The sequence below is a fragment of the Aethalodelphis obliquidens genome, unplaced genomic scaffold (assembly GCF_003676395.1).
Source record: "Aethalodelphis obliquidens isolate GAN/ISIS:26980383/991018 unplaced genomic scaffold, ASM367639v1 scaffold10, whole genome shotgun sequence".
Lineage (NCBI taxonomy): Eukaryota > Metazoa > Chordata > Mammalia > Artiodactyla > Delphinidae > Aethalodelphis > Aethalodelphis obliquidens.
In genome coordinates this window covers 31,443,147-31,587,325 of record NW_020837954.1, presented here as the reverse complement: position 1 = coordinate 31,587,325, position 144,179 = coordinate 31,443,147, and the positions used below count along the sequence as shown (strand labels likewise).

Below are 144,179 nucleotides of genomic sequence, written 5' to 3'. Positions count from 1 at the left end.
CCATTCCTATCGCTTTCACGTCCTCCACTTCTTCCCTAGTGAAATTGCTTTCATGAGTCACTTGTGACATCCCTATTGCCACAGTCAATGGGTATTTTTCTTCCACCTTAAGCCTCCCTGACCGCTTGTTAGTATTTGAACTGGTTAACTGGTATCTACTTTTTGAAACTCTTTGGATTCTCAACGTTATGACTCAGCTTCTGCCTCTGACTCACTCTTCTCCGTTTTGTTTGCTGGCCTCAATGGCTCCACTGCTGGATAACAGGTGTTCCCCAGGACTGTTCCCCAGGGTGCTTGTCCTGGACCCCCTGGGCATCTGCTCTATGTTCATAGCTTTACATTGTTAATTTCTTGTCCTGCCTGCCACTGTCTCTTTTATGCTAATGATTCTAACTTTGATCCTGTCTTTACACAAACTCTTGTCAGAGCTCTCCAGTTGCCTAGTACCTGGATATCCTGCCTCCAAATTGATCTGGATTCTGTCTCCTCTTTAACCTTATCTTATGCTCTTCTTTCCATTGTTTACTGTAGTCCATCTACACTGACCTGAATTTAATTCCTAAAACACACCAAACTCTTTCCCACCTCAGGGTCTTTGCACATGCTGTTCCTGCTTCCTGATTCACTCTTCCCTCTGTTTTTCATGTCTATCTTTTCCTCATCCTAAGGTCTCAGTTTACCTGTAATCTCCTCAGAGAGACTTCCCTTGACAATCAACCTAGACTACTCAGGCGTACCTTGGACATATTGCGGGTTTGGTTCCAGACCACAGCAATAAAGGGAATATCACAATAAAGCGAGTGACATGAATTTTGGGTTTCCCAATGCATGTAAAAGTTATGTTCACACTACTCTGTATTGTCTTAAGTGTGCAATAGCACTATGTCTAAAAAATGTACATACTTTAAAAATATTTTATTGCTAAAAATGCTAACCATCATCTGACAATGCAGGGTTGCTACAAACCTTCAATTTGTTAAAAAACAAAAAAAACAAAAAAAAAAAACACAAAACAGTATCTCCAAAGCTCAATTAAATGAAGCACAATAATAAGCCTGTACTCTGTTATTCTCTAGCACTACTCCTTCTTGCTTTCTCCATAGTACTTAGAATTTGTAATATGTATTGATGTATTTGCTTACTCATGTTGTATTCACAGGTTTATGTGTTTGTTCGCTTACGCTAAGCTTCGCACAGTCTGAGACCATGTCTGTTTTTTCAGTTCATCTCTCCTGGCACTCAGCATACTGCCTGGCACACAGTAGTTTCTAAGTATTTGTTGGATGCTGGAGTGAGCTCATGACTAGACTCACTATCCTTTTCTTCTCTACAAAAAGCTCCTCCATGCCAGGTCTCCTGTGCTTGGCATTGATGTTGGTAACACAAACATATAAAGTCTTCCATAATCCTACAGCATTTTGTTCATATATTAATAAAGAAAAATAAACTTTGAGACAAGGTGAACACTGGGCTGAGAGAAAACGATGGGTTAGGTTCTGTAGGATGGGGCTTTGAGGAAAGGAGCTGGATACAGGGTTTTTAAAGCTGTGACCACAATTGGTCTCAAAGCTCAGATTCACTTCATTATGATGTAGCTTCACCATTGTTGAGTGCAGAGGGTACCGTTGACCCTCCAGACCACAAGCAGTCATCAGGCTGTTTTCCAGCTGGTTTTGACTAGTTTCCGAAGAAGCATTGCCCTATAAGGGTGGCTCCCTCTTCTGAGGTCTTACAGTTTCTTTTACCCTCTGGACCCAGTTTCCTGCAGATCCTCATTTCCATTAAGCCCAAGATTTATCAGTATATTAGCACTTTCCATGTTGGATAATAATTCAGCTGTTTTCCAGCCTCTTCACCCCGATGTACCATGAACCGAGGCAGAGAGATTTGGTCTTCACCCTCTTTGCATCCTCTATAGCCTAGGTCAGTGTGTGGCACACAGGAGACCCTGCAGTAAAGGTTTATAAATGAATGAATGCCAAACCTCCCCTAGTCAAGACAAATAGTAGCCAGGAAAATTAGTCTCTGGGCTCTAGGTGTGTAGGTCAAGGGTTACCCAGAATTTTCTCTCTGATATCAGATAACTTCCATCCTCACATGGCAGTAACTCTGGGCAACCCTGGGGGCTGGGAGCATGTGGCAGTCAGAAAGAGCCAACGAGGGCATGGTGTTGTCCGGGGATGGGGATGGGGCGGGTTGGAGAGGTGAGGATGGTAAGAGGAGATGGATTCAGGAATGTTTAAAAGGGGATGCCAGCAGGACCCTTTATTCTAGTGCCTGTGTAGTAAAGTTAAGTCATCTTCCAGACAGTGTGAACATCAGAAGGAGGGTCTTCCACTCCATTAGATAAATTTAGGATTGTGAGAGGAGAAAGTGACTAGCAAACTGTAAGGGCTGCCTCCACAAGAGAGGTTTAAATATATTATGCTCAACTGTCAGTACCAGTGCATTAAGTGTTCTAACACTTGTGGGGCTGCTGTAATTTGCCTCACATGGGTGAGCACAGTATTCCCAGGGAATAAATTACTTTCACTTGCTTACCAAAGGAACAGAACAAATACTTTAATATGTATTCCTCCTCTTTGGCCAATAAATTACCTTTATATCGAGGATTTTGATTGAACATTTTCAGCAGCCGTGGGAGCAGGTGCTTAACATGCCAAACCAGTTCCCCTGAGTTCTGGGTAGGAGAATTTCAGGGAACTTAAAGTTTCACATCTCCTATTAAATTATAAAGTTATGCATGATTTTTATGAGTTTTTTGCACTGTGAATAAAGGATTATCTTTCTTCAAACAAAACTACCCTGAATTACGTGGTTTTGCTATTTTTTCTTCCTTCCATCCATCCATCCATCCAACCAGCCAGCCAGCCAGCCAGCCAGCCAGCCAGCTAGCAGCCAACCATCCAACTAGCCACCCACCCACCCACCCACCCATCTATGCATCCATCTACCTATCCATCCTGCAGATCCTCATTTCCATTAAGCCCAGGATTTGTCCGTATATATATATTTGTCAGTATACGTTTCCATGTTTTGTTATAATTCACCTGTTTCTCCATCCTCTTTACCCCAGTATACCATGAACCAAGGCAGAGAGACTCGGTCTTCCTCCTCCACCATGCATCAGCATATGTGTCCATCCCCATCTCCCACATGACAGATTTGGGGTGGTTTGTCTACTCATTAAAAGAACATGATTTCTGTATTTTCAAAATCTCTGTGTAGAAAATTTTTCTCTTTGCATTTGTATGCTCTCTGCACTTTCTGCACACACTCTCTCACCTCCCACACCTTTCTCAATAAATGCCAACACTATTGCCCCTATGATTACAGCAATAGTATTTTTTCCAGAGTCAAAAATGACTGTCATGTCACTAAAGCCACACTTTGTGTCGTGGTTGTCTTCTCTCACTCACTCTCTGTCTTTGGCTTCCACATTGTTACATCCTTCTGGTTTCCCCACCACTTTTGGGTCTCATAGCCCTTTTGTTATTTCATAGGTTCATATCCCTTTCATATTGGTTCCTTGCCCCTCAGTCCACTTGTCTGCATTTCTCAATCATCTCTCTAATCTCATTCCCTCCTGTAGGAGTTTACTAGGGCTGCTGTAACGAGTACCACAAACTTGGTGGCTTAACTAGCAGAAATGTATTGTCTCATAGTTCTGGAGGCTAGAAGTCTGAGATCAAGGTGTCAGCAGGGTTGCTTCCTTTCTGAGGCCTGTGAGAGGAAATCTATTCCATGCTTCTTGCCTAGCTCATGGTGATTTGTTGGCAATCTTTGGCTTGTAGAAGCATCACCCCAATATCTGCCTTCATCTTCACATGGTGTTTTCACTGTGTGTGTGTGTGTGTGTGTGTTCAGATTTCCCTTTTTTATAAGGACACCCGTCATATGGAATTGGGCCCACCCTAATGGCCTCATTTTCATTTGATCACCTCTGTAAAGACCCCTTCTCTAAATAAGGTCACATTCTGACATACTGGGGCGTTAGGATGTCAACGTGTGAATTTGGCCGCTTGTGATGGGGGGTGGACACATTTTAATCCATAACCTCTGCTATGGTTTCAATGACTTGTCCACTGATGACTCTCAAATCTGTGAATCCATCCGAAACCTGTCTCCTAAACTCTAGACCTGTGTGTCCAACTGCCCCCTGTCCATCTCCCCTTGCGTGAATTTCCCATGCCTTAAACTCAGCATGCCTAAGACTATATTCATCACCCACCCCCTGAACTAGGTCTTCCCCCTAGCTCAGTGAATAATGGCGTATCACTTCAACTGTCTGGACAGAAACTGATACTTATCCTTGACTCTTCCTTCACCCTCATTTCTACAACCATATCCAATCATTTCCCAAGTTAGATCGATTCTCTCTGCAGGTGCTCTCAAATCTACCCCTTCTACTCACTGCTACCACCTCTTCAAGGTCATTACCCTCTCTCCTCCAGACCACTCCAGTGTTCTCTTTTTTTTTTTTTAATTATATGTTTGGACGCGTTGGGTCTTCGTTGCTGTGCGCGGGTTTTTTCTCTAGTTGCAGCAAGCAGGGGCCACTCTTCATTGCGGTGCATGGGCTTCTCGTTGTGGTGGCTTCTCTTGTTGTGGAGCATGGGCACTAGGAGCGCAGGCTTCAGTAGTTGCAGCGCACACGGGCTCAATAGTTGTGGCATGTGAGCTCTAGAGCACTTGGGCTCAGTAGCTGTGGCGCATAGGCTTAGTTGCTCCACGGCATGTGCGATCTTCCCGGACCAGGGATAGAACCTGTGTCCCCTGCCTTGGCAGGTGGATTCTTAACCACTACACCACCAGGTAAGTCCCTCTGGTGTTCTCTTAATAAGTCATTCTATCCCTGGTTTTACTCCCTCTTAATCCACTGCAGAGCGTTCTTCTAAAAACCCAAATCTGATCATTCCATTTTCCTCCTTAAAGCCATTCTGTGGCAGTGTGGACAGTGTGGACACCATAACAATTGTGGAACTGACCCAATGTGGGTTGTTTAGCTTTCACCGTGTCCCCTGAGGCAGAAACTTGCAGTTGTATTTAGATTGTGGCTTAAATCACAGCAGAGCTGCCTAAGCAGCTGCCTCTGCCAGTTCTTGACCTGTACTCCTCCCAAGTGACAAATGTATATACTAACTGCATTAACTGTACCCTGGCACGCTCATCTGCTCATTTATTTATTTCTGCTCATGAACAAGGCATAAGTATTTTGTGAACTGATGCATAGGCTTATGGTTTGAAAGCCAATTCCCAAATGAGAAGATACTTGCAGACCATTGGCAGTGGCAAGTCAATTGGCTCCCAGATTAAAAGTTGGCTTGCCCATCCATTTGGCATATAGCTTTCATTGTATAAATTACTGTGTACTTTGCTTTTCCTCTCCTACACCATAAGAAAAAGGGCAGGCATTGTGCCTTCTTATCTTCCTTACACTTAGCAAAGGGCTAGGCATATAGTAGGCATCAATAACTTTAATAACAGAATTAGGCCAATAGCCTCAGGTCTTCTGAATTGGCTTTTGACAGTAATGAATTATGAGGCCACCTTATTAATATTTTGTCAAGTCTGTCAATCAAGAAACTCACCGGGACCATTTGGAAGGGAATGTATTCCAAGAGATTCTACCAGGGAAGAATTTGTAAGTAGGCGTTTCTACAGTCAGTAGGGAGTATTTTGCAAGATTTTCAGAGCAATAGTGACATTGTAAGAGGGTAGCACTTATGCTGCAAGGTACCTAGGGATCTTAGTACCTTTTTGTGCACCTCTATATGCATAAATACCCTGGTACAAATTACAAGGAAATTAAGGCTTTGGGGGAAGAAGAGACAAAAGCTAAACTAGAAGAAAGTCAATGTGAAGGCTTAAAGAAAAGCAAACAGTGATTCAAAGCAAGCTCAACATACAAAAATCCAGAATTAGAAAACAAATTAGAATCAGTTATTTTAGCAAGAAGTTATTATTTCAAGCATAAACACTCCCACTGCATCTAAAATATGATTTTAAAATACCATTACATTATTTGTATGTGTTTTAAGAATAGTATATCTGCTATTATAAAAAGCAAAATAGTAGTGTGACCTTTTTTTAAATTGAAGTATAGTTGATTTACAATATTGGGTAAGTTGCAAGTATACAGCATAGTGATTTTTTTTTGAAGATGATATTCTGTTACAAGTTATTGAATATAATTCCCTTTGCTGTACAGTAAATCCTTGTTGCTTATCTATTTTATGTATAGTAGTTTGTTAATCCCATACTCCTAATTTGTTCCTCTACCCCTCTCTCTCCCCTTTATAACCATGTTTGTTTCCTATGTCTGTGAGCCTATTTCTGTTTTATATATAGATTCATTTGTATTATTTGTTAGATTCCACATATAAGTGATATCATACAGTATTTGTATTTCTCTGTCTGACTTATTCCACTAAGCATAATATTCTTTAGGTCCATCTGTGTTGCATCTGTGTGGCAGCAAATGGCAATATTTCATTCTTTTTTATGACTAATAATCCATTGTGTGTGTGTGTGTGTATATATATATATATCTTCTTTTTTAATATATATCTTTATTGGAGTATAATTGCTTTACAATGTTGTGTTTCTGCTGTACAACAAAGTGAATCAGCTATATGTATACCCATATCCCCATATCCCCTCTCCCTTAAGCCTCCCTCCCACCCTCCCTATCCCACCCCTCTAGGTGGTCACAAAGCACTGGGCTGATCTCCCTGTGCTATGCGGCTGCTTCACACTGGTCATCCACTTTACATTCGGTAGTATATATATGTCAGTGCTACTCTCTCAGTTCATTCCAGCTTCCCCTCCTCCACCTGTGTCCTCAAGTCTGTTCTCTACATCTGCGTCTTTATTCCTGCCCTGCCACTAGTTTCATTAGTACTGTTTTTTTAGATTCCATATATGTGCACTAGCATACGGTATTTTTCTCTTTCTGAGTTACTTCACTCTGTATGACAGACTCTAGGTCCATCCACCTCACTACAAATAACCCTATGGGGACCATTCAGCCTCTGATCTGGGCCAATTCCTGCACGTGCTCGCCCCCAAAGTCCACAGCTGCCAGAGCTAGACCATTTTCATTTGTGGGAACACTCATTGTCTACTCAGATAGTCCATAGATGCAGGGTTTACCTAGCTCAGCAGCTTGTACAGCTGATGGAAAGATTTTTGATCTTCTTCCTTAGTTGCCCCATCCCTGGGGTTCAGCTTTGGTTTTTATCCCCATCTGTGTGTGGTCCACCCACAGGAGTCTGGTCCTGAGGCTGCCTTGGAGCTCTTGGGTTTGCCCCAGTGAGGACAGGGCATGGAGGTGGTATGACTGCTTGGATCGCAGGAGCCCCGACAGTGCCAGATGCGCAGGGAAGCTGGTGGCCACCGGCACAAGAGATATCGCCCTAGTGAGGGCCTTTTCTGGCACCCGGCAGCAGGCGCGCAATGGCCATCCCTGAGAGGGCTTCGTTTATCGTCGTCAGCAGGCACTGACGTGTGGGGAGAGAGAGGCTGCAAGAGTGGCTTGCCCCCCTGCGTGTTACTCAGCAGTAGTGCCCTGCTTCCATGGCAGTCCCGTCTTCCTCTGTAGGTATTCCCTGCTGCGGATTTCCTCCCTCCCGTCCCCTCAGTCTGTCTCCCCACAGCCAACAGCAATTCTCGCTCCGGGCCTGTTCTCCAGTCCCCGTGCTCCAGCACCCAGCCCCCTTGCACACCTGTGAACACATGTCCAAGTCCAGGGCATGCAGGGCCGCGGTACGGACCGTCTGTGTATTTCTCATTCTGTCCTGTCTGCCACAGATCAGCCGCTTCACCCTCTTCCGACAGCCTCAAATGCTTTTCTTTCTGTCCCAGTCGATTTCTCTGTTGGAGAGGAGGTTTCCCCGAATTTGGGACTCTCTCCTCTGCTTCTGTCTCCCCCCTGCTCCCCGGGGTGCAGGTCCCATCCAGCTTCCTCTCCTCCTCCTCCTCCCTTCTTTTTGCCATCCTACCCAGTTATGCGGGGATCTTTATAGTCCTGTCCGGTGTCCAAGGTCTTCTGCTAGTCTTCAGCTGGTGTTCTGTGAGAATTGTTGCATCTATAGATGTATTCCTGATGCATCTGTGGAGAGAGATGAACTCCACGTCCTCCTGGAATGAACCCAACTTGATCATGGTGTATGACCCTTTTAATGTATTGATGGATTCAGATTGCTAATATTTTGTTGAGGATTTTTGCATCTATATTCATCTATATTCATCAAATATTTTGTTGAGGATTTTTGCATCTATAATTTTTTTTGGTAGTATCTTTGTCTAGTTTTGGTATCAGGGTGATAATGTCCTCATAGAATGAACTTGGGAGTATTCCCTGCTCTCATAGTTGTGTAGTATTAAGGCCAGCATCTTACCAACTAAGAGAAAGGGTGTGTATTCAAAGGCACAATTTCCAGAACTGCATTTAATAATCTAGGAGTAGCTGAACTATAAATTTATACCAGGCCTGTTAGCACTTTTATTTTCTTCATATAGCATAGCATTTTCTTATCTATTTTGCTTCAATTTACTGAGATGATCTCTTTGGGAAATGTTCTAAAGTGGATTCTAAATTTTTCATTTTCATGGGTTAAAGTAAATATTTCAGAACAGGCCTTTTCACTGTATGGCCAACGAATCTCAACTTGTTGGCATCAGAGTGACTCGAGTAATGGGAGAAGTGAGGTTGGTGCATCTTAAGAGATTCTCCCTCTCCACCTTCACCTGTGAGTCAGCCAACTCTCTTCCAGTGGAAAACTTGTCCCCAGGTATTCAGCAAAGGTAACACCCTGCTATACCCCCTTAAAAATGTCTGTCATTGGGTTCTTATAGGAAAGCTGGTAAGAATTCCCAAAAATCTTCCTAAATGCTCTCAGTGGGCCCCTCCCTGAGAACCAAGATAGTCACCCATAGAGATGGCTGCAATCCAAAGAGAAACAGTGAGTGAAAACTTCAGAGATAAAGGGGGAAGGACAGGTCAGGAGGGAGCTTCGAGGTTGGGTGCATGCAAAGGTCCTGCAGAGTCGGTGTCAGACACAGAATCCTCAGAAGTTGGATATGCCTGGTTAGAAAACAGGAGATTTACTGAGTGGACTTGGGAGGAAAGACTCACAGAACCTTGGAAAATGTGCAGGAACTAAGAGACCTTTACAGCCAAGCAGCTAAAACAATCTGCCATGTTGTTGCTGTTGCCATCACTACCGACACCCTAACCAGACAGCCTGCCACTGCTGCTCATGGAACTTTAGCCTTCCTGGCTTCCCTGAGATTCAGAGTTCTGGATAGGAGCATCTGATTAGCTGAAACCAAACCTTGTCTGCACCCTATTGCCAGGGGCAGGGAGAGAGAGTTATCTCTTTCCTTTAGCTTCTACTCTGGGATATGAGTCACTTTTCCACCAAAGATTATGTAATGGGGAGGGTAGCTTCCCCCTAAATGAGAAGGGAGTTGGGTGCTGGGCAGTTAAAAATAGGACAGAGCGCCAAGGTATCCACATTAAAAACATTCAGGGAGTTATTAACTGGGCTCAGAGATTTAAAAAAATTATTATTTGTTCTTTTGCAATGAAAAACATCTTCTATTATTTGGGAAAATTTTGAAGACCAAGACTATCACCCCCAAAATTTTAAAGGCAATTTTGTGATACTCTGCTGATTCACATCTAGGATCAGCCACATAGATTCAAAATTCTTTCTTAGGTCCCTTTGGAGTACTTTAAAATTCATTTCAGATTCCTATGAATGTTCAGCAGAAATCATCAAGATTAACCCATAATCTAATTCTACAGATGAAAGAAGGTATAAGGAGCGACAAGCTTGAGTAGTCAGAGACTGGGTATGGGCAAGATAAGAGGTAACCCAGGTTAGGAAAACAACTTTAGACTTAATAAAATATGGGTGTGATTAGGGACAGAGCTGAGGGAAGGGAATCATCCTTGGGCAGCACTGAGGAAATAAAATCTTGATACTGTAGGGAGCTGGAGGGTCAGAAATTTTGTAAATGAGCAAGTGTTAAAGATGGTATTTTATTTGGGGGAGGAGAACCAGGAGAAAGGCATCTTGACCTCAAGCTCTTCTTTAGAATACAAATCTAGAACATGCACTTGACAAGTATATGGGTTGCTTAAGAAAGAATGGAGCTCTTCTGGCAAACACAGGCCCTGGGTGAGGGGTGCTGTGGTTGCATTGCACAAGACTGAGATCATGACCAGGAAGACTAAGACCAGTTTATATGTACAGATACTATTATTATTGATGTTCTTTCTATTTTTACCATGTGAATGCCTGGATCTTAGCAGGGGGAAAATGGTCTCACTGCAATACACATTACTAAAGGAGACTTCCCATTTCTCTTTAAAGAACATGCTTTTGCTTGAAAATTTTCCAAATAGGTGCATTTCCTCCAGGTTCTATCTATTCTTTGCATTCTGCCCTCTCCTGCAAGTTTTGCCTTCATGAAACCCTCCTTCCAACCCTTCATCCCTTTTCAAAATACTTCTTTTGTTCTTAACAGTTAAAAGGGCAAAATCCCCACTTGACTTTGCTGGAAGCTGCTCTGGGCTCTCTTCCAATCCAAACTCTGCCCTGCTCTAGGCTCTTTTCCAATCCAAACCCTGCCCTGCTCTAGGATCTGCTGGACTCCACCGTCCTCTATTAAGCATCCTCTAATTTTTCAGTCTGAAATTAATCTCTCCACCCTCTGAACAATAATTGTTCTTACTTTATGTACCACTGAACTATTTTCCTTTCATATTCTTAGGTATTCTTGTGAATATTTATTCTCTTATCTTCCCAACAAGATTGTTAACCTCTTGCATATAGAAACAGCTCAACAATTCTGGTCAGCTGAAATGCGAAGGCAGCAAAGTACATTGGAAAGAATATGGGCTTTGGAACTGGACACATCTGATTTTTAATCCTTACTTGGGCTATGGAGATTTACTTTCCTCATACGTAAAATGGGGATAGTAAAATTCACCCCACAGTATTGTGGTGATGTCTGGAGATCTTATGTAAAGAACTTAGTACATATAAAGCGTTAAGTAAGTGCTAGGCATTTTTAGTTTTGCATCATAAAAATAGGAAGCAGTGATGTACTCTTTAGTTTTAAAGTTAGTTACAGACAGAGAAAAATCATATTCCAGATAGAATTAATACTGTTTTAGAGATATGTATAGCAGAAATGTAACACTTATTAGTCTTTTCCTCCAAAAAATTACAGATTTTAGGTAAACAAAGACTTAGCTTTTAAAAGGTTTTTTAAAAAGTCACTTTAATATGCATTTATAAATACCCAAATATTTCAGTTTTACATCTCAAAACTCTAGTTGTTAGGTAATGGGCATTTGATAATGATTTCAAATAAAATAATTAAGTCTCAGAAAAAATTTAGTATGAAACATAATCCATACAAAAAATATGAATAATAACATAATGAACAGCCAGGTCATTTTATTTTTTTTTTATTTTTTGCTGATTATTTTTAATTTTTATTTTATATTGGAGTATAGTTGATTTACAGTGTGTTAGTTTCAGGTGTACAGCAAAGTGATTCAGTTATACATCTCTCCATTCTTTTTCAGATTCTTTTTCCATATAGGTTATTACAGAATATTGAGTAGAGTTCCCTGTGCTATATAGTAGGTCCATGTTGATTATCTATTTTATATATATTAGTGTCTATATGTTAACCCCAAATTCCTAATTTATCCCTCCCCCACTTTCTCCTTTGGTAACCATAAGTTTGTTTTCGAAGTCTGTGAGTCTGTTTCTGTTTTGTAAATAATTTCGTTTGTATAATTTTTTAGATTCCACATATATGTAATATCATATATTTGTCTTTGGCTTACTTCACTTAGTATGATAATCTCTAGGTCCATCCATTAATAATAATGCAGGGCTTCCCTGGTGGCGCAGTGGTTGGGAGTCCGCCTGCCGATGCAGGAGGCATAGTTTCATGCCCCGGTCCGGGAAGATCCCACATGCCGCGGAGCGGCTGGGCCCGTGAGCCATGGCCGCTGAGCCTGCGCGTCCGGAGCCTGTGCTCCACAACGGGAGAGGCCACATCACGAGAGGCCCGCGTAACGCAATAATAATAATAATAATAATAATGGCATTATTTCATCTTTTTATGGCTGAATAGTATTCCACTGTATATGTGTACCACTTCTTTATCCATTCCTGTTGATGGACATTTAAGTTGTTTCCATGTCTTGGCTACTGTGAATACTGCTGCAATGAACATTGGGGAACATAAATCTTTTCAAAGTATGGTTTTCTCTGGATATATGCCCAGGAATGAGATTGCTGTATCATATGGTAGTTCTATTTTTAGTTTTTTAAGGAACCTCCATACTGTTCTTCATAGTGGTTGTAACAATTTACATTTTCACCAACTGTATACGAGGGTTTCCTTTTTTCCACACCCTCTCCAGCATTTATTGTTTGCAGATTGTTTTGATGATGGCCATTCTGACCCGTGTGATGTGATACCTCACTGTAGTTTTGATTTACATTTCTCTAATAATTAGCAATGTTGAGCATCTTTTCATGTGCTATTTAGCCATCTGTATGTCCTCCTTGGAGAAATGTCGATTTAGATATGGTGCCCATTTTTTGTTTGGGTTATTTGTTTTTTGATATTGAGCTGCATGAGCTGTTTGTATATTTTGGAGATTAATCCCTTGTCAGTTGCTTCATTCGCAAATATTTTCTCCCATTCTGTGGGTTGTCTTTTCGTTTGTTTATTGTTTCCTTTGCTATGCAAAACCTTTCAAGTTTAATTAGGTCCCTTTTGTTTATTCTTGTTTTTGTTTTCGTTACTCTAGGAGGTGGATCCAAAAAGATATTTCTGCAATTTATGTCAAAGAATGTACACCTATGTTTTTCTCTAAGAGTTTTATAGTGTCTGGCCTTACATTTAGGTCTTTGATGCATTTTCAGTTTACTTTTGTGTACACTGTTAGAGAATGTTCTAATTTCATTCTTTTACATGTGGCTGTCCAGTTTTCCCAGCACCACTTATTGAAGAGACTATCTTTTCTCCATTGTATATTCTTGCCTCCTTTGTCGTAGATTAGGTGACCACAGGTGCGTGTGTTTAGCTCTGGGCTTTTTATCCTGTACCATTGACCTATATTTCTGTTTTTGTGCCAGTACCATACTGTCTTGATTACTGTAGATTTGTAGTGTAGTCTGAAGTCAGGGAGCCTGATTCCTCCAGCTCCATTTTTCTTCCTCAGGATTGCTTTAGCTATTTGGGGTCTTTTGTGTTTCCATACAAATTAAAAATTTTTTTGTTCTAGTTCTGTGAAAAAATGCCATTGATAATTTGATAGGGAATGCACTGAATCTGTAGATTTCCTTGGGTAGTATAGTCATTTTGATGATATTGATTCTTCCAATCCAAAAGTATGGTATATCTTTCCATCTGTTTGTGTCATCTTCAATTTCTTTCATCAGTGTCTTATAGTTTTCAGACTACAGGTCTCTTGTCTCCTTAGGTAGGTTTATTCCTAGGTATTTTCTTTTTTTTTTCATTTTTATTGGAGTATAGTTGGTTTACAATGTTGTGTTAGTTTCAGGTGTACAGCAAAGTGAATCAGTTGTACATATACATACATCAACTCTTTTTTAGATTCTTTTTCTAGATTCTTTTCCCATATAGGTACTCAATACTCATTACAGAGTATTGAGTTAATTTCCCTGTGCTATACAGTAGGTCCTTATTAGCTATCTATTTTATATATAGTAGTGTGTATATGTCAATCCCAATCTCCCAATTAATCCCTCCCCCTGAATTTATCCCTGGCAACCATAAGTTTGTTTCTTTACATCTGTGACTCTGTTTCTGTTTTGTAAATAAGTTCATTTGTACCATTTTTTAGGTTCCACATATAAACGATATCATATGATATTTGTCTTTCTCTGACTTACTTCACTCATTATGACAATCTCTGGGTCAATGCATGTTGTTGCAAATGGCATTATTTCATTCTTTTTTATGGCTAAGTAATATTCCATAGTATATATGTACCACATCTTCTTTATCCATTCCTCTGTCGATGGACATTTACGTTGCTTCCATGTCTCCTAGGTATTTTATTCTTTTTGATGCGATGGTAAACTTGATTGTTTCCTTAATTTCTTTTTCTGATTGTTCATTGTTAGTGTATAAAAATGCAACAGATTTCTGTGTATTAATTTCATATCCTGCAACTTTATCAAATATATTGATGAGCTCTAGTAGTTTTCTGATAGCATCGTTAGGATTTTCTACGTATAGTATCATGTCATTTGCAAACAGTGACAGTTTTACTTCTTTTTCAATTTGGATTCCTTTTATTTCTTTTTCTTCTTTGATTTCTGTGGCTAGGACTTCCAAAACTATGTTGAATAATAGTGGTGCGAGTGAACATCCTTGTCTTGTTCCTGATCTTAGAGGAAATGCTTTCAGCTTTTCACCATTTAGTTTGATGTTAGCTGAATGTAGCTTTGTCATACATGGCCTTTATTATATTGAGGTAGGTTCCCTCTATGCCCACTTTCTGGAGTTTTTTTAAAGCATAAATCGGTTTTGAATTTTGTCAAAAGCTCTTTCTGCATCTATTGAGGTGATCATATGGCTTTTGTTCTTCAATTTGTTAATGTGTATCACACTTATTAATTTGTAAATATTGAAAAATCCTTGCATCCCTAGGATAAATCCCACTTGATCGTGGTGTAAGATCCTTTTAATGTGTTGTTGGAGTCAGTTTGGTAGTATTTTGTTGACGATTTTTGTGTCTGTGTTCATCAGTGATATGTCTATGTTCATCAGTGATATTGTCCTGAAATTTTTTTTTGTGATATCTTTGGTTTTGGTATCAGGGTGATGGTGGCCTCATAGAATGAGCTTGGGAGTGTTTCTTCCTCTGCAAGTTTTTGGAATACTTTCAGAATAGGTGTTAACTCTTCTCTAAATGATAGATTTCACCTGTGAAGCCATCTGGTCCTGGGCTTGTGTTTAATCACAGTTTCAATTCCAAGGCTTGTGATTGGTCTGTTTATATTTTCTATTTCTTCCAGGTTCAGTCTTGGAAGGTTGTATCTTTCTAAGAATTTGTCCATTTCTTCTACGTTGTTCATTTCATTGGCATGTAGTTTCTTGTAGTAGTCTCTTATGATCCTTTGTATTTCTGTGGTGTCAGTTGTAACCTCTTTTTCATTTCTAATTTTATTGATTTGAGCTCTCTTCCTTTTTTTCTTGATGAGTCTGGCTAAAGGTTTATCAATTTTGTATATCTTTTCAAAGAACCAGCTTTTAGTTTCATTGATGTTTCTATTGTTTTGTCTCTATTTCTACTCTGATCTTTATGATTTCCTTCCTTGTACTAACTTTGGGTTTTGTTTGTTTTCCATTCTCTAGTTACTTTATGTATAAAGTTAGGTTGTTTGAGATTTTTCTTGTTTCCTGAGGTAAGACTTGCTATAAACTTCCCTCTTACAAATGCCTTTGCTATGTCCCCTAGGTTTTGGATCACTGTGTGTTTGTTTAAAGGTATTTTTTGATTTCCTCTTTGACTTCTTTAGTGATCTGTTGGTTGTTTAGTAACATATTGTTTATCCTCCACGTGTTTGTATTTTTTACAGTTTTTTTCTTGTAGTTGATTTGTAATCTCATAGTGTTGTGGCTGGAAAAGATGCTTGATATGATTGATTTCAATTTTCTTAAATCTACCAAGGCTCATTTTGTGGCATGTGATCAATCCTGGAGAATGTTCCATGTGCACTTGAGAAGAATGTGTATTTTGCTGTTTTAGATGGAATGCTCTCTTTGTATTTAAGGCCTGTTTTTCCTTACTGATTTTTTGTCTGGATGATCTGTCCATTGATGTAAGTGGGGTGTTAAAGTCCCCCATTATTATTGTGTTACTGTTGATTTCTCCCTTTGTGGGTCAGCCAGGTCATTTTAAAAGATATTTCTCTATGAAATAAATCAAGAGTGTTAGAGATACAGAGAGTGAATAGTACTTGATAAGTAAAAAATGGTACTGTGCTGGGGGGGGGGTTCAGCCTTTAAAGAAAAAGGTGGTACAAATTGAAATGGAAAGTTTTTATATTGCTTGTGCATTAACCATCTACCATGCTGCCCCCTTTCAATAATTCTAGGGTGAAATGTTTACCTAAGAAGACTGTAACTGATAAACAAAATTGACAAACTTCTAGGCAGGCTCACCAAGAAGAAAAGAGAGAGGACCCAAATGAACAAAATAAGCAATGAAGATACCACAGAAATATACATAATCATAAGAAATTACTATGAACAGTTATATGCCAACAAATAGACAAACTAGAAGAAATGGACAAGTTTCTAGAAACATACAGCCTGCCAAGACTGAGTCAAGAAGAAACAGATAATTTGAGCAGACTGATCAGTAGAAGTGAAAACATCTATAATGATAAATTTTAAAAACTTCCTGCAAACAAAAGTCCAGGACTGGATGGCTTCACTGGGGAAGTCTACCAAACATACAAGGAAGAACTTATATCTATCCTTCTCAAACTATTCCAAAAGGCATTCTATGAAGCCACCATCACCCTGATACCAAAACCAGACAAAGACACCACAAAAGAAGGAAATTACAGGCCAATATCCTTGAAGACCATAGATGCAAAAATCCTCTAGAAAATATTAGCAAAGCAAATCCAACAACACATAAGAAGGACCACACACCATGATCAAGTGGGATTCACTCGGTCACAAGGATGGTTCCACATATGCAAGTCAATCAATGTGATACACCACATCAACAAAAGATAAAAAAACACATAGAAAACACATTTGATAACATTCAGCATCAATTCATAATAAAAACTTTCACCAAAATGGATATAGAGGGAACACATCTCAACATAATAAAGGCTATTTATGACAATCTACAGCCAATATAATATACTTAATGGTGAAAAGCTGAGTTTTCCTGCTACATTCAGGAAAAAAGACAAGGACGCCCACTCTCATCACTTCTATTCAACATAGTAGTGGAAGTCCGTGTCACAGCAAACCAGAAAAATAAAAGGTATCCAAATTGGAAGGGAAGAGGTAAAATTGTCACTACATGCAGATGACATGATACTATATATAGAAAACCCCAAAGCTACTAGATCTAATAAATGAAATCAGCAAAGTAGCAGGATAAAGATTAACATTCAGAAATTGTTTCCATTTCTTTACACTAACAATGAAATATCAGAAAGGGAATGTAAAAAAACAATTCCTTTTAAAATCACACCAATAAATAAATAAATCAAATACCCAGGAATAAACCTGACCAAGGAGGTGAAAGACTTACATGCTGAGAACTATGAAACATTAGTAAAGGAAATTCACAGAAATGGAAAGATATCCCATGCTCTTGGATTGGAAGAATTAATATTGCTAAGATGGCAATACTACCCAAAACAATCTACAGATTTAATGTGATCCCTATCAAATTATCCATAATATTTTTCACAGAACTAAAACAAATAATCTAAAAATTTATATGGAACCATAGAAGACCCAGAATTGCCAAAGCAATCCTGAGAAGGAAAATAAAAAGCAGGAGCCAGGGATTCCCTGGTGGTGCAGTGGTTGAGAGTCCACCTGCCGATGCAGGGGACATGGGTTCGTGCCGCAGTCCGGGAAGATCCCACGTGCCATGGAGCGGCTGGGCCTGTGTGCCATGGCTGCTGAGCCTGCACATCCAGAGCCTGTGCTCCACAATGGGAGAGGCCACAACAGTGAAAGGCCTGCATATCCCACCCCCCAAAATAAAGCAGGAGACATAACTCCCACAGACTTCAGACAATACTACAAAGGTATAGTAATCAAAACAGTGTGGTACTGGTACAAAAACAGACATATAGATCAATGGAACAGAAGAGAAAGCCCAGAAATAAATCCACACACCTACAGTCGATTAATCTTCAACAAAGGATGCAAGGATGTAAAATGGGAAAAAGACAATCTCTTCAGCAAGTGGTGCTGGGAAAGTTGGACAGCCCCATGTAAATCAATGAAGTTAGAATACACCCTCACACCGTGCACAAAAATAAACTTAAAATGGTTTAAAGACTTAAACATAAGACATAACACCATAAAACTCCATAAAACTCCTAGAAGAGAGTATAGGCAAAACATTCTCTGACATAAGTCATACCAGTATTTTCTTAGGTCTCCCAAGGGAATAGAAATAAAAATAAACAAATGAGACCTAACCAAACTTACAAGCTCTTGCACAGTAAAGGAAATCATTAAAAAGAAAAAGAAAGAAAACATGAAAAGATAATCTATGCAATGGGAGAAAATATTTGCAAATGATGTGACAGATAAGGGATTAATCTCCAAAATATACAAACAGCTCACACAACAATGAAAAAAACAACCCAATCAAAAAATCGGCAGAAGACCTTAGTAGACATATCTCCAAAGACATATATATGGTCATATGAAAAGATGCTCAACATCACTAGTTATTAGAGAAATGCAAATCAAAACTACAATGAGGTATCACCTCACACTGGTCAGAATGGCCATCATCAAAAAAGCTACAAAAAATAAATGCTGGAGAGGGTGTGGAAAAAAGGGAACCCTCTTGCACTGTTGGTGGGAATTGATACAGCTACTATGTAGAACAGTATAGAGGTTCCTTAAAAAACTAAAAATAGAACTACCATACAATCCAGCAATCCCACACCTGGCATATACCCAGAGAAAACCATAATTCAAAAAGATACATGCACCCAAATGTTCATAGCAGCATTGTTCACAATAAGCAAGATATGGAAACAACCTAAATGTTCATCAACAGAGGAATGGATAAAGAAGATGTGGTACATATATACAATGGAATACAACTCAGCCATAAAAAAGAATGAGATAATGCCATTTGCAGCAACATGGATGCAACTAGTTTATCATACTAAGTGAAATAAGTCAGAAAGAGAAAGACAAATACCATAGGATATCACTTATATGTGGAATCTAAAATATGGCACAAATGAACCTAACTACAAAACAGAAACAGACTCACAGACATAGAGAACAGACTTGTGGTTGTCGGGGGCGGGGGTGGAGGGAGAGGGATAGACTGGGAGTTTGGGGTTAGTAGATGCAAACTATTACATTTAGAATGGATAAACAACAAGGTCCTACTGTATAGCACAGGGAACTATATCCAATATCCTAGGATAAACCATAATGGAAAAGAATATTAAAAAAAAGAATGTCTATATATGTATAACTGAGTCACTTTGCCGTACAGCAGAAATTAGCACAACATTGTAAATCAACTATAGTTCAATTAAAAAAACTATTAGAACTAATAAATGAATTCAGCAAGGTAGCAGGGTACACGATCAATATACAGAAATCTACTGTATTTCTTTATACTAACCATGAAATATCAGATAGAGAAAGTAAAAAAAAAATTTTGTTTAAAATTGCATCAAAAAAAAATACCTAGGAATAAACCTAACCAAGGATGTGAAAGACCTATATGCTGAGAACTATAAAACATTGATAAAGGAAACTGAAGATGATTCAAAGAGATGAAAAGATACCCCCTGCTCTTGGATTGGAAGAATTAATATTATTAAAATAGCCATACTACCCAAAGCAATCTACAGATTTAATGTGATCCCTACCAAATTACCCATGGTATTTTTCACAGAACTAGAACAAATAATCCTAATATTTACACAGAACCACAAAAGACCCAGAATTGCCAAAGCAATCCTGAGGAAAAAGAACAAAGCTGGAGGTATAACTCTCCCAGACTTCAGACAATACTACAAAGCTACAGTAATCAAAACCATGTGGTACTGGCACAAAAACAGATATGTAGATCATGGAACAGAATAGAGAGCTCAGAAATAACCCCACACACCTACTAATCTTCATCAAAGGAGACAAGAACATACAATGGAGAAAAGACAGTCTTCAAAAGTGCTGTTGGGAAAATTTGACAGCTTCATGTAAATCAATGAAGTTAGGATGCATCCTCATACTATACACAAAAAAATTCAAAATGGCTTAAAGACCTAAGACATAGCACCATAAAACTCCATAAAACTCCTAGAAAAGAACATAGGCAAAACATTCTTTGACATAAATTGTAGCAATATTTTCTTAGATCAGTCTCCCAAGGGAAAAGAGATAAAAGTAAAAATAAACAAATGGGACCTAATCAAACTTATAAGCTTTTGCACAGCAAAGGAAACCATAAACAAATGAATAGGCAACCTATGTACTGTGAGAAAATATTTGCAAACTATATGACTGACAAAGGCTTAATTTCCAAGATATACAGACAGCTCATACAACTCAATATCAAAAACAAACAACCCAATCAAAAAATGGGGAGAAGACCTAAATAAACTTCTCCAAAGAAGACATCCAGATGGCCAACAGGCACATGAAAAAAAATGTTCAACATTGCTAATTATTAGAAAAATGCAAACCAAAACCACAATGAGGTATCACCTCATATCAATCATAATGGCTATCATCAAAAAGTCTACAAGTAATAAATTCTGGAAAGAGTGTGGAAAAAAGGGAACCCTGTTGGTAGGAATGTAAATTGGTGCAACCACTATGGAAAACAGTCTGGAGGCTCCTTGAAAACTAAGAATAGGGTTACCATATGATCTAGCAATCCCATTCCTGGGTATGTATCTGGAAAAGATAAAACTCTAATTCAAAAAGATACATGCACCCCAATGTTCATTGCAGTGCTATTCACAATAGCCACGACATGGAAGCAATCTAAATGTCCATCAACAGGGACTTCCCTGGTGGTCCAGTGGTAAAGAATCCGCTTTACAATGCAGGGGATGTGGGTTCAATCCCTGGTCAGGGAACTAAGATCCCACCTGCCATGGGGCAACTAAGCCCGCTTGCCACAACTACTGAGCTTGCATGCCTCAATTAGAGCCCGTATGCTAGAAACTACAGAGCCCATGCACTCTGGAACCTGCACACCACAACTACAGAGCCCACGTGCCCTGGAGCCTGTGCGCCACAACTAGAGAAGAGAAAACCCACACGCCACAACTAGAGAGATGCCTGTGCACCACAACGAAAGATCCCACATGCCTCAGTGAAGATCCTGCATGCCGCAGCTAAGACCTGATGCAGCCAAAAATAAAATAAATAATAAATCTTTTTTAAAAAAGGAAATGAATATGGTAGATTTTTTAAAAAATGTCCATTAACAAATGAATGGTTAAAGAAGATGTGGTATATATATGTGTGTGTATACACACACACACACACACACACAATGGAATATTATTCAGAAATGAAAAAAATGAAATATTGCCATTTTCAGCAACATGGATGGACCTAGAGATTATCATATTAAGTGAAGTCAGGCAGAAAGACAAATATGATATCATTTATATGTGGAATCTAAAAAAAATAATAAAAATCAGCTTATTTACAAAACAGAAAGACTCACAGACATAGAAAACAAACTTATGGTTACCAACGTGGAAAAAGGAGGGAAGAGATAAATTAGGAGACTGGAATAACAGATACACACCACTATATATAAAATAGATAAACAACAAAGATTTACTATATAGCACAGGGAACTATATTCAACATCTTGTAATAACCTATAATGGAGAAGAATCTGAAGCTGTACACCTGAAACTAACATAATATTGTAAATCAACTATAATTAAATTTTTTAGAAAAGAAGAAATTTTGGCAAATTCCATATGGTCTTCTATGAAAATCCAACCAATGCTGATGACAGTATTCCTTTACTAGAAGGAATATTTACTGCCATTGGAAGTCAATGGAATATGAGACAACAAGCTGAAATACAGCTTTTCACATAATCTTTTGTTGAAATATTGATGTTTTCTTTCTTTTTATAAGACAAAATGTCACAGTAATAATTAGGGTTTCCAACCAATTCCAAGTCAAAATTCAGGATTACATTTCTGTCTTTGATGTTTTGTCAGTGATTACAACAGCTTCACAGATACAGAACTTCACAGAAACAAACTAATAAAAGTTTAGCTGAAAATCGTCAAAGGTAGTTTTACGTTTAAAATACAATTTGCAAGAGACTGATTGGAAGAATCATCAATTAAAGAAGCTTAATGCTAGAAGATCACGTGGTCCAACCCCTGATTTTGTGATTATAATCCTATTGTAGAAACATGGATATCAGATGCCTTCTTTGCCCCTCCTACACCTGCCTCTGGCAGTAGAACTCTAGGGACTACAAAACAGACTTTCTTGCTCTCTGGCTTCAATTTAATAACCAATGGGGAGTTCCTATAGGATATCAAAGGAAGGGCGTATTATCAGGATCCCCCAGATGAATGCCTACCTTAATGAAAAGTCATAACTCATGTCAGGCAACCCTCTCCTTCCAGATTTTCCTAATTACTCCCTCCCCTTGTCCTTTCAGGCCCAAGTGCAGTAAGAGCTGTTGCTAAACCTGGGTACTGCCCTACCCGCTCTGGTTTCTCACCCGCAGTGGTTCTCAAATTTTAGCTTGCATTGGAATTGCCTGGTGGGCTCCTTAAACCCAGGTTACTAGTTACCCCCATGGCAAAGTTTCTGATTCATATGTCTGAGATAGCTGCTGATAATTTGCATTTTTAACAAGCTCCCAGGTGATGCTAGAAGAACTGCCCTATAGCCCTACATCTTGACCACCTTCTAATAAATTATCCTAATTTGAGTTTGTTATCTCTTCCTTCTGGAACCTTGACTAATATAAATGGCTAAAAAAAAAAATTGGTTGAAAATAGACAAAGTTTGTTGTATGATTAAACATGATTTTCAGGTGCTTGTTTGAAAAATCTTTAAATCAAAGAAGAGAAAGCTGTAGGGATTTAGGAAATCATTTTGTCCAATTATTAAATTTCAGAGCAGAAGAAATGCAGACAAAGAGAGGTCAAGTGATTTATCAGCCACTTGGTGTCCTGCTTTTCAGGGAAGTCTTTTCAGGATACTATTCTGCTTCTTATCATATAGCAACTCTTATCCCTCTCACCCCACCTCCCTCTCCCCTCCCCTGGATTGTGTAATTGCCTTCTGTGTTTCAATTATCTCTTTAGGTTTGGGTGGCTGTGGTACATGTGGTGTTTCAGGTAATCACCATAGTTTGGGGCAACTCAGGATAAGATCTGTGGCTGTTTTCAGCATAGGGCTTAGTAGAACCAAATGTTTCATTGATGTTTTGTGCTGATGGGAAATAAGAGTCAATGGCAGGACCCTTGTTTGAATAATAGAGTCTGGTCTATCCATTATCTTTCAAGCCATCTTGCACTCAGTCACACAGAAACTCACCTGACATTTTGCTTCTCTCTCACCTACTTTCCAAAGACGTTTTCCCAATTAATCTTTATCAGCTTGGCTTTTCAAGTTGTTATCTGAGACCCCCACCCCTTGTCCTCCATCTGTTTAGGCATTTGCTTACTCAGCAGCTGTAGTTCTTCTTTGCCCTTTTTGCTTTGAAGTCTCTAAGTGGAAACCCAAGGCACTGTCTGCCCAGCTCCACCCATACTTTCCTGGGAGCTGCAGCCTGTTGCAGTGTTCTCTGGCGACAGAAATTGGACCAGGAATCAGTAAAATACACAAGTTCTTTCTTCAAGATTTTTTGACTATGGACAGCTAGATTTTTCCCAGGAGGCTAAAGCTATGCGATTGGAAACACTGGGGCTTTGAACAACCAGGTTTTCTGCAGAGGAAGGCAGGTGGCAGCCAAGTGAGGAGAAATGAATCTGGCATCCAGCAGTGAGAAATGGGGGTGCTGTTCAGCTACACCATGCCCTGGGTTCCAGCTGTTCCTGAGGATTAGGAACATCCCTGGCCATCCTACCCTTTGATTGCTAAACTCATAAAAACTCCCCATTTTTGCTAAACCAGTTCAGTTTGGATTTCTATTTCATGAAGTCAAACATTGTGACTGATAAAATAGAACAAATGGTCATTTCTGTTTACCTGGTCATTATTAGTAATAACAGTATACATTTCTTGAGTATGTTCTATGGACCATTTAATCCATACAGCACTCCTCAGATGCAGGTAGAACAGGAGAGAAAACTGGGGCTGAGAGAGATTACATGGCCATCTTCTGTCTCAATGTTGTGCAACTATACATGGCTGAGCCAGATTCCTACCAGGTATCCCCAGATTTAAACAACCTGTGTTCTTAACCATAATGTTCTCTCTGAATCTCAATTATACCAAAGTTCCTTTTCAAGTAACAGGCAAGGATAGAAGGATGGGATTTTCAGTGCTCTTTTGTACTCAGAATTCAGGATCTTAGAGTTGAGCTTCTTACCATTAAGTTTCATAGCATACTTTCCAACTCGAGTATGTGCTCTACAATTTTCTCTGACTCAGCATAAAATTCTGCCTGGCAAAGTCCTGCTCATCCTTCAAAGCCCCATAGAACCTTTCCTACTCCAGGCTGAATAAACCACTCACTCCCTTTCTTCCTGCTCTCCTGTTCACATTATAGTTAACGGGTTACATGTCTGACTCCAATACTATGCCGAGAGTTCCATGAAGTCATGGACCATGTATTCATCATTTGTCTAACTCCTATTCCTTACACAATACCTGCCTTAGAATAGGTGCTTAATACCTACTTGTTGAGTTAAATTGATTTGGGAAGCATGCAGAGCCTAACCAGTGCAGATGAAGAAACCATATTCTTATGCCTGGAAAATTATGAAAAATGGCACAAGGTGGCCCAAACACAATGGCTCAGGTGAGCAGATGTCTTTACAAGGGGCCGGGGACCATCTAGTGTGACTAACGGGAGACTTCCAATCCTTCACTCCTAATGCAGTTTATCCTCAATACCTGTCAAAGTCTGAACACTGTTCACTAACTGAATTTGAAATACCCAGGCACTCACTGTGGCATATAAAATACAATATAAATATGATTTATTTATGATCCTTGACTGTATCCCAGGTGACATTCTGAATATTTTTGTCGGCGCTGGCTTTATTTTAATTGATAGTACAAGACCATATAGCATGGGCCAGTGTCTTCATTTCCAGGACCTGAGATGACTGTTTCATGGACCAAGCTCTGAACATGCCTCTGGGCCTGGCTCTGAGTTTAAATTTGCCTTTTTAGGACAACGGTTTAAATGCCTCCAGTGGCTCAGCTATTCTCGGGTCTCTTCCATGAATCAGCAAGTGGGAGGCAGCTGGCAGCTGGCAATGAGATTTGAGATATATTGCATAAGGACCAGGAGGTAGAGAAGCCAGGACATAACACTGCAGTGAAAATGAGGAAGAAAGAGAAATCACTAGTTTGGCTTACAAATTCAACACTTGCTATCTACATGTGATTTACCAACTTTTTAGTAACTATGGCCAATATTTTATCTCAACCCCATCTCAACTTGGTACTCAACCCATTTTTGGACTTCCTCCTTTCCACCTACAACTGCTGAGTAATCACAAAATGCCACAAGAAGGCACACCTCATGTAAACATAAATTATACAAGATACCTGAAAGATAAATTAAAAATTACTCTTGGAGTATCTGAGTGTCACCCCTCTTGAAGAACATGAATAAATGAGAGTTCCCTGAATTTTAGACAGCCTCTTTTAATTGAATTTAAAATACTCAATTAGAAACATAACTGTGAGGCACAAGATGGCAGAGTAGGAAGACCTTGAGCTCTTCTCCTCTCACAGGCACACCAAAATCACAGTTATTAACAGAACAGCCATCAATGAAAAAAAACAGGACGTACCAGAAAAAATATTCTGCAACTAAAAATATAAAGAAGGAACCACAATGAGACAGCAGGAGGGGTGGAGTAGCAATATAGACAAATCCCATACTGCCAGGTGGGCAATTCACGAACAGGAGAATAATTACAGCTGCAGAGGTTCTCCCAAAGGAGTGAGAGGTCTGAGCCCCACTTCAGGCTCCCCAGCCCAGGGGTGCTGTACTGGGAAGACAAGCCCCAGAGCATTTGGCTTTGAAGGCCACAGGGCTTATTTTGGGAGTCCCAGAGGGCTGGGGGAAATAGAGACATTATTCTTAAGGGACTCACACAAAGTCTCACATGCTCTGGAACCCAGGGTAGAAGCAGTAATTCAGTAGGAGCTTGGGTCAGACCTACCTTCTGAGCTCTAGAGAGTCTCCTGGAGAGGCAGGAGATAACTCCAATTCACCCTGGGGATATAACCTCCTGGCAGTTATTTTGGGGAGCTCCTTCTACCACATGGTAACACCATTCTGGAATCTTCCTTCTAGATTATTACCACAGCACCCAGTCCCACTGCAGCCCAACAGTCTGCAGGCACCAGTACTGAGATGCCTCAGGGCAAACAGTTAACTGGACACTGACACAACTCCACCTACCAGCAGACAAGCTGCCTTAAGACCCCCTGGGTCCACAGCCGCCTCTGGACATGGCCTTCCTCACCAGAGGGCCCAGGATCTGTCCCCACACACCAGTGCACAGGCAATAGACCCAAGACCCCCAGGGCCTCCAGCCAGAGACCATGTGGGGCCCAGGCCCCACCCACCAGGAGCCTGTCCTAGCCTCAGACCCAGCTGAACCCACCAGCAGGCAGACACCAGCCACAAAAAAAACAGCAACATCCAAGTCTATGGACTAGGCCTGCCGTGGAACTGGCTGAGCCTGGTCCCTGCCCACTAGGAGGCCAACACAAGCTTCAAGATACCAGCCCCTGCAGCCAACCATGTCAGGAACCAGCCCACCTACTAGAGATCTGACACCTGCTCTGGGACCCCTAGGCCCTGCAACCAGACCCCAGGACATGGCTCTGACCACCAGTAGGCCAGCACAAGCCCCAGGACCTGGCTTCATCCACCAGTAGGTGGGCAACAGCCCCAGGTTCTCCTGGATCCTGACTCTGCCCACCAGTAACACAGCACTAGCCCTGGAACCTCCGGGGTTCTGCAGTCAGCTGCCTCATGATCAGACCCCACCAACCAGCAGCTGACAGCCTCTGCACAAGGCAGGACCTGGCAACCAACCATACCAGGGCCAAATAAACCTACCAGACCACTGGTTTAGTCAGCTCACCACAACAGAAATACCCACACAGTCCTCATAGAAGGAACCCCTAGAGCATATAGCTCTGGTGACAAGAGGTGAGTGTGCTATTGGGACTCATAGGATGTCTCCTACAGAAGGCCACTTCTCCAAAGTCAGGAAATACGAACAACTTACCAGGGGGTACATAAAAATAAAAATAGCAAGTTAGGCAAAATGAGGTGACAGAGGAACATATTCCAAATGAAGGAAGAAGATAAAACTCCAGAAGAAGAACTAAGTGAAATGGAGACAGGCAATCTACCTGAGAAAGAGTTCAGGATAGTGATCATAAAGATGATCAACAAATTGGGAGAAGAATGGATGCACAGAGTGAGAAGTTAGAAGTTTTTAACAAAGAGTTAGAAAACATTAAAGAATAAATATAAAGAGATGAAGAATACAATAACTGAAATGAGAAAATACACTAGAAGGAATCAACAGTAGGCTAAATGATACAGAGGAACAGAACAACGAGCTGGAAGACAGAGTAGTGGAAATCACTTATGCTGAACAGAAAAAAGAATAAAAAGAAATGAGGACAATTTAGAGACCTCTGGGACAACATCAAGTGCACTAATGTTTGCATTATAGGTGTCCAAAAAGGAGAAGAGAGAGAGAAATGCGTTGAGAGCATAGTTGAAGAGATAATAGCTGAAAACCTCCCTAACTTGGGAAAGGAAACAGACATTCAAATCCAGGAAGTACAGAGAGTACCATACAAGATTAGCCCAAAGAAGAACACACCAAGACATATTGTAAATAAAATGGCAAAAACTGAAGATAGAGAATATTAAAAGCTTCAAGAGAAAAGCAACACTTTATGTACAAGGGAACTCATGCAAGGTTATCAGCTGACTTTTCAGCAGAAACTCTGCAAGCCAGAAGGGTGTGGCACAATATTTTTAAAGTGATGAAAGTGAAAAACCTACAACCAAGAATACTCTACCCAGCAAGATTCTCTGTTCAGATTTGATGGAGAGATCAAAAGCTTCACAGACAAGCAAAAGCTAAAAGAGTTCAGCACCACCAAACCAGCTTTAAAAGAAATGTTAAAGGAATTGCTCTAAGCAAAAAAGGACACAGTGAGAAACATGAAAATCATGTGAGAAGAAAGCTCATCAGTAAAGGCAAATCCACCATAAAGGCAGGAAATCATCCCCTCACAAAGCCAGTAGGAAGGTTAAAAGACAAAAGTGGTAAAATCATCTATATTCACAATAAGCAATAATTGTGAGGGGAGGAGAGTAAAATGCAGGGTTGTTGGAACGCATTTGAAATTAAGAAATCAGCAACTTAAAACAATCATGCATATATATAGATTGCTATATAAAAACCTCATGGTAACCACAAACCAAAAATCTATAATAGATACACACACAAAAAAGAAAAAGATAACACTAAAGATAGTCATCAACTCACAAGAGATGAGAAAAAAGAATAAAGGAATTAAAAAAAAAAGACCTACAAAAACAACCCAGAAACAATTAACAAAATGGCAATAAGAACATATATATAAATAATTACTTTAAATGTAAATGGACTAAATGCTCCAATCAAAAGATATAGAGAAAAGAAATGAGAAAAAAATGATTACCTGGAGACTAAACAACATGCTACTAAAAAACCAATGGGTCAATGAGGAAATCAAAAAGAAAATTAAAAAATATCTTGAGACACATGACAATGAAAACAAAACCATACAAAATCTATGGGATGCAGCAAAAGCAGTTCTTAGAGGGAAGTTAATAGCAATACAGGCCTTCCTCAAAAAAACAAGAAAAATCTCAAATAAACAACCTAACCTACCACCTAAAAGAATCAGAAAAACAAGAACAAACAAAACCTAAATTCAGCAGAAGAAAGTTAATAATAAAGATCAGGGAGGAAATAAACAAAATAGGGATTTTTAAAAAAAAATAGAAAAAAATCAATAAAACCAAGAGCTGGTTCTTTGAAAGGGTAAAGAAATTGACAAACCTGTGGCCAGGCTCACCAAGAAGAAAAGAGAGAGAACCAAAATAAGCAAAATAAGAAATGAAAAAGGAAAAGTTTCAACCGCAGAAATACAAAAAACAATAAGAGAATACTATGATCAATTATATGCCAACAAATTTGACAACCTAGAAGAAATGGACAAACTTCTAGAAACATAGAGCCCACCAAAACTGAATCAAGAAGAAATAGGTAATTTGAACAGACCAATCACTAGCAGTGAAATAGAATCTGTAATAATAAAAAAAACTCCCTGCAAACAAAAGTCCAGGACCAGATGGCTTCACAGGCGAATTCTACCAAACATACAAAGAACTTATTTTTACCAATTCTTCTCAAACTCTTCCGAAAGACTGAAGAGAAGGGAACATTCCCCAAAACATTCTATGAAGCCATGATCATCCTGATATCAAAAGCAGACAAAGATACCACCAAGAAAGAAAATTACAGGACAATATCTTTGATGAATATAGATGCAAAAATTCTGAACAAAATATTAGCAAACTGAATCCAAAAACACATAAAAAAAATCATACACCATGACCAAGTGGGATTCATACCAAGTTCACAAGGATGGTTCAACATACACAAATCAATCAATGTAATACACCACATTAACAAAAGAAAATTAAGAAACCACATGACCATCTCAATAGATGCAGAAAAAGCACTTGAAAAAATTCAACATCGATTCATGATAAAAACTCTTACCAAAGTGGGTATACAGGGGACATATCTCAACATAATAAAAGCTATTTATGACAAACCCACAGCCAATACAATACTCAACAGTGAAAAGCTGAAAGTCTTTGCACTAAAATCTGGAAAAAGACAAGGATGCCCACTCTCACAGCTTCTGTTCAACATAGTATTGGAAGTCCTAGCCACAGCAGTCAAACAAGAAAACAAATAAAAGGTATCCAGATTGGAAGGGAAGAGGTAAAATTGTCACTACATGAAGATGACATGATACTATATAAAGAAAACCCTAAGGACCCACACAAAAACTACTAGATCTGATAAATGAATTAAGCAAAGTAGCAGGATACAAGATTAACATTCAGAAATTGGTTGCATTTCTTTACACTAACAATGAAAATCAGAAAGAGAATGTAAAAAAAAAAAAGAACAATTCCTTTTAAAATCGCACACACAAAAAAACCTAGGAGTAAACCTGACCAAGGAGGTGAAAGACTTACATGCTGAGAACTATGAAACATTAGCAAAGGAAATTAAAGAGGGTTCAAAGAAATGGAAAGATATCCCATACTCTTGGATTGGATGAATTAATATTATTAAAATGGCAATATTACCCCAAACAATCTACAGATTTAATGCAATCCCTATCAAATTATCCATAACATTTTTCACAGAACTAGAATAATCTAAAAATTTATATGGAACCATAAAAGACCCAGAATTGCCAAAGCAATCCTGAGGGGGAAAATAAAAAGCAGGAGGCATAACTCCCTCAGACTTCAGACAATACTACAAAGGTATAGTAATCAAAACAGTGTGGTATTGGTACAAAAACAGACATATAGATCAATGGAACAGAATAGAAATAAATCCACACACCTACAGTCAATTAATCTTCAACAAAGGAGGCAAGAATATAAAATGGGAAAAAGACAATTTCCAGCAAGTGGTTCTGGGAAAGTTGAACAGCCTCATGTAAATCAATGAAGTTAGAACACACCCTCACACCATGCACAAAAATAAACCTAAAATGGTTTAAAGACTTAAACATAAGACATGACACCATAAAACGCCTAGAAGAGAGCATAGGCAAAACATTCTCTGACATAAATTGTACCAATGTTTTGTTAGGTTAGTCTCCCAAGGCAATAGAAATAAAAATAAACAAGTGGAACCTAACCAAACTTACAAGCTCTTGCACAGTAAAGGAAATCATAAAAAAAAAAACTAAAACAAACAAAAAAAAAAACACAAAAAGATAACCTATGGAATGGGAGAAAATATTTGCAAATGATGTGACAGATAAGGGGTTAATCTCCAAAACATATAAACAGCTCACACAACTCAACAATAAAAAAACAATCCAATCGAAAAATTGGCAGAAGACCTTAATAGACATTTCTCCAAAGAAGACATACAGATGGCCAATAGGCACATGAAAATATGCTCAACATCACTAATTATTGGAGAAATACAAATCCAAACTACAATGAGGTACCACCTCACACTGGTCAGAATGGCCATCATTAAAAAGTCTACAAATAACAAATGCTGGAGAGGGTGTGGAGAAAGGGGAACCCTTCTACACTGTTGGTGGGAATGTAAGTTGGTGCAGCCACTATGGAAAATGGTAGGGAGGTTCCTCAGAAAACCAAAAATAGAACTACCATATGATCCAGCAATCCCACTCCTGGGCATATAACTGGACAAAACTATAATTCAACAAGATATATTCACCTCTGTGTTTCTAGCAGCATTATTCACAATAGCCAAAACTTGGAGACAACTTAAATGTCCATCTACAGCTGAATAGATAAAGAAGAAGTGGTACATATATACAATGGGATACTACTCAGCCATAAAAAAAGAACAAAATAATGCCATTTGCAACAACATGGACGTGACTAGAGGTTATCATACTAAGTAAAGTAAGTCAGAAAGAGAAAAAGAAATACCATATGATATCACTTATATGCAGAATCTAAAATGTGACACAAATGAACCTATCTACAAAACAGAAACAGACTCACAGGCAGAGGTCAGACTTGTGGTTGCCAAGTGGAGGGGGAGAGGGATGGACTGGGAGTTTGGAGTTGGTAGATGCAAACTATTACAGGCTATTGCATTTAGAATGGACAAACAACAAGGTCCTACTGTATAGCACAGGGAACTATATCCAGTCTCCTGGGGTAAACCATAATGGAAAAGAATATTTTTAAAAAAAGAATGTATATATGTGTATAACTGAGTCACTTTGCTGTACAGCAGAGATTGGCACAAACTGTAAATCAGCAATATTTCAATTTAAAAAAGTATTATTAAAAAAAAAAAGACATACAGTGGCTGAATGGATCCAAAACCAAGACCTACAAGAAACTCACTTCATATCCAAAGACATAAACAGATTGAAAGTGAGAGATGGAAAAAGGTATTCCATACCAATGGAAATCAAAAGAAAGCCAGGGTAGCAATACTTTTATCAGACAAAACAGAGTTAAAATAGAGTTAAAGTAGAGACTGTTACAAGAGACATAAAAGGACACTACATAATGATCAAGGGATCAATCTAATAAGATATAACAACTGTAAATATACATGCACCCAACATAGGGGCACCTAAATACATAAAAACAAATATTAACAGACATAAATGGACAAATCAACAATAACATAATACTAATAGGGGACTTTAACACCCCACTTACATCAATGGACAGATCATTCAGACAGAAAATCAACAAGGAAACACTGGCCTGAAGTGACACATTAGACCAGATGAAATTAACAGATACATATAGAGAGAGAACATTCGTCCAAAAGCAGCAGAATACACATTCTTGTCAAGTGCACATGGAACATTCTCCAGGATAGATCACATGCTAGGCCACAAAATCAAGCCTTGGTATATTTAAGAAAATTGAAATTATATCACCATCTTTTCTAACAACAACACTATGAGACTCGAATTCAACTACAAGAAAAAAACTGCAAAAAACACTGACATGTAGAGGTAAACAATATGCTACTAAACAACCAATGAATCACGAAAGAGATCAAATAGGAAATAAAAAAATACCTGGAGACAAATGAAACAAAAACACAATGACTCAAAATCTATGGGACTCGGCAAAAGAAGTTCTAAGAAAAAAGTTTATAGCTATACAAGCTTACCTCAGGAAAACATTTTGAATAAACGATCTAATTTTACACCTAAAGGAGCTAGAAAGCAAAGAACAAACAAAACCCGTTAGTAGAAGGAAATAAATCATAAAGATCAGAGCAGAAATAAATGAAATAAAGGCTAAAAAACTTGAAAAGATCAATGAAACTAAGAGCTATTTCTTTGAAAAGATAAACAAAATTGATAAACCTTTAGCCAGACTCATCAAGAAAAAGAGAGGGTCCAAATCAATAAACTCAGAAATGAAAAAGGAGACGTTACAATGGACACGGCAGAAATACAAAGGATCATAGCTGCTATGAGCAACTATATGCAAATAAAATGGAAAACCTAGAAGAAATTCGTAATTATGTACAATCTCCCAAGTCTAAACCAAGAAGAAATAGAAAATATAAACAGACTAATTACCAGTAACGAAATTGAATCAGTAATAAAAAAAAATCTCCCAGTAAACAAAAGTCCAGGACCAGGTGGCTTCACAGGTGAATGCTACCAAACATTTAGAGAATAATTAACACCTATCTTTCTTAAATTATTCAAAAAAATTTGCAGAGGCAGGAACACTTCCAAACTCATTCTGTGATGTCAGCATCACCCTGATACCAAAGCCAGACAAAGATATAACAAGAAAAGAAAACCGCAGGCCAATATCACAGATGCAAAAACGTAGATGCAAAAGTCCTCAACAAAATATTAGCAAACCAAATCCAACGACACATCAAAAGGATAATACACCATGATCAAGTGGGATTTATCCCAGGGATGCAAGGGTTTTTCAATATCTGCAAATCAAGCAATGTGATACACCATATTAACAAATTGAAGGATAAAAACCATATGATCATCTCAATAGATACAGAAGAAGCTTCCAACAAAATTCAGCACCCATTTATGATAAAAACTCTCCAGAAAGTAGGCATAGAGGGAACTTACCTCAACATAATAAAGGGCATATATGACAAACCCACAGCCAACATCATTCTCAACAGTGAAAAAGCTGAAAGCATTCCACTCTCAGTACTTTTATTCAACGTATTGGAAGTCCTAGCCAGAGCAGAGAGACACAACCAAGTTGGATTTTAGTGATCAATCTAATGGAAAAGTGTATAGTGGATTTAATAGGAGACCCTGTTGGCAGTCTTACCAGCTAGGAATTCAACAGTCAGCCTTACGAAGAAAAGGGAGGAAGCAGCGTATCATCACTTTGCTTTCCTTGAGGTAAACTACTTGACTGTGATAACAGTTCTAATTCAGAACAGATATGTCAACCCAAACACCATTTTCTAATGTTCATTTCCAGTTAATGGATTTATCTAAAAAGACCCTTTGTCTTAGGGACACAGACCTTGCCAACATAGCATTCTCTTTTTAGGACCCCCTTTTTTAAAATTAGAAATGAACTCAATGAATGTTCCATATATTTTACTGCCAAGGCATTTAAAAATCTGTTTTCCTTCAGGAAATTCTCAAACTGGTATGAACTCTTTCTTCCCAGGTACCTCCAGATCATCAGTTACTCGATGTAAACCGGGAGCCAACTGCCCCAGTTCACACAGTAGCATCAGCAGACAACTGTCCCCTCTGTCTGTCACCGAAGAATCTTCTGCTCCTATTCTTGAACTTCAGAGTCGAGGATCCTCTGGAGTTTGTGGACACAGAGCCGAGAAGCAGAACAGATCAGGTATGCGGGTAACCTCCTCTTAAATAGCAGTACGTTTGGTAAGCTTCTAGCCAGCAATGAAAGATCTCACCCTTGGCACAGAATGTAGAGATGTTACATGGACTCTCAGGAGTGCATGTGGGGAAAGTTTATCAAGTGGGAGGAGAAGGAAGAAAGGAAATGTGCAGATATAATCCATTAATGATGTACGGTGTACAGTGTAGCAGAGAAATAATACCAAAACCTACAATTGGAGGGTTTCACATATGGTTAAACAGTGACTTCTAATGAAGTTTATAAGGAAACTAGTTTTCTCATCTTCAAGATGTGAAAAGCCAGCATCTTTTACCTCAATCCTGGGATTTAGTATTAGCACACTGTACCCATTCTGAGAAGAATAAAAGTACCAGAAAAATCACAGACTCTGCTCTTGTCTTTCTCAGGACTGCCAGTCCTTGGAGCTCTTCTAGTTTTCCCAATTTTACACCTCCTTCACTTCAGTTGTCTCCCTGATCAGCATTTACTATTAAATCAAGACCTTTGGCATTTCCTCACGACTGCCTGACCACTTACCAACTCCTGGGTTACTTGGTTACTGGAATTGCTAGATAAATTACCTTAATATATCCATGGGTTTCCCAGCAAACTTATCATTTTAAAATGCAGCTGGGTCCATTAGGCTGCTGCCCAATACTGTTACATTTTGGTGGTGGACATCGTACTGCCTTCCCCAGAGATGCTCTCAAGCTCTGAGTCCATACTCACTTGCTCTCATCATATGACCACACTTCTACTTTCCTGAAAAGACTAAAACAATTGTGTGCTAAGAGATGCTTTCCTCTCTGCCTCAAAGTGTCTCTGTTCTCTTGTTTGCTAATTTGCTAATTACCATCATTGTGGGGACCACCTTTGATTTTTGTGTTTGCTACCATTCTGATGTTGACTCCTTCTGCATCCATGATCACCTTCTCTCCATCTCTTCCACCTACATTTTCAATCTCTCCTTCTCCATTTATTCTTCAGCTTGGCCAGCAACATATTAAAATCTCTTGCATCCTTAAAATCAATAGTGACAACGCAAAAACAACAAAATACTCTATTCAAAATAAGTGGGTAGTGAAAAAAAACCTGAAAAAAAAAAACCCTCAAACTTTGAGAACACTAGCTTTAAAAAATAAACAGAAGAGAGGGCTTCCCTGGTAGTGCAGTGGTTGGGAGTCCGCCTGCCAATGCAGGGGATACGGGTTCGTGCTCCGGTCCTGGAAGATCCCACATGCCGCAGAGCAGCTGAACCCGTGAGCCATGGCCGCTGAGCCTGCGCGTCCGGAGCCTGTGCTCCGCAATGGGAGAGGCCGCAAGAGTGAGAGGCCCGTGTACCGCAAAAAAAAAAAAAAAACAGAAGAGAAATGGTAATTCAGGGGACTCAGGTAAACAAAGGTATAGAAGAAGTGTGAAAGCCTCTTGTAGGGTCCTACTTATCTGATAAGAGGTTTTATACGAGAAAAGATTTTTTCAAAAAAAACCAATATTTTAAAATGGAATCTCAGCAACTATGGACCCCAAGGCTAAAACTCTTTTTTTAAAAGTGAAGAAAATCACATCTTAAATCTTCAGAAAGTTTTAATTGGCTTTAATAAGTCACAGTAATATTCTTATCATCCCAGTTATCTTCAGAACAGTATGTTCCAGTTAACTAAATATGGTTAATAAATTTGCCCTACCTATCATATACAGATTACAAATCTTAAAAACTGTACCGTTAAAGACCACGTGGGAAAAAAAAAAAAAAGACCACGTGGGGCATGATTTACTCTTTCTGTAATGATTCAGAAGACATTTGGGGATATTCCTAGACACCAAAAAGAAAAGAAAAAAGGAGAATAATCTGAAGAGCAGCTCACCATTCTTTCATGAACGTTATGGTACTTAACCTCAAAATGAAGCCCACGAGATACATATTATCGCTGTTTGACAGAGAACCTAAGATGGAATTAAACATATACTCAGGGCCATCCAATGGCAGGACTAGGACTTTCACTCATGCTTCCAAATTCCAGTGGCCTCTACCATCAATTTGTATGACTCCAATCAAGGTTCATAGAAGTGGATGGAATTCCTGGTAAATCAATTTTAATGATATATACAAAACAATAAATCTAAGCAGGACTCTAGAAAATCATGCTTAAAATGGTCAGAAAAATAAAAGAACTCTGGAGAGCCAATCTTTCTATGGTATCTGTAGATAGTAAAAGAATTGTCAACAATTCAATTTAGTTAGCAGAAGAAAGAATGAGTCAATACTAGGTGGGGATTTAGGTGACTGTTGGTGTCATCAAAAATATTCTCCATGCTCTGACGGTGGTACAGATGCAATCTTCAAAGAAGGTGACCGTGAAGGCAGATATCAACTCAAAGGGATACTTAAAATCTTTGTAGAATCGTTCCTCCTTTATAAGCTATTCCCTGAGAATAATGTGATCTGAAGTGTAGTAGAGTACACCTTGCTCTTAATATCACTTCTATCAAACCTCATGCAAGACTGCCATTCCTGCCAGGAAACAGAACTTTTTCTCCAAACCGTTTCTGAAACTTCCAGTGCTTAAACGGGGAGCTCAAGCCTGAAACCTAGACAGAATCAATATTCAGAATAAAAAGTTTAGACCTTGGAGTCATACTGTCTTAGGCTCAACCTTGAACAACCTTTAATACGACTCTGTTTTTTCATCTGTAAAATGGGAATAATACCTACTTAATTGGGTAGGCTCGTGTTCCCTTCCCAGCCTTCCAACACCAGAGTCTCTTATTCCACCCTCTTATACATTTTTGTCTTTTCCCTTTACTCTCTGTGTAAGCCACATGGTCATAGAGGGAATTTGCAGAACTGTTATGAAGTATAGTCTGTACACAGCCGAGGGAGCTGGCTAACATACTTACTGACTCATCTCAATGTCACTGCATCATGGGAGCTTCTCCTAATCATTATGCCCGCCTCCTCTTAACAAGTGCTTCTCCTCTGCTTCCATGTGGCCTTGTATCTGCCACACTTGGCCCTTATCATACTGTATTAGATGTGTTCTCTGGCCTTTGTCTAGATTATGAGCTCAAGTCTTTCTTGTTTGAACCCCTGGAACCCGACTGTCTAACTCCTGGTAGTCTCCATAGGACTTTGTTGAATAAATAAATAAAAGAATCCAGTCTTCATCTTCTGGAGGCCTAGGTTCTGAGAACTCTGTTTATGAGACTTGGAAGTCATGTAGTAATTGCTGTATTCATCCTTACTTGGTTTATATTCTGCAGTGAAGAATTCACTTTCAAATCTTGCTACCCACTTTCCCCAAATAATTATATCAGGAAGCCTTAGCTGGATGAAAGCTTTACCCCAGTGGGGCAGTCCCACCTGGGTCATTAAGCAGTGTGCACACATTCAGCAGGAGAGCCAGCAGGTTCTGGAGAGGAAAAGTGAGAAACCATCCACTCTCACTTGCTATCTGTGGGCTGCACCACTTTCTTAACCCCAGGATAAGCCTTACGCTTAAAGGAGGTCCCTGGAGACACAACAGAATCTTGCAGCCAATTCTGCCTCCTTTCCGCCAGGATTCTACTATCTGGGGACTCAGGGTGACCACTGTTCCCATTAAATTTCCTGACAGGTACATAAATTCATTGTGTTGAACTTGTTTTCTCTATCAGGGCAGAAGGCCTTTATGATTGTCACTTTCAGAGAGCTTTGACTATTTTAGTGTGAAAAAATGCTACTAAATTTTCTTAGTAAATGTAAAAATACAAAGCAGAACTCACTGTGCTCCCAGAAACATATTAAGTCGTAATTTGCTCCGAGATGGAAGGTAATTTTGTGCAGTCCAGACTTGCTCTGTTTTGGGGACACATCCTTTTCAACTTAATAGTCATCTTTGCTGCAGTTAAAAAAAAAAAAAAAGCAACTCAGTGGAATATAACAACAAATACTTATTTCTTGTTCACATTTCACGTCAGCAGACACAGGGTTCTGCTCATTCTCCCACATAGACCCAAAGAGCAGCTTCTTTTTGGGATTCTCCATTCTAGTGGCAGAAAGGAAGAGCTAGAGAGGTAGTGGGACCCTGTGATGCCTCTTGAAGCTTCTGCTGAGAGGTGGCATACCACACATCTGTTTACGTTTGATTAGACAAAGCAGGTTACGTGGCCAAGGCCAAAGCCTTTGGAGCTGAACTGTGTAATGCTCTCACAAGGAAGTGGGGAGGGTACACCCAGGAACAGAGAGCATCCACCGAGTCCATGAGCATCGTCATAGCCTGGATAGGGGTCCAGATACACACTGTACCTTACAGAGCAGAGACTCCAGATTCCAGACAGAAAATGAGCTAGAGTTATCTGTCTCTTCAAATGACGGCAGGAGAAAAAAACAGAACACTGGTGATTCTACTGTCTGCCTTTCTGATTGTTGTTTTATAACTTGATTTCCACACATTTGTATTCCTTTCCTGTCTGCAGGGGATGATGGAACACAGACTCATCCTGAGGATAGCAGCCAGGGAAACAGAATCAAGGCTCGCTGCCTATCCTGTACGTCTGTGGTTCTGAAGGCCATCTGGGGACTTTTGATCATCCTGTCAGTGTCATCGTCTTGGGTTGGAACCACACAGATTGTAAAAATTACTTATAAGAACTTCTACTGTCCATTTTTCATGACTTGGTTTTCAACAAACTGGAACATTATGTTTTTCCCAGTCTATTACTCTGGTCATCTGGCCACTGCTCAAGAAAAGCAATCTCCAATGAAAAAATTCAGGTAGGTTTCATGTTAAATGGCCAGTAGGAGATGGTTTGAAATAATTTCATGCAAATATGCGTAATTTCATCTCTGTGGAATATGAGTTGAGTTGAGGAGTGTGGAGAGGCAGGATCTAAGGTCGGTAGTAAACATATTAACACGAGGAAACAGAATCGGTACCACCCCAAAAATTATTAAGTGTCTACAACATGCCAGGCCCTGTGCTGGTGCTTTTGTGTATCTTAGCTTATCAACCATCATTGGTGGTAACAGCCACGTTTTAAGACGGTGTTAGTTATCCCCATTTTAACACAAGAGGTAATAGGTTTGGAGAGATTCAGGGACTCGTCCACGGTCACACACTTATAAATAATGGAACCCAGATTTTAATTCAGATCAGTTTATCTCTAGCCACGTTTTAAAAGAACAACCCAAGATCTCGAGCCCAGAAAAAAAAAACAACAACAAACTGTATTAATAAGATTATTACAGAAACATTTGCTCAGTATTCTGGACACAGTGGTGTTATAGCAGATGAAATGACTTGGTCTCAGGTAAAGGGAAGTTTGGCCTCGGGATGGTTTAAAGGATGCTGTTCTTTGCTGGCTAGGAGCACAGAGAGTCTTGTCTGTTGGTTTGCTAGCCATGAACTTGATAGCGCCGTGGTTCTAGTGGTTGCTCGGAGCTAAACCTGACTTCTGCAGCCCCATCTTGGGGAGATCAGGAAGCTGGCAGACATGTCATCCAGCCCTGCACAGCACTCAAGGAAGGGAAAAGCAGTGTTCGGGTCAAAGTCCTGTGCTAACAGACAGCTTCTTGAAAGGAAAAGCCAGAACTAAGGAATAACTTCCAGGACGGTCACTCTGATCGCCAAGAGAAAACAGCAGTCTCGACCTCAGCAGACGGCAGTGGGAGAGCGACAGTTTTCTTCACCCACTTACTGCTCCTCGGCAAAATGACAATAAATTTGTATTGCAGGAGCCAAAATAACCTTTCTTTCTTGCCCTTTTACCTAATGAAAGGAAGGAGTGACTGTTACCATTGATGCATTATAAGACTGTCCTTGAAAACTTAAGACACTGTGAAGGCTTTAATCTTCAACTTCCAATTTATCACCAGCTTGGAAGTGCCCGGGAGTATTGAAGTCACCCTGTGAGCTGATTTTCCACGTGTGTCCATGAACGTTCAGCTGTCATTAAAGAAACAAAAACCAATTCAAGAATGATAAATGTTTTCTGGTTTGGAGGAAAGAAAAAAGCCTTATACCTGTTTGGGATTGCTAAAAATACTTTCTATTTCTTCCCATCAAAGTAGACATGATGCTGGGGCATAAGATCTTTATTAATAACAATATTTAATACATGATTGCAAGGGACATGATTATCAGAATAAAATTCTCCCTGTTTGAAAATACCTCCATTTACCCATAGCATGTGTTCCTATGGTTTAGACACACGTGCTGATAAAAACAGCAAAAGTTTAGTCTGGGAAGTAATACCTCAGAACACCTCAAAACAAGCCAAGTCAGTTTTATTGAAGAGAATACATTTACAAGAGGCTCCTGCTGACAGAAGTGTTGTTTGGGGAATGAGTCTCATCTTCACCGCATCTCTCATGCTGAACTAACTCTGAATTTAGTGAGACCTGTAAGTTGACAAGACACCTCCTCCTGTTAGTGCCTAGTGTGAAGTTGCGCATTTCTGAAACTGAATCAAAGAGCTTTTATTGTCGAGCAGAAAACATTATGAAAACCCCTCCACGTGAGAGGTAAACATTGCCAGAAAATGCTGAGATCCTTGATCTTTTCTCCCTGTAGACTCGTTAACACCATCTGCCAAGAAGACACCCCCTGAAGCTCTCGTGGCAGAACAAGGGGAAAATATAGTATATAAGACTGAAAACAGGATTTGTCCCACAGCGCCAGACCCTATACCTATTTCCTCCTTTTCTCTTGAATGCTATGAAAGCATTTCCAGTCTTTTTCTTATCACTACCATCAAAAGAATTTTCAGTAAGGTATCAAATCTAGGTGGTAAGGACTGTTCATTTGGAAGTAGTTTTTGATACGTCAATCATTCCATTTACATACTATCAAGAGAATTCAATTGCCTCAGGTGAATTTGAAATTTAAGAAGAGAAAAATTATATACCATAGTTTTGATGGTATATCAGAAGGGTATCAAAGGGTAATTTCTTAAGGGAAAAAATCTCTAGAAAGCATGAAACTAGAGCCAAAGATAAATTTGCCATGTGTCAGGAAGCTATGAAATGTGCTTAAGATGGCATCTGACATACAGAAAGGGTTCCATAACTAATAGCTGCTGGAACAATGATGAGCATAGTTACGTTATTAGTGTCCCCCGACTTCTAAGCTTCTTTCCAAGTTTTGCCTCCTGTCAATGCCTCTTGTCTAGAAATTCTGATCTCATCATCCCAAGGAGAGACCTACTATTGTTATTTCCTTCTCCATAGAAATCCATCTTTTTTTAAAAAAAAAAAATCACATTTCCCAGCACTTACTGCTTAAATGGCAAAAGGTTTTACCCAGGTGAACTGGCGTTTGAATGGAGAGCATTTTTATTAATTCTTGTAACAGCAGTGACAAGTGGGGAGAAGGTTGGCAGTGAGACGAGAAGGGAAGAAGAAAGGGTAACAAGGAGGAAGCCAATACCTGGGGGTCAGGATGAGCCAGGCCAAGAGCCTCTGCCGGGCAGCAGCCCTTTGCCTGGGGGGACTCTCCCCATCCATGTGCCTCCACTGGCTTCCCCATGGGGCAGGGTGTTCCCTCTCCTGAATCCAAAGTCTTTGCTGGAGAGCACTCTACCCAGCATGATGGTGGGCTCTGGGAAGGAAGAACCATCACTGGCTAAGACCAGTGATAAGAAAAGAAATACTTTAATCAGAAATGGATTTGTTGTGGTTCTTAATAAACGTGTATTTTAAAGGACATTTAGCACTTATAGATGTCAGCATAAACCCACGACTCTCCACTCCAGCTCTCCCTGGCAGACTTCCTCACAGAGCAAATCCCTTTGTAAGTACAGAACACAAAATGTGTGCCCAGTTGCTCTATGAAAACTGCTGCTTGCTCTGTGTGTAACTCTGATTTGAGTATCTCAAAGGTAGGGCTTTAGAAAGGCCATCCATTTTATAATACTGTAAATCAACTACACTTCAGTAATACAAAACAGGCCATCCATTTTATAATAATGTAAATCAACTACACGTCAATAAAACAAAACAGAGAGGCCATCCATTTACCTGTGTGTGTGAGCACGTGTAATTTCTGTTTACTTTGCAAAAGGCTTTGCCGCTGGCTTATTTAGTCCCTTCATTGATGTTTTGTCTCCTTCAAGTTAAAATTTAGCTTTGGGAATCCCATTTCCATTTTACAAAAGTCTTTCCATGTTGGTTGTCTGCCACATGAAAGTAAAGTCACCACATGACTGTCTATGTGTTCAAAACGCATTTTTAACCTTCCCAGAATCACTGGCCTATGATTCCCTGTGCTCTCAGCTGCTTGGAAGCAACGTTTACCATGAGACTTGATTTTGAAAGCCGTATCCCTGTGCTTGGAGCCTCACCACTGTGTCACGCCCTCCCCCCATGTGGTCCTCCTATGGGGTACATTGCTTCATACATGGGAGGCAAACACTGGCTGGAGATTACTTTGCTTTGCAATACTTTGAGGCATAATTATTTCTCTTCAGAAAGAGCTAGAAGAGAAACCAGAAACTAGTATTACATAGAGCCATTTAAATAGATTTATAAACATTATAAATGTGCAAATATGAAGAACTTGTTGCTTTAAACAGAATATTTATACTACTCTTGAAAATACAATGCCTGGCACAAGATAGTTGCCCAATGAATGCTTGAATGTTCACGTACAACTGAGTGAAAACAATAAAGCTGAATTTTCAGAGCCTGTTTTCAGTCCATAATCAAAAAGGCACTGCTATTCTATCACTTTTGATGTTGCCTATATGTATCGCTAGCTTCTACATTTTGATTAAAACAATCCTTTGGGCTAAATAATCAATTTAGTCAGAAACCAAGCAAATCAAAGATTTAACTGAAATGACTATTTTTACACAACGAATTCAGACAATTCCTCCAGAATGGCCAGGTGTTTGTACATAAATGCAACCTGAATTTTATTTATTTATTTTACCATTTGGGGGTTATCACAGATGCTTCCTTCATTTTTTTCTGCCTTAAAAATGCTAGAGGAAAAGGAAATTTGTCCATTGGGCAGACATGTCAGAAAAAGGCATAAAGTTTTAGGACTAATAAAATCCCAAGCTGTGCATATGCCTACACATGATACGTGAGTCTGCATGTGGTCTGTAGCCCATTCAAACAGTACGAACTATCTTCACCCTGTTGTATTCGTCCACTGGGAAAGAATCATCTGTCTCTTCGAATAGCTAGTAATTCCAGCAACCATTCATTTCTGGACTTCTCCGGGCTTCTCTGAGAATGTTTGGCAACAGCAGAATGGCTACCCCCAGGAATCTCCAGAGAATGGGTAGGAAAGGCTTAGCTCTGTGCCTGGGGAGATGTGGACTCCTCCATGGAACCCTTTGCACTCACAGCCCGTAGGTGGCAGAACTGGGTTCAGTAGGTTCCACAGATGAATGATGGGTCTTCAGGGTTTGTGCTCTTGGCTAAAAATGGCTATCAAGAGTTAGTCTACACAAGATGTGTTAAAATTAATACCTGACTATTAACCTCTATTTCTTCTCTAGGGAATGCAGTCGAATTTTTGGTGAAGATGGTCTGACACTGAAGCTCTTTCTTAAAAGAACTGCTCCCTTTTCTATTCTATGGACTTTGACTAATTACCTGTATTTACTGGCTTTAAAGAAGCTGACAGCCACAGATGTCTCTGCTCTGTTCTGTTGTAACAAAGCCTTTGTCTTCTTGCTGTCGTGGATCGTGCTGAAAGACAGGTTCATGGGAGTGAGGGTAATGGCACACTTGATTCAATGCGTAAGGCCGCATTTAATCATAGATCCTTGGTATCAGGAGAGCTGCTTTGTTTTGTGGAGTTTCTGCAAAACTTTTCCCATTGGTTCTGAGTACAGATTGAAATTTGAAGTTGCATTAGGACGCCCAGGCAGTTACAACATCATGAGACGATAAAGAGATTGTTTCCATTGGAATCAGACAGCTGATTTCAACAGGAGGCACTCAGGGAAAAGAAGTTCTTTTCTTAGAATTAATGGTGTGATCAACTCCTTCCGTCCTCAGGAAAGAAGGGTCTGAGAAAATTAGCCACAGTAAAGATTATGATTTGCTTTTTTTTCCAATCAACATATGTTGGGACAACTCCCTCATGTCTTTTCCCCCCAGAGATGGATTTAATTAATATTGGTGGAAGTAGATAAGGTTACCAAACAGTAATTAAAGTCACCAGTAATGGCACGATGCTTTTAAAAGTGGCTATATATCTAGTGTGACTAACTAGATATGGAACTAAAAGCAATAACTCGTACTTTGGGGTACAAATCCTTAATTGAACTGCATTAAACTTCCACCAGCCACTTCAGTTCTGAGTTCATCCCTTTCACAGGTAACATGGATTTAAAAATAAAATTTTTTTTGTATGCCTGATCTTTGTTAGATTGATGGAAAACCACGCAGATGTAAGGAGCCAGACCTCATTCATATAATCTGGTATGCCACCATGATGAAAATATTGAGTAAACAGTTCTTTGAAAGGAAGTCCAAACGAATAGCCTTCTTCCAGAAGATAAACATCACACAATTATTGTTCTCCGAAAGAGATGTCCAAGACTGGATTTGAAACACGTTTTGCTATCAAAATATTGCTCTTGTTGCAATGATTCCAGGGTCCTTGCCCTGCTAAATGCTGAAATTCATGTTTATATTAGAGAGAGTTTGTGACAGGTATCATCCTGAAAACTTCATCTTAATAGCTAATTAGCTGATTCTGGTTGTATCTTGGGAAATGCTGCTCAGAAATTCAGAACTGAAACTTGACATGAACAAGTGAAAAGCTACAGCAGAAGACAACACAAGAAACTGAATCAGTCCATGATACCATTAAACTATACCAGATGTGGTCCCATATTCATTCTCCATAGCTAATCTTAGATTTCACACCCAAAGGGCTTAGCATCATGTTTTCACACATGGAGCATTGGTACTGTCTGTCCACCATCACGTGCCCTGACAAGTACTTGAGAACAAGAACCTTCTTTACATTGCTCACTGATCCATTCAGCTTGGGCTACATAATTTGTGGAAAAGTGAAAATGCAGGCCTCCTGTTGAAAAAAATTGTGACTAGGGCTTCCCTGGTGGCGCAGTGGTTGAGAGTCCGCCTGCCAATGCAGGGGACACGGGTTCGTGCCCCGGTCCGGGAGGGTCCCACATGCCGCGGAGCAGCTGGGCCTGTGAGCCATGGCCGCTGAGCCTGCGCCTCTGGAGGCTGTGCTCCGAAACGGGAGAGGCCACAACAGTGAGAGGCCCACGTACCGCAAAAAAAAAAAATTGTGAATAGTTTCAACATGGCAACATCAGGGAGCCCACTGCATCTGCACAGGTCATATGCCCATGAAACTAGTTCTACCTCTATCTCTAACTCCTAGAATGATACAAGGGACAAAGTAGGGACTCTACGTATTTAAGGATATAGTGAATGAACTCATGCTTACAAGATCTTTCTCTTGTCTATCTACTACCACGTTGGATCACCCATGAGTATTTGGAGGGCCTTGTCAGAAGAGAGGGCAAGAAAGGAGATTTAGGGGCTTTTCTGCTCTTTCAGTGTCATGTGAATACCAAAAGGAAATAGATATGTTCACTATTAGGTTTACCAGTGAGGATATCAATTGTATTAGAGTGAATGAATGCATTTAACCATGGAACTTACTTATGCAAGGGGTCATATCAAAAGAAGCTTGATGTTTATTTGAGGACTGTTAGGGGGAAAAGCTCAGCTGTGTAACATTTAAATGGCAGATTTAGGAAATCTGCCTAGAAGCTACAAAGCATTTCTATCTTAAAATTTGCATCTGTGGTGGGTTTAATGGTGGCCCCCAATAAGGTGTCCACACTCTAATCCCCAGAACCTGTGAATGTGACCTTACTTGGAAAAATAGTCTTTGCAGACATAATTAACTTAAGGATTTTGCAAAGAGGAGATCATCCTGGTTGATCTGGATGGCTCCTAAACCCAATAACAAGTATCCTTATAAAAGACACACACAGGAAAGACACACAGGAGAGGAGAAGGCAATGTGACCACAGAGATAGAGATTGGAGTGATGCAGCCACAAGCCCAGGAAAGCCAGGGCAGCCGCCAGAACCTGGAAGAGGCAGGAATGTAATATTATTCTCTCCCAGAGTGGCTGTTGGGAGCGTGGCCCTGCCCAATTTTGAACTTCTGGCCTCCAGAACTATGAGAGAATAGATTTCTGCTGTTTTTAGTAACCAAGTTTGTGGTAATTTGTTACAGCAGCCTCAGGAAACTAATACAGCATCTGTAAGTAATAAGACCCGATAGAAAAATTGTTGAGTAGCCAATAAGTAGTTGTTAACAAGTAAATACGTAAATTAAGACATCATAATGACAAAATAGTAAGTATTAATGTCAGGCATGCTGGGAGAAGTCAGGTATTTTTCTTTTTAAATGACAGGAAGTGCTTTACTTCTCACTGTGAAACATTAGGAAGTGTTTAATGCCATGTTCTAGAAGAATGTCAAGGTGTAATTTTAATAATGCCCATAATCAGGCCATGGAATATAAGAAGCACTGAAACATATTCAGCATTTTGCCTTTTGACCACATCAGCAGTTCTTTTCCTTCTGAGACATATTGAGAACATGTATAATTAGGTCATTTGAGAAATTAGAGGAGGACAAATACAATACTGACAACATAAATGCAGCTCTTATTGCCTACACCCATAAATAGGACACAGCCTGTAGATGCCACCCCACTTGGACTACTCTTTTTTTTTTAATAGTTAAAGGGTTGCTTTCAGTCATCAAATCAAAATGTATATTTCTGACTCATTCTAAGTCTTCAGTAGCTCAGAAAAAGATAGTTTGGGGATTATGATTCTCATTTGCATGACCCCAAGAATTATCACCCTTAAGATAAAACATACGGCCTCCCCTACTTCTTTTTTTTTTTTTTTTTTTGCGGTACGCGGGCCTCTCACCGTTGCGGCCTCTCCCGTCGCCGAGCACAGGCTCCGGACGCGCAGGCCCAGCGGCCATGGCTCACGGGCCCAGCCGCTCCGCGGCATGTGGGATCTTCCCAGACCGGGGCACGAACCCGCGTCCCCTGCATCGGCAGGCGGACTCTCAACCACTGCGCCACCAGGGAAGCCCCCCTACTTCTATTTTTCACGTCAAAATGACACGATGAACCGAATAAAGGATGCTTTAAATTATAATATCAGTAAATACGGGTTTATCTGGAGCACCAGTTGGCCAGCATTAGCAATGCTCACATAAAAACTAATTATATGTTTTGAATAACTTGTTAATATTTAGTTTCCTTGGAATTTTGATTGAATCACAGATGGAACGGTAGTCTGCCATACATTTAGTTTTCTATTATGAAATTCTTTCAGCCAGTTTGCTGGTGAGTTTTGGTGTGTTAAAAAAACTCATAAGTAGTTGCTTACAGCTGATGTATGATAATCATGTGGAAATTAGTAAACTTCTTTAAAAGACCTTTCTTTTTAATTGCAAAAATGTTGCTAAGTGAGAATCCAGCTCTTGCGGCATTGAAGATGGGTGTTTTTCCCATCTCCAAGATCCTGGTTTAACTAGCATTCTTAAATTCATCAGAACAAGAATATCACTGAATATCAATGACATTGATATTGATCACAGAATATCAATAAAAAAAGGTTCTCCTCAAAAAAAAAAAAATGAGCCACTGCTTCAGGTTTTCTTCTCTATCACTGGCATCCATTTCACTCCAATGAAAAGTAAATGTCAGACTAGAAAATTAACACCCTTTCTTTCAGATCTTGTCCCCCCTTATTTTTATATTATTAATTGAAAATGTTCATTCATTTTCAAATTTCCTTGAACATGTGAAGAAAATTGGTGGGCGATGAATGGTTCAGCAGACCCCAACTTTTATAGCAGATTGAGAAAATGAATTTGTGTCCCCCTTCAGCTTGGTAGCCACCTATTTTCTAGGTATAATTGGGTCCTTATGTGTTTAGTTTCCCAAACTTTTGTAGACTTTCCTCCATCCGCCAAGAACTGACTGGGGTATGACAGTTAAATGGAATCTTTCATTGCTTAAACTGCTCTTCTCTGAATTCAAATTGGGCTCCAGGGCACTCTAAATCAATCAGGACCCTGGAGCTGAGCTGCTACTGATTTGTGCCAATATTACATATTTAGATAAGATTCAAGACAATCTTGTTTCCATCTTGCCTCTGATTGGCATTTCTGCAGTTAACTCTTCATTCCTGGGAAGTGCAGACTGCTCTGTCTAGAACCTTCATGCTTCCCTCTGGAGGCAGTAGAGGATGGGTAGTGGGGCTCTTCCCCTTTCATCCTCCTCTTGGCAGGAGAATGATTCACGAATACAGGGAGGGGAAAGCTGAGTTGGGAAGGCTCTCCGATTTTATGCCCTCAAGGAACCCATAACCCCTGTCAACAAGGTGCAGTCAATAGGTCTCCTCTACCTTCCACACGTACTCTGGAGTCTTTCCTTCCGGGATTTCTTTCCTTCTCTTCCATCCTGGTCTTCCTTTGGGATCGTTTTCAGATGGGTTTTTTTTCATATAAAAACAGATGTGTATGTGTGTGGCAGTGGGGTGGAGGATGGGAATCTTAGTTTGAGTCTCAGGCTTGACCTGCCCCGACCCAGGGACCCACCCACCTCCCCCTCACACACACACACACACACATACATAGAGTATCCAGACAGCTGTGGACTGCCCACCTCTTTCATTTCTCACACGTCAACTCTCGTCCAATTTCAGTGGCTCCGAGTAAAACAGATGGCTCTACTTTATGGAAGCTTAAACGTAACATGTGGACAAGTTTAAGGATTCTGTGTAGCCATGGTTCCCTGAAAATGGACTCTATCCAAATACACTCAGAGGGAAGAAGGATGATCACCAGTGCAGGTCTCATTGGCCAAACTATGAATGTGTATCCCACCTTCAGCTGTTAACCTTGAGTCTTGAACTTGAGTGCAGTCTGGCCAGCAGTATAGCTTTGAGGCCCCCCATTTCAGAGCCTGATGTAGGCTTGGGATTCAAGGTCCATTGAAAGCCGGGGAAGCTCCTACCTGCTCCACCCAGCTCCAGAAACAGGGTTAACCACACGGCAAATTAAGGAAAGATGTTTGGGTTACAGTTAGAAAGAGAAGCAGTTAAAGGTTCATCTCAATACCCTGAATCCTAAAAGAGCTGATATTGTCATGCGAATGATAGTTCTGGAAATCATTCGTCAGTGGGAAACACAGTGACTGTAATGAGGCTCATAAACCGTCCTGGAGATCCAGAGCAGGGCCGGACCCTTTTGGGTTTTGAGGCCCTGAGTCAAAAGAGGAAAACAATGAAGATAAAAGAAAACAAAAATCAGCCAAAAGCCAGCTATTTCTCTAGGTTTTATCTATACAAACTAATTCTTTGGGATGGGAAAGAAACCTTGCTTTCAGGCAGGGCCACAGGTAGTATACATTTCAGTGAGATCACCAGATGTTTACTGTTAAAGCCCTCTTTGGGCTCTAAGAACAGGTCCCCCTCATGGTCCCCCTCTGATTGGCCCTGAGAGTTGACGCAGAGACTCTGGGAGGGAAGTGAGCCCACAGAGGAAGGTAGTTGGCTCGGGTGGTGATGTCGCTCAAGGAGCACGCAAAGGTAATGGGCTAAATAAATCCTCTTCCTCAGGGTATTCACCCCAGGTGGGCACACCATGATGCGAGAGAACCCAGAGGTTTAGAAGGTTAGAAATGAGGCATCGGCCGCTTTACGATCACTATGGTTACCAACATTTTCACCCAGGTCAGATTCAAGTAACGCTTGTGGTGGGTTTCCATCTTATTTAGACACCTCTGGTTGGTTATGGGGCTGCAACTGGAGTAGGTTGTGAGGAGAGCCATGTTTTTCTGAAGCCAAGCAGGTGGCACCATGACGTGGCACCATCGGCAGAGGAGTCCCTCATGTGGACGCCAATGTGCTCAGAAGCATTGCTGTGTTTGTCAGCATGTGGATGTCACACGTGAGCCCTTCTGACACGGTACTTAAAGCGCTGGCTTCCTGCAGGTACATTTCCAGCATCCTGAGCACAAGAAGAATCATTTCGTACTTTTTTTGTTGAGAAGACAGACTAGTAATCCTTCCTTAACGATTGATTACTTCTGAAAACGCACATGGCTCAGACCTGTGCTTGGGTTACATATTCTCCAGAAATCTCAAGAATATTTACTCTGCAATGAACCAATAGTTCCAGGCAGAACCACTCTAAGATCATCCAAACAACCACTCCAAATGAGCCTGCCACCCAACGCTTCCCTGCATTTTCTAGATTAGCTGAGCTCCCTTCCCTTAGTTCCAACTGTGTAGATAAGAAACATACTGAAAAAAAAATTTTAAACATGGCCATAGAGAACTTGTTCTATCAGATAGCTGTGAAATTTAAATAGAAATGTGGAAAATAATTTCTCTTTTCCCTCCAGGTAACCTATATAACCTATAAATTATTAACCTAAAAATACCTGTTCATACCATAGAGAGGAATTTTTCTAACATTGGAAGTATTCAGATTTTCATGCTTTTGGAACTTAACTAACAGCACTGTCTGGCCCCCTGAAGTGAAAAATGCTTCTCTCCGTGACCGCAATTCAAAGAGACACTGGTATAATTGATATGACAATTTAAGTGGTCTGAGCTAATATTTTCACAAGCACTTAAATATAAAATGTAATGGAGACCTTTAAGACGCTCATCATGACTATAATTCTGAATTGCTATAAAATTATGTAATCTATGTCCACGTCCAATTCCTATCTTGAGAAATCTTATAATAGAAATAAATACAGTGCATACGTATTTTTACTAATGGCTGACTCAGAAAAGTGTTCCCAACCGGGTCATATCCTGGGGATAATGGTATTAAATGTTCAACACTTTCCAGACAGTGTTTTTGGTTTTTCCCTTTTTTTTTAATTTTTTGTATGGACTGTTTGTTTTCAGAATTCCCTAAGCCAAGAATTATATATTATACACAATTGCTTAAACCCAGATATTGTATATTATAGAATAATTTTAATAATTTTAAATATTAAACAGCACATCACGTTAAAGTTTCATTAGGATTAACACTGTGTTCTATTATCCCTGTCTTGAAGACACTACCTATTTTTTTGACTAAGAAAATACATCTGATGTTTGGTAAAAAGAAAACAAGTATTAATTCAAATTTATTATCCTACAAGTTCAGTATTTTGAGGGAAATCTATCTGTGAACATGAATGCTTTAACCTATGAACATTAATTAACACAAAAACAAGTCAGAAACTGCCAGTGTTTAATGTAACTTTTCATTTCTCTGACATCAGATTGCCCAAAGAAATGTTGCAAATCCCTGGCTGAACTATAAATCCCCAAATCAAAGAAAATGATAAGTCTCACAGAATTCCCAGGTCTAGGTAACCACTTCACCATGTTTATTTATGAGTCTATGACTTCCTGTTTGGAAAATTTCCTTGACACCTCACATTGTGTGCATTTGTATTAAATTCTATTCCCTATAGTTTGAGGCATAGTCTAACTGGAACACATGGCTAGAAGGTTTAGAGACTGTGATACTCAGTCAGCAAGAGCAATGACCCCCCCACACACCAAGCAGCCTCCTGGATAACGCTTTATGAAGACAGTTTTTCACTGCTGACAAGTCGGCTTCTGTTCTCAAGTACTCCTGCTGCTTTTCATAAAAGACGCTTTAGTATGGAGCTGGCTCTGAAACCAGCTGTGCCCTTGCTTTGGGTGGTCATTAACAAAAGAAATGCTTTAACAGCATCTAAATTATATGTGCCATCGTTATCATACTTTGCACTGGCCTTCAGCAAGTCTACAGTTGCATGTTGAAGATCTACATTTTGTTGTAATGAATAATTCACTAATAATATTTCAAAGGGTCAAAAAATATCCCACATGCGAGAAATCTATCTACAGGGGAACTGATTTGCTTGCGAATACTCAGAACTGAAGCTTAACAAAATTGATCACCAGGTATATTTAAATTTCCCACAAAGTTGCATCATGATTTTAAAGTCAGTGAGACTATTTCACAAGGAAATGACATAGTGTTTCCTATTCCAGGGTTGTCATTTTACTGTTTATTGTAGCTCTAAAATGTTTTCCAGTAGAACCAGTTCAAGGTAAATTAAAGAGATGCCAACCAGCATTTCACAAAGGAAGTGGACTCCTGTTTGGAATATACCAAGGATCGTATTAATTGACAGTCAACCATTATGATTTCAATCAAATTCTTAATATTTCACTTTATACAGCTAATGCTCTAGAATAATTGAATGAAATTATCTTTCTGTGGCTTAATTTGCATGTAAACAAAAGGAAGAACTAGCCTCCGTTTGATATTCCAAGTGACAGTGCAAACTCAGCTCGCTCCTTATAAATCACTCTGAAAGATTATTCTCTTTCCTTTTTTCACTTTGGCCTAAAAGTGTCCTCCTAGCTGCATTAATATTATGTCTCCATAATCAAGTTCTGGTTATGTGGAGATGTTCAGAAACATGCATTGATCCAAGGAGCTGATTAAAATGTATGCTGAATTGTCTGAGGAAAAAGAACACAGTACAGATGAAAACGCTAAGAAGTGACTTCCTATTAAATTTATTTCACCACTATGGGTATTAATCTCTAGGAAGTTGATCTAAAAATTAAACTACAATTACTAGCCCTTAATTAGAATGTGAGCAGCTTCTATATTTTCTGCCTGGATGTCTCATGAGCATATGGATTTCTTGCTAATACTGACCTTTCCTACATTTAAACAGTGATGTACAAGAGGTAATTGGGTTTGAGGAAGCATGTAGCAACTCCCACGAAGCCTTCAATTGCTTCTCTGGGGTATGGAGACATCAATTAAAAATTTTTTTCTCTTTGCATTCTACTTGATAGATAGTTGCCGCAATAATGGCAATCACTGGCATCGTCATGATGGCGTATGCAGATAATTTCCACGCTGATTCCATCATAGGAGTAGCATTTGCAGTGGGCTCGGCCTCGACATCTGCACTGTATAAGGTATTTTGTGCACTTCCTTATGTACTCAACTGTCATTCGTAGCTTAGACTTTTAAGTAATAAAAGAAGGAAGGACAAAGAAAATCTTGACTTGCAAAAAAAAAGATGGTTTAAATAATAACATGTACCAATTATTGAGTACTTGCTACAGGCTGGGTGCTTACTAGAAATTTTCACCTGTGTTAATGCACCTTTATGAGGCATAGGTACTTATCCCCACTTTCCAGATGAGGAAACTGAGACTTTGAAAGATTAAGTAACTTGTCCAAGATCATCCAGCCAGGAAGTGATAGAGCCAAGATTTAAACTCGGACTGGTCAACTCCAAAGCCCGTGGTCCGTGCCCCGAACCCTCCCAAATCATCCATCAGTTATAGCAGGAGCCGAGGAAGACTTCTCCCCTATGTTTCTTTAATTAACTACTGAGGTCATTATTTCAACTACCATGAGGTATTAAAAATACCTTGAGAGTTTACTGTTTGTTGCATATTAACCCCGTGCCGTGTTATGAGCTAAATGAAGAGCCTCTTTTCCTCTCTGATGGATACTCTGGGTTTGTACTCACAGTTCTTTCTCCCCTGGGGTGGCCTGTCATCAGTGAAAGCTCTATTCGGAGTCACTGTCCCTGACTTCAGAAGTGAGGATTAAGAGAGCAGATCTAAAAGGTTATTCACAGAAGCTCCACTTTTCAGAGCCAACTTTCTGGATGTAGCTAAAGAACTGTTCCACTTTCACCTCTCTTGGGGTTTCAATGAGAAAATCCTCTCTGAAAGGCAGAAAATGCCCTTTGCATCCCCCCTGGATGCCTGTTCCGATTATTCATCAACTCTGCTGCTCAGAGGACATTGTGTCTATTTCCATATCGACATTTCCTGGCCCACTGACTCTGTGACAAGCTTGACAGGTGTTCACTCAATCACCATTGGTGTCTAACTTGCCCCCAACTGAGTCTCCACGGAGATGTGTGATGGGACCAAATACCACGAGCACGTGCTCAAGTTCTCTTAAGTCTCTCAAGAGAAGAAAATGATACGTTTAGTTGAAATTAAAAGCAATACCCGGACTTGCTATATGCCTGGGATGGCTCTTTTATAGAGAGAATTCTCCTGACCATGTTACAGATGTATTCATTCTGGGAGTGGTAATATTTTGCTGACATGCACAAAATCGTATGTGCACCATAGAAAAGAGATACTCTGTGCTACATTGTTTAAGGATTAATAAAGGAAGCAGAGGGGTTAAAAAGCCAAGAAATATGGACTAGAGAACTGGCTCCTCCCCAGCCTGATGTGTGATTTAGGTTAGCTATACATGTCTCCTTGCCATCTTTTTCTACACACAGATTTATAATCCAGAAAACAAAGACCATCTTTTTTTAAATCTGGAGAATACGGTACTTGTGAAAATAGTTTCGGCTCAGAGAGAAAAGTGCTTATAAATCCATGGCATTGTTACTATTTCTCTCAGTAATATAATGATAGGGTCTCTCTGTCCAATTTCGTTTTCAGTACCTGTCAAAATAAGGGTAAAATGAATCCCATGCTTGAAGAGAAGAACTGACGGCACCTCAATCCTAGATGTTTCTGGGCTTGTCTGCACTCTTATTTATCATCCACGCCATAGCCATAACTGATGGTGGTGTTTTTCCCAGTGTTTCCCTGTGGCACAGAAAGTGGAATTCATTTTATGGCATTTGCTGTTTCATATGAAGGCTAGAGGGCATTTGAATTCCTTATCTCAGCAGCACATTTAGTGCCATGGAGACGGTGGGATAAGAAGACATAGAGCCTAAACCCTGGGCCAGTTAGTTCATGATGTAGAAATTGCCTTTCTGATACAGCAATGTCCCTGACTGTGTGGCTAATGAGTTCCTTTCTCGTTCTAGGTTTTGTTTAAGATGTTTCTCGGAAGTGCCAACTTTGGTGAAGCAGCACACTTTGTCTCCACTTTGGGTTTCTTCAACTTAATCTTCATCTCCTTCACCCCGGTCATCCTGTATCTCACCAAGGTGGAGCACTGGTCCTCGTTTGCAGCTCTGCCGTGGGGCTGTCTCTGCGGGATGGCAGGGCTCTGGCTGGGTAAGTGGCCCTGGGTTTTGCCTTCCATTTCCTATGTCACTTGACCTCTCCTTGGAGAGTTAAATTGTCATAGTAAGATTATTCCTTTGGGTACCACTGTCCTCTATTTCCCAAACTTACCTAACGTTGGTTAATGGTTGCAAAGTTCTTTGCAGATTATTGCTTGATTAGATCAGAGCTATCCAGCTAGTATGCCTCCCATGGGTTAAGTGCTGAGCTGATCACCACGGATCCTCAAGTAGCCTCGTCCATGCTTCATGATGTACTGTATGATGTTATTGTGTTCCATGTGTGGCACAGTGTGTCAGGTGGGGGGGGGAGAGTGGATGGGGGATTCAAGGGACTCAAAGTGGATCAAAATGGCAGGAGCACCAAGTGCAGAAGGAACTGGGGAGGAAGGAAGGAGATGTCATTCGGGAGGGCAGCAGGTCACGGAGGGCCTGGAACGCCACGTTGAGGGGATTGGCTTTCAAATCCACTTAATGATCTTTAAGCAGGGAGGTGACAGGCTTACATCTGCATTCTAAACAGTCTACTCTGGTCGTGTCTGGAGAATGAGTTTGAGATGGGAAACCCTCACCGAGAAAGAGAAGATGACAGAACAGGACGAGGTGGCCCTGCTAAGTAGGCTGTACCTAGCAGATGACGAAGAAATAGCCACCTGGAGTGTTTCTCATGTTCTGTCTCCCAACTCCCCATGACTCTGAGGCTGTCTGCTTCACCTGAGCAGCTGGGGGCTCCCACTTTCCAGCTGCGCTTTCATTTAATGTGAGAGGAACCTCAATATAACAAGCCCACTCTTTCCTCACCAAGCAGTTGAACAACAACAAACACCCAATGACTCAGTGTCTCTGCTCAGAATCAAACCCCTTTCGTTCTGCTCCTCTCCCCCCGTTCCACCCGGTAACAGCACCCTCTGCCTACTCCATGTTCACCTGCCATACTGGACCTGCAGGACATCTGCCGCCCCTCAGTTGACCTTATTTATCAAGGTGACATAGTCTGAAACAGCACTGCAAGTCTTAGGAGGGAAAAAGAATGCCCTTGTTTTCGTTCCCGCAAAGACATTGGGTCATCTTCTTCTACTCTGGCCCAGGCCCCTAAGGGGAGCTCTTCAACTAGACAGGAAACACTCACGAGAAAGATCAAACATTAACTGTTGATCCTTTAAATTCTACTTTTGAAGACCAAAAATGTGTAGTTATGACCGCTCATAACCTGTGCTAAATTGAGTAGTAGAAATCAATAGCAGTCTTTCCATAAGACCAAAACACCCTAATTAAAAGTGCCTAGATCTCTTCCTGGCCAAAAACAATCTAATTGGGAATAACCATAGCCCAAATTTCACTACCTCTTGGCCCCAGCTGTGACCCGTGATCTCCAGCTTGCTGCAAAGTAGCCCTCCACCCACGTTGATCCCTTGGCACCTCTAATACGTGCTCCTAAGCAAGCCTGCTCAGGCTGGGCATCACCCATGCTAGCCGGACCCTGCAGTTCTCCACCAAGCAGCATGATCTCCACACTGCACTGGGTGTAGTGCCACCCAGCTTAGAGCTGCCCCACAGGCTCATCCCCGTGCCTGGAGCCCTCTCTGTGCCAGGGTTGCCCTGGCAAATGAGGAGACAGCCTCTCTCCTGACTGTGTTACACACCCCAGGGTTTTACAATCTTCAGTGCTTCTGCTCTTGAGTTTTTATTGCCACCTTCTCTTCTCCATAGGAATCAGATATGATCTAGTGAGAGCAGGGCTGGAGGCAGATCTGAGAGGCAAAGAGCAGGCTGAACTCTGACCCCACCCCCCATCACCTGTAACTATGGCTTCAATCTGCTTAGGTTCACCTGGCCTCATTCCTGCTCTGGCTTGGCCATAGCCCACGTGCAGATTGACATCATCCATTCACCTGGCATGTCTGAGGCCCACTTAAACTCAGGCAGGGCCCCGTGCTATAGACAACATATTGAATTATGTATTCTTGTCCTGAGACTGTCAAAAGAGCTTGTAAGTGTTCCACCTAAAGCACTAAGGAAAAGCAGACACCCATTGCAGTGAAGCCACTCGGTTCTTGTTGAGTGAGAAAAGCTCAGTTCTCAACCAAATACCAATACTTCCTATCAATCTGCTAAAATATCCAGTTCAGCCACTAAAATGACAGTTGGGAAGTTTAGCAAAGTCTGTGCTGTGTTTAATAAATTCCTGATTTGTTAGAACAGGTCATATTTGACTCCCCAAACTTGAGGAGAGAGTTGAGATGCTGGAATATTCATTGCCATTGCAGCTCTGCCAAAAAGGAGTAGTTATCAACTTAGGAAGGTCCTCTGCCTTGATTGCCACTACTATTGTATGAAAATTATGAACAAGCCCAAGTTTTGTGAAAGTCCAACCCACCGTCTCTAACTAACAAGCAGGAGTGACTCCAGATGACTAAGTTAGTGAGTTTAATTAAAGTAAGAATTATAGATAACAGTAGAAGAATAAACACTGTCCTAACTGGAATGGTTCTAGACCCATCTTTGGTTCTACAGAGAACAGGCAACAGGGTTTTGGGTCATTTCCATAGAGATCCTTTCTGAATTGAGGACTTTTTGTAGTCATGAAGACTCATTTCTCTAACCCCTAAAACACATTAGCTTGAAATCTATTAAAATAATGCTATGTAATTTATCATTTTCTTTTCGAAAACAAGTATTTTTGATCATTTTTGTGTAGATAATTATTTTAACTAACTTTATATTTACCTAAAAATGTCAGAAGATATGTATTAAATGGTATCAAGTTATACCTACAGTTGGTTCTGTGGACCTGCCCTGGGGTTATCTGTGTACAAATCAGGATGTGGAGAAGGTGCCTGGGGTTTGGTGAATTACACTGCACACAACTTTGTTTGCTCATGTAATGCTCACCCCAAAAGAGAGGGAATAATGCAGTATAGGCCATCCTTGGACAGATCTTCTGTTAGGCAGTAACACCAGGGCCTTTTAGTTATTCAGGAATATAGTTATTCAGGATATAGTAAAGTAACAAGGGAGAAAGCCCCAATCAGTCACCAGCTTTCCACCTCTGGCTCAACTTTATAGTGCTAATGAGCAGGGTACTGAACTGATTATCTCACTTCTTTGCATGGCTCCCTACCCGCTTTGCCAACCAAGAGATCAGGCAGCCAGGATAGCAGAGGAGGAAAAAGGAATATGACTATTTCAGGTACAATACGTATGAATCCATCTCCAGAATTAGAGGATTAATTGACGAATGGTACAGATAATTTAGAAGGCATGTATAGCATAGACATGGATTCTTTTATGTTAAGAAGGAAAGAGCCCAGCATAGCAATTCCCCTTTATCCTGTATATCCTCCTTTATTTTACAGCCTTCAACATCCTGGTGAATGTTGGTGTGGTGCTGACATACCCAATCCTCATCTCCATCGGAACAGTGCTCAGCGTTCCTGGAAATGCAGGTACTGTACGATTTGACGTGTGCACAGGAAGTCTCCTGCTTGTGTTTGTTTTATACCCTGAATTGTTTCTTCGAGCAATTGTGAGTTATGTCACTTGCCTGGGAAGATGTTTTTAAATATCATGAAGGTGGCAGACAACAGAATAACTATGCATCACATTTAAAATTTCCAGCTACAAACACTGTTTTAACTTGGTTGTGCTTTTAGAATTAAATACCAAATGTATCATTTGGGTTTCATGTAATCTCCCTGACAACATAATTTTGTGGTATTTTTAGAGGAAGTCCTATGGAAACAAAAGGCATCCCAGCATAGGGCTCCCAAACATCACTAATGAAAGTGTAGGAAACATACAAGGTGTTGGCACCCCATCAGACTATCCATGGGGAGCTGTGAAAGACTCTCCTGGGGGCACAGCAGACGGCCCTCTGGAACAGACATAAGAAAAAAGCAATTTGACTCACTTCAGGGACAAGAGGAGAAGCTACTTTTCCAGGAAAATCTTTCTAGGTAAACTGTCCGTGGGACAAATAATGAAAGTGGGTTATCTGGATGACTGTATAGTCCTTCTAATTTTAAAATTCTATTTTTCCAAGTCTTAGGTAGCCATCTTTCTTTACCCCCAGTACAATCAGCAAATATTTATTGAGCACTTACTATGTGATCATGACTATAGAAGAGACTGGGAAAAAAAGATATTATTGTTCCCATAAGAAACTTACACTGAATATGGAAAACAAGACCGACATATATGAAATAACTTAGAACTCTACAAAGTAATTTATCATCAAATGCCAAATTGTGTAAAAGACTCCAAGGACTATAAGATATTTAGAGGAAAGTCATATCAGGGAGGAGTGGAGTTGTCAAGGAATTCCATTCATTCATCCATGAATTCATTCATTCAATAAATAATTTCTGAGCACTTAGTATATGCTAACAACTGTGCTAACACCTGGTGATAGATCCTGAATAAGACACAGCCTCTACCCTCAGGACCATGTAGTGTAGAAAGGAGATGAAAGGAACTGAGTAATTACAATGTAGAGAGAGAATGGCTTTGATAGAGGTATGTACTGAATGCTCTGAGCACACACAGGAGAGGCATCCAAGGAGCCTTCCTGCAAGAAGAGTAAAGGGAGGGATCTAACAGAGGGTTTAGCTGGATGAAGTGCATATGAAGAGGGAAGAGCATTCCATGCAAAGAGAACAGCATATATATGATTCCACTGCTAGTTACATTCCTGCAAAACTGAAAACAGGGACTCAAAAATATCCTTGTATGTGAATGTTCATACTATTTACAACAGCCAAAGGTGGAAACACCTAAATGGCCATCCAGAGATGAATTGATAAACAAGTTGTGATACAATGGGATATTACTCAGCCATAAAAAGGAATGAAGCAATAACGCATGCTACAGTATGGTTGAACCTCGAAAACATTATGCTAAGCGAAAGAAGCCAGATACAAAAGGTCACATACTGTATGCTTCCATTTATAGGAAATATCTAGAATAGGTAAATCCACAGATACACAGCAGGCTGACGGTTGCCAAGTGAGAGTAGTGGGCTGGGGAGTAACTGCTTAATGGGTACGGGGTTTTATTTTGCAATAATGAAAATGTTTTGGAAACAGATGGAGGCAGTTGTACATTAAGCTGTACAAAACGAATGTACAAAATGCTACTAAACTCACTTTAAGCCGGTTAATTTTATTTTATATGAAATTTACCTCAATTAAAATTTTTCAAAAGACTAGCATGTGCAAAGACCTAGACATTAATAAGCCTAGCTCGTTTAAAAAATCTTCAGTGGTCCAGTGAAACTGGAGAAGCATGAAGGGATGCAGAGGAAAAGTATTAAGAAATAAAACTGCATGTACACACTGCTATATTTAAAATAGATAACCAACAAGGACCTACTGTATAGCACAGGGAACTCTGCTCAATATTCTGTAATAACCTAAATGGGAAAAGAATGTGAAAAAGAATAGATACATGCATATGTATAACTGAATCACTTTGCTGTACACCTGAAACTAACACAACATTATTAATCAACAATACTCCAATATAAAATTAAAAAAAATTTTTTTTAACTGCAGAGGTTATTCAATCAGATGGCATTTGCCTGGAAGGGTAAGTATTATTTAGAGAGAGGGAATGGAAAGCAAATGGAGAGAGCGGTATTGATAATGACATGGAAAAAGAGAAGATGAGCTTGAGAGAACAAGAGAGACTTTTGGAAATCTCTTAGAAGTAGCACTGATGGGGTCATTTGTTTTCAGAGAAGCTTAGAAACAGTGATGGACTGACTGACTTGCTATTCCTTCCCTAGCTGTGGATCTCCTGAAGCAGGAGGTGATATTCAATGTTGTCCGCCTGGCTGCTACCATCATCATCTGCATTGGGTTTCTGCTGATGCTATTGCCGGAGGAGTGGGATGAAATTACCCTGAGATTCATCAACAGCCTGAAGGAAAAGAAGAGTGAGGAGCATGTGGATGATATCACTGATCCCAGTGTCCACCTGAGAAGCAGAAACAGGGCCATTGGGACTGTGTCCATACCACTGGCTTAGAGAGGAACACATTTTGAACGCACGTGTATGTATATTCTGTGAATATAATAAAATTTTCTCACCACCTGTACACTCAAACGACAGTATTAACTCTGAATTTGCATAAGTCATATGTGAAATAATGCTAACAATAAAAGTTTACATTTATATGCTTATCAAGGAACTGGTGTAAATAATCATAATAAATTTTTTTATTAAAACATATTCATACTTGTTCTATTTCTTCTGGGTTTTTTTTTGGGAGGGGGAGATTTTCCCCTAATTCACAAAATTTTCTCAAAATATGAGGTTCTATTAAATTATGGGCTTGTCATTACCTTTTTCTCACCTGGAACTGAGACCTTTTCATTCAATCAGAAAAAATTGCATAAGAGGAGAAAGTACATGAAAAGGATACACACTTTACATATATTTAAGTCCAATAAGAGCCTTCAATTTGAAAGCTGGAAAGTAATTAAGTATCAACAGAGTATCTTCCATATGCAAGACCTACACTAGGAACAATGAAGATGTGAAGATGTAAGACTCCATCTGTACTTTCAACATGCTTACAGGAGTACAGAGCATAAAAGAGGTTAGAAATATCTCTAATATGAGGTAGACATTTGGAAATGGTATAATGGTTATGGAGAGGACATCTATTTCACCAGTTTTAGAGCTGTTTACATTTGCTGTCACTTCAAGTCCCATTCACTCTTCAACCCACCTTCTGGGCACCACCTTCTGCCCACATCATTCCTCTGGTGAAGTGCATTCACCAAAGTCACCGATGACCTTTTTCTTGCAAAACCATATTGACACTATTCAACTCTTACTTTATTGTCCTCTCTGTAGCATTTGCATGATGACCATTCCTTTTTCCTGCAATGTTCTTTTCACCTAGATCCCATTATGGTCTCCTGGTTCTCTTTCTGCCTTACTGGCTGCTCCTCTGGACTCCTCTTCCTAGGCTGGTCTCATTGCTGTCCGTGTTCAGTCCTTGTCCTTCTTAGCATCTCACTCCACACTCTCTTCCTCAGAGATCTCATCTGCTTCCACGGCTTTCAATGTCATCCATGTGGTGATGGCTTCATAATATTTATCTCCAGCCCAGATTTGTCCCCCAAGCTTCAGATCTGACTATCCAAATTCCTTCTGCAGCCTCACTTGGATGCCCCATTGTTCACTTCACGTTCAAGAACATAGTTAAATCTATCATCTCTCCTCCTCAGACCTGCTCCATCCTCTCCCTTGTTGCCTGTCTAGGTTAATGGTACCATCATTCACAGGCTGCCCAAGCCAGAGATCAAACTTAACTTCTGCCTTCCTCACCCTCCACATCTAAACCATAAATCTTATTGATTACTTTCCTTAATATTTCTTGAATCCATGCACTTCTCTACTATGCTACCTATTCTATGACCCTATCATTTCCTGATGAATGAAATACTCACTTTACTGGTCTAACTCCCAGTATTGCCTCTCTCTAATCCCTTTTGTACCCTGCAGAATGACTTTTCTAATATATAAATTTGATCATTCTACTTCCCTATATAGAACACTTCAGTGACATCTCATTGTCCTCAGAGTAAGTTCCAAACACTTTTGCAGGTCATTCAAAGTTCATCACTGATTGGCTCCTGCCTACCTCTAGAGAAGCACCATACAGTAGAACTTTCTGTGATGATGGAAATATTCTATATCTGCACTGTCCAACATAGTAGCCACAACTGGCTATTTAAATATGGCTAATGCAATCGAGGGACTGCATTTCTAATTTTATTTACTTTTAATTACTTTTAAGTTAATATTAGTTAGCCGCATGTGGCTCTTGGCTACCATACTGGACAGCACACCTTCTACCACACCACCCCCTGCAGCCCCCTGGAATCTCTGTGCTTTAGTGACACCATCCTTCTTATAGTTCTTCAATCAGGACATGCTCTCTTTCTTGTACTTCCTTTTCCTCTCTCATCACCTGAATAACTCTTACCTAGACTTCATGACATGATTTATTCCTATTTTCGTGGAAGGTTTTTTCTCATCCCCCAAGCTAAACAATGTGACTTCCTTAGACACCTCTGCTTACTCCATTATAGCACTGGTCGCCCTCTGTGGCCACTGTCAGTCTACTCATCTGAGTTCCCAGTAGACCATGGGTTCCTTGAGAGCAGGGATTGTGTGGCATTCATCATCGTGTTTCTAGCATAGTGCCTGGCGCTTACAGACACTCAGGAAAGGAGTGAATGGGTTGCTTTACACTGGAGATATGCCCCCCTGCCCCCGAGCTGTATTAGATCAGTCTTAGTTAAGGACAGACATTCTCATAGAGGACGTTGGTTAAAGGAAGGGCCAAAAGGGATTAAATGTACCACAGCCTTTGTTACTGAACTGATAAAAGGCACTTCTTTCCTAAGAGGCTGGTTATCTTAGGGCATCTAGCAATTTAAGATAACCTGCCCTTTCTGGCATCTGTTGTACAATTCTTTTTTAATTCAAGTGGCCCCAGAAGTGTAGGTGAGATGGTCATGGGGCAAGAAAAGGGAACTTCAGATATCATATCTGCTGGCTGGGTATCATAGTCAATAAAAACCTTACCATTTTTTCATTTCTCTGTCATTACTTGAAAAGACAATGACAGTCTCCTGGCATTGGTAGATGGCATGATATTAATTAAAACAATAATCGTGACACACTTCAAACTTCATGAAAAATGGTAGAAAATAAATGAGGTATATTATTAGTAAATATGAATTAATTCATTATCTAAGTAGAGTTGGTTTTGACCATTTAAATGTCATAATGGTACAAACATTGCTCTTGCCTTGTTTTTAAATTGCTGTTAAATCGTAGTGATCACTGACTAACCCACTCCAGCATCTTGCCATTACTTAGCATGGCATTTAAAATTACATTTTGACATCTCTAAGAAATGAGCTGTTTTGCTCTTTTTGATAATTCATTTTGAAAAATTGAGTCAGCTACCCTGGAAAGCACTAATTCAACCTCTAACTGATCACCCTAATTAGCTCAGTCTATATTAAGAAAATACTTCCGTTATGGTATTCATTCATTTATTCATTCAAAAATTACCAAGTTCTACTTCTCGCTCTGAAGTAGGGTATTATGTTAGATTGTCACCCACTGGCCTCTCCCTGCCTCTAGAGCAGCACTGATAGAACTTTCTGTGATCATAGACATGTCCTCTCTTTGCACTGTGGTGAAAGGGATACAAAATGGATAGGAAATGGTCCCTGCTTCCAGGCATTTCAACCTTTAAGTTGTTACCATGGCAATGAAAACAACAACAATCACAACTCAGACACTTGTTTAAGTCACTTTCCCTTTAACTCAGGTCAAGTATTCATAAATAAAGGTAATAATACCTTTCCTTACTACCCCCCATGGTCGCTGGGAGAGTCAGTTGAGATAGCGTGTTTCAGTCACTGAACAAACGGGGGTGGGCCTCCTATGTCCCTATGATGTGCCTTCCTTGAGCCAGGTTCAGTTGGGTTTGCAGGGTACTGACAAAGTGCCTGCCCTCGTGGTGGAAGTACCTTGTTGAGGTTCCTATTATCCTGTCTCTTTATCCAAACTTGGTTCCTCCCCAGAGTCCAAGAGGCGATGGATTCTGTGGGTGACTGAACGGGCAGCACAGTGCAGAGATTGAGGGCACCCATGTTGTAGCCCCGACTCTGTACTTCTGAGATGCGGGCTTTAGTGAATTACCAACATCTCTCAGCCCCTTGATCTCACGTTCAGTACAATGAGGATATTAATGCCTATCATTTGGGGTTGTTGAATATAGTAAATAAAAACACACTGCCAGACAGTCCAGAAGTAGCTGTTGTTAGGATTTCCTCTGTCTGTTTACCTCCCTCCAGGACTTCTTCAAACCACTTATCCACAGCACTATGCCAAGCAAAGTCACAGAGCCTGGTGCCGAGCAGGGATTTTTACCCAAAATAAATGAGGGAGAAAAAAGAAGCTTGGCATGAGGAACACTAGGAGGAAGCCAAAAAAGGGGTGTCATTCCCATTGGTCAGTTCCCCTCGGCACTTTGCATCACGGCATTCTTGCCCAGCCAGTGGAACTAATTGCATGACAAAAAGACAGACTGGTGACTTGGGCTTTGAAATTAAAATCACTTCAACCACGTCCTGATCGCTTCACAAACACATTATAGGCAAATCAATTTTGTTCACCCAGGCTTTGCACGCCTGTTAATTTTGTGCAGGTGCTTTGTCAAGATCCACCAGAGGACAAATGATTTGGAGAAGGACAATGCAAGTGATAAAAGAGTGAACAGTGTAACCAGCCAAGCATTTGAATGTTTCTGATATTTAAGTACAAACCCTCTTTCTTACTTTTCAATAAACCCTTGTCACAAAGACAAAGAACACTAGCGCAGGCAATGCTGGTTTATCTGGCAAGCTAGGACAAGAAGTCTCTATTAATTCTAATTATTTTTATTTCTCTCCCGCCACCTCCTGTAGCAACTGGAGGTAAAGTTAAGAACAGGAGGTGATGATGTGGAGGTGGTCATGCCAAGAACCCAGAGACAGAAAGAGCAGACGCCCTGGGTTTTGAAGCACTGATTAGCCAGCGTGCTCCCACACGTGTCACAAAAGCAAAAGCTGCTTTGTCATTATTTGCAGGAGGTAGGAACCCCGGATCCTTTGGGAACTTGAGGGATCTTAAGAGCGAGAAATCTAACCTGGGCTCTCTGACAGAATTTTCAAAATAGTGTGAACTTAGCTGCGTTATTCTGGGGGAATCAATTCAGAGAATTTAGAGGCACTAAGTCCACAACTGTTCAGTACACTAGCCACTAGTCACATGTAGCTGTTGAACTATGGCTAGTCCAAATTGAGATGTGCTGTGTCACGTATCCTGGAGTTTAAAGACTTGGGGTGAAAAAGAGAAGGTAGGCTATTTCATTAATAGCTCTATACTCATTACATATTGAAATGAGAATATTTTGGATGTGTTAGGTTATATAAAAAATATTATAAAATTCATTTCACTCGTTTCTTTTTACTTTTTTAATGTACCTACTAGAAATCTTAAAATTATATCTAAGTCTTGCGTTTGTGACTCACGTTTTACTTCTATGAGGCAGAAATTCTCTAGAAGCTTAAGAATAACTTGGTTAGAGGGATAAAGAGGGAAATTTAGAAGAAGAAAATAGCTTTGGAAAGAAACAATTATTTGGTCAGCTTCTGTCAGTCAGGACAAAATAGACTGAGTGTTTTTCATGTCATGCAAGTTCAAACTGCCAGAAATGAGCAGAGAGAGGGAAGAAACAGAGGCAAGGACAACAATTTGAAATTGCAACTAACTGGAAAAATTTGTAAAGAACTGGAAGAATAACTGGGTTGAAACTAGCAAGGAATCTTCATTTGATATTAGAAGTGATAGAAACTGTAGAAGTGATAGAAACTGCCCTGAATTCTAGAAAGTCAGAAGATACTGATAACAGTTAGAGTGGAAAGGAAGAAGTTATTCTGGAAAAGACCACTTTGACTTTTAGATATTGTAATCAACTTGCAGAAAAGAAGCCAGATTGCATTCTTTAGAAGGCAATAATAGAGCTGCCCGCTCTTATGACATCTGTAAAGAGCAAGTAATCAAAGTGAAAATCAGGAATTCATTAAAGTAAACAGTTTCTGATATAAATCATAAGATCAGGGCAGATTTGACCTACAGGTCATAACTCTGATCAATAATTAAAAGATGCTTTCCAAGATAGGGCGATCTCCAGGGACAGGACAGTTAGATGGCAGCAAGAAACTTCGTAAGATGGCATTTACCTAGAAGTCACCAACATTTCAGGTCTGGTCCTCTGCACTGTGGACTCAGAAACTAAGTCTTCTTCATGTCCTAAAGACAGCCCAGTCATTCTCAAATTGCGATGCTGATACAGGACAGCAGCACACCGGAGACCTTGGTAGAAATGCACATTCTTGTGCCTTATTACAGACCCAGTGAAGCAGAATCTCTGGGGGTGGGGCCCAGGAATCTAGTTTTAATAAGTCCTGCTTGAAATTAACCAAGCACATGCTCAGGTGATGCCGGTGATTCCAATGCATGCTCAAGTTTAAGAACCCCTAGACTAATGACCACAGGACTACAAAGAGAAAATGTATTCATTGATAATCATAAACTGAACCGTCACATGCAACAAAACCCTCACATTAGTAAGGTTAGGACAACCTTTCCCTAAGAGGCAAATCTATCTGGGTAGCTTGTGCGTTCATGAAAAGGTTTCTTGGTGAGCCTGAAATCAAAGCAAGGACAGTCAAATGTATGATTAAACTCTTCCCTTTTGTTTTTCATTTCCATTTCAACTCTCACTCCCTTGGGAGGATGGGTTCATCCCTGCTGGACAAGAGCAGATGGGTAAGGAGAGGAATGTGAGGAACTGACTGGTACAATTGCTCCTACTCCAAGTCAATTACACAGTCCACTAGAAGAACGTGTTCCACCAAATTACGGGATGAAGTTTCCTTCAGTTAATTATATTAACAAGTAGACATCTTATATTGGCAACACTTGATTTACAGATACTGGTTATGACCAAAACAGTCAATACATGTACACATGGTACACACAAGAGTCCAGCAAATAGACATTCTATCTAACAGCTTATTCTTTGCTACACAAATCTTTTCTAAACTCCTTTTCCCTCAAGGGAAAAGCTAACAGGTCTGCAGTTAATCTTTCCCTGATTACTTCCCTTATATATGGATGTTCTTGTTATAATGTAATTAGGCGTTCAATTTACTTAGGTAACTGAAAGGGATGCACTGAAGTTCAGCCTTCGCCAAGACCTCTGCTCTACTTCCATCCGTGTCCTTGGCTTATCCAACTCTTAAAGTCCCCAAAAGGCAGAAACAGGTGCTCTCCATCTTCTGTATCTTATTGGTTATATGATTTATCTGCCACAATCATCCAAATTTTCCATCCTGTTGTACTTTTATTTGCATTAATTAATCTTCACATTAAAATACTTTCAGTTTTCATCTTCTTTCTTAAAGCCTTCTATAGAATCCAGCTTTGACGTGTAATTTTTAAACTTTACCTATATTTTTATTTTTAATAATTCTATTTCTTTCAGCTAACACCAGTCCAATGCCCTCCTTTTACATAAAAGTTTCCCCTTTCCTTCAGAACACCTGCACATGATCCTGAAACACTGATCAGTGCTGAATGGACACTGCAGTGTTTTCTGTTTCATGTTTATCACCTACTTCTGGTTGATAGGTTTCTTCTCTTAGAAATGTTAACATCATCGATTATTTTTGAACTGGACTCTGAAGCTCTTCCTATTCCTGGCCATGAAAGAGAGCTATTCAAGATATAGCTATTGCCTAATTTTAATAATGGTGTTAACTTTTATCACTTAACTTTCAGTTTTCCGAGAGCCCCTCTGGCACATCTGTATCTGCTCGCCATCCTTACCTTCTCTCTTTACATCTATGGTAATATAAAAGCCCACATTCATAATATTAATCCTCAGGTCCTACAGGTTCCAAAGTGTCTTCTGAATCATCAAGAAAAACTGCTGTTAAAAAACAACAGTTTTGGAGTTGGTGTATTTGAATGGACTATGATTCTTAGAGAACTGCCAGTCCATCTCTCCCAAATGAGAACCACATATTACCAGGAATATTTATCTAATGAAAACAATACATTTCTGAACCATAAAAATGACAGTTCCTGGTGTAATTACAGAATATATCATATCATGCCAAGATTCAATCACCTGTTTTGTCAAATAGTCATATCATTTCTGGTATCTGTTGATAATTAAATAATCAAAATGTTATGGAGCCAGGTACTTTAAGAAAGCATTTGTGAGCTTTTGACAACAGAGACTCTGATCTGCTCATCTATGCATACCCAGAAATAGCTCACAATAGGTACTCAGTGGGAGGAAGGAAGGAAGGAATCTCAGTCCTGTCAAGATAAAGATTTATCCAGGGCTTCCCTGGTGGCGCAGTGGTTCAGAGTCCGCCTGCCAATGCAGGGGACATGGGCTCGTGCCCCGGTCTGGGAAGATCCCACATGCCGTGGAGCGGCTGGGCCCGTGAGCCATGGCTGCTGAGCCTGTGCGTCTGGAGCCTGTGCTCTGCAGCAGGAGAGGCCACAACAGTGAGAAGCCCACGTATCACAAAAAAAAAAAAAAAAAGATTTATCCATTTAATGACAAACCCACAGCCAATGGTGCAAAGCTGAAAGCCTTCTGGATAAATTCTGAAACAAGACAAGGATGCCCACTCTCATCACTTCTATTCAGCATAGTATTGGAAGTCTTAGCCACCACAGCAATCAGACAAGAGAAGCAAATAAAAGGTATCCAGATTGGAAGGGAAGAGATAAAACTGTCACTATTTGCAGATGACATGACACTCTATAGAAAACCCTAAAGGTTCTACACAAAAACTATTAGAACTAATAAATGAATTCAGCAAAGTAGCAGGATACAAGATTAATATACAGAAATCTGTTGCATTTTTTCACACTAACAAATATCAGAAAGAGAAAGTAAAAAAAATCCCTTTTATTTTTTGTTGTTTTTAAGGTTTTATTATTAAAAAGATAAGATACCTTTGTTGAACCTTCTCATTGAAAAAAAATCCCTTTTAAAATTGTGTCAAAAAAAAAAAAAAAAAAAACCTAGGAATAAACCTAACCAAGGAGGTGAAAGATCTATACACTGAAAACTATAAAACACTGGTAAAGGAACTGAAGATGGTTCAAAGAAATGGAAAGATAGTCCATGCTCTTGGATTGGAAGAACTAATATTGTTAAAATGGCCATACTACCCAAAGTAATCTACAGATTTAATGCAATCCCTCAAATTACCCATGACATTTTTCACAGAACTAGAACAAATAATCCTAAAATTCATATGGAACCACAAAAGATCCAGCAATTCTGAGGGAAAAAAGAGCTGGAGGCATAACTATCCCAGACTTCAGACAATACTACAAAGCTACAGTAATCAAAACAGCATGGTATTTGCACAGAAACAGACATATAGATAAGTGCAACAGAATAGAAAGCCCAGAAATAAATCCACACAGTTATGCATAATTAATCTTTAACAAAGCAGGCAAGAATATACAGTGGAGGAAGACAGTCTCTTCAACAAGTGATGTATGGGAAAGCTGGACAGCCTCATGTAAATCAATGAAGTTAGAACATTCCCTAACACCATATACAAAAAAAACACAAAATGGTTTAAAGACCTAAATATAACACATGACAGCATAAAACCCCTAGAAGAGAACATAGTCAAAATATTCTCTAACATAAATCATAGGAATATTTTCTTAGATCAGTCTCCCAAGGCCAAAGAAATAAAAGCAAAAATAAACAAAGAGACCTAATCAAACCTAGAAGCTTTTGCATAGCAAAGGAAACCATCAACAAAACAAAAAGACAACCCACAGAATGGGAGAAAATATTTGCAAATGATGTGACCGACAAGGGTTAATTTCCAAAATATACAAACAGTTGGTACAACTCAATATCAAAAAAAGAAACAACCTAATCAAATAATGGGCAGAAGACCTAAATAGACATTTCTCCAAAAAAGACATACAGATGGCCAACAGGCATATGAAAATGTGCTCAACATCACTAATTATTAGAGAAATACAAATCAAAAACACAATGAGGTATCACCTCACACTGGTCATAATGGCTATCATCAAAAAGTCTACAAATAATACATGCTGGAGAGGGTACGGAAAAAAGGGAACCCCCCTACACTGTTGGTGGGAATGTAAATTGGTTCAGCCACTATGGAAAACAGTATGGATGTTCCTTAAAAAAAAACAACAACAACTAAAAATAGAGCTACCACATGATCCAGGAATCCCACTCCAGGGCATAAATCTGGAAAAGACAAAAATTATAATTCAAAAAGATATATGCACCTCAATGTTCATAGCAACACTATTTACATAGCCAAGACATGGAAGCAACCGAAGTGCCCATCAATAGATGAATGGATAAAGAAGATGTGGTATATATATACAATGGAATACTACTCAGCCATAAAAAAGAATGAAATATTTCCATTTGTAGTAACATGGATGGACCTAGAGATTATCATACCAAGTGAAGTAAGTCAGACAGAGAAACGTATCACTTATATGTGGAATCTAAAAACTAATACAAATGAATCTATTTACAAAACAAACAGACTCACAGACATAGAAAGCAAACCAGACATAGAAAGCAAACCATAGGTCACCAAAGGGAAAAGGGAGGTGGGGAGGAATAAATGAGGAGTATGGGATTAACAGATAAACACTACTATACATAAAATAGATAAGCAACAGGGATTTACTGTGTAACACAAGGAATAATATTCAATATCTTGTAATAACCTATAATGGAAAATTATATGTATATGTGTGTGCGTATATATATGTGTGTGTGTGTGTATATATATGTATCTGAATCACTTTGTGGTACACATGAAATTAACACATACTATAAATTGACTAAAAATTTTTTTAAAGATTTATCCATTTATTAAGCAAATGCATTTTTTTAACATCTTTATTGGAGTATAATTGCTTTACAATGGTGTGTTAGTTTCTGGTTTATAACAAAGTGAATCAGCTATATGTATACATATATCCCCATATCCCCTCCCTCCTGCATCTCCCTCCCACCCTCCCTATCCCACCCCTCTAGGTTGTCACAAAGCACCGAGCTGATCTCCCCATGCTATGCGGCTGCTTCCCACCAGCTATCTCTTTTACATTTGGTAGTGTATATATGTCCATGCCACTCTCTCACTTTGTCCCAGTTTATGCTTCCCCCTCCCTGTGTCCTCAAGTCCATTCTCTATGTCTGCATCTTTATTCCTGTCCTGCCCCTAGGTTCTTCAGAACCTTTTTTTTTTCTTTTTAGATTCCATATATTTATGTGTTAGCATACGGTATTTATTTCTCTCTTTCTGACTTACTCCACTCTGTATGACAGACTCTAGGTCCATCCACCTCACTACAAATAACTCAATTTCATTTCTTTTTATGGCTGAGTAATATTCCATTGTATATATGTGCCATATCTTTTTTATCCATTCATCTGTCGATGGACACTTAGATTGCTTCCATGTCCTGGCTATTGTAAACAGAGCTGCAATGAACGTTGTGGTACATGACTCTTTTTGAATTATGGTTTTTGCAGGGTATATGCCCAGTAGTGGGATTGCTGGGTCATATGGTAGCTCTATTTTTAGTTTTTTAAGGAACCTCCATACTGTTCTCCATAGTGGCTGTATCAATTTACATTCCCACCAACAGTGCAAGAGGGTTCCCTTTTCTCCACACCCTCTCCATAAGCAAGTACTTACTGATATATTTTTACAGTACTTGGGATTGCACCTCTTACTGAATTGGCAAGAATTAGTATCACTGTGAGGGAGAGAGATTAAGGATACTGGCTAAAAAAAATTTTTTTTTTTAAATGTCAATGGTCTTATCAATGTTCTGTTTTTCCTAAAGTGTATGGCTGGGGTGTAGCCCAGGCTGGCATGGAGGACAGAGGTGTTCTGGATCTCTTTACAGACACCCAACCTGGTTTTGTACTAGAGCCAGGGAGTTGTGAACAGCTCAGACCACAGACAAAATTCTGTTTCAGATATGACATTTTATTTAGCCTCTTCAGTAAGAGTTCTGGCTAGAGGAATGAAAAGATGAGAAAGGAAAGAATCATTCATTTGGATGATAGAAAAGAGGTCTGGGCTCCTTATCGTAATTCAGATCAATGTCCAGAATCACAAAATCTCAGTTGGAAAACTCTTCATGGAACTTTCATTCCAGCCCTGTCCAATGCCCAAATCTCCTCTATGCTGTCCCAAGCGAGTGGCCATCCAGCCTTCACCTGAGCACACAGGGGAAACAAGACTCTTGTTATTGTGGGAGTTCCTCCCTGTAAGGAGCTGACATGTGCCTTTCTGAAACTACCACCTGATGATTCTAACTCTGTTTCCCACTGCCACACAAGGAAGTCAAACTTCTCTTACACAGAGGCAGGTCATACTCCTCCTGGATTTTTCCTTTAAGCTAAATAATCATATCCCTGAGGACATTCCACTTCAATTTATAAAAATCTTTTTTTTTAGTTAATTAACACATCTATCACCTCACACATTTACTTTTTCGGTGAGAACATTTAAATTCTACGCTCATAGCAAATTTCAATTATACAATACAGTGTTATCAGCTACAGTCACCATGTTATACGTTAGATCCTCAGACCTTATTCATCTTATAACTAAAAGTTTATACACTTTTATCAACCTCTCCCTATTTCCCCCACTCCCAAAGCAACCACTTTTCTACTCTGTTTCTATGAGTTTCCCTTTTTTTTTCTACATTCCACACATAAGTGATATCATGCAGTATTTTCTTTGTCTGCCCTATCTTACACCATACTAAAAAATCAAGCCAAAGTGGATTAAAGACAAGAATATAAGACCTGAAACTGTAAACCTCTTAGAAGGAAATATAGGGGCCAAGCTCCTTGACATTGGTCTTGGCAGTGAGTTTTTGGATGTGACACCAAAGCAAAGGCAGCAAGAGCAGAACAAACATGTGAAACTATATCAAACTAAAAGGCTTCTGCTCAGCAAAAGAAACCATTAACAAAATTAAAAGACAACTTAGGGAACAGAAGAAAATATTTGCAAACCAAATATCTGATAAGAGGTTCCTATTTAAAATATATAAGGAATTTATACAACTCAACAGCAAAAAAAAAAAAAAATAGCCCAATTTAAAAATGGGCAAAGGACCCGAATAGACATTTTTTCGAAAGATGATATACAAATGGCCAACAGGTACATGAAAAGGTGCTCAACATCACTAATCATCAGGGAAATGCAAATCAACACTACAGTGAGATATCATCTTACACCTGTTAGAATGGCTATTCTCAAAAAGACAAGAGATAGCAAATGCTGCAGGGGATGTGGAGAAAAGTAAACCCTTGTACTCTGTTGGTGGGAATGTAAATTGGTACCGTCACTTTGGAAAACAGCATGGAAGCTCTTTAAAAACTTACGAATAGAAATACCATATGATCCAGAAATCCCACTTCTGAGTATTTGCCCAAAGGAAATAAAACGATTATCTTGAAGAGATATCTGAACTCTATGCTCAATGCAGCGTTATTCACAAGAGCCAAGGTATAGAAACAACCTAAGTGCCTGTCAATGGATGAATGAATCAAGAAAATGTTTTATTATATATTTACAATAATGCAACACAAAAACCATAGAAATTCTGTTGTTTGCAACAACATGGGTATGCCTGGATAGTGGAATGCTAAGTGATATAAAAATCCTTTTTAATGTGAGGTGCCCCAACCTGAACCTGATACTCATTTTATAGTTCACCAGCTTACAGTGTAGTGATAGTATCACTTCCCTTTTCATTGCCACTCTATTTCCCCTACTCTTTAATTTCATGTGTACTATTCACCTTCTTGTATTAATTACCCTCTCCAAGTCTCAATTTCCATACCTACACTATGAGAACAATAGTACCGATCCTCAAAGAATTGCCATGAGCATCGTCACATAATGCTTAGCACATAGGAAGTACTCAACAAAAGTAAGCTATTAGTATTGGCATTAAAAGTTTAGGACAAGGGGCTTCCCTGGTGGCGCAGTGGTTGAGAGTCCACCTGCCGATGCAGGGGACACGGGTTCGTGCCCTGGTCCGGGAAGATCCCACATGCCGCGGAGCGGCTGGGCCCGTGAGCCATGGCCTCTGAGCCTGCGCGTCCGGATCCTGTGCTCCACAATGAGAGAGGCCACAACAGTGAGAGGCCCGCGTACCGCAAAAAAAAAAAAGTTGTTAAAAAAAATGTTTAGGACAAAAAAGGGTGATGTTTCCCTTTCTAACAGAACCCCCAGCCTCCAAATATACCCAATTTGAAGAAGGAGAATGAAATCTCAGTAATGGTAATGCGAGAAGCTTCCAAGATAGAAGGCAACACCTTTGATGAGTATATTAGTTAACTAATGATGCATGATAGATTACTGCAAAATTTAACAGCTTAAAACAACACTCATTTATCACATCGGAGTCTTGGAGTGTTAGGAATTCAGGTGTGGCTTGTAGGGGAACTGCCACAAGCTCACTTGCCTAGTTGTTGGCAGGACTCAGTCCCTGCTGGTTGTTGGACAGAGATATCATTTCCTTGTCACAGACCTGATCTGCTCACAACATGGCAGTGGGCTTTTCCCAGAACAAGTGAGCAAGATGGAAGGCACAGCCTTTTTGTAACCTAATCTCAGAAAAGATAGCCCATCACTTCCACTGTTTTCTATTTGTTAGAAATGAATTCATAAGTACAGCCCACACTCAAGGCAAGGGTTGGAGGGACTGCACAAAGGCATGAAAAGAAGGAGGCCAGGATCACCAGGGACCATCGTGGGCTGCCTACCACAGTGAGGTTATGCCATCTTGTAAAGAAGAGGCTGGAAAAGAGAAGCACATGCGCGCACACACATACACACTAGCTGTCTATTCCCAGACTCACAGCTTTGAGTGATGGGAGAGGGAGGGGCGTCATTGATCAGGCACTATAGAATGCAGAGAGAGAAAGGATCTTAGACCTTATCTAAGTCAGCCCCCTCACTTTATGCTCAAGAAGACCAAAACCCAGAGGAGAGAAGTAGCCTGCCCCAGATTGCATATTAACTTGTGGTAGATCTCTGGCTTGAACCCAGGCTGACTCCTGGTCCAATGCTCTTTTCACTAGACTTAACTTTCCATTTCATCCTGGGCAAGAGCATTAGTTTTCACAAAAGCAATAACGTTTGTTCTCTCTTCCCAAATCAGTGTATCCCATATGCCGCTGAATTTCAAGGCCAGCGCCTATAAAAAATGGCAAATTGGTAAGCAAATATCTTTGGATGTTTCCCCTCTAACCACTGTTTTTCTATTGTCTTTGTTCTTATTTGGATGAGCAAGTAGAACAAGATTCTGCTTTTACAGATAAACCAGGAAAGTTTCATGTCCAGAATGTAAATAAAGCACCATTTGCCTAGAACAGCACACCACGTATAAAACTAAAATGCAGAAAATCTGAAAATTAGGCTAGAGCCCAGAACATCATTTTTAAAGTACCCATTTGCACAGTAGTAATTTATAAAAGCCTTGCAGTTTGTGAAATGAATGTTTTTCTTTGAGGTGAACGCCTTGATTCATGAAAACTTCCCATTTAATTTCATCATCAGCTATCTTTTAACCCAGGTGCATGGGTTAAAAACTTCCCATTTAATTTCATCATCAGCTATCTTTTATTTATTTAATTTTATTTATTTAATAATTTAATAAATTTATTAAATTTATAAATTTAATTATTTAATTAATAAAAATTTAATTTATTTAATTTTATTTAATTTAATTAAATAAATAAATTTAATTTATTTATTAAATTTCATCATCAGCTATCTTTTAGCCCAGGTGCATGGTTAACTGAAGGATGAATTATCAAATAATAGTTGACTGGCCAAAAAGTCGCTCTTAAATTTGGCTGATGAAGCATAACCGTTGCATTCTTTCCGCTGTGTGTCAAGTTCAACACAAATTAGCCATGATATTGCTGGATATCATGCAGCGGGTTTAATAAATCATAAGAATGGCTGATATCCACGAATCCAACTTGCTGCAGTTGATGGTGGGGCTAGAAAGAAGCAAGATGACTTGATGTCAGAAGCAGTGATGAAATCGGAATCTTCTACATCTATGGATGTTTTTACTCCGACACACGACTTTTCTACTGTAACCTTGCCATCATGCTGTTTACTGTAAAGGGAGGGGTGGTTTAACTTAGAACAAAATAATCTTCCTGTCAGCCAGCAAAGCATGTACACACAGTTCAGCCAGTTTTTATTTCTGGTCCAGTGAAGAATTCCTAACCATGTCAAGTCCATGAGTGACATCTCTCATCTGTTCAGTACGTCTCCAGGTACTCTTTCCTTGGTACTGGGTCTTGGTCCAATCTCTTGAGCAGAACCTCCCAGCAAACCTCCCACCAGAAGATTCCCTCATGAAAAATTAACATGAAAAATGGTCTGGAGCTGGTGAAAACCCACTTGGCCCCTGGTGAAACTTTACTATAGAGACCATCCAACAAGAGGATACTTCCGTGACCCAGATCACACAGGCCTCCCTAGAGAACAACTATCGCTGAAGTGAAGTTCATACTCAAAAGTTACACACCACAGGAATAAGGAGGTATCAACTCAGCAAATGGGAGAATTTACAACGGAGAACTCAAAGTAAGGAAATCATTTTTGAAAGGCTCCCAAATCAAAATTTTCGAAATGTTCAGAGTGTAAATCAAGGAACAGAACAGAACCAGAAGGCGGGAACAGGACAAATGGAAAAAGTGCACTTTGGGGCTTCCTGGTGGCGCAGTGGTTGAGGGTCCGCCTGCCGATGCAGGGGACACGGGTTCGTGCCCCAGTCCGGGAGGATCCCACATGCCGCGGAGCGGCCGGGCCCGTGAGCCATGGCCGCTGAGCCTGCACGTCCGGAGCCTGTGCTCCGCAACGGGAGAGGCCACAACAGTGAGAGGCCCGCGTACCGGAAAAAGAAAAAAAAAAAAAAGAGTGCACTTTGAAATCAGGAGACACGTGGAACAACAGGGCTCAGCCAAAGAAGTAGAACCAGTAGGAGATAATATATTCAGAGATTTATTACAAGGAATTGGCTTGTATAATTGTAGGGGCTGGCTAACCAAGTTCAACATCCACAGGAAGGGCAGTTAGGGTGGGCGTGAAACGGAGCAAGACCCTAAGGTTCTTCCCCGCTGCCACCCCCATGCCCTGAGCCTGCCTTTTGTCTGTGGAAAAAATTTAGCCAAAGAATAGGTTTAATCAGAGAAGTGAGAAAATGCAGAAACAGAGGAAAACAAAGGAGACCAGATAATAATAGTTTAGTCATTAAGCACAGTCAAGGACCTTTAGTTCCTCCTTAAGGGCTATAGATAATATTCTGAGCCATATCCTGTGAGCTGTCTTATAGATACTGAAACCCACGCTAGGTGGAAGAAGTTAACTACATGATGACCAGGCTGTAGCCATGACATAAGCTGCCACAATTCCAAGAACTGGACTCAAAGAAATGGAAACAAACAGACCCTGGAACTGAAGATTAACAGTACCTAAAACAATCGAGATGACAGTAGTCATACCACCGAGGACCGATTTCAAGATGAGTGTCAGAGCTGACTGTATTGTTTCTGCATGTAGCCCCCTCCCTCTGTCTATAAAAGCTCTTGCCCCCTGATTGTCAGTGGGGAGTCGGGTTTTGGACAGGCATCTGCCCTCCTCCCCCACTCCACCCCACCCCTCTGGTTGCCGGCATCCATAATAAAGCAAACTTTCCTTTCCGCCAACCTGGGCTCTTTATGGGCTTTTGAGCAGCGAGCAGCCAGACCTGGGTTCGGTAACAGCAAGATCAAGAGAAGACTGGAACCCATGGGCATAGGCCAAAGCGGTTGTCCACGGGTAGAATTTTCTCCCTCTCCCTCTTCCTACCTCTCTTTCACCTTCCCCTTCCTCCCCTGCTCCCTTCACGCCCTCTCTCTCTGAAACCTCAGCCCCACTTTTAAGGCTTCCCAACCTTCTACCTCAATCCCACACTCTCAATATCCATTTCTACACATAGTCTCCAGATTTCTGTCCATATAAATTGGAAAAAATCATGCAGTTCTTTATGTGTGAATTGCATCTCTTCATCGGAGTAGGATGGAGATAATAATTAACTTCCACTTGTAAAATATGTACTAAAATGTTGGAACATGCAAGTGAGGGGCCCTGAACTTCAGCTTTGTTCACATCACAGAAAGTCAACCTCTCTATCTCAGGAAAAAATAACAAGATTATAACAGTGGCTGCCTCTTTGGAGGGGAACACAGGACCAGGAATTAAATTTAAGGAGACTTACATTTTCCTTGTGTCTGGTGGAAAGCAGAAGTAAGGGCAACCACTAAAAATATGAAAGTGAGCATAACTTTCAAACCAGGAAGGAGAAAGGGAGAGAAAGAATGAAGAAAATGCAATCGATTCAATCCTGTTTAAGTAGAGAAGAGAATGAATCAGCATAGGTCGCTCATTGATTCATGCATTTGCTCACTCAGCAGAAGTTTATTAAGTATCGGTTAGATGCCAGGCCCTATGTCCCTGTTCACATTGAGAGCAGAATATTCAGGAAATGCCTTTAGCCCTAGTCCAGGAAAGCTTAGAAATAATTATCTCCTAGTTTATTTCTCTCGGTCTATTTTATAATCTGCTAAGTGAACAATATTTTCAATAGTTGACCTATTCTATAAACTCACAGGCTCTTCTGACTCTCTCATTCCCCCAAACTTCCATTTGTTCCAAGATTTGGCTTTGTAACATAAAAATAGGCCACAGGGACCCACACTCAATAGCTACCATGAGGCAATACACTTCTTCAACTCAAGCAAGTATTTAGGGACTGAGCTGAGGGAGAGTCTAGATGATCCCATAGAATCCCAGGAACATGCTGGCCTAACGTGAAGAATAGCAAATACACTTCCTTCCTTTTACTCCAGGCCAACAGCACATGCTGTATTGGAAAGTGTACTCGAAGGAAAACCAGTGGCCCAGGCTGTAGGCGTTTTTCTAACACCCAAAGTATTGATTACCCCATCTATGAACGCTACCATGGGATTGTTGATAAAAATGAAAAAAGATAATAAATTAGAAAGCAGAGGTTGGATGTTTTTTTGTTTTGCTTTGGTTAGGGAAGTCAACACCTCAATTCTTGGGCCTCGTTTCCCTTGCTTGTAAATCAGGGGTGTTGGACTAGATCAAGGATGCCTCAGGGGCCTGGCAGGTAATAGAAACAAGTGAAAAGGGGGCAGCCTTGGTGTAAAACAGGAGACTTTGTTGGGGCACATGGCACAATTGGGGAATGCAAACCTATGCAAAGAACACAATCAAAAACAAAAACAAAAACACTCTGTGACAGTTGGAGTGTGGTCCCCAGATGGCACTCTAATAATCCATAAAAGGAACAGCCTTGAGTCTGTACATGCAATGTATTTAAGGTGCAAATGAAGAGGACTCTCCACTAAATACCTTCCCCCCAACCCTGAAAAGTCAAGTAGCTTAAGTACAAGCATTTGGAGACCAAATAAGAGCAGGGTAGAGGGTAAGAGATGGGGAAAAGGTACAGGGAAGATGAGGAAATAAAGCGAGAATAAGGATGGTGACAGTTTAAAACAGACAACTGGTAACAATTAATCCATTCTACCAATGCACCCCTAGAGGCCCACGGTTTTGTTAGGAATTGACGTGTACTCTAAGGAGATCCCAGATCGATAGAACACACTCAGGGATCCTGAGTCTTCTGGTCTGATGCTATTTTCCTAGATCACCAGTTCTTCCATAGTCGGTTTCCTTCTCCTTTTGCAGATTATTTCCAAGGATGGTATGCTGTGTACTCTTTTGCAAAGGGGCTTTGCCACTACTCCCATCAAGAGGTGGAGAAGTCAGATTCCCTTCCCCTTGAATCTGGAATGGGCCTGACTTGTGTTGACCAAAAGAATATGGCAGAAGTGATGCCATATGACTTCCAAGCTAAGGTCTTGCAACTCATATTTTCACCTTCTTCAAAGCCTTGAACTGCCTTGAAAACAAGTCAGAGCTATCATGCCAGAGAGATAAGTTGAGTTGAGCTCCAGCCAATAGCCAGGACCTAGGCCCCAGTATGCAAATGAGGCCATCTTGGACACTCTATCCCCAACTAAGTGCCCAGCTGAATACGGCCACATGAATGACCCCAGAGCGAGCAGAAGAACTGCGCAATTGAGCCCAACCAACTCACGGGGTTGTGGGAAACACTAAATCCTTGTTATTTTAAGCCATTACTCTTAGGTTACATAGCACTAGATAACTGAAACAAAAACACAACATTATGGTCATCCAGACACCACAAGGACTCTTAGACCAAATCTTTGACTTTGCAAGTCAAGCCCTGATGGGGCAGTCAGAACTGGAGCTTGTTTTTTAGAAGGTCTGTCTTCCGTGGCACCTGCATGGTTTTCCCTAATAGAGTGAGATTTCCTTGAGAATTCAAAAGCTGTAAAATAACACAAATATCAAGTTCGAGCCCCTTATTTAATAGAATCTAAGGCCAGAGAGGTTAAGAAGCTGGCTCAGGGTCACACAGCCCTCTAGTGGCCAAGGTGGGACTTGAATTCAAGGCTCCTGAGTTTTAATCGACTGCTCTTTCCAATAAAATATGCTGCCTCCTGCCATTCCACTGAAAGATTTCCATCACATCAGAATTATTGATATAAACAAACTCCCAGGAAAAACAGTAGTCTCAGAAAAGAACGGTTGACAAATATTTTGCAGTCCCATAGGCAAAATGTAGTATGAAAATACAGGCTTTGGGGTCAGCATATCTGGGTCTAAGTCCTGAATCCTCCATACATTTCCTGCGTGACCTCTTTAAGCCTATTTCTCACCTGTGAAGTGCTCCACCTATAGAGTACTCAGAAGCAAGCTTGAGCCTGACCACCTTGCCCGGAAACCTGAGGACTGACTGCGCTGGGAGAGGGGGACAGTCAATGAGGCCTGAGTCAGCTCCATAGCCCAGCCCACACTGGTGAGCTCATGAGGCAGTGTTGGCCCCTAATCACCCTGAGTAACAGGCGTAGACAAGATCTGAAGCATGACTCTAGGCTGTGGGGAAACAATTTCCAAGGCTTCAGAGCACGCGCTGCCTCTAGACCTTGCAAGCACACACAGAATACCTATCACACCCTTGGGTCCCTGGGTGTAAGGAAGTGTGCTTCCCATGACTTAAGTTCTGAAACCATGACTGAGCTTGCCCTGGTCCCTGGCACTGAGAAACATCAATATCTCCAGGAAAGAGTGTTTGATGTGCACCCTGACAATCGCCCTTTCTTTCCGAGGCGGAATAATATCCCAATCCTGTTGGGGGTGGGAGATAAGACCTGTTAATTTCTCCAAGGGAAATATGTGACGTCGACTTGCAGATCAGCACCCTGCCTGACCTCAGTCTATTTTCTGCAGCCGTTCTTATCTAGATTCCCCAACAGCGCACGTTCTCTCTGCCCCAGCAACCCAAAACGCTTTTTTGTCAAGTGAGATATGGTTTCACTTTGCTGACTCCGCTCGAGATTTGCCCCATGGAAAATGTAAATTTGCAAGTCAGGATCAGAAGCAGTGACTCTGCCCCGATGCTGTGTGCGTGTGAGAGAGGCGGCAGAAGGAGGAGATGTGCCAGGAATACATGAGGCTGAAAACTTAGCTTGAGAGTGTGTCACAGCCCAGAATCAAAGGGGGAGGCCTGGGGAGGCACTGGGAGTGGCTCCCACTGCAACTGCTGTGAGGGCACGGACGCTCAATTTTCAGGAAACACAAGGCTTATCGCCAGAACAGAGAGAAAGGACTCATGTCATAGGAAGGTGGGGCTCGTGTTGGGGAGCAGGGAAAGGCAAGGTATGTCAGGCAAGGCTGGGCAAGACTGTGGGAGACCAAGGCCAGATGCAGAGACACCCAGTGTGGGGGGATTCGGATCCCAGGCTTGTCAGTCTCCCTTTCAATAGCCCCTTCCCTTCATCTTCCAACCTCCTAGAACAACTGAATTGTTTAGTTTGTAGTCTTCCCTTATTAGAATGCAAGCTCCACAAGGCATGCATTTTCTGCCTGTTTTCTTCACATATGCATCTCCAGCTCCTGGAACAGCAGGTGAGTCAGAAACATTTGTTGAATGAACAAGTGGATTCAATAACATGTAGCAGGTTGAAGTGGGAAAAGAAAACAATGTCTTTTTGTCTAATCATAGAGTCTTTAATTTTGCTGTGGAAACAAACTGAAGAGCAACAAAATACCATCTCTTCTAGTGGCTGGATTTGGAATGCAAGACTGTTTGGGGATGATGGATATAACTTTCTGTGAAAACTGGAAAGCTATTGTCTTGGGAGACGCTCCCACCTCCAGACCTTCACTTCTGCATCTCCCTCCACAATTACGTAAGGTCAAATCCCTGTAATAAATCCCTGTCCCGCCATTCTCACAGGGACTCTATTCTCCTCCCTGAACCTTGACTTCAAAAGTTATTGACACCAGAAAGGTTTCCAGGAAAGCAGAAGGGTGAGGATGGGAATCTGCAACTGGTTCTCTGACTGGCTAGATTTAAAGACATTAATGGCCATGTTTCCACTGGCAAAAGTTACACATGGCATACGGTGACCAAAAAGTTCCCTCAGGTACTGTCTGCAGTCACCTAGAGTCAAGACCCTACAGAAGTTAAAGGCTTTGGATGACCAAGTAGTCCCATATTTTAGTGGAAATATGGTACAAACTATGGGGTTGTTTGCTTGCTTCTAAGTGAGCTGGAGAGCTTAAAGGAAAAAACGGATGTGCTTAGGGCTTTGCATTTCCAGCTAAAGGTCTGCAGAAGTTATCAGAAATCTCCTATGACTACCATATGACCCAGCAATCCCACTACTGGGCATATACCCTGAGAAAACCATAATTCAAAAAGAGTCATGTACCAAAATGTTCACTGCAGCTCTATTTACAATAGCCCGGAGATGGAAACAACCTGTGTCCATCATCGGATGAATGGATAAAGAAGATGTGGCACATATATACAATGGAATATTACTCAGCCATAAAAAGAAACGAAATTGAGCTCTTTGTAATGAGGTGGATAGACCTAGAGTCTGTCATACAGAGTGAAGTAAGTCAGAAAGAGAAAGACAAATACTGTATGCTAACACATATATATGGAATTTAAGAAAAAAATGTCATGAAGAACCTAGGGGTAAGACAGGAATAAAGACACAGACCTACTGGAGAACGGACTTGAGGATATGGGGAGGGGGAAGGGTGAGCTGTGACAGGGTGAGAGAGAGGCATGGACATATATACACTACCAAACATAAGGTAGATAGCTAGTGGGAAGCAGCCGCATGGCACAGGGATATCGGCTCGGTGCTTTGTGACCGCCTGGAGGGGTGGGATAGGGAGGGTGGGAGGGAGGGAGATGCAAGAGGGAAGAGATATGGGAACATATGTATATGTATAACTGATTCACTTTGTTATAAAGCAGAAACTAACACACCACTGTAAAGCAATTATACCCCAATAAAGATGTTAAAAAAAAAAAAAAGAAAAGAAATCTCCTATGACCACTCTGAAAGAAACCATATCTCCATGGACTCAGGGTTGAGATTTCTGAAAGCCAAGCCTAGAGTCTAATTCTGCAGGTACGGTGCCTTCCTACAAGACACAGTATATGTAACAAACCCAAGGTAAATATATAGTGCTATCTCATAGCCAGAGTGCTCATGTCTGGAAAGCAAGAGATAGAACTGGGATTGGCTCTTCTCACTATTAGACTTAATAACCCACATAAGGAGTCTTGGCTCTTTATGTTGATGCTGCAACCTTGAGCTTAATGTTCTGTAAGACATCCTGTCCAAGGGAGAAATGGTTCCACCAGTAAACACAGTCAATGTTCCATTAAATTGGAAGCTGGGATTGCCCTCTAGTCAATTTGGGTTCTTTGTGCCAACGAACCAGTAGTCAGCTCTGAGAGGCTGATTTTTATTGACTCTGTCAGCTGCTCTTCCTTACCATCTTCCAGTTGAGTTTGGCCAATGGGAGGCACTGGCAGAGGATTCAAAGGATGGGAGGAGAGAATTTGAAGTATCTACTCACTTGACTCACTCCCTGCTGGGCAATGGGCTGACAGTGGCTGTATTCCTCTACCAAAAACCACAGCTTTGCCCCTTTGGCCAAGGGCTAATATTGGCTTCCTGCTGTTGTTAGATCCTGAGTGCTTAACCCTACTCAGACCTCTATAAATAGTCCCTCCAGTCACCCCTTTTGAATATGTGGGCCATCCTGCCAGCTCCCTGACTGATACAAGAAAGTTGCGATCTGAATCTCATTCTGGTCACCTTACTTACACTTCTCATTAGCTCTCATAATTGTTAAGTTAATTGCCTTGGTCTGAGTACACAGTCATAGTATCTTCATTTGCTGAGCAAAAGAAAAGCTTTTTTAAAAAAAAAAAAAAAGTAACAGAACAGTTAGGCAAAGATTTCTCAGAATACAAAAAGCAAAAACCATAAACAAATTTGAAAGATTAGACTTCATCAGAGGTTAAAAACTGTTGCTTTTCAAAAGATACTCTTAAGAAAATGGAAAGGCAAATCTAGACTAGGAGAAGATATTTGCAAAACATATATCTGATAAAAAGATTTTTCTCCAGAATACATAAAGAACACTTAGAACTCAAGAAAAAGAAAATTTTCTTAGAGAAAATTTTTAAAAATTTAATGGGCAAATAAAGATTTTAAATGGGCAAAAGATAACAGATACTTCAACAATGAGGATAGATGGATGTAAAATAAGCAAATGGACATCCAAATTAAAATTACAAGGAGATACCACTACATACTCACTAGAATAGTCAAAATTTAAATGGCTGAAAATACCAGATGTTGGCAAGAATGTGGAACAGCTGTAGCTGTCATCTATTGTTTTGGGGAATGTGAAATGGTACAACCACTTTGGAAAACAAGTTGGCAGTTTCTTAAAAAGTTAAATATACATTTAACATATGACTCAGCAATTTTACTTTTATGCATTTACCCAAGAGAAATGAAACTTGGGTCCACTCAAAGCTTGTACACAAATGTTCACAGCAACTCTACGCATAATAGCCAACAACTGGAAACAACCCAAAACAATTGATCAACAGGTGAAGGGATAAACAAATTGTGGTATATTCATACAATGGAATGTCACATAACATCAAGAAGGAACATGCACATAAACAACATGGATGGATCGCAAAATTGTTACACTGAGTTACAGAAGGTGGACACAAAAGAACATGTACTGGGGGCTTCCCTGGTAGCGCAGTGGTTGAGAGTCTGCCTGCCGATGCAGGGGACACGGGTTCGTGCCCCGGTCCGGGAAGATCCCACATGCCGTGGAGCGGCTGGGCCCGTGAGCCATGGCCGCTGAGCTCACGTGTCCAGAGCCTGTGCTCCACAACGGGAGAGGCCACAACAGTGAGAGGCCCGTGTACCGCAAAAAAAAAGCAGATCAGCAGTTGCCTGAGGCTAAGGGTGTGGGGAATGGAGAGAAGAATGACTGGGATGGGGCACAAGGGAACTCTTTGGAAAGGCAGAAATATTCTGCACACTTACTGAGGCAGTAGTTACACAGGTGTATAAATCTGTCTAAACTTGTTGAAATGTACACCTAAAGTTTATGGATTTTATTGTTTGTAAACTGTTCTTCAGTAAAGCTGATCAGAAAAAAAAGGAAAAAAAAAAAGCAGCAGCACAAATTGTTGTGATCCCAGCATGCTCAAACACTTCTCTTCACAAATCATTTGTGGATTGCAATCACAGCTGTTCTGCGGTAGCCTCTGGAACTGGATTACAGCCAGCAAACATGCTCCCAGATGCTGGAACATCAGTCACGCTGGAGAGGTCATATTTCAGGTCTTTGGGGGATTTGATATATTCCCTGACCTTAAACAGACCACTACCACCTACAATGGAATACTGCATTCTACAGATAAAGAACTGGAGACTGATCTATTATCTTACTCTCTTATACAGTTTAACATCAATACTTTTTCTCCTGTTATCAGACAAAATACAAGGCTATAGGAAAGCTATGCAAGATAAAGATTACAAATGAGGAAGTGTACCCAGATACAAGGTGGCTGATTACCTCCAAGACAAGTGATGCCAAAGAGACAATCTCCAAATTCCAGTAAAAACAGCTATAACTCAAGCTCTGTGGCTAACCGAGATTCACCAATGCACACAAGAAAAAACTTAGCAGTTCTCGAGACAAATCTGTTCCTTGCTGCACTCAGCAAACAAGCATCATCCAGAGTCAACAATTTGTCTTTGACTAAATAGGTTTTATTCTTTAGTTATTAGCATTTTGTCCTCTCAAGGGTGAAGTGATGAAGCAAAAATCTTTGCCAAATAGACCATAAAGTTTGCCGCTAGTTCAAGGATTAGACACATCAACAACCTAGACACCATTACCTGGGTTTTTGTTTTTTTTTTTTTTTTAACTTACATGAGATCTGGCCTGGGGCCAAGAAAATGTTATTAAATTGGCGCAGCATCAGGCCATGGGAGGATGGCATTTAAGAGAAGAGGGTTGGCAGAGAGGTTGATTAAATGCTTACTTTGATTAGGCTTACTTCCCTAGAATCCAAATACCTGAAAATTCACATAACAGAATTTTTTGCTGTATTATTCAAAGATATCTGATGTTCATACTACAAAGGCAAAGGTATTTCGAGAGAGCAAAGTGATGTCTGAATCAAAGGAAAGCTTAGATTTGGTATAATTTAACATTGAGTATATTTATTGTGCTCTAATTCTTTGAAAAAAATCATGTTTTATGATAGTAACTCTCCACAAACCAGAATATTCAATTGATAAATCTAGGAGCTCCTTACAAGCAGGAACTATATAACTCTTATTTCATCCTTATACCTAGCACAGTGACAAGCACAAAATGTTCATTCAGTGAATTTTAATTGAAATAAAATGAAAACATGCAATATGGTTCAATCTTTTTTAAAAAGAAAAGAACTCCATATATATGTTCATATATTCATATAAACATGGAAAAAATATGGCAAGATACATGCCAAACTTTTAAGAAAAACTACCTCACGGATTTGAGGTAATAGGGAGAGAATTTAACATTTCCTTTAAAATGTAGCACAGTAGTCAAGATCATAGGCTTAGTAGTCAGACTAGGTTGAAATCCCAACCCTACCACTTTTTATGTGTGTCACTGGGCAAGTTCTTAACCTCTGTGTGCCTTGTTCCCTCAACTGTGAGTGGAGATCATAAGGCTTCCAACCTCACAGGGTTGGGATGAAGATTACCTCAATCTTCAGATAATATTAATACACTTCAGAGTGCTTCACACTTAACAACTACTTGATTAAAGTTAGCTATCATTAGTATTTTGTTTGATCTCTTACAGTGATCAAGGAGTACTTCGGAAATAAAGGGAAAATATTTCACAGCAAAAGTAATTTTAAAGGAACCAAAGTATAATACAAGAAGAAGAAGGAAGAAGAGGAGGAAGGAAGCAAAGGAGGCAAATGGGGAGGAGGAGAAATACAGCCATTGGTTTCATCCTGAAGAAATTTTGCCTTGAGCCCTCCGACTTGCTCCAAGGATGGGCTGGTTGCTCCATGCTTCCCGCATAGCTATCATCTTGGATTTTGCTTTCACCTTCATCTTTAGGATTTCTTTTGTCTATCACTTATGTCGAATCACATTTTCCTGGGTCCCAAGTTTTCACTTCTCTTCATACATTCTCATTTTGGTAAGTCATATTTACCATTACCCTCTTAAGAAGGGGTGCATGGCAGTTAAGTTTTTTGAGATACAGCATGCCTGAAAAGGTCTTTATTATGCACTCATGCTAAATTATGTTTGCGTGATTAGGTGTAAAATTCTACAGTGGAAATAATATTCCTTCAGAATTTTAAGACATTGCTCCATTGTCTTTTAGCTTCCCGCAGTCCTATAGAGAAGTTTGATACCATTTTATTTGTATTCTTTGTTTCAAACTTGAGTTTTCTATCTGAAGGCTTTTAGGATCTTCTCTTTGTCCCATGTGCTCTGAAAGTTCACAGTGGTTGGACTTGGTGCTTTCATCCCTTGTGTTAGGCACTCAGTGGACCTTTTGGTCTGGCAACTCATGCCCTTCAATTCTGCGAGATTTTCATAAATTACTTCTTTGATAACTTCCTCCTTCCTCCTCTCTGTTTTTGCTACTCTTTCATTGGAATGTTGTTTGTTTCTGTTGTTGTTCTCCATTGTTGCCTATTTTCCATCTCCTTATCTTTTTCCTTTATATTTTGCAGAAATTTAAACCTTATTTTCCAAACTTTCTTTACAGTTTAAAAAAATAGCTTCTATAATACTTTGAATTTCTAAGAGCTCTTTCTTGTTCTCTGTATGTTCTTTTTTACATGGCAACTGTAGCTTGCTTCACAGATGTAAAATATTCTCCTAGATCATTGAGAATATTAATAGAAGGTAGTTGTTTTTTCTCCAGTTTTCTTCTCCCTGTATCTTCTGTTTCCTCCAATTAATATTTTTGTTTTAGGTTCTTTCATATTAAAGGGTTTCCTCAAACATCTGGCAACCTTCTATGTCTGTTCGTATTTAAAAGTGGGAGGGCGGAAGAGTAAGATGTGGAGATCACCTTCTTCCCCACAGATACACCAGAAATACATCTACACGTGGAACAACTCCCACAGAACACCTACTGAACGCTAGCAGAAGACCTCAGACTTCCCAGAAGTCGTGTGGATGAAAGGCTCTTGGTGCTGCAGCCAGGAGTCAGTGTTGTGCCTCTGAGGTGGGAGAGCCAACTTCAGGACACTGGGCCACAAGAGACCTCCCAGCTCCACATAATACCAAATGGCAAAAATCTCCCAGAGATCTCCATCTCAACACCAACACCCAGCTTCACTCAATGACCAGCAAGCTACAGTGCTGGACATCCTATGCCAAACAACTAACAAGACAGGAACACAAACCAACCCACTAGCAGAGAGGCTGCCTAAAATTATAATAAGTCCACAGACACCCCACAACACACCACCAGATGTGGACCTGCCCACCAGAAAGACAAGATCCAGCCTCATCCACCAGAACACAGGCACTAGTCCCCTCCACCAGGAAGCCTACACAACCCACTGAACCAACCTTAGACACTGGGGACAGACACCAAAAACAACGAGAACTATGAGCCTGCAGCCTGCAAAAAGGACACCCCAAACACAGTAAGATAAGCAAAATGAGAAGACAGAAAAAAACACAGCAGATGAAGGAGCAAGATAAAAACCCACCAGACCTAAAAAATGAAGAGGAAATAGGCAGTCTACCTGAAAAACAATTCAGAATAATGATAGTAAAGATGATCCAAAATCTTGGAAATAGAATAGACAAAATGCAAGAAACATTTAACAAGGACCTAGAAGAGCTAAAGATGAAACAAACAATGATGAACAACACAATAAATGAAATTAAAAATACTCTAGATGGGATCAATAGCAGAATAACTGAGTCAGAAGAACGGATAAGTGACCTGGAAGATAAAATAGTGGAAATAACTACTGCAGAGCAGAATAAAGAAAAAACAATGAAGAGAACTGAGGACAGTCTCAGAGACCTCTGGGACAACATTAAACGCACCAACATTCGAATTATAGGGGTTCGCAAAGAAGAAGAGAAAAAGAAAGGGACTGAGAAAATATTTGAAGAGATTATAGTTGAAAACTTCCCTCATATGGAAAAGGAAATAGTTAATCAAGTCCAGGAAGCACAGAGAGTCCCATACAGGATAAATCCAAGGAGAAACACGCCTAGACAAATACCAATCAAACTGTCAAAAATTAAATACAAAGAAAACATATTAAAAGCAGCAAGGGAAAAACAACAAATAACACACAAGGGAATCCCCATAAGGTTAACAGCTGATCTTTCAGCAGAAACTCTGCAAGCCAGAAGGGACTGGCAGGACATATTTAAAGTGATGAAGGAGAAAAACCTGCAACCAAGATTACTCTACCCAGCAAGTATCTCATTCAGATTTGATGGAGAAATTAAAACCTTTACAGACAAGCAAAAGCTGAGAGAGTTCAGCACCACCAAAGCAGCTTAACAACAACTGCTAAAGGAACTTCCCTAGGCAAGAAACACAAGAGAAGGAAAAGACCTACAATAACATACCCAAAATAATTAAGAAAATGGCAATAGGAACATACATAGCGATAATTACCTTAAATGTAAATGGACTAAATCCTCCCACCAAAAGACACAGATTGGCTGAATGGATACAAAAACAAGACCCATATATTTGCTGTCTACAAGAGACCCACTTCAGACCCAGAGACACATACAGACTGAAAGTAAGGGGATGGAAAAAGATATTCCATGCAAATGGAAACCAAAAGAAAGCTGGAGTAGCAATTCTCATATCAGACAAAATAGACTTTAAAATAAAGACTATTACAAGAAGCAAAGAAGGACACTACATAATGATCAAGGGATCAATCCAAGAAGAAGATATAACAATTGTAAATATTTATGCACCCAACATAGGAGCACCTCAATACATAAGGCAAATACTAACAGCCATAAAAGGGGAAATAGACAGTAACACATTCATAGTAGGGGACTTTAACACCCCACTTTCACCAATGCACAGATCATCCAAAATGAAAATAAATAAGGAAACACAAGATTTAAATGATACATTAAACAAGATGGACTTAATTGATATTTATATGACATTCCACCCAAAAACAACAGAATACACATTTTTCTCAAGTGCTCATGGAACATTCTCCAGGATACATCATATCTTGGGTCACAAATCAAGCCTTGGTAAATTTAAGAAAATTGAAATTGTATCAAGTATCTTTTCCGACTACAAAGCTATGAGACAAGATATCAATTATAGGAAAAGATCTGTAAAAAAAATACAAACACATGGAGACTAAACAATACACTACTTAATAACGAAGTGATCACTGAAGAAATCAAAGAGGAAATTAAAAAATACCTAGAAACAAATGACAATGGAGACACGATGACCCAAAATCTATGGGATGCAGCAAAGGCAGTTCTAAGAGGGAAGTTTATAGCAATAAAATCCTACCTTAAGAAACAGGAAACATCTCGAATAAACAACCTAACCTTGCACCTAAAGCAATTAGAGAAAGAAGAACAAAAAAACCCCAAAGTTAGCAGAAGGAAAGAAATCATAAAAATCAGATCAGAAATAAATGAAAAAGAAATGAAGGAAACAATAGCAAAGATCAATAAAACTAAAAGCTGGTTCTTTGAGAAGATAAACAAAATTGATAAGCCATTAGTCAGACTCATCAAGAAAAAAAGGGAGAAGACTCAAATCAATAGAATTAGAAATGAGAAAGGAGAAGTAACAACTGACACTGAAGAAATACAAAAGATCATGAGAGATTACTACAAGCAACTCTATGCCAATAAAATGGACAAACTGGAAGAAATGGACAAATTGTTAGAAATGCACAACCTTCCAAGACTGATTCAGGAAGCAATAGAAAATATGAACAGACCACTCACAAGCACTGAAATTGAAACTGTGATTAAAAATCGTCCAACAAACAAAAGCCCAGGACCAGATGGCTTCACAGGAGAATTCTATGAAACATTTAGAGAAGAGCTAACACCTATCCTTCTCAAACTCTTCCAAAATATAGCAGAGGGAGGAACACTCCAAAACTCATTCTACGAGGCCACCATCACCGTGATACCAAAACCAGACAAGGATGTCACAAAGAAAGAAAACTGCATGCCATTATCACTAATGAACATAGATGCAAAAATCCTCAAAAAAATACTAGAAAACAGAACCCAAAACTCATTAAACGGATCATACACCATGATCAAGTGGGGTTTATTCCAGGAATGCAAGGATTCTTCAATATACACAAATCAATCAACGTGATACACCATATTAACAAATTGAAGGAGAAAAACCATATGATCATCTCAATAGATGCAGAGAAAGCTTTCGACAAAATTCAACACCGATTTATGGTAAAAACGCTGCAGAAAGTAAGCATAGAGGGAACTTTCCTCAACATAATAAAGGCCATATATGGCAAACCCTCAGCCAACATCATCCTCAACGGTGAAAAACTGAAAGCATTTCCACTAAGATCAGGAACAAGACAACATTGCCCACTCTCACCACTCTTATTCAACACAGCTTTGGAAGTTTTAGCCACAGCAATCAGAGAAGAAAAGGAAATAAAACAATCCAAATCGGAAAAGAAGAAGTAAAGCTGTCACTGTTTGCAGATGACATGATACTATACATAGAGAATCCTAAAGATGCTACCAGAAAACTACTAGAGCTAATCAATAAATTTGGTAAAGTAGCAGGATACAAAATTAATGCACAGAAATCTCTGGCATTCCTATACACTAATGATGAAAAATCTGAAAGTGAAACCAAGAAAACACTCCCATTTACCATTGCAACACAAAGAATAAAATATCTAGGAATAAACCTACTTAAGGAGACAAAAGACCTATATGCAGAAAATTATAACACACTGACAAAAGAAATTAAAGATGATACAAATAGATGGAGAGATATACCATGTTCTTGGATTGGAAGAATCAACATTGTGAAAATGACTCTACTACCCAAAGCAATCTACAGATTCAATGCAATCCCTATCAAATTACCACTGGCATTTTTCACAGAACTAGAACAAAAATTTTCACAATTTGTATGGAAACACAAAAGACCCCGAATAGCCAAAGAAATCTTGAGAACGAAAAATGGAGCTGGAGGAATCCAGCTCCCTGACTTCAGACTATACTACAAAGCTACAGTAATCAAGACAGTATGGCACTAGCACAAAAACAGAAATATAGATCAATGGAACAGGATAGAAAGCCCAGAGATAAACCCACGCACATATGGTCACCTTATCTTTGATAAAGGAGGCAGGAATGTACAGTGGAGAAAGGACAGCCTCTTCAATAAGTGGTGCTGGGAAAACTGGACAGGTACATGTAAAAGTATGAGATTATATCACTCCCAGCACCTTACACAAAAATAAGGTCAAAATGGATTAAAGACCTAAATCTAAGGCCAAAAACTATCAAACTCTTAGAGGAAAACATAGGCAGAACACTCTATGACCTAAATCACAGCATGATCCTTTTTGACCCACCTCCTGGAGAAATGGAAATAAAAACAAAAATAAACAAATGGGACCTAATGAAACTTCAAATCTTTTGCACAGCAAAGGAAACCATAAACAAGACAAAAAGACAACACTCAGAGTGGGAGAAAATATTTGCAAATGAAGCAACTGACAAAGGGTTAATCTCCAAAATTTATAAGCAGCTCATGCAGCTTAATAACAAAAAAACAAACAACTCAATCCAAAAATGGACAGAAGACCTAAATAGACATATCTCCAAAGAAGATATACAGACTGCCAACAAACACATGAAAGAATGCTCAACATCATTAATCATTAGAGAAATGCAAATCAAAACTACAATGAGATATCATCTCACACCAGTCAGGATGGCCATCATCAAAAATCTAGAAACAATAAATGCTGGAGAGAGTGTGGTGAAAAGGGAACCCTCTTGCACTGTTGGTGGGAATGTAAATTGGTACAGTCACTATGGAGAACAGTATGGAGGTTCCTTAAAAAACTATGAATAGGGACTTCCCTGGTGGCGCAGTGGTTGAGAGTCCACCTGCCGATGCAGGGGCCACAGGTTCGTGCCCCGGTCCGGGAAGATCCCACATGCCGCGGAGTGGCTGGGCCCGTGAGCCAAGGCCGCTGAGCCTGCGCATCTGGAGCCTGTGCTCCGCAACAGGAGAGGCCACGACAGTGAGAGGCCCGCGTACCACATAAAAGAAAAAAGAGTCATGTACCAAAATGTTCATTGCAGCTCTATTTACAATAGCCTGGAGATGTAGCAACCTAAGTGTCCATCATCAGATGAATGGATAAAGAAGATGTGGCACATATATACAATGGAATATTACTCAGCCATAAAAAGAAACGAAATTGAGCTCTTTGTAATGAGGTGGATAGACTTAGAGTCTGTCATACAGAGTGAAGTAAGTCAGAAAGAGAAAGACAAATACCATATGCTAACACATATATATGGATTTTAAGAAAAAAAAATGTCATGAAGAACCTAGGGGTAAGACAGGAATAGACACAGACCTACTAGAGAATGGACTTGAGGATATGGGGAGGGGGAAGGGTAAGCTGTGACAAAGCGAGAGAGTGGCATGGACATATATACACTACCAAAGGTAAAATAGATAGCTAGTGGGAAGCAGCCACATAGCACAGGGAGATCTGCTCGGTGCTTTGTGACCGCCTGGAGGGGTGGGATACGGAGGGTGGGAGGGGTGGGATACGGAGGGTGGGAGGGAGGGAGATGCAAGAGGGAAGAGATATGGGAACATATGTGTATGTATAACTGATTCACTTTGTTATAAAGCAGAAACTAACACACCATTGTAAAGCCATTATACTCCAATAAAGATGTAAAAAATAAATAAACAAAAAATAATAAAAGTGGGGCACTAAAAAGTTGATTAGATGTGCCTGTTTATTGTGGGGTTTCCTGGAAGATGATATGGCCAGACCATGTCACTGGGGACTCACTGGTGTTAGTATCTCTAGGTCTTTTCTCTTGAGCCAGCTAGAGTTTCCAGAAAAGTACCCTCGATTTCCTGCCTCAAAGGGGGCTAGCAGGTAAAGAGAACCAACACTCTCAGCACTCAGCATACAAACTTTTAGTTGATACAGCACCAGCCTACAACAGTTACTGGTGCTCCCAGGCCAGAAATCCATTGTTGCAAAGAATAAATCTCTAGTCTTTTTTGGGACGGGGATGATCAGGAAAGACAACTAGGGTTCTAACTGCCTTAAAAAGACTTACAAATTTTCCTTCTCTTTAATCCTGCCTTCACCCACACTTTTTGATGTACCTTGTGCTTCCAAATTTCTGGGCCATTGAGTTTCTTGGAGATAAAAAAAAAATTTAGACGCTCTTAGGATCTCTTTTGCTCTTGGCTTATAGTTCAGCTTTTTCAGGGATGTGCTAAATAAGTTATCATTTATCATGTACTGTCCAACTTGTAGTTTTTTCCTTTTCCTGTCTTGCATGGGGTTTTACCTTTTAAAACATACCTTGGCTGCCATTTTAGTGGCATTTCAGAAAAGAGATAAATGCATGTACCCAATCCACTTTTCATTCAGAAGTCACCCACAACGTTATTTTCAAAGGAAAAACTTCAGCAGGATTCCATGTTGGATTGTCTATAAGAGGTGAAGAAATAAAGAAATCAGATATAGGTCCAAGATTTCTAGTCTGGGTGATCAAGGAAATGTGATATCGTTTACAGAGACAGAGAAAACTGGAAAGGGAACAGATGGGGTAAAATTGTAGCAGATGATTCTGTTGGGTTTAGACATATTGAAATTGAAGTGATGGGAAACATTCAAATGGAGATGTTATGCAGACAATTGGAAACGCACTCATGGAGCATGGGGAAGGGTGAAGTCTGGATATTTATGCTTGGGAATAAACTGTATTTAAGTCTGTTAAGGTAAGTAAGAGTAGGAAAATATTGAAGAAGTAAGTGCTTAGAAAGAATAGCAGAACGAAGACCTAGCCTTGAAGGATATCAAACAACAGGGAAAAGAAAAAGAAAGGAAGTTTCTCACTGGGGAAAAAAAGAGATATGGTTAGAAATAGAAAATCATCAGTATTGTGGGGTAATGTGAAACCCAATAACACTGTGCAAGCTTGGACAGCCACCAGGCCGGGAAGTGGCAGAGTCCAGACGGAACTTCAGGATAGAGTAGGAGGCCAAAAAAGGGGTCTTTAAGGTATTAATATCATAACTAAAGCTGAAGAATATGGACTCTAATGGGTCCTGTAGCACTAGTACCCTAGACTAAGGGAAAAGGACAGATGAGAGCAGAATCCCACAAGTCGGTCAGCATAGAAGCCAAGAACTGATGAGTTCATCCAGGCCAGTGTGCTGGGGAGGAGAGGAGAGCAGTAACTGGTGAAGATTCCAACAGATAGGTGCTGAGTGTCTCAGAGATACAGGTACAGTGTTCAGAGACTCGGGTATAGAGGAAATCAGGGCAAGTCGCTGAGACAGAGAAGGAAACACAAAAGCAGGAGCTCAGACACTGAGTTACCATGGTCAGAGGTGGGGCAGCGGCAGAGTCAGCTTAGGTGAATCTTAAACTGCTGAAGTAGGATCTCTGAATAGCCTCTCTGCTAGGAACATGCCTTAATCCTCGATTTGAGCTGAGCTGAGCTAAAAGATGACAGCTAAAATAAAGACAATTAATTATTAAAATTTAATATCCTATAACCCAGTAAATCCATCTTGGCATTTACCCTAGAAAAATACTCACACCTCTGTCCAAAGAAGCATATTCAAGGATGATCATTAAAACATTGTTTGCAATAGCCAAGACACAGAAGCAACCTAAGTGTCCACTGACAGATGAATAGATAGAGGTGGTCCCGTGCTGCGGGAAAACTAAGCCCACGTGCCACAACTACTGAGCTCGCGCGCTTCAACGAGAGAGCCCCTGCACCACAACTACAGAGCCCACACACCCTGGAGCCTGTGCGCCACAACTAGTGAGAGAAAACCACACGCCACAACTAGCAAGAAGCCTGCGCCGCAACGAAGGTCCCGCGTGCTGCAACTAAGACCCAACACAGCCAAAAATAAGAAAGAAAGAAAGAAAGAAGAGGTGGCCCATATATACAATGGAATATTACTCAGCAATAAAAAAGAATGAAGTAATGCCATTTGCAACAACATGAGTGGACCTAGAGATTATCATACTAAGTGAAGTAAGCCAACAAAGACAAATATTATATGATATCACTTATATGTGGAATCTGAAACAAAAAAAGATACAAATGAACTTATTTCCAAAACAGAAAGAGACTCACAGTCAGAGAAAACAAACCTATGGTTACCAAAGGGAAAAGGTGGGGGAGGGATAAATTAGGAGGTTGGGATTAACATATACACACTACTATATATAAAATAGATAACCAACAAGGACCTACTGTATAGCACAAGGAACTACTCTACTCAATATTTTGTAATAACTTATAAGGGAAAAGAATCTGAAAAAGAAAAAACACATATATATATATATATATATATATCTGAATCACTGTGCCGTATACCTGAAACTAACATGACATTGTAACTCCACTATACTTCAATTTTTTTAATTAATTACTTACTTAAAGGGAACTGGATCTAAATTAGGGGACAAAAACAACATCGTTTGCAATTAAAGAACATGTCCATCAATAAAGGCATAATTAAATATGTGTATCCATACTGAAATAATACACAGCAATCAAAAATAAAGAGGTAGTTCCTAGTGACTGACATGGGACGATCTCAATACATAATGTTGAGTTGCAGGGGTAAAAAAGTGGCACAATATAATGAAATATCTGAAATTGTTCATGTTCTTGAGAGAGAGAAAGAGGTCTGACAAATGTAGAGGGTCCTTCAGGGATGACACCTGCCACTGTAGATCATTACATGTTGACATAGTCCATATGCAGAGATGCTGAGTCAGGGAAGAAATAAGAAAAGGCGAATGGGTTTGGGTAGAAGGAAGTCATCACCAACCTTCATGACAGCACTACAAGTTGAGCAGTAGAGGTGAGAAAAAGACTGCAGAGGGAGGGAGATGATGGGTGATTTGTGGGAGTGGTCTCTACACCTTCTAACTTTAAGGACAGGAGAGGAATACTGAAGCTGGCACAGACAGAAAGGTACAATGAAGAATTTTTAGACTAAGGGCAATCTGGGCATATTTGAAGTTGGAAGGGGAAAGCCCTTGGAAAGAGAGAAACTGCAGATGTTGTCGAGAGCACAGGACCAGAGGGCAGTGGGTTTGTCAAATGTTAGGGTCTGAAAGGAACCTCAGAGCCGCCTTGCCCCCTTATTTTATAGTTGAGGAAACTGGGTCTAGGGAGGTGTTGTGGGTAAGATCATGGTTTGGAATCCAAAGTCTATCTCTTAGTAGCTTAGAAACTGCTTTGAGCCACCAATTCCTTATCTTTGAAGTAGAAATAAAAGCTGCCTATTTCATACAGTTGTAAAGCTTTATTTCCATCATCATCATCATTATTACTGTTATTATTACTTAACACATAAAGATTTACCATGCCTGTCACTCTTCTAGTGCTTCACACGTATTAACCCTAATAACACTGTGAAATAAGTAGCATTTTTATTCCCTTTTTACAACACAGAACTGAGGCATGAGGAGACATTAACTTACACAGCTAGAAAGTGATAGAACCAGGATTCAAAGCAGGCAGCTGGCTTCTCAGTCTAAGCTCTCAATTACTCACCTCCTGCCTCTCAATCAGGTCATGTGACAAGAAGAACCGGCTGCTGTTCCCACAGAGGAAGCCAGGACCCAAATGACTCAGAATGAGAAATTCTCAAGCATAGGGGCCTCATGGCCCATAGGTCAAACCCTGTCTCAAGGGATATTCCAAGCTCTTTTGTTCTACTGGAATGGGCTGAGTCAAGTATTGCTTAATACAGGGAGATCATGATTCACCATTTGGTAGTCTTTCCAGGTGTGTGGAGATTTTTTACTCAGTTTGATAGTTGTCACAATTGATTTTATATCTTCCATTATGGTACCTCATCATGAGTGTTCAAACACATGACAGAGTAGCTGCAGACCATGCTGGCTTCCAGCAGGCCGGTCCACCAACTCAGTGGCAGCTGGAAATCATCTCCATTGAAAGTGGCATGGACATATATACACTACCAAATGTAAAATAACTAGCTAGTGGGAAGCAGCCAGAGATCAACTCCATGCTTTGTGTCCACCTAGAAGGGTGGGATAGGGAGTGTGGGAGGGAGACGCAAGAGAGAGGGGATATGGGGATATATGTATACGTATAGCTGATTCACTTTGTTATACAGCAGAAACACAACAACATTGTAAAGCAATTATATTCCGATAAAGACGTTAAAAAAATAAAATAAAATAAAGGCTGCAAAGTGTACTGGAACACTCCTTCCCCTTCTAAGCGAGGAAGGCTCTCCCTCGACATAATGGGTGTCCTCATCAGCAGACTTGGTGAAAGGGCCAGAGATGGGAGTTAAGGTTGCAGCTGAGACCTGGATGCAGCACAGACCACACATGGGAAGGGAGTGGTCCTTCAGCTTTCTGGGTAGGGGGCATGCCCCAGTCCTTATGGTACATTCCCTCCAACACGCATCTTGGCTTTTAAAAAGCAGCTTCTGCATCCAAGATTTTCTTCAAATGGAGGGGCTCAAAACGCTTCACTGGAGTCTTCACGATGCACGTGACAATAGGGACAATTATAGATCAATAGATGCAAGACCCACACTGGTCACTGCTGTCTACTTTGTGCCTATAATAAAGCTCATTAGGAGCTTAATGAGAATTTAAGGATTTTTTTTCTTTATGTTAATTTGAAGACCTAGCACTAATTACAAACCCAGAATTCTTTCCCCAGAGCCTAGTGCAGAAGAGAGGGAAAGTCCGGTAATATATCCATTCTTCCAATAAACACTTACACGGGCCTGTTATATAGAAGGTTCTGGATTAAGTATGTAGACGGTGGAGGTGAGAGATGGTACAAAGATGAGGGTAGGGTAGAGTTGCTCCTCTTCATGGATTTATGATTTATTACACAATAGGAGACAGATAGAGCTAGGGTTCTAGACTAGTCACAGTGCTTGAATTCATATCCCAGTGAATCCACGCCATGGGACTCTGGATGAGTGACTTGGTCTCTCCAGGCTTCCATTTCCTCACAGGTAAAACAGGGACAGTGATGGGACCATCGTTGTCAGGTTGTTGTAAGAAATAAAATAATGCATAAAAGAAGTTTTGTAGAAAATAGAAATAGAGTTACAGATGTAGAAAATAAACTTATAGTTAGTGGGGGGTAAGTAGGGGAGGGATAAATTGGAAGATCAGGATTGACATATACACACTACTATATATAAAAGAGATAACTAATAAGGACCTACTGTACAGCACTCAATACTCTGCAATGGTCTATATGGGAAAAGAAGCTAAAAAAGAGTGGAGACATATATATATATATATATATATATATATATATATATATATGTGTAACTGATTCACTTTGCTGTACACCTGAAACTAACACAACATTGTGAATCAACTATACACCAATGAAAATTAAAAAACAAAAAAGAAATTTAAAAAAGAAGTTTTGTAGAGTCTCTAGTACGTAATTGAAGCTCATTATATGCTAATTATTATTATTGTAAATAACAAAAAGCAGATAAGAATCACATTAATCATGATATCCATAAAGATGAAATTCAGGGCTTTGAACAGGAATATACTTTGAAGGGTATATTAGAAGATTAGAAGTTTCAGAAAACATTTGACAAGAACGAAAGCTATAAGTCCTCCCAAAATAAGGATCACCCATCTCTTCAACGCTACCTAAAGTGCAGCCCGTCTCTAGACTGCTACATGTGCTAACCCCACTGGGTCTTGCAGCTGGCCACTCTCTGTTCTGGATCTGACTTTGTGGGCTTGTTTCCTAGGGCTCTGTCCCTCCAAATGCAAAAGCAGTCCTCCTGGATCTTAATCTTCTAAACACCAACTTCCCTGTTCCCCTGCCCACACGGCTGCCTATGCCAGTTTTCCACTGTTCACACTGCATCCTCATTTAGCCTTAAAATCTCTTTTTCCTCTTAAAAACTTGCTTCTTTCACGCAAACTCTCTTCCTGCCCTCCACGAACAAAATAAGATCAGAAATGTGACCAAAAGTCTCGACAACTACTCTCTTCTCTTAAGGATCTTTCCACGTGTCTTTTGCTGACCTGGCAAGATTTTGGGGGTGAGGGAAAGTTTGTTAGGAGTCCCTTCCAGGTGGGGTAGCCCAGCACTCACATGCTCCAAACTCACGTGCTTGCCCTTTAGGGCAAACCACGTTATTACTGATTGCATCTCACTTTTTCAGAGCAGAGGGGTCCCGTGAACTTTTTCCCTGGACCCAGATATCAAGCGATAGTGTGGGAAAATGAGAGGCCCTGCCAGAGGGGACTGCCTCAGGGGCCCCGGGGGGCAGCGGCAGCAACTCAGCCTTGGGCTCTTCCTGTAGAGTTCCAGCCCCCCAGGACACATCTGGTTGTAGGGCAGCTCACCAGGCCAGGCAGGGTGTTAATGAGAGCCGAGTGTGTGGGAGTGTCATCAAATCACTTGGTGCTTTGGGGTTTATTCTGGTGCTCAATCAGATCTGATTGCATCAATAGGCCCATTTAACATAATTGGAAGTGGAAGCTGACAGTTTCTTGGCTTGTTTGGGACCTGTGGTGGCTGGCATGAGAGACAGGGGCCCAGTATCATCTGGAATGAATCTGGGCAAGTGCAGGAAAGTGGGGGTGCTGCCCCTACTACTCGGCAGGCCCTGGAATGACGGCAAGAGGCACGCTGGTATCCTTGGCCCCAAGCCAGCCCCTCCTGTCCTACCTCCTGGGGCTCAACCTCTGCAGCCCTCGAGGGTCTCACTGTTATCTCCACCTAAAACCTGAAAAGATCAGGTCTAGAGAAGTGAAGAGGGGACAGCGTGCCTCTTCTCCATTTCTTTTCAAACAAAGGCCAAGGCTGTCTGAAGCCTGAGACTCCTCTGTCAGTTCAGGCTGGCACCTTGGTGGGATCAGATTTGGCATCACCGTATCTAATTTGAAACTTTGGGGTTGAGATAGTTCTATTATATTATGGTTAAGAGCACAGGCATTGAAAGTATCACCCACAGATGACTCACTGATTGTAAGCGGGGGAAGCATCTTTGCAACAGAGGGATCCACTGTCGCATCCTGAACTCACTGATTAACCTTAGCTCCCAGCCTCCCCGTGGATGCAGTATGCTGTGTACCGAGCCAGCTAGAATCAGGGCCACTAAATGATAGAACCTGCGTCTAACGAGCCTTTAGACCTAACTCCCGGTTTACAGAAAATCCGGGGACTGGAGGGACAAGTTAAATGACACCAGGAAGAAACAATCAGACCCAGAATATGCACACGCCACAGGACAACTAATTTTTTCCAGCAAGTTAGTGGCATGTAAAAGGCGGGGAGATTCCTTTAGATGAAAAGAGTTGACATTTTAGAGATATAACAACCGGGAAACAAACAAAAACAACAACAAGAAGAACAGAACAATACAAAGGGCTGTGGAGTCAGACCAGCAGGGCTTACTTACATCTGGTCTTTGCCACGTATAGGCATGTGGCCTCAGACAAGTTACTGAACTTCTCTGAGCCCTATTTCCTTACCTGCAAAAAGGGAATAATGCATTCTACTTCACAGGGCTGCTGTGAAGATTAACCGAGAAAATGCACTAAAGCCTTTAGCATGGTGCATGGGCATACTGAGTACTCCAAAGCAGCAGCTATTAGTATCAGAGTAGAGATCCACGGATGAACTGAACTGATCCGGTGGCGTATGCGCTGCCTGCCCGATGCTACTGGGCCTCCCTACTTACCGCTTAGCAGCTGCTTTACTTAATGATGCCTGACCCACCCTACTGGAAGTATCACCTCCCAAACACAAAGTCCCCTCATATACTACCTGTTCCTGAGCTGAGGCTGGAAAAGGTGCCAGAGGGCTGCTCGTGCAGGAATATACAAGAGCCTGTGGAGCAGATGGTGCCCCACCCCAGTTCCTGGGCCTTTAGCATTTCAGGGCATGCTGCCAGCACTCATCACTCTGTCCCAGGGCTTACTTTCTTTCTTTCCTTCTTTTTTTTCTTTTCCCACCTAGGGCTTTCTGTGACTGCTAGAACTCGCCCTGACCTGAGGTGTATGGCCAGCTGGAAGTGCCAGGGAATGAACAACCCGCCCCGCCCTCCCCTCAGCAATTCTCCATCAGAGACAGACAGGAGTGGAGGTATAGATATCCCAGCTCCCTTGCCTCTCTGCTGGGATATCTCTGAAGTATGTGTTCAACACTGTTTCCCAGAAATCCACAGCAGGGCTAAGGTGTACTCAGCGCAGTGGAACAAGCTAAATTATACAGCCCCTCTTCTTAGCTTTTTGCCCTCCCTGAATTAGCTCCCCACACACCACCTGTGAGTTCTAGGACCACTCCCAAATAAACCGCTTATGCTGGAAGCTTTGTCCGAGGGAACCCAAACTAAGACACCACATAAATGAGTTTGGATTTTACCCTAAGGGCAGCAGGAAGCTGTTGAAATACTCGCTGAACTGCAAATATTCATATGGTTCTAGAGATCCAAGCTCTGCCCCAGTCCTTGAATTTTCACTACCAGTGCTAGATGTTTTATCCAGTAAGACTAACAAGGGCTGTGTCCCATTCATGTGAGATACTCCCCATGTAGTGCCCGTCACAGTGGACTGCCTCCATCTTCTCCTCCTCAACAGCATCCTCCCCATTCTGCTCTGCAACAGGAGCAACAGGCACGGAAGCTGGAGAGAACCCGGGGATCTTGTTACGCAGACCTTATGCACTGTAGACACCATGGCTGCAAACAGGCACATAGAAATTAACTGCTGCCTTCCGCTTGGAGATGTCTGAAGTTTAAGAGAAAAGTCCCGCAGAAGACATCATGCCAGTTGTAGCAAGAAACATCTGGAAGGGATGCAGGTCTGAGGAAGTATCTGGCTGCCCGGGGACCTACCTTCCCCAGGATAACAGAGAGAGCCCTGGACAGACCCGTGGGAAACTGCACTGCTCTAATAAAGAGAATCCTAAGCCCGCTGTCCTGCTTCGACAGCAGTGCCCACAGGCATGCTGATGAGATCAGAATAAGCCATAAGCAATACGATCAGGCAGCTGGCCAGCGTCCTGTCAAGGCTTTGTATACAGCTCTTGGAACTACTTCAGAAAGAGTCTGGGTACAAGTGGATATTATGATGGAAGATCCTTGCAAAAATCTTTCCAGTGGAACCTAAGATCATCCCCCCAACACTTCTGGGTAATAATTTTTCCCTTCTCGTGAGAAGCAGATGGAATAAACAGACTAAGTTTATTGTTCCATTATTCTATTGTTGTAAAGCAAGACACTCCATGATCTGTGTCTCGGCTACAAACAAGGAAGTAAATTTAAGATTAGGAAATCCTTTGCCTCTATCCCTTTGTTTAGCAATCATGCCAATTTGTTTTCTGTTTATATTTTCAAAAAAGAAAGAAAGAAAAGAAAAGAGAGGCCGAAACATGCCTTACAAGAGTCCCTAAAGAGATCATAGAGTTAAGACTGGGTGGCATCATGGACATATAATTTCTGTCCCAAGGAAAGTAATAAAGGAGGTCAAGGTGGTCACTGGACTGCATTGGCAGGGGCTCAGCCCCAGGTAACAGGAAGCCCTCTGTCCTCACTGCACCACCCAGTGACCTAAGCCAGATCGGGGATCCTGGAACACCTGGACAGGTAAAGAGTCTGTCCAGAGAAGTGAGGGTGCCTCTCAGGATTGCTGGGTATCACATTTATTAAAAGTAACAAAAGGGGGAATGAGGGAAAGGGAAATCTTTAGGGAAGGTCTCTTTATTTGGTGTCCCCTAAATTTCATCTCATTGCAGTTTACAAAAAAAATCAAGGTACAGAGTTTCCCAGGACAGGGAGACATCCCTGATTTGGGCATACCCCAGAGTAAATGCACCTTAAAACACATGGCTGACAACTGAGATTTCTGAGCTGGGACACTACTCTGGCCGGGTAGCATTTAGTTTGATGACACCAGCTGAATTGACACTTGGGACCACTTTGGTCCACCCGGAACTTCGGGACATCTGTTTCACCACGCTCCTCTCTACCCTGTTCTTATGCACCTTGAAAGATAGAAAGAACCCCACGTCTTCACCTCTGGCTCCACAATTTAAATTTCTCAAAAAAAGAGCAACTCTATAATTTGTTTTTAGTAGACATCTGCAAGAGTAGGATTTTGCCTTAAGGGGGAAAAAAAATGCATGTTAATCAATTTAGGCCTATATCCTGAGTGACTCTATCTGGTTTAGACCAGATAGAGACCATGTATTAAAGGTTAAATTTCAATGTAAATTCTTGAGACAAACATCTATGGATTAACAGTTAAAATGTAATCTTATTTCAAAGAAGGTAGAAGAGAAAAAAGATTTTCTAAAGATGTCTTAAAAAGGATTATTATAACCAAAAGCTGATATTCTCCCAATGAGAGAGAAAGTATACAAAAATTCTTTGACCTCAGTTAAATCCACTAGCATTTTAAGAAACTCATACACTGGCTATCTTCAGAGCAGCAGGTATGTGATGGTTTGGTTTTAGCATTTAATTCAGTGATGCACTTGCAGATTGCATTTAAAGTGTAGAGATATAAATTTGATTCAACTGATCTCATTTAACAGTTTATACAAGAAGCCTCATTTCACATTTTTTCCATTTGCTTTGCTTTAGCATTTCCAAACCAAATAGGTCTGGTTGGACTGTCACCCTCACACCAAATGTATGGATAAATATAGAGGGAAATAATCACTGGGAGGAAAACTAAGGTTTGGATCATACATCAGCTCTGCTTAGTCGGCATCCAAACACATAATTCACATGGCTGAAAAGCCTCTTGTGATTGCTTATTCATTACGGATCAATTGCAGAAAAGACTATAACTTTATTAAATGCATCATTTAGGAATCCTGTAAACATTTAGGATTTAAATCCCACTTACTGAATGGCCAATGCATAGTAATTAACCCATGTGTGAAATTAAATCCAACCCTAAGGAATATTTATATACACGTTGTTTTTAATCCTGTCGGAAACCTTTCCAAGAAAATACTACGCTGAAGGATCAAAAGGCAATTTAACCAACCTGACTCCAGATCACCACCATCCTATTCCAGGGAATATCACCTTCGCATTCACCATCTGCTTAACATAAAACATCCAAATGGATATGCCCATAGCCCATTAAAAAAAGAAATGCATTTGTCCAACATTAGGTTGTATAAATCTTAAAATTTACTACAGATTACTATAAACAGCCACTGAGCATCTGTGTGGTTTTCTATTTGTCTGTAGCTGCTTAGAGCCTATTGCTACTGCAGTCACCGCTTGCTGCTTGATTCACACAGTACCTGGTGAGCTCCCTGCGGGAAATCTACCTTTCTTCATGGCAGCCTCTTAATCTCCAAGAGGTAGGGGGACAAGAGAGTGTGGATGACCCTGGGAAGTCCATCAAAACTATGGCAAGACTATCAAATCACAATCCTGCGAACAAGGTAGGTCATGTCTCCACGCAAGAAAAAAATGCTCTAGTCTTGCTGCCTCTGAGGAGATACTGTCGTGTGAATTGGGCTGGAAAAGGTTGTAAGGAAACTTAGAGGGCACCTAACCTGCTCTCTGTTGCCCGACTCAGCCCTCTGTATTCACATGCAAAATTTTCTCTTATTAGAGAACAGAAAAATCCACCTATCTCCTATGAATGTGTATTGAGTTTCTATAGAATTTAAATTCACTAAACAAGATTACTTAACAGTTTTACTCAAGTTAAGACTGAACCAAGAACAAAAGCAGAGATCTCTGGCTGCAGAAAGCAGCTTTGTGTTATAGCATTTGCCTCTCCTTCCTGTGTTTAGATCTAAAGGCTGAAGAGGAGGTAAGGGACAGGGTTAGTAAGTTCATGGGAACTGTGTGGTCAGGTTGCCTACGGAGCCGCCCGAAGCTGGGGCTTCCACACCTCACATGTGGAAATGGCACCCCTGGCTATTGGTCCCTGCCCCTCTCCATCTCCTCCGGCACCTCACCACCTGCTCTGTTCTCCGTGCCCTCTGTCTTAATAAAGTTCTCTCCAGGCATTATCTTCAGCTTTAGAAAAGTTTAATCCCTTCTCTGCCTCATCTTAATAGATTTATATACTTATATTCTGATTTCATATTCAAGAATTCTGAGTATTACAAATAACATATTTAATCATCTTTACACACCATCTTGCATATTCATAACCAGTCTTGAACTGGGGAAGAATCATTATAAAGTATCACTGATAGTCTGAGGAGTGGGCAATGTTTTGTGATTGAGAGCTTTTTAATGTTTTCCAACTCTTGTGGTTAAGAAATTGTATCTTCGGGCTTCCCTGGTGGCACAGTGGTTGAGAGTCCGCCTGCTGATGCAGGGGACACGGGTTCGTGCCGCGGTCCGGGAAGATCCCACATGCCGCGGAGCGGCTGGGTCCGTGAGCCATGGCCGCTGAGCCTGCGCGTCTGGAGCCTGTGCCCCGCAACGGGAGAGGCCGCAACAGTGAGAGGCCCGCGTACCGCAAAAAGAAAAAAAAAAAAGAAATTGTATCTTATATATAACTCCATAGGTGAGATTAACTTCTCCTTTTCCTCTTTTAATGAAATTGAAATTATTTTTCTCTATCACTCTTAAAAACCCCCTTTAGCACATGATGACTTTTTAAATATTAGATCTTAAGCATTGTTTGTTTTCCCAGTTAAATAGGCCCAATTAATTTACCCTTCCCTCACTGGTCTTTTCCATACTTAGGTATAAACTCCTTTATACCTTTATAGACAGGAATATGTCTATTTTAATGGATTATGACCAATGGGTGATAAGGACTACCCTATTACATGTAGCAGTACTTCCTCAGGAGGACAAGTGTAGCGGCTAATGTTTACTTCAAGCTTGCTGTATGTCAGGTACTATTCTAAGAGCTATAAGTGGAATTAATTGATTCATTCCTCATTAAGTATTTTTACTAACTCCATTTTACAGACGAGAAAATTCAGGCATGGAATGGTTAAGTAATCTGCACAAGTTTCAAAGCTTGGAAGTGGCTAGTGATCAATGGAAACAAATGTGGTATAAATCTTCATTTCTTTCATCGTTTCCTCAACAACTAACCAACTTCCTCTACAGAGGCTCATATTCTCTACAGATACGTCTCTTGAAATTAAATAATAATAAGGCAAAAAATGAGAACTGAATCTTTCTCACTGGTCCAGATCCATGAAGTCCACAGTTTCCAGTATAATTTCTAGTTCATTGGTCAGTTTGCAATACTTTCGCCTGCCCTTAGAAATACTTAAACTAATTGTATCCAAAAATAAACCTGACTAGATATTGTTCAAGTATTTTAATCTTTATAATTAAACTAGTCTCTAGTTACCAGAGGTAGTTTTGTTTGCAGATACTATTTATATATGATTATTTCTTACAAGTCTTTCTGCCACAGAGAAAATTGTGTGTAAAATGCAAAGGGAATAAGTAGGAGAAAATTAAACTCAGGCTTCTTTTTAGAAGACCTCTATTGGCTTACAAGAATTTCCAAACCCATATTAGCATCTTAGAAAATGAATTTTACAGAAGTGAAAAATAAATTTCTTTGAACTTCTCTCTATCCCTGTATGGATATGATGAAAACATAAGCAATCTGTGGTCATGAACAATTAGAACTTGAAAGTGAGTTCTGTTTCTAAGTATCAATATGAAGAATAAAATAAAAATCACCCATAATCCCAACATTCAGAAATCATTGCTCAACATTTCAGCACATTGCTTTTCAGTCTTTTTTTTTTTTCAATTTTTTTAAACATAGTAAATAGGCTATCTTTGAATAGGCTATCTTTGAGTTTTACTTGAACTATTTATTCAAGAATTTTGTCCCCTCATCCCCAGGAAAAAAGTGCTATTGTCTCCCTGCCCTCCTGTAATGTATTCATCTCCTTCAAAGGCAATTCAAATTATTGACAGAAAAATTATTTTAGCTACTCTGCTGTTTCCTATTTGGAAGATAAATTCTTCAATTAAGATTAAAGATTAACAAAGCCCTAGATGATTAGTTCCTGTTATTTCCAAAGGTGACTTAGCTCTTCTCAGTTGGTAATTCTTACAGATGATGTTTGAAGGTACACACAATTTAAGGGTCCAATTTAAGACCAATGAAAGGGTCAAATTTAAGACCTCTGAACCCCTGCTCTCCATCTCTGTTAATGGCCTTCCTGGTGTTAGAGATTGGTTTAATGATCAATAGTGGTTTCTCTTCCTACCACTGAGTCTTTCAGAAAGTAGGCATAACCAAGTCAATGTTTAACTGGATTCTTTGGGTCTGAAATGGCAAAGTAGGAGTTGAAGGGCAGTCTCCATGGAAACCAGCCTCCCAGGAAGTGGCCAAAGTGTTAGTGTGTAGTGAAATAAAGCTACACAGATGTTAGGAAGGAAACGACTGCTTTAGAGCTGGGTTAACTTCGGAAATCCCTTGATTAAAACAAGCTATATTAAAGACCCCAAACTACTAACCTCATGGTTTTACACTGACTGTCTTTAATGTGAAATGGGCCTGAGCCACTCTAAGGCTCACCCAAAGGTGACCAAGGTAGCACCTTTGCAAAACAAAGAGGAAGAGACTCCCTCAGCCGGCCCTGTGGACTTTGTATTCACTGAGAATCCAGAAGAAAAGAGCTCATATTCGTTTGCAAGACTGGAGGAACGGAATAAAGCTTTGGAAGGGCAGTTGCCACCTCTAAGAGAGACCTGGTATGGAAGATATTCTGCAGGTAAATGTAAAACCCAGCGTGAGATTTGTGGATTTGGGCCGAGGAGTGCTATTGATAGATTTACCTGACTGTCTATCTCTATAATCTCTGAAAGTTTCTAAATTACTGAAATATAAGAGAACATCCTTCAAAGGGTGACAATGTTTGTCAGTTGTAAGTATTCTGGGCACATAGAATAGGTGTGTAAACTGTGTACTAAGGGCTTTTCACCATTCCACATGAGAAGGAAAAAATCATTTTGTGTCAGCTTGGTTTATAGTGCTTTGGATGTTTATACCTAGCTTTGCCAGGCAATTAAAATTCTATAGATAAAGATGTGATAATTAGGACAATCATATGTTTCAGTTAGATTCTAAATTTAAATCATTCTCTTCAGTACTGTTTCTTGCATCAGGCTTTGTTGTTTTGCAAGCAGTACTTTAGGAGTGAATCCATTGTGATGTGAATTTGGAAACCACCCCAAACTGAATTGATTTATTGAAGTACAGATGAGCGGATGGGGCACCCTCTCCTCAGCCCCTTATTCTTCATGGTCATACGCAAAACTAAGAGAATTTTTCCTATTATGATTGGAAGCTCTGAGCCAGATGTGGCTATAAATTCTCCTGGGATATTTCATAAGACATAGAATGTTTTATGACAACCATGATGATACTTAAACAGATGATACTTAAACTGACGTTCTAACTTGGGAAGAGATACATGCATATATATATATATGTATATATTTTATATATATATACACACACACACATATATATGCATGTTGTTTTTTCTTTTCTTCACATTCTGGATTATTAACACAAATAAGTTCCCATTATTGGCCATAAAGCCATATATTCCCTTTTAGCACCTAGTAGCTCTTACCTAGAATGATTTTCATGGCTACTTTCTACAGAACTGACAACCTTTGACTGGTTCTATATGGCCTTTTTTTTTTTTTTTTAATGTTTTCAACTTCCTAAGCATGCGAGTAGGAATATTCCTCTTAGTTCATTGAATAATTCCTTTTTTACCCAAACCTTCCATCTAGAGTTTTAAGATTTTGGTAACTGACAGGTAAAAGCTGATTCTAACATGTTAAGAGTCCCAACTGGGAAATGTTCTTATTTTTGAAATTGCAAAATCTCATTAAAAATAAATAACAACGATGGTAAGCATTCTGAACACTATTTTCAAGGGGCTGATATTCTAACCCCAGCTCCACCAAATACCAAATAGTATGACTTTGGGCAAGTTACTTCATCAATTTTCTTCACCTACAAATCAGGGGTAAAAGTAACACAGCCTATGCCATTTCAGCAGTATCAAATTAAATAACGGGGTGATATTACTCAAATCATGGCATAAAAATAAGTAGTCACATTGCTGAAAAAAATTTTGCTGGAAATATTTACATTTTTAAATGCAACATGTTTTTGGTCTTGCTCAATATACTGGCATCTCTCGAAAGAAAATAAGGACATAGAGAAGTTCTTAAGGTGATCATTCAAATGTCTTAAGGACAGAAACACATAATTACCCATGGATTTTTCCATTTAAAATGCAAAGTGGCACTATAGGATAGTCTACACGACAATCTAGAAATCAGAATGTTTCCAGATTGTTAAGAGGAAAGGACAAGAACGTCATTCATGTAGCATTGGTCACGGTAGTAGTCCCAAGGGCCCAGGATAATCAAACTGAAAAATGAAATCTATATTGATCTCTTGAGCTTCTCTGTTTCCTAATGAGGCTTAACTCTGTAGCCCTGGGTTATTTTATCAGGAAAGAATACTGATATGTTGTATTATAGTAGCAACTTGTGGGAATTCATTTCCCTAGATGGGGGGACTATTTAATTGGGAACATTCAATGCTAAACGTTGCATACTCCTATTACACACTCAAGCTCCATTTCTTTATCATCTCTCTGTCTAATACCTATCCACCTATTTATCTATTTTATCTGAAAAGAGAACTTATTTTCATTTCTTACAGCTATATGTTTTCGGATTTCCTATTTGAGGGAGATTTCATGAAATTAAAACAAATCAATAAGTTTCTATTTTCCAAGCTAAATTCTATGTCTGAATAACACTTGCACTCAATATGTGGTTAATTGTGCAGCTCTTCTTCTAAATATTAGTCTGGGGAGGAAATGATGAAAGCAGAAATTAAGTCCTGTATCTAGGCTAATATTTTATCATTTGCAGTTATGTAGGGCCCCTGCTTTATGTGTTTCATTTCCACATTCAACCTATCGGTTAGACATATAGAACTGAAGATACAAAATTGTGTTAACAAAGTCTAATAACTAATGACCAGTCTAATTTAATAGTAAATTGCTTTTAATAGTTTGTTTTTGTTTCTCTCCAACCCTTCAAGGACCGAGGGCCATGTATTTTGACATCCCACTGGAACAGGGAGAAACAAGTATTATTAAAAGGCATCCACCCCGAAGACTTCAAGTAAGACGCATTTAAAAGGCTTCATAAGGAATTTCTTGGATTTAATGGTAACATCCCTTTTTAACTATAATCATAGAAGAGGGATATTGACAATGACTAAGCTAATGAGAATGACAGTGTTGTTAAAGAGAATGTTGTCAACGCAAAAGCCATATTTCTTTAGGATTTCCTTTTGTAATGATTTCACTTTTAAGACCACCACCAAAAGAAAGAAGCATAGTACTAAAGACATAAACATAATGGGGCACAGAGGACCTGAATCTTGCACTTATTAGTTGGATGACTGTAAGGAAATCACTGTAATAAATAACAACAGTAACAACCACTACTACTATTCAATTACCACCTATTACAAGTCTGATACACTCTAAGCAACAATGATCTATATCATTCATTTAATCCTCATACCCCTCTATGAGAAAGGAAGTATTATCTTTGTTTCATACATGTGCTTCAGAGATTAAGTGACTTGCCCAAGGACAACAGAGGCCACATATCAACCAGGCCTCCAAAGCCTGTGCTCTTAACCATCAGCATAGATGATCTCAACAACCCTTCTATCCCTAACTTTTCATTGTTCTGAATGTTAACTGGTTGTCTAAATTGAGGACATTGGATTTCAAGGCAGCAAAGCAAGAGCTTTAAGGTAAAATACATTCACCTTAATAAATATTTAATGAATTCCCTGTAGAGAACTATAAATTTTAAGAACTCTCATCCTAGAAGGGGAAAGAGATCTGAGTGGGTCCTTAAAACTGAGCATCAGCTGAAAGGAAGGTCTGGGGCTCTCTTGTGAGCAGGATCTATCACTGACATTTGGAAAAGGGAATTGGAACTAAACCCCACCTGCTACACAACTCACCCAGGTGTCCGGACTAATCCCAGGGGTATTTGAGCTCATTTGTTGGGGATTATTTCTTTTAACGTTAGTTTTTATTTACCTGTCTTCTCCAGAAGCTCACAATCATTATTTGAAGTGATTATATCTTTTGGTCACACAGAAAAAGTATCTTTTCCCAAAATATTAGAAACCTCAAAATATTGCTTAGTTACTGGAAAATAAAGTGTAATTCTATCAAATTGATATCTAATTTTTGAGCATATCTCTAGCTAAAGTGGCAATTTTAAAAACTTACGTTTTATTCCTAAATCAAAGGTATCCTTTCAAAGGAGCTCACTTAATATATATTCCCGTGGAGACTCTAAGCCGAATAACTCAAATAGAAGATATCACTATAACTAGTGAAAAATATTTGTGTACCAACCTATAGTTCACAAAGTAGTTTTTTATATCTATCAACCCTAAATAAGCTAGAGTCAGGCTTTGATTCTCTCAAGTCCATCAGACTCAAAAAGAGAAATTTGGTATTTCAGAGTCAAAGACTGCATTCCCCACATCCCAGCCAACCACCTTAAAAATGAAGAATCAAGATGAATTATTTGAGCATAAAAACAACATCTCATTCAGTGTTACGTATTTAGTCACTAACACTTAATATGTATCCCTCGAAAGTTTATGAATAAAGGAATGAATGAACAGATGAATGAATGAGACCCATTATCCCTGGTGGGAAAAAAAAATCAAAGTGAGCTCCCTGCTATTTCAGACCTGTAACATAACTGTATTAGAAGTCAAATGGACTAGCCAAAGCAACCAATGCGATAAATTATAAGGATATAGGAGTGTTTTAAGGAACTCAAAAGCTGGGAGGCATCTAGACTTCGGAGAAGAGCTATGTCTTGGAACCTGAAAGGCAGAAGAACTCTCTCTGTGCATTTGCTTTAATCTCTTCTTGCAGGTCGACTTTCTCTAGTCCTCAAGACCGCTTGGTGAAATATGGCCACCTTGAATTTGCATCTTATAATTCCAGCCAAACCGACTAGTCTGGCCCTCTTGGGTCTGATTCAAAATTCCTGGGAGAAAAGATGCTATTGGCTCAGTTTAGCTCATGATTCTAGCTCTGTTCCAATGAGCTATGACCAGAGAATATGCTCATGCAGTAGAAATGTGGGCAGGGGAGCCCTCCCCACCGCCACCAAATGCCACTCCCCACCAAATGCCACTCCCCACCAACTGCCACTCCCTATAGATTCTAGAGGCAGCTCCCAGAGAAGAGTGAAATCACTGTGAACTTGGCAGACACTCCCAAAGATATAAACTATAATTATCTTCACAAATGAGGCTCAGCACATTTTCTACCAAAAATGGGTTTTTGAGAGAATAATAACCTCTGGGTTCCCATGACACGCTAATTAATAGCCTAACCTTTGACAAAGAAAATTCTAAAAGTATTTTTAATTATTAAACCAAAGCTAATTGCATCCTAAATAATTTGAGTTTCATATTTGGCGTACTCCACTTCCTGAACATCTACTCAAGTAAACAGCAGGTCCTGAACTAAGGTTCTCCAACTCGGAGTGGCTAAGATCTGAGAAGCTCTGCCAGGGAACACTGAATCAAATGTACTCGCCCCATGTTGAAGAGTTGACCATCACCATCCCTTCTGGGTGATTCACCTTCTCATCCAACCATCTCAGGTCCAGCCTAAGGTGGAGATGGTCCCCCACTCCCACCGCACCCCACGTATAGAGTTTCCTCAGGTGATCTCCTTGGATGACTCCCTCATCTCCAAAGATTTTCTTAAAGCTCACTTTCCCTATAAGGCTTATATGACAGCATATTGACAACTGTAGCCCTTACTCTGGCACTCCTGATCCCCTTGACCCTTCACTGTCTTTTCTCTGGGGCGCTTATTTCCATCTAACACACCAAGCAATTTGCTTATGTGTTAAGTTCATTGTGTGTTTTTCTTTTTTTTTTTTACTACCTGCACACTCCACCTCAATGCTAGAATATAATCTTCACAGGGGCAGGGAATTTTGTCTGTCATCTTCACTGATATCCAAGTGTCTAGAACAGTAGCTGGCACATAAAGGGTGATCACTAAGTATGTGTTAATCAGTGTTGAAAGAATGAATGGAGAGAAGAGAAAGATGAGCATAAAGACGGCTGGTGAGGGATGAGGAGAGTGATTCAGACCTGAATGATTTCATTATACTCTTTGAGGTATTAGACAATTTGTCACAAACTTATTCTCTTTCCTTACTTATTCTAATCCTTTGCCCATTTTCTATGATCTCTTTCTTTATGATCTGTGACAGTTCTTTATATATTTTAGATGTAGTCCTTTGTTAGTTATATGTGTTGCAAGTATCTTCAATCTATGGTTTGCCTTTTCATTTTGTTGTGTGTATGTGTGTGTGTGTACACAAAGACTTTAATGTTGTCAGATTTCTCAATCTTAATGTTTTGTATCTCATATCTTGTCAAGGAAAATTTTTAATTCCCTAAGTTCATAAAGATATCCTTATTTATTTCTAAAATTTGTAATCTTTAACTTTTCACGTTTAGGTCCTAATCCATCTTAAGTTCATTTGTATGCAGGTGTGAAATTGGAAGCTAATTTTACGTTTTTTCCATTTGATTATTTTATTGCCCCAGAACTGTTGATGGAATCATCCATTGTGACCACTGATTTGAAATGTTACTTCTGTCACGTATCCAATATCCAGATCTTAATGAGTCTGCTTCTGAGCTGTCTCTTCTGTTGCACTGGCCTACTTGTGTATCTACAGGAATTCCATCCTGTCCTAATTACGTACCTTTAAGCTAAGTCTTAATATCTAGTTTGACAAGTCCCTTCACCTTATTCTTCTTCAAAATTGTCTTTGCTATTTACAGTCCTTTGCTCTTCCATGTAAAGTTTGGATCTTCTTGTCAAGTTCCACAAAAAAACCTTGTCATTATTCTGATTGGAATGTATTCATAGATTAATTTGGGGAAAATTAACCAAGTTTACAATACTGAGTCTTTTAAACCATGAACATGATGTAAATCTCCATTTAGCCACATTTTCTTTTAGATCTTTCAATAATGTTTCATAATTTCTCCACAGGGGCCTTGTGTGGTATATTTTTAGGTTTGTTTCTTGATACCTGTATCAGTCAGGGTTCAACCAGAGAAACAGAACCTATAGAAGGAGACATATATTAAGAGACATTGCAAGGAATTGGTTACATGTCAGTGGAGGTGGACTGGCAAGGCAAGTTTGAAATCATAGGACAGGCCGTCAGGAAGGGCAGACTGGAACTGTAGGGCATGAGGTGAAGCTGCTGTCCACAAGAAGAATTTCCTCTTCTGGAAAACCTCAGCTTTGCTCTTAAGGCCTTTCAATTGATTGAATCATGCCTACCCAGATTATCTAAAATAATCTCCCTTAAAGTCAACTGATTATTGGCTTTAATCACATCTACAAAAGAATTTCACAGCAACACCTAGGTTAGTGTTTGAATAACTGGACACTGTAGCCTAGCCAAGTTGACACATACAACTGGCCATCAAAATACCTCATTTGGTTTTTACCTCCTACAATGAATGAGGTATTTTTCCCATTTAATTTTCTAAATGATTATTATTGGTGAATAAGAAAGCTAATAATTTTTGTGGGGACTTCCCTGGTGGCACTGTGGTTAAGAATCGCCTGCCAATGCAGGGGACACGGGTTCGATCTCTGGTCTGGGAAGATCTCACGTGCCACGGAGCAACTAAGCCCGTGCGCCGCAACTACTGAGCCTGTGCTCTAGAGCCTGCGAGCCATAACTACTGAACCCATGTGTCACAACTACTGAAGCCCGTATGCCTAGAGCCTGTGCTTCACAACAAGAGAAGCCACCACAATGAGAAGCCTGCACACCTCAACGAAGAGTAGCCGCCACTCACCACAACTGGAGAAAGGCTGCACACAGCAACAAAGACCCAACACAGCCAAAAAGAAAAAAAAAGAAAGCTAATAATTTTTGTGTATTAAATTTTGTGTTCTACAACTTGATTGAAATACCTTGGTGATTCTAATTGTGTATAGATTCTTCCTGACTTTCTATGTAGACAATATCTTCTATAAACAGAAATAATTTCTTTTCTTTCTTCCCAATTGTTCCTTGTACTGGTTTTCTTGACTTTTGCATTGACTAAAACTTCCCTTGCAATTTTGAACACAAGCAGTAATAATGGACATCCTTGCCTTATCTGTGACATTAACGGGACTGGTTCTAAAGCGAAATACATTCGCAATAGGATTTTGATAGATGCTCGTCAGAGTCCCGAAAGGAAAGAGATGGTACATTCGAATTAGGACAATTCAGGGAAGTTTTCTTTACAGGTAATTGTACCGAGGTTTGGATGAAGGGAACCAGAGGGGGTATTGCAATAACCACTAGCGGCAGTAAGAAGTAGCTATATCTAGGCCAAGGGACTTCTAGAACCTGGAAGGGAAGAGTGAGGTAGAGGGAGCTGCTCTGAGGGAAACAGTGGGACACAGCCAACCCAACATGCCTTGCAGGGAGGAGATAGAAGAAGAACTATCCTGACCTCATTCTCTTTCTCCTCTCAGATTTCCTACCATGATTCTTTAGCAGTTGAACCCAATAGGAAGCCAGAAGGCAGGAGAAACTGCTTACTCGTTATAGGCAGAGAACAGGGTAGAGAAATGTGATAAGTGGATCTGGAGAAACAAATGGAAGATATCTGTCACAATGCTGTTTACTAAATTATGGGCATTTCTCTCATTTCTCTTATTCCTGGTAGGCTAAGAGTTTTTCCCAGGACTGAGTGTTAAATTTTATTGATGTTTTCCCTCCATCTAGTAAATAATCTATTAAAATGATCTTATGGATTTTCTTTTTAACCGGTTGACCTAATATATCACACTAATAGATTTTATGATGTGAACCATGCTTGCATTCCTGATATAAATCCTACTGGGTCATGAGATACATATATAAATACACTGCTGAATTTTATATGCTTAGGATTTTTGTACCTACTGATATTTTCGTAAGTGGAGTTGTTCTATAATTTCCCTATGCTGTCTTTTTCCAGTTTTTTTTCTCGAGGTCATACTAGTTTTATAAGAGGAGTTGATTACCTTTCCATTTTTTCTGTTCTCTAAAACATTTGATTTAACATAGTTCTTATCTGTTCCGTAAAAATCTAATAAAACAGGCCTGTGAAACCATCTTTGACCACCTGGAATTTTGGGGAAAGAGAAATTTTCCTGCTTACTTAATTAGTAAAAGAATGGTTCTTAGTTGATTTAGATATCTTATAGGTATCTTATTTCTTCCCGATGCAATTATGTTAACTTATATTTCCCAGAAAATTATCCATTTACCTAAGCTTTTAAGTTTATTGTTATAAAGTATAAAGTCTTAGCTTCTTATTCAACTTTTTGATAATGCCTGTAAAACAAATCTTCTGGCTTACGTTTTGATGCAGCTCTTGGACTGGGGAAAGAGGTGAGAACAACTCAGCCCCCGAGTTTAAACTCAGACCGCTGTGAGCCTGCCTCTGCTTTCCCTTCTTATATGGAGCATTTTTGAGGTCTCCTTTAGCCTACAGTAATAACTCACAGCCATCAGGAGCCCTAAATGCCTTATGAATCAGCTTCCCCCAAGTTTTCTGTTCCATTTTCTGATCCAGAGAGATATTTTTCTTGTATTAAAGCCTGACCACATCTTATTTGGTTTATGTTTTATTTTTCGTTGCTGGTTATTTGAATCAAAGAATGTTACTGAAATGTGAACTCACTGCAATGCCTTGGCCTTATAGTTTCTTGCTCCAATCTGTCTTGGACACCTTTACCTTCTTCCCAGAAACTTAAAAGACACATTCTTAAGTCACGATACCAAACAAACTTTACAGTTCTTCGAATTGCTCCTACCCACCTTTCTCTTCCTGTTAGTAAACATAACCAACCATCTCAGGTTAGTGGTTGTCATCAGGCTCTGTGCCTTACGCTTGATTTAATCTCCTTTCCAGAATCTCCTAGCTGACACGCCAACTGATTATCCTGACCATTTGTTTTCTTTGAGAAGCCAAATAATCCAGAAATCGTTAGACAAATAATCATTTTTTATACCATGAAATAAAAACAAGCATCCTTCTACCAATTCTCCAGTAATTCCTCCCATTGTATTCTCTCCGAAGATGATGAAGTGAGGCATCTTGCTTCCCAGGCAGGGAAAAGAAACATTGATATGAACCCAGAATTCTGAGGCAATTTCATTTGACTGGTCTGTTTGGAGATGCCAATTTTCCAACACTTTTTTCTGCAGTGCTTCTCAGGGCAAGTGCAGACGATTTAACCAGGGGATCCTATTTGCAATGTTAGCTACTGCCATCTAGTGCCGTTTGTGGAGGAATGGCATTCTTTAGGTTCTTATCAAAGGCCAGAAAGAAAGTCATTGCCTGGAGAGAGTACTTAAAGATACTTACTACTTAACCATTATCAGAACTGAAAATGAGGCTGAGAATAGAATCATATATATTCATACTTTCAAAGAAAAAGCTGGCTCTAGAACTTATGGATAGACTATTTTAAATAGCTGAAAATATTTAAATAGCAGGCTTCTTCAGACTCAATTTTTCAATAATGCTCCACAAACAAATCCTCCCTGGTCTATTTTGATGTAGCGCCTTTACTGAGTGGAGGGAGTCTGGAGGCCAGTGGACACCACCCTAGGAAATCTTCAGAATCCTCTGGAGAGTTTTGAAAAATACATATTCCAAAGAAACAACTGATAAGCTCGACTCCATTAAAATTAAGAACTTTTGTTCTGTGATAGACAATGTCAAGAGAATACGAAGAGAAGAAGACATACAGATGGCGAGTAATCATATGAAAAGATATTCAACATCATATGTCATTAGGGAATTGCAATTAAAACAACAATGAAATACTACTACACACCTATTAGAATGGCCAAAGTCCAGAGCACTGACGACACCAAATGCTGACACGGATGTGGAACATCAGAAACTCTCATACATTGCTGGTAGGAATGTAAAGTAGTACAGGCACTTTAGAAGACAGTTTGGCAGTTTCTTACAAAACTACACATATTCTTACCAGACAATCTAACAATCACTTTTCTTGGTTATCTACCCAAATGAACTGAAAACTCATATCCACACAAAAATCTACACACGAATGTTTATAGCAGCTTTATTCATAATGCCAAAACTTGGAAGCAAACAATATGTCCTTTAGTAGGTGAATGTATAAATAAACTGTGGCATATCCAGACAATGGAATATTACTCAGCAATAAAAAGAATTGAGCTATCAAGCCATGAAAACACATGGAGGAAACACAAATGCATATTGCTAAGTGAAAGAAACCAATCTGAAAAGACTACATGGTATATGATTCCAACTTGATGACATTCTGGAAAACGTAAAACTGTGTAGACAGTAAAAATATTAGTGGTTGCCAGGTGTTTGTGGGGAGAGAAAAATGAGTAGGCAGAGCACAGAGGGTTTGGGGGACTGTGAAACTGTCTATATGATGCTACAATGGTGGGTATATGTCATTATACATTTGTCCAAACGCAGAGAATGTATAACATCAAGAGTAAGCCTTAATGTAAGCTATGGACTTTGAGCAATAATGATGCATCAATGTAGGCTCAATGATTGTAACGAATGTAGCGCTCTAGTGAGGGATGTTGATAGTAGGGAGGTTGTGCGTGTACGGAGATGGAGATATGAGAACTCTGTACTTTCTGCTCAATTCTGCTGTGAACCTAAATCTCTCTAAAAAATAAATTGTATTAATCAAATATATACATGTAAATATATATAAAAATTTATAATACATATAAAGATATATAATACATATAAATACATACATGTGTATGTATATGTTTTAACATCTTTATTGGAGTATAATTGCTTTACAATGGTGTGTTAGTTTCTGCTTTATAACAAAGTGAATCAGTTATACATATACATATGTCCGCATATCTCTTCCCTCTTGCCCCTACCTCCTTCCCACTCTCCCTATCCCACCCCTCTAGGTGGTCACAAAGCACCGAGCTAATCTCCCTGTGCTATGTGGCTGCTTCCCACTAGCTATCTGTTTTACATTTGGTAGTGTATATATGTCCATGCCACTCTCTCACTTTGTCCCAGCTTACTATTCCCAACCCCTGTATCCTCCAGTCCATTCTCTAGTAGGTCAGCGTCTTTATTCCCGTCTTGCCCCTAGGTACTTCTGACCATATTCTTTTTTTTTTTTAAGATTCCGTATATATGTGTTAGCATATGGTATTTGTTTTTCTCTTTCTGACTTAATTCACTCTGTATGACAGTCTCTAGGTCCATCCAACTCACTACAAATAAATCAGTTTTGTTACTTTTTATGGCTGAGTAATATTCCATTGTATATATGTGCCACATCTTCTTTATCCATTCATCTGTTAATGGACACTGAGGTTGCTTCCATGTCCTGGCTATTGTAAATAGAGCTGCAATGAACATTTTGGTACATGACTCTATTTGAATTATGGTTTTCTCAGGGTATATGCCCAGTAGTGGGATTGCTGGGTCATATGGTAGTTCTATTTGTAGTTTTTTAAGGAACCTCAATACTGTTCTCCATAGTGGCTGTATCAATTTACATTCCCACCAACAGCACAAGAGGGTTCCCCTTTCTTCACACCCTCTCCAACATTTATTGTTTGTACATTTTTTGATGCTGGCCATTCTGACTGGTGTGAGGTGATACCTCACTGTAGCTTTGATTTACATTTCCCTAATGATTAGTCATGTTGAGCATCCTTTCATGTGTTTGTTGGCAATCTGTATATTTTCTTTAGAGAAATGTCTGTTTAGGTCTTCTGCCCATTTTTGGATTGGGTTACTTGTGTTTTTGATATTGAGCTCCATGAGCTGCTTGTATATTTTGGAGATTAATCCTTTGTCCAGTGCTTCATTTGCAAATATTTTCTCCCATTCTGAGGGTTGTCTCTTGGTCTTGTTTATGGTTTCCTTTGCTGTGCAAAAGCTTTGAAGTTTCATTAGGTCCCATTTGTTTATTTTTGTTTTTATTTCCATTTCTCTAGGAGGTGGGTCAAAAAGGATCTTGCTGTGATTTATGTCATAGGGTGTTCTATCTATGTTTTCCTCTGAGAGTTTTATAGTGTCTGGCCTTACATTTAGGTCTTAAATCCATTTTGAGTTATTTTTATGTATGGTGTTAGGGAATGTTCTAATCTCATTCTTTTACATGTAGCTGTCCAGTTTTCCCTGCACCACTTATTGAAGAGGCTGTCTTTTCCCCATTGTATATCCTTGCTTCCTTTATCAAAGATAAGGTGACCATAATGTGCATGGGTTTATCTCTGGGTTTTCTATCCTGTTCCTTTTATCTATATTTCTGCTTTTGTGCCAGTACCATACTGTCTTGATTACTGTAGCTTTGTAGTATACTCTGAAGTCAGGGAGCCTGATTCCTCCAGCTCTGTTTATCTTTCTCAAGATTGCTTTGGCTATTCGGGGTCTTTTGTGTTTCCATACAAATTTTAAAATTTTTTGTTCTAGTTCTGTGAAAAATGCCAGTGGTAGTTTCATACGGATTGCATTGAATCTGTAGATTGCTTTGGGTAGTAGAGCCATTTTCACAATGTTGATTCTTCCAATCCAAGAACATGGCATATCTCTCCATTTGTTTAATATCATCTTTAATTTCTTTCATCAGTGTCTTATAGTTTTCTGCATACAGGTCTTTTGTCTCCTTAGGTAGCTTTATTCCTAGGTATTTTATTCTTTTTGTTGCAATGGTAAATGGGAGTGTTTCCTTAATTTCTCTTTCAGATTTTTTATCATTAGTGTATAGGAATACAAGAGATTTCTGTGCATTAATTTTGTATCCTGCAACTTTACCAAATTCATTGATTAGCTCTAGTAGTTTTCTGGTAACATCTTTAGGATTCTCTATGTATAGTATCATGTCATCTGCAAACAGTGACAGCCTTACTTATTCTTTTCTGATTTGGATTCCTTTTATTTCTTTTTCTTCTCTGATTGCTGTGGCTAACTTCCAAAACTGTGTTGAATAATAGTGGTGAGAGTGGGCAACCTTGTCTTCTTCCCGATCTTAGTGGAAATGGTTTCCGTTTTTTACCATTGAGGATGATGTTGGCTGTGGGTTTGTCATATATGGCCTTTATAATGTTGAGGTAGGTTCACTCTATGCCTACTTTCTGGAGGGTTTTTATCATAAATGGGTGTTGAATTTTGTCAAAAGCTTTTTCTGCATCTATTGAGATGATCATTCATAGGGTTTTTCTCCTTCAATTTGTTAATCTGGTGTATCACATTGATTAATTTCTGTATATTGAAGAATCCTTGCATTTCTGGGGTAAACTCCACTTGATCATGGTGTATGATCCTTTTAACATGCTGTTGGATTCTGTTTCCTAGTATTTTGTTGAGGATTTTTGCATCTATGTTCATCAATGATATTGGCCTGTAGTTTTCTTTTTTTTTGTGACACATTTGTTTGATTTTGGTATCAGGGTGATGGTGGTCTCGTAGAATGAGTTTGGGAGTGTTCCTCCCTCTGCTATATTTTGGAAGAGTTTGAGAGGATAGGTGTTAGCTCTTCTCTAAATGTTTGATAAAATTCGCCTGTGAAGCCATCTTGTCCTGGACTTTTGTTTGTTGGAAGATTTTTAATCACAGTTTCAATTTCAGTGCTTGTGATTGGTGTGTTTATATTTTCTATTTCTTCCTGGTTCAGTCTCAGAAGGTTGTGCCTTTCTAAGAATTTGTCCATTTCTTCCAGGTTGTCCATTTTATTGGCATAGGGTTGCTTGTAGTAATCTCTCATGATCCTTTCTATTTCTGCAGTGTCAGTTGTTACTTCTTTCTCATTTCTAATTCTGTTGATTTGAGTCTTCTCCCTTTTTTCCCTTATGAGTCTTGCTAATGGTTTATCACTTTTGTTTATCTTCTCCAAGAACCAGTTTTTAGTTTTATTGATCTTTGCTATTGTTTCCTTCATTTCTTTTTCATTTATTTCTGATCTGATCTTTATGATTTCTTTCCTTCTGCTAATTTTGGGGTTGTTTTGTTTTTCCTTCTCTAATTGCTTTAAGTGTAAGTTTAGGTTGTTTATTTGAGATTATTCTTGTTTCTAGAGGTAGACTGTATTGCTATAAACTTCCCTCGTAGAACTGCTTTTGCTGAATCTCATAGGTTTTGAGTTGTCATGTTTTCATTGTCATTTGTTTCTAGGTATTTTTTGATTTCCTCAGTCATCTCTTGGTTATTTAGTAGCATATTTTTAGCCTCCATGTGTTTGTATTTTTTACAGTTTTTTTTTAAATTACGTAAGTTATTTATTTCTGGCGGCATTGGGTCTTCATTGCTGCACGTGGGCTTTTCTCTAGTTGTGGTGGGCGGGCACTACTGTTTGTTGCAGTGCATGGGCTTCTCATTGTGATGGCTTCTCTTGTTGTGGAGCATGGGTTCTAGGTGTGTGGGCTTCAGTAGTTGTGGCTCGAAGGCTCTAGAGCACAGGCTCAGTAGTTGTGGTGCACGGGCTTAATTGTGCCACAGCATGTGGGGTTTTCCCCGATAAGTGCTTGAACCCGCGTCCCCTTCATTGGCAGGCAGATTCTCAACCACTGTGCCACCAGGGAAGCCCGTTTTTTACAGTTTTTTTTCCTATAATTGATATCTAGTCTCATAGTGTTGTGGTCGGAAAAGATCCTTGATATGATGTCAATTTTCTTAACTTTACCAAGGCTTGATTTGTGACCCAAGATATGATGGATCCTGGAGAATGTTCCATGAGCACTTGAGAAGAAAGTGTATTCTGTTGTTTTTGGATGGAATGTCCTATAAATATCAATTAAGTCCATCTTGTTTAATGTATCATTTAAAGCTTGTGTTTCCTTATTTATTTTCATTTTGGATGATCTGTCCATTGGTGAAAGTGGGGTGTTAAAAATCCCCTTCTATGATTGTGTTACTGTTGATTTCCCCTTTTATGGCTGTTAGCATTTGCCTTATGTATTGAGGTGCTCCTATGTTGGGTACATAAATATTCACAATTGATTTATCTTCTTCTTGGATTGATCCCTTGAGCATTATGTAGTGTCCTTGTCTCTTGTAATAGTCTTTATTTTAAAGTCTATTTTGTCTGATATGAGAATTGCTACTCCAGCTTTCTTTAGATTTCCATTTGCATGGAATATCTTATTCCACCCTTCACTTTCAGTCTGTATGTGTCCCTAGGTCTGAAGTGGGTCTCTTGTAGACAGCATATACATGGATCTGGTTTTTGTATACATTCAGCCAGTCTGTGTCTTTTGGTTGGGGCATTTAATCATTTACATTCAAGGTTATTATCAATATGTATGTTCCTATTACCATTTTCTTAATTGCTTTGGGTTTGTTTTTGTGGGTCTTTTTCTTCCCTTGTGCTTCCTGCCTAGAGAAGTTCCTTTAGGATTTGTTGTAAAGCTGGTTTGGTGGTGCAGAATTCTCTTAGCTTTTGCTTGTCTGTACGGTTTTAATTTCTCCATTGAATCTGAATGAGATCCTTGCTGGGTAGAGTAATCTTGGTTGTAGGTTTTTCCCTTTCATCACTCTAAATATATCCTGCCACTCCCTCCTGGCTTGCAGAGTTTCTGCTGAAAGATCAGCTGTTAACCTTATGGGGATTTCCTTGTATGTTATTTGTTGCTTTTCCCTTGCTGCTTTTAATATTTTTTCTTTGTATTTAATTTGTGAAAGTTTGATTAATATGTGTGTGGGCATGTTTCTCCTTGGATTTATCCTGTATGGGACTCTCTGTGCTTCCTGGACTTGACTGACCACTTCTTTTCCCATATTAGGTAAGTTTTCAACTATAATCTCTTCAAATATTTTCTCAGTCCCTTTCTTTTTCTCTTCTTCTTCTGGGACCCCTATAATTCAAATGTTGGTGCATTTAATGTTGTCCCAGAGGTCTCTGCGACTGTCCTCAACTCTTTTCATCCTTTTTTCTTTATTCTGCTCTGCGGTAGTTATTTCCACTAGTTTATCTTCCAGGTCACTTACCCATTTTTCTGCCTCAGTTATTGTGCTATTGATTCCTTCTAGAGAATTTTTAATTTCATTTATTGTGTTGTTCATCATTGTTTGTTTGCTCTTTAGTTCTTCTAGGTCCTTGTTAAACATTTCTTGTATTTTCTCCATTGTGTTTCCAAGAATTTGGAACATCTTTACTATCATTACTCAGAATTCCTTTTCAGGTAGACTGTCTATTTCCTCTTCATTTGTTTGTTCTGGTGGGTTTTTACCTTGTTCCTTCATCTGCTGCGTGTTTCTCTGTCTTCTCATTTTGCTTAACGAACTGTGTTTGGGGTCTCCTTTTCGCAGGCTGCAGGTTCTTAATCCTGTTGTTATTGGTGTCTGCCCCCAGTGGGTAAGGTTGGTTCAGTGGCTTGTGTAGGCTTCCTGGTGGACTGATGCCTTTTTCCTGATGGATGAGGCTGCATTTTGTCTTTCTGGTGGGCAGGACCACGACTAGTGGTGTGTTTTGGGTTGTCTGTGAACTTAGTATGATTTTAGGCAGCCTCTCTGCTAATGGGTGGGTTGTGTTCCTGTCTTGCTAGTTGTTTGGCATGGGGTGTCCAACACTGTAGCTTGCTGGTCATTGAGTGGAGCTGGGTCTTAGCGTTGAGACTGAGACAGTTCTCTAGGATAGCTCTCACTGATTGACATTACATGGAGCCAGGAGGTCTCTGGTGGTCAAGTGTCCTGAACTTGGCTCTCCCACCTCAGAGGCTCAGGCCTGACAGCCAGCTGGAGCACCAAGATCCTGTCAGCCACATGGCTGCTAGTGTTGGAGGATCTCCTGCAGAGGTGGGGGCTGGCTGTGGCTCACTGCAGGGACAAGGACACTGGCAGCAGAAGTTCTGGGAGGTACTCCTTGGCATGACCCCTCCTGGAGTCCACCATTAGCCTCAAGAAAGAGCCTATAGCTTCCAGTGCTGGATCACCTCAGGCCAAACAACCCTGTATTTTTATATATATATATATTCCCTCCTGCTGGGACATATCCCAGACCTATTGAATCTCAATCCCCAATGAATAGCCTAGGATTTTTTTTTTTTAATTCCAGGAGATTCTAACAATAAACCAGGTTTAGAAACAAGTATGGAGAAAGGAACATGGGATTTGGAAGTGGACAGACCTGAGTTTGAATCCCAGAATCAGCACTTTCTAGCTCTGCAAACTTGCACAACTCATTAACCCGTGAAACAGAGAATCACCATAATTATACACAGGGTTCATGTGGGGATTGAATGACATATTGTGAGCGTGGCATGATGGACGGCAGTGGCTGCAAAGGCATATGGGCCTAATCACCAGAAAGAACCAAATCTTGAACCAAGTCCAGGGGACAGCACAAGAACTTCCTTCTTCTCTCCTCACCCCGAAATCCCCCTCAGTCATTGCTGAGTCTTCCTCCCATAGGTTCCTGCATATTCCTTCCCCTTGGTCTCCCTCCCCCTTCCTTTTCTTCTCCATTCCTTCAGGGTTCTGACTTGATCAGTGGCTGCTTCCTGTGCCAGCAGGTGTCATTTACCCTGCATCTTTAGGTTCTGCAGAGTTGAGAGACAGGACAACAAACAAACCTCTTTCTAGCTAGTATTAATTACCTCTCATTACCTCATTGCTAAGTTATTATGTTAAAAAAAAAATCCCTCACTTCCTCACCTGAGGTGAGACCGGGACAGAGAACCACTTCCTTCCACAAATGCAAATGGCCTGGCACATCTAACACAGAGATGAGTTCTTCCAGCTTTGTCTCTCCTTCCCATCTCCACATCCTTTGCCTTTCTTTCCCTCCTTGCCAGCTCAGCTTTGGGCTGCTCTACCAGAAAGGGCTGCTGGCTGTTCTCCCTAGAACAGCTCAGGCCCAGCCCAGGGACCAGGAAATTGTTCTACAGGGAAGGAGCAGGAGGCCCCAGTCATGCTCCCCTTTATGAGTGCTGGATGCTCGGCCACCATTTTCCATGGTCTCTCCCTCTCTTTTCACTCTGGTCACCCTGAAGAACAAACTGGCTTCCAGGCCTACCCCTTGATAAGGCAACCAATCAGACTACAATGGAAAATACTTTCAAAATATATTAGGATTTGCTTGTAGTGCTGGACTAAGGTGGGTGTGGTGCTGACACTGGTTTCTGTGGCATGGTGTCCTCCTGGTTTTCCTCCCGCTTGTGAAGCAATCATTCCTCCATCTCCTTGGCCAGCCCATCCCCATCCACCAACTCTCAGTGCTGGGGCATCCTTGATTCTGCTCTCCTCACTCTGGACCTCATTCATCCTATGGTTTCAGTTATTCTCTACCCAAGGATGATTCCCAAGCATGCATCTTCAGCACAGATCTCCCCTCTATATTCCACCCAAACATGGCCCTCTTCCAGGATTCCCCATCTCAGCAAATGACAGCACTATCCATCCCTTGTATCTGGGTGTCATTTGGACATGTCACTCTCCTTCAATAACAATCACGAATCCTGCTTGGTCTGTTCTAAACATTTGTAGAGCTCATCAATTTCCCCCCCATGAGCCCATCATCTTTGTCTTCCTAAGTGTTCACCCACATCCATAATTGCTCTTATTCAGTATAGTTCCCACACCGCAGCTCGAGTGATCATTTTTTTAAGCAAATGTAGCATGTCCCTACTCAGCTTAACGTGTCGATGGCTGCCTGCTCCTCTTAAGAAGACAACGTCTTCATGATGCCCCATCAGGCCCTTCATGAGCTGGCCCCTGCCTACCTCTCCAGTCCCATGTGAGCCACTCTTCCTCTCACTCTCAACTGCAGCCAACTGACTTCTTACAGTTCCTTCCAGAGATCATGCTCTCTCCTGCCTTGGGGCTATTGCCCATGTGATTCCCTCTGCCTGCAACTCCTCAATCCCATGAAAACTCCCAAACTTCCAACTGCTGCTAAAAAATTACTTCCTCAGGAAACTTTCTTGGACTGCCTCCTGACCCCTCTGTCCCTTGAATTAGTTTTCTAGGGCTGTGGTAACAGAGTATAACAACTGTGTGGCTTAAAACAATAGAAATGTATTGTCTCACAGTTCTAGAAGCTACAAGTCCAAAATCAAGGTGTTGGCAGGGGTGGTTCCTTCTGGGGGCTACGTGGAAGAATCTGTCCCATGCCTGTCTCTTAGCTTCTGGTGGTTTGTTGACAATCTTTGGCATTCCTGGACATGTGAAAGCATCGCCCCAATTGCTGCCTTTATCTTCACGTGGTATTCTCCCTGTGTGCATGTCTGCATCCAAACTTCTCCTTTTTATACCGATACCAGACATATTGGATTGAGGGTCCACCCTATTCCAGTATGACCTCATTTTAACTAATTATATCTGCAAGGACCCTATTTCCCAATAAGGTCGCACTCTGAGGTACTGGGGGGAGGTGGTTTAGGGCTTCAACATATGAATTTGGGGGGAACATAATCCAATTCATAAAACCCCTCATTCCCAAGGTGGAGTCCTCCAGTTATATCTTGTCATAGTCCTACCCTGCAGACTTTTTCTTCAAAGCCCCAATCGCAGTTTGTAATTATTCATCAAATAATCACACAAGTAAAAGTGTACTTGTTTCCCCATAGATCGTAAGCCCCAAGAGGGACCATGCCCATTTTTGTTGAGCATTGCAACCCAATGCCTGGCCGGTAGCAGTCATTCAATAAGTTATCACTGAGTGAACAAGTAAATTCAGGTCCCTGATTGCATGTCAATGTGAAGAGACCAGCCCTTGTCTCCCAAGCCTGCTCAGTCACTTCCTAGTGCTCCAAATTAAGTCATCTAAGACAGGTGGAGCTGGCGGCAAATCACTAGTTCGTCAACTGCTGCCTAGTCTCAGTGTCCGCTTGAAACTTCAGCATCACCTCCCCGATAAAGCCAAGGCCCTGCTGGAAAAATCCATGTCTAAGATTTGTTAGCACAGTGCATTTTCATTGTCAATATGCCTCATAAGCACCAGTGATTATTACTGAGGAGGCTGAGGGAGCTTCTCTGGAGAGCTTAAAATAGGTTACTTCCCTAAGGACCAGAATAGTTTAGCTGGGTGGTTAAGGGATAAATAAAGTAAAGGAGCTTCCTGGCGCCTCTTTCATCTCTAATATTCTAAGACACTTGTTGCTTGATAACTGTGGACATAGTCCCTCAATGCAGACAGAAAATGATTCTTAATCCTTTAACTCTCTGACCAATACTTAGATCAATGAGTCACTGGCAACAGTGCAAGAGAACACTGAAGAACCCAGATAGGTCAAAAAGCCTTTCACACAGATACAGCTGTAATCCTGTAGAAACTGCCTTCCCTGTGTGCTCTCATGAATACGTGCAGAGTGTTAAGATAGTTTAATATCTGGCTTTTATGTTTCATCATCCCATGGCATGAGGAATGCTGAATACTCTAAATGTTGGACTTCCAGAAGCTTGAACCCATTGACCTGCCACAAGTAATTACTTCTGAAAGGCTCCTGAGCCAGGAAGAAGCTGGGAGGGCTCACAAAGCCAAGGTGAGCAGCAGCAAAACCTGGAGGGGGTGGGGAACTGGGGGGCTGGCCATCCTTGTCCTGTACTCCCCACACAGAAGACCTCAAAGGCAAAGAGAGCTATTAATTCATTCAGAGCTAGAACTTTCCAAAGCTATCCATTCTCTTCTGGGCCTGCTTCCAACTGGTGATTACTCTTGCCTCTCAGATGAACTCTGAGCCCTTCTCTGCTGCCTGGTGAAAACAGGGAGATGTAGATGAGAGAGAGGAATTTTACTTGGAAATTGGTGATTCTAGAAGTGTTCAAATTTGTGAACACTTTCCTCCCCTGATTCATTTCAGAGTCATCTAGATGCTGCCATCCACAGATGACTGAGTTGATAAAAGATGTCCAGGTACTTTTAGATCCCCAAGGCCATGTTTGTGATACTGACAGTGCCCATAGAGATGGGCCACTCCCTGAGGCTCACATAGCCACCACAGTTCATGTCCACAGGGAAACAGAACAGGGGATCACTGAACACATTTGGCTACATGTCCCTTCCCCTTCCTGGCCACAGCAAGTGATGAATGAGGGTATATTCACCCCTGGCTGCCCTCATTAACTGTTCACATTGTCTCGCTGGAGTTTATGATACACCAGGGAAGATCACCCAAGTCACAAATAATCAATTTTAAATCCTTCCTAAACAGCAGTGTACCAGGGCTTATAGTGGAATATGGGAGTAAACCCTACAGAAATAGGTTGGCCCCCGTCTAGTTTCATAGCCAGACAATTACTCAATGACAGAAGAAGCAGGGAGAGAGAAGCAGGTCTCATCAAACAAGAACACATTTCTGGGAAGATAGTTAAAGCAGCTGTTGACATGGAAAGTGATGTCTTGTCAAAATGAGATATGGAAACATATTTCCATTCAAGGTTTGCAAAACTCTACAGGAACCTTAAAAATGATATGATACACATGGCAAATTGCCACTTCATTCACTGATAGCTTCACTAAGAACTGGTCGGGAAGCTGCAACGGTCCACCTCTGACGACACAAGAGATCTCTATGGATTATGACTGATGATTAAGATCTCACTCTGTTCCAAAAAGGATTTCAAGTTGTGATTGCAGAGTCAGTAACTAATTACCCCACGCTAACGAGTGCGTATCTTTCATAGCAGGAACTGGAAAAGAAGATGCAAACTCTAATGTATCCTTCTGGGAAAAGACAATATTTACATAAGATGCAAATGCTGGAAATGAACCGTAAAAGACAAGAGGTAAACATGAGAAGAAGAGGGTCATATTTACCAAATGTACTCTACATAATCACTGCCCTGGCACATGAATATAGTTAAGCATTCATCTCTAGTCTTTACCTAGCATTTTAAATTTAGTCATTGGAGCCGAAGTTTCAACTACTGGGATTGAGAAGAAGCAGGAAGATCCCTTCTGCTACCAACTCTCTTGAGTCTTTCCTCTGTTTTCCATCCTCTGAAGGATGTATCCATGTCTCAAGTCTCCCTTTTTTTAACTGTTGCTTCTATGACATTCTGGCTCCAGCAGGAAAATGAGGTTAATTTTTCTTGGTTTAGTAAAAAGGAAGAGGGTGGTGAATTAGTCTGTGTTTTGATACCTAGGCATCTCTCTATAATTTAAGCCATAGAATCATTTTATAAGCAAGATCTCTTATAACAAACCCCTTTACAGTAATGTCTCCTGTAAATGTCATAACCCAAATTCCTCAGTCTAGTGAATAAGCCTGAAGTCCCTGTCTTCTGCAATTCCAAATATATCAGCTAGCCTATGGTGAAATGGTTTTACAAAGGTCCTCACTGTTTTGAGATTATAGGCATGCTCCCCTTTCTCCTAACAAACCTGCACATGAAGAAAGTTTCCATACCTTCTAAGAGGAAAAAAGAGAACCGTATTCTATTTAGGGGACCACAGATGTCTACAGATAAGCACACAATTTGCAAAGTAGCTGATCTGTTGACCTACTCTGGTGAAAGTAGCTTGAGGGGAGAATACTAACTGTTTATAGCTGATCAATTTCAGGCCCAAGTGGAACTGAAGACAAGTCTTCACAAGGAGGCAAGAACTAATAAGCAGAAACAGAGGGACCATAAAGTCAAGAAAATCCTTCAAAGCATCCCAAGAAATGACGACGGTGACTTTCTAACCTTGTTGCCTGATGAAACCTTGAACAGAAGTCCAGGTGAGGCACACAATTTTTTTAGTAAAATATTTCAAGCATTTTAAAAACTTCATCAGATAAACTTCTGATGTGAAGTGGGGAAGGTGAAATGCAAATCTGACCATATCACTCTCCTGCTGGAAAAAAAAAAAAATCCTTCAGTGAGTCTCCTTGAGCCTGAGGACAAGGTATAACTCCTTGCCCTGATACTCTAAGCCTTCAGGATCTAGCCTCTGCCTACCTAGCTTCCTGGCTTCACCTCCTGCTATGAACACTCCCAGCCCACACACTGCAGTCAGGCCAGGTTGCTCAGGGGCCTCAGATGGCTCTGTGATTTCCAACAGACATTTTGCTCATAAACTCTGTGTTGTGTTGCCCCATCAATTAGCGTCCCATTAAGTTTTCCCTGTCTGTACTCCCCCAGAGCAAACCCGCCACTGCAAATGCATGGTATTGTTCACATACAGAGCTTACTGCTCTGTGGGCCAATCCCCCATTAGCAAGACTGACCACTTAGAGATCTACAGAAATGCTGGCCATGTCTCTGGAGGTCTTGAGCTTCTAAGATGTAAAGTTACCAGCTGAAAGAGACACTGCCCCTGCTCAGAGGAATGAGATGCTTAATCAATAAGTTAATTAAATAAGAAAAGGCTGAATAAATGAAAAATCTACTTGGAACATCTATTTAACCTATAGTCCCACGTCCCAGAATGAAATATGCTGTGTAGTCACATAGAAAAACAACTTTTACCATTTAAAAAATATTGGCAAAACCACCAAGAAAGGTGCCTCAGTTAAAATTAGACACTTAGAGTCATTGCTTGAGATCAGGCCAAAAAAACCCCCAACATTTGGAAGATGCTCCAGATCTGGAGAGCCAGGGGAGACTGAGGCACCTGGAGAGGGGCTTCTCCTCTGCTCTCCTGATACTTTTTAAAGCTGTTTCATTTAGTTCCAGCTCAGGTCTCTTGAGTGCTTACTCTAAGCCAGGCACCGTGGTCCACCCTTAACATAAATTATCGCGTTTAAGCTTCACACCTACAAGACAGGAGTTACTATGTGACAAGCCAGGATTCAAGGCCGGGTCTTTCTGATTCCAAAGGGTGCACTCCCACCCATCCCCTCATATAGCCTCATCAGGACTCCAGCGACTCAGAGCTGGGTCCAGGACAACCTTGGGAAAGTCAGCAAATGTAGAGGTTATGACTCCTCCAATTTCTCTCTCAAGAGAAGGCTTCCCTCTGCAAAGCCTTATAGACCTCACCACTCTGTAGGCATATGCTCAAGCAATGGGTCCTTTTTACATATTCCCAAGTAGCATCTTTGATCTCCTTCTTTGTCTTCTAAAAGCAGTTCACTTTGCTTTCTCCTAAAAATGAAGCGTCGCTAAGATCATAGACTTCCATGAGCATTCTGCTAGTCGGGTTCTGGTAATTAAGGTTCCTCTGTACCCAGCTCCTCTTATTTAAGGCTCTATTTGTCCATTTTTATTCCCTCTTTTGGAAGGTAGGATGAGAGTTTCAGCTCTCTTGTGAGATAAAAATCAGTCTTTGTTTCTTGCTGCCTCTTTAAAATGAAATCACACATGCTTTACCTATATTTTATAGATAGTTACATAGTAAATTACATATATCTGTGTAATACATGATAATATATAACTTACACAAAGTGAACATTGCTCTCTTAGGTATACAATTCTATGAGTTTTAACATGTTAATATGGCTCCTACACTTTTCAGAAGCCATATGAGTCTAGTGTAGTGAGTAGAAAAAGCACTGGACTTGGAATCAAAGTCCTTTATTTGAGCCCTGATGGTACATTCACTAATTGTAAGCTCCATGGGAGCTAGTATCTTTTCTTGTTCCTAGAACAGTGCCTGGTACATAGCCGCTCAATAGTACCACTATTAGAATAGAATTAGAATAATAGAAGCCCGAATAGTACCACTAAGAGCAGCCGCTCAATAAATATTAGCTATATATTTGTTCATATAGCTTTATTCTACAGAGAGATTATAGCTAACTTCCAGTTGTCTAACCTCTTTGAACCTCAGTTTCCACATCTATAAAGTGGGAATAAAGCATTGTGTCTACCATGTAGAGTTTACATAAAATTCAAATGATGTGTGTAAAAGCGCATATAAAATGTAAAGTATCATATGGATAGGGACAAAACTGAAGAAATACGGAACTGATGTCTTATAGTGAAAATAACTACCTGCTTCAGGGGAAGTGTCACTCCACATACATCATTTGAATGTCACCTTCACAACTCTGGTCTTATCTGGCCACTTGTACTATTATTTACTTAGTATTTTCCTTTAAGGTATCTTGCTTTGTTTTATTTTTATAATTTAGCCTTGTCTGTGAATTAACTGTGACATTATGGGTTCGATATAGTGGTAATACATTTTTCTAAAACACATATTATAAAATACATAACCATCAAACATTTTCAATGGTTGGTATGATCCTTGTACTACCTAAAATCACTCCCTATTTTTCCCACACTGGCCTCTGTTTCTTTCCTCTCTCCCCAAATTGTGAAGTAGGATACACTTTCCTCTACTCTGCTCACCCAAAACACATTTAGGTTTTAAAGGTTGTGTTTTTCTTTTTTTATTTTTTCTTTAAGTCTAGCAACCATAAAGAATCAAACAGAGATTATCAAAATGTAACAAGTAATAAGACATCTAGCTCAGAAGTTCTCAGACTTTAATGCTTAGTATACAAAACTTTGTATATAGTGCTTTGAGTGACTTAAGGGATTTTCAAGGATAAAACTGAACACGTGACTTTTGCCTCACATACTAAATTTAGAGTTGAAATATTGTAACACCAAGAGCATAGTGAGAGTCAAGCTATTGCTGATATTACATTAGATCCCACCATTAACAAATGGTCTCTTCCTGTTTCAAAGCTCCTGCCTCTAGTCTGCAGAAAATCCCTGTTCTCAGTCTGAGTGATGCTTCTAATAGTTCTGGGCTCATGTGTAGAGCAGAGATGATTGACACGCCCTGGCCCCAATGAATGAAGCCCTTCCCAGGTCCCAGTTACCAATACTTCCCGCCTGCCAAAATTCTCTGATGGCTCACTTGTTCATTCCTTTACTTATTTACTCTTTCAACAGATACTGAACTGAGTAGATGTGGTTCTTACACAATAGCACACACAATGAACAAAGGAAAGTCCAATGAGAGTATAACTGAGAGACCTAATAATCTGAGGAGTTGGACAGTTTCTGTGAGGAAGTGATATTTAAGTTGAGACAGGAAGTAGCTGCATGAAGGGAGCAGGTGAGCACGTGAGCATAAGGAACAGAGTCCTGGGACATCCTAAACTGTGATTGATAAGTGTGTAAAAGCCCTTGAGTGGGAAGGAGCCTGACAGATTCCAGACACCAGATGGAGAAGAGACATTGAGATAGAAAATGATTGGAGATGGCGCTGGAGGCACAGTCAGGGCCCAGGGCACACAGGGTCTCATAAGTCAAATAAAGACTTTGAACTCTATCTTAAGATCAATGGGAAGCCACTGAAAGGGCAAGTAAGTGAACTACTGGGTTTATATTTTAAATATTACTCTGTCTGAACTGTGGAGCATGGATGGGAGAGGAACGCAAGAGGATGTGGGGAGACAGGTGAGAAGTACATAGCAGTAGTGCAAGAGAGAGGTGGTGCCTGGACCAGCAGAGAAGGGTGACACAGAGGAGGGAGAGAAGGAGCCAGATATGAGATATTTAGGAGAGAGAATTGGCAGAACCTGGTGATGAATTACACATGGGTACGTGGAGAGTGTGAGGTAGCTTGGGTTTCTCCTGAAGAACTAGGCAGATGATGGAACAAAGTTACAACCAAGTGCTGGACTAGGGTAACTGGGAGAAGAGGCAGGTTTAAGACAGAAAAAGAAGGTGGAGCTGACATATTGTCAGGAGACATCAAGGAGGAGGTGTCCAGTTGTACAAAAAATGTATCAGAGCTCAGGAGACAGATTAGGGCTGCAGGATAAATTAACTATAGTTTTCTGTCTGGGCTGTGTAAATAGACAATGCTAGTTAAGTACAGTAACATTCAAGGGGAGAGCAGGGTAGCCCCTCAGTGAGGCAGAAAGGGAACTCGCGAGTCACAAGGCATGAATCCTCACGTTGAAATGTTTAATATTCTTTTGTAACCATATGCAACTTCAGATATCAAGGGCTTAAATAAAATATGCCTTAAGATTTGATAAACAACAATCATGAAAACAACTTCTATAAAGTTATAGCTGATTCCGCCAGACTGAGGGGAAAATCTGGACTTTGACCCAGGATGATTTTCCAAGCTTGAAAGTGGTCGTTAAGATTTTGTTTTCTTAAAAGCCACCTTCCTTGCATAAAGCCTGTTGTTCTGAAGTGCACTCTAAAAGGGCACTGAGTACTACTTAAATAAAAAGCTAAAGTAAAGACATACATGCACAAAACCCCACACCAAAAAATAAATTAAATCTCTTCCAAAAAAAAAAAAGAAGGTAAAATAAGTGCCTGACCCTTTGAGCTCCCTAGTTCTGTAGATCTGGCATCTGTGTCTCTGAAAAGCTCCATAGGTGATTCTGCTACGAAAGGCAGAGCTGATGTGAAGGTTAAGAAAAGTGTATAGTATGTGCCTAGCATGTAGTAGATGTTCAATAAGTAGCTCCAGGCAACATCACCTGTGCAATATTCTTGCCAAAACCACTTAACCTTAATTTAATCACAAGGAAACAATCAGAGAAGCCTGAATTTAGGGCCATTCTACCAAACAATTGACCTGGATGCTCTAAAAGGTCAGCGTTAGGAAAAAAAGAAGATAATGAAGGTGGAGGAGCAAAAGAGCCAATGAGAGAGTTGGGGAGGGGGAGAGAAAGAGACAAAGGAGAAGAAGAAGGGGGAGATGGGAGGGGGAGAGGAGAGGAGAGGAGAGGAGAGGAGGGGAGGGGAGAGGAGAGGAGAGGAGAGGAGGGGTAGGCGAAGAAGAGAGGGAGAGAAGGAAGGAAGGAAGGAAGAAAGGAGAAGAGAAGAAAGAAGAAAAAGATAGGAGAGTGTTCTTGAATTAAAGGAGACTAAGAGACAAGAAAATAAAATGCAACACATATTCCTAGATTGGATCCTGGATCTAAAAAATAAAACACAAACAGACAAACAAAAAGCCGTTATAAAGGGTATTACTGGGACAACCATGGATATCTGAATACAGAACGTATATTAGAAAACAATGTTGTCTCAATGTCATATATCTTAAGTGTAATAATTGTATTGTGGTTACATAGGAAAATTGCCCTTGTTCTTAGGAGACTTGTGGTGATGTATTTTGGGAGGAAGTGACTCTGAAACTAATTCTCAAATGGTTCAGCTGAAGCAAAGTGTGTGTGTGTGTGTGTGTGTGTGTGTGTAAATATATGTATAAAACAATACTGTGACAAAATGTTGTTGATGAGTTAGGGTATACAAGTGTGTACTGTGCCATTCTTGTGACTTTCAGAAGATTAAGAAGTTTTTTAAATAGCAAGGAAAGCATTTTTAATGCTTACAGAAACACCAGTTGAAATCCTTTATATATGTGTGTGTGTGTGTGTGTGTGTGTATATATATATTTTTTTAAAGAACACCAAGTAGATTATTTTGTGTTCCTAAAAACCTAAGCACTTAAAAAATACGTCATTGTCAGGGGAAAAAATAAATTAAATGAACTTCTAATTCTTTGTAGAAAATACACAGAATGCAGAATTTCTGGAACATCAAGCAAGTAATGACTATTGTCCCCAGAAAATTGGCAAATTGGAAACATGGTTCCGTGAACGAGAGGCTCGTGGACAGCTTCTCTGGGACAGTTCCAGCTCTGACTCAGATGAGTTGGGGAAAGACGAGAAGAAACCACGAGCACTGGTGAGGACCAGGACAGAGAGAATTCCACTTTCTGACGAGTTTTTTGATTGAGAATAATAATACTATTCACTAACCTAGATACTGAGTGCATTGAAAGCTTACTTTCGTTTAAAAATTCTCCAAGGTAGTATATGAACTATTTTGAGGACACCAATTCACTTTCTTTTCATTTCGAAATCCTAAGATTAAACAAGTGAGATATATTGTTAATTATACTACATAACTAACTGCCTCAAAACTTAGGGGCTTAAATAACAGCCACTTATTGTCCAGCTTTTCTGTGGGTTGCTGGGCTCAGTTGGGTGGTTCTTCTGCTGGTCTCTTTTGAAGTTTTTCATGCTGTTGAAGCCAGATGGCAGCTAAGACTGGAGTCCTCTGGAGGCTCGACCAGGACACTGAGACAGCTGGACCTCGCCCCCTCTCTGTATCATCCCAGAGCCTCCTCATGTGGATTCCCCAAGTGCTCTCTCCTGCAGGGTAGTGAATTTGCTTTTATGTCAGCCCAGGGTTCCCCAAAGCAAACGTTCCCAGAGGAGGAAAAGCTGCCCATCCTCTTAAGTCTAATTCATGGAACGGGCCCCAAATCACTGCCCCACAACACACACTCGATTGGTTACTACAAGTCATAGGCCAGGTCACAGGTAATGAAAAAGGGGCTACACAAGGCATCAATTCCAAAGTGTGGTCTATTGGGGTCCATCTCTGAGACATGGCACCCCACTGTTTTAAAAGCAAATTATTTCTTATAAAACAAATAGATGAGAGAGTAAATTTGATAGAAATAAAAATGACTTTTTAAAGAAAAGTCACAGTGATGCTACAGTAGACAGTAAGCTCACTTAAGTCACTTTCCTGTGAGTTAGAAACTTGTTACCTCATAACAGAGAGGCTATAGGAAAAAGGTAAAATAATGTCAAGTGTGGAACGTCACTGTGAGTTGAAACTCAAAATTAAATGAAGATCCCTTAGATTACGGTGTAGATCTTAGAACTCTTTAAAAGGAAACTTAGAAATGTTCAGTCCAAAAGTGATTATATTTACAAAATTAAAATTTTTTTTACCCTTCAAGCAATCTACTTTATTCAGATTTTACCAGTTACATGTACTCGTTTGTGTGTGTATTTAGTTGTGTGTAGTTTTGTCACGTGCGTAGATTCATGTGAGCAACCCCACAATCAGATACAGAGAAGGTCAATCACAAGAATCCCTTGTGCTATCTATAGGGGCCCCCAAAGTAGATTTTTAGGCAATTTTAAGAACTTCTTTTGTATAAAATTTGACTCCACTTTTAGCATAACCTAAAAATATTTTTAAGCCATCCAGAAGCTTCTAAGAATTTAGTGAACTTTAAAACAAAGTAAAACAAAAATACCTTTTAAGCCTTCTCTGGGAAACTTCCAAAAAGAAAACAATAGAAACACCCCCTGATTTTGACATTCAGTGCATTCAGATCAGTCACTAAGAAGATAAAAAGACTGCTGTGTCAAGGGATGAACATTCATGTTTCTTCCAAGGACAGAGACAATTAATTAGGTCATCCCTGGGCATTTTTACTCCCAGTTCTTTGTAAGCAGCATTCTTACTTTTTCTTTGGTAGGTAAAAAGCGTATTTCCTACAAAGGAATGCATAGATTGTTTGACCAGTCAGCCTGTTTGGAAAAGTAAGATCCTTCTTTTTTTTTAATTGAAGCACAGTTGATTTACAATGTTGTGTTAGTTTCAGGTGTACAGCACAATGATTCAGTTATATATATGTGTGTGCATATATATATATATACACACATGTATGTGTATACATATGTATGTGTGTGTGTATATATATATATATATATATTCTTTTTCTGATTTTTTTCCCTTATAGGTTATGACAAAATATTGAATATAGTTTCCTGTGCTAGACAGTAGGTCCTTGTTGGTTATCTTTTGTATATATAGTAGTATGTATAGGTTAATCCCAGCCTCCTAATCTATCCCTTCCTCAGCCCTTTCCCCCTTGGTAACCATATATTTGTTTTCTATGTCTGTGAGTCTCTGTTTTGTAAATAAGTACATTGTATCTTTTCCAAAATAAACAAATGGGACCTAATTAAACTTAAAGCTTTTGCACAGCAAAGGAGACAACCTACAGAATGGGAGAAAAAATTTGCAGATGATGTGACAACTGAGAAGGGATTAATTCAAAAAAACAACCCAATCAAAAATGGGCAGAAGATCTAAACAGACATTTTGGTAAAGAAGACAAACAGATGGCCAACAGGCACATGAAAAAATGCCCAACATCACTAATTATGAGAGATTATGGCCATTCTGACCAGAGAAAGGCAAATCAAAATCTATAAACAATAAATGCTGAAGAGGGTGCGGAGAAAAAGGAAATTTTCTACGCCACTGGAGGGAATGTAAATTGGTGCAGTCACTATGGAGAACAGTATGGAGGTTCCTTAAAAACTAAAATAGAATTGCCATATGATCCTGCAATTCCACTGCTGGGCTTATATCCTGAGAAAATATATTTTTAAAAGACACATGCACCCCAATGTTCACTGCAGCACTATTTACAACAGCCAAGACACGGAAGCAACCTAAATGCCCATCGACAGATGAATGGATAAAGAAGTTGTGGTATATATACACAATGGAATATATACACAATGGAATATTAAATGCCCATCGACAGATAAATGGATAAAGAAGATGTGGTATATATACAATGGAATACTACTCAGCCATAAAAATGAATGAAATTTTGCTATTTGCAGCAACATGGATAGACCTAGAGATTATCATACTGACTGAAGTAAGTCAGACAGAGAAGGACAAATATTGATATCATATGATATCACTTATATATGGAATCCAACAAAAAAAGGAAAAGTAAGATCCTTGAGAGGAGAAATGAGTTCAACCTATTCTCAACATCCTCATATTATGGTTGACCTGGAAGGTTTAAAACAAAGTGGGAGGGGCTTCCCTAGTGGCGCAGTGCAGGCCCGCCTACTGCAAAAAAAGAAAACAAAAAAAACAAAGTGGGGTGGGCAACTCCCAGCACTGAAGACAGCAGGGCCAATGAAGGTGTTCATGGCTCTGATCTGTGACTTGAACTTGGACGACACCTCCTTCTACACGTTCCCTGGTCTCTGAGCTACATGAGGGCTCGGCGTCTCCTCCCTGTAGTATCCACACCCTACACCCACCCCCCCTGCTTCCTAGCATAACATCTGGCACCGAGTTTATTATTTAATGTTTGTGGAATGCATTAATTTATGTGTTAACTAGTCAATTAGCGTCAATTGCTCACTCTCACTTTCATTTCCCAAGAGTCTTAGTTGTACAAGGTTGATTATACAGATTAAAACGAAGGGCTTCCCTGGTGGCGCAGTGGTTGAGAGTCCGCCTGTCGATGCAGGGAACACGGGTTCATGTCCCGGTCCAGGATACACCCCACATGTCGCGGAGCGGCTGGGTCCGTGAGCCATAGTCCGCTGAGCCTGCGCGTGAGGAGCCTGTGCTCCGCAACGGGAGAGGCCACAACGGTAAGAGGCCCGCGTACCGCAAAAAAAAAGATGAGTTTTTTTTTTCCCCTAGATCTTGGAATTTATACATCTAAATGGATGGCACAAATTAGACATTGTCTTGGGATAGAGGAGCTAGACACGTATGTGTACCAATGAAGATGCCATAGCTCAAAATATTTCTTGAAATTCAATCGGAGTGTGTCAGCTGCAAAAGAAAGTCAATCATAATGCCTTCTCTATTTTCCTGCTCCATGTGGAACTCTCCTTCACCCAATGTTAAACTCAAGAATTTGAAATTACGATAATAATAACGGTGATAGTAATAACTGCTACTGTGCACTGACTGCTTATGGTGTGTCAAGCACTCTCCAAATGCTTCACGTGTATAATCCACGCAACAATGTTGTGGGTCACCCCTGTTTGACAGATGAGGAATCTGAGGCACAGAGAGGTCGACTAACTTGCCAGGGTCACCCAGCAGAACTGGGTGTTTTTGAGTAGACCGCTGCTTACCAGAAGGGACCTGATGGGAGCCAGAAGCACACGCCTCCTCTCCCTAATTTTACCTCAACTCACCAGTTGCATTCTCACATTTCTGTTACATGCTTTTTGTTTGGGGAGCGGAATACTATTA

General features: G+C 40.1%; 2 protein-coding genes and 1 long non-coding RNA gene across 5 annotated transcripts; 2 read left to right on the top strand and 1 right to left on the bottom strand.

Annotated features, from left to right (window-relative positions):
* Window positions 1-33,930: 33,930 nt before the first annotated feature.
* SLC35F4 (solute carrier family 35 member F4) lies at window positions 33,931-63,042 on the top strand. The gene is made up of 7 exons (XM_027111364.1): window positions 33,931-34,672; window positions 39,143-39,440; window positions 44,174-44,393; window positions 53,584-53,709; window positions 55,593-55,785; window positions 59,150-59,239; window positions 61,579-63,042. The coding sequence occupies exons 1-7, from the start codon at window positions 34,387-34,389 to the stop codon at window positions 61,818-61,820; spliced, it is 1,455 nt and encodes a 484-aa protein (XP_026967165.1). The 5' UTR covers window positions 33,931-34,386; the 3' UTR covers window positions 61,821-63,042.
* Window positions 35,973-104,377, bottom strand: LOC113622798 (uncharacterized). Of its 3 annotated transcripts, none has more exons than XR_003433662.1 (3): window positions 96,678-98,261; window positions 38,450-38,565; window positions 35,973-37,276 (listed from the first exon to the last, which is right to left on the bottom strand). It is a non-coding gene; the product is annotated as an uncharacterized LOC113622798 (long non-coding RNA). The 3 variants fall into 3 exon arrangements; XR_003433663.1 differs by having other exon boundaries at window positions 35,973-36,500; XR_003433661.1 differs by lacking the exon at window positions 35,973-37,276 and adding an exon at window positions 104,161-104,377 and having other exon boundaries at window positions 37,480-38,565; window positions 96,678-96,806.
* Window positions 104,378-110,765: 6,388 nt separating this feature from the next.
* CCDC198 (coiled-coil domain containing 198) lies at window positions 110,766-141,783 on the top strand. Its single transcript, XM_027111365.1, has 6 exons — window positions 110,766-111,078; window positions 113,445-113,527; window positions 131,885-131,971; window positions 133,113-133,214; window positions 133,993-134,152; window positions 139,852-141,783. Exons 1-6 carry the CDS (start codon window positions 110,856-110,858, stop codon window positions 140,079-140,081), a joined length of 885 nt encoding a protein of 294 aa, XP_026967166.1. The 5' UTR covers window positions 110,766-110,855; the 3' UTR covers window positions 140,082-141,783.
* Window positions 141,784-144,179: the final 2,396 nt, after the last annotated feature.

Bases quoted from the DNA above. Each gene is read 5' to 3' on its own strand.
- SLC35F4 (XM_027111364.1), top strand. From the start codon at position 34,387: ATGAACTCAATGAATGTTCCATATATTTTACTGCCAAGGCATTTAAAA. The intron at 53,710-55,592 runs GTATTTTGTGCA...TTCTCGTTCTAG, and splicing joins CGACATCTGCACTGTATAAG to GTTTTGTTTAAGATGTTTCT. The intron at 55,786-59,149 runs GTAAGTGGCCCT...TTTATTTTACAG, and splicing joins GATGGCAGGGCTCTGGCTGG to CCTTCAACATCCTGGTGAAT.
- CCDC198 (XM_027111365.1), top strand. From the start codon at position 110,856: ATGGGCCTGAGCCACTCTAAGGCTCACCCAAAGGTGACCAAGGTAGCA. The intron at 113,528-131,884 runs GTAAGACGCATT...TTGGACTTCCAG, and splicing joins ATCCACCCCGAAGACTTCAA to AAGCTTGAACCCATTGACCT. The intron at 131,972-133,112 runs GTGAGCAGCAGC...TATCTTTCATAG, and splicing joins GGAGGGCTCACAAAGCCAAG to CAGGAACTGGAAAAGAAGAT.